The 115853-nt window shown below is 42.3% G+C and overlaps 2 protein-coding genes and 3 long non-coding RNA genes across 8 annotated transcripts in view; 2 read left to right on the forward strand and 3 right to left on the reverse strand.

Annotated features, from left to right (window-relative positions):
- Window positions 1-249: 249 nt before the first annotated feature.
- Window positions 250-19744, reverse strand: YAE1 (YAE1 maturation factor of ABCE1). 3 transcript variants are annotated; one of them, XM_038562666.1, is made up of 4 exons: window positions 19556-19744; window positions 17616-17737; window positions 1951-2096; window positions 250-851 (listed from the first exon to the last, which is right to left on the reverse strand). In XM_038562666.1, the coding sequence occupies exons 1-4, from the start codon at window positions 19682-19684 to the stop codon at window positions 673-675; spliced, it is 576 nt and encodes a 191-aa protein (XP_038418594.1). In that variant the 5' UTR covers window positions 19685-19744; the 3' UTR covers window positions 250-672. The 3 variants fall into 3 exon arrangements, with proteins under 3 accessions (XP_038418594.1, XP_038418595.1, XP_038418593.1); XM_038562667.1 differs by having other exon boundaries at window positions 251-830; XM_038562665.1 differs by lacking the exons at window positions 250-851; window positions 1951-2096 and adding an exon at window positions 14881-15837 and having other exon boundaries at window positions 19556-19741.
- LOC111090877 lies at window positions 19388-44824 on the forward strand. 2 transcript variants are annotated; one of them, XR_005373124.1, is made up of 4 exons: window positions 19388-19738; window positions 39708-39803; window positions 40213-40510; window positions 44766-44824. It is a non-coding gene; the product is annotated as an uncharacterized LOC111090877 (long non-coding RNA). The 2 variants fall into 2 exon arrangements; XR_005373123.1 differs by lacking the exon at window positions 19388-19738 and adding an exon at window positions 19810-20042.
- LOC111090876 lies at window positions 39708-58961 on the reverse strand. Its single transcript, XR_005373122.1, has 3 exons — window positions 58581-58961; window positions 41140-41223; window positions 39708-40574 (listed from the first exon to the last, which is right to left on the reverse strand). It is a non-coding gene; the product is annotated as an uncharacterized LOC111090876 (long non-coding RNA).
- An 18348-nt stretch (window positions 58962-77309) lies between these two features.
- LOC111090879 lies at window positions 77310-99580 on the forward strand. The gene is made up of 3 exons (XR_005373125.1): window positions 77310-77486; window positions 98362-98693; window positions 99425-99580. It is a non-coding gene; the product is annotated as an uncharacterized LOC111090879 (long non-coding RNA).
- Window positions 99581-111696: 12116 nt separating this feature from the next.
- POU6F2 (POU class 6 homeobox 2) overlaps window positions 111697-115853 on the reverse strand; it is a 125857-nt gene continuing 121700 nt past the window's right edge. Inside the window, exon 6 of the mRNA XM_038562668.1 lies at window positions 111697-115853. This exon is cut by the window's right edge and continues 1663 nt beyond it. The gene's annotated coding sequence lies outside the window, so the exon portion shown is untranslated.

The raw sequence follows: 115853 nt of genomic DNA on the forward strand, positions 1-115853 counted from the left end.
ATGATAAAAGTCTAGGGATGGAATAAAATAAACGAGGAAGAGCCAACAGTCATCTGACCATTCCCACAAGGTCCATGTCTTGATGGGTTCCCTTGGATGCATGAATGTGTGTTCAGCACATTCTATTTTCTCTGTTCAGAGCAATCAAGTTCTGTCAAATGGCGCCGTATAAACAAAACTCAAGAGACCTAAACAAACCAGACCAGTCACGTCACTTTATTTATTAGTATCTTTCCAGGGGACAAAATCCTCACAGACATTCAAGATAACCTTCCGCAGAAAATAAAGGGACTTGGAATGAATTTAAGGAAGTCTCATCTAGGCTGTGTGAGAGAGAACCATCCCATGGAATGTTATCTGTCCAAAACATACATATTGAGCACTTACTAGATGTCTAGCACTGTACTAAATGCTGAGGATCCAGATTTTAATAAAATCTGTTCAATCCCTGTAAGAGCTCACAGACTAATGGGGCAACCCTGAGGACTAATTATAACACGTGATGTGGCAGTGTAGGAGGTCCTAGGGAGGCCAGGAGGAGAAAGTCATTACTTGGGCCCTCACAGAGTGAGTAATGGCTTCCTAGAGAACTTTAGTTTAGTGTAAAGGAGGAGACAGTGGAAAAAATTTATTCCAGGCACAGCAATAAATGCTCAGAAGAACACGGAGTCCTTAGGGAACAGCATGTGTTACTATCACTGGTGGGTGGGTGAGGCTTTGTCCTACCAACAGGAGATGACGTTGAAGAGGAGAACTGGGGTCAGGGTGCCGGGCGGGCGCAGTCAGAGGAGGAGCGTGCGACTCTTGATCTTGGGGTTGGAGTGTGAGTCCTATGTCGGGTGTAGAGATTGCTTAAATAAATAAATAAATAAACTTAAAAAAATTTGATTCTCCTTTTCCTCAAATCCACCCAAACAATCAGCAAACAAGTAAATCGGTATGTTTATCTCCTGTTAGGCATTAGCCCTCTATCTCCCCCCTGGACTTCAGGAGATCATCTAGATCACTGACAAGATTTTAAGAGAGGATAACTAGTATGTATTGAAGCCTAACAGTTAGGTGCCTTACCAGATAGGTAGGAAACCGGTCTTTTGTTTTACCAGGATTCCTCAGGTGTTTGGGAGTCAAAAGACAATACTGCCTTTGGGGGGTGGGGTGGGTCAGATTTAGACTATTTGGGTTAAATACCAGCTTGAAGAAAATCAGGTTTCTTGCATAGCTAAGAACCAAGTTTGAGCTATTTTATACTCTATCCAAAAGACTATGGGGACCTTTTCTAAAACCCAAGAGGATTTGGGATCCCCAGTTACATAAGAAAAGATAATTTATCTATAATTTATCTATCTATATCTAAGAAAAGATATAATCTAAATATGTCTATAAAATGAAATTATATAAGAAAAGATAATTTATCTGTATTTTTATACACATCAATGAGACTGAACACTATTATTTTCTAATTAAGCAATTCAGATGCTGCAAAATTGACATCCCCCCAGGATGCATTTCAGTTTTGGAACACCGCACTTCTTTGTTATGAGTTTAAGGACGTTCAAAACATAGCTTCAATTTCAGATTTCAGATCCTTAAATACACAGGCTCTTGAGGCCACTGAACTAGCTATATAGAAAGTTACATAGTAGGAATTTTTATCTACTGCTACCATTTTTCAAAACTCATCAGTTTCCAAGGTAAATTAATTTCTATTGCTTCTAAAATGACCACAAGCGACTTACTTTATAGCTTTTTTATTTTACAATAAAGTAAAGCAGATTTTGTAAAGTGTATTAGTTTTTAAAGTAAATCCTAAAAGTAAATCCACTAAAAGTGGAGTGTGATTTCTTTAGAAATCAGAAGCAAGCAAGAAAATAAACAGGAATCTTGGTTGATTAGTAAGAACAAGTAAGTGGAAGTAATCTGTGAACAGCTTCTAACCAAATAGCCACATACTTGGTATGAGTGGGGAAGCCTTCTCCTTCAAGAGGAAACTTATTGCCAGAAAAGAAACGCTGGAAACTCCTGTCCCTGATGGGTAGTATGTGGGGTAGCTGTGATTTTTTTTCCCTCTTCCAAGCTTTGGCGAGTTTACAAGGTCCCTGCAGGTACAAAGGACTAAGTGTCACTACTTTTCAAAACCAGAAAGTCCACAGAGACATGTTAATTAAATCTAGGCTGGAGCAAAAAAAGACTGGAGAAAATTTAACATCTCCTAGAGACAAATATAGTTTCAGAGCTTTTAAAAGCCCTGGGGGAAAAAAAGAGAGGAAAAAAAAAAAAAAAAAAAGCCCTGGAAACCAGTAGAGACTAAGAATAAATTGGAGCCAATTAGCCAAGAAAAGGAAATAAAGAAACTAAACAGAATTAAAAAAAAATTAAAAGTAGTGAAGAGGGAGATACATATAAAAGTTTTTGTTTTCCATTATTTTATCATAAGTTGCTACCTCTAAAGCAATGGTTTTTAGATGAAACACTTTTCTGTAAGCAATATGTTTTCCATAAGTAGTAATGTATTCTTGACTCCCTCAAAGTGAAATTTATAGTAACTTACCTATAGACATAATTTTAAAAAATGTGATGGGGGCACCCGGGCGGCTCAGTTGGTTGGACCTCTGACTCTAAATTTCTGCTCAGGTCATGATCTCGGGATTGTGGGATGGAGCCCTGGGTTGGGCTCTGAGCTCAGCACAGAGTCTGCTTGGGATTCTCTCTCTCTCTCCCTTTGCTCCTCCCCCTGCTTTCTCTCTCTCTGTCTCTCTCTCTCTCTCTCTCTCAAATAAATTAAATAAACTCTAGGATTCCTGGGTGGCTCAGCAGTTTAGTGCCTGCCTTCAGACCAGAGCATGATCCTGGAGACCCAGGATGGAGTCCCACATTGGGCTCCCTGCATGGAGCCTGCTTCTCCCTCTGCCTGTATCTCTGCCTCTCTCTCTCTCTCTCTCTCTGTGTGTCTCTCATGAAAAAATAAAATCTTAAAAAATTAAACTCTTTTTAAAAAGGGCTGTAATTATAATATAAAGGAGAAGTAAAAGGAAAATAATTAAACAAAAGCATCAGTATTTTTTTAGATTTTATTTATTTATTTGAGAGATAGAGGGTGAGACAGAGAAAGCACAGGATGGGGAGAGTCAGAGGGAGAAGCAGACTCCCCCCTGAGCAGGGAGCCTGATGTGGGGCTTGATCCCAGGACTCTGGGATCATGACTTGAGCCAAAGGCAGCCGTTTAACCACCTGATCCACCAGGGTGCCCCAAGAAAGGGTATTTTAAGATGTAAATGTGGGGCAAGGCATGGCAGGGTCTGCAGCCCAGAGGGGTGGTGTGACAGATAAGTTAGTAGCATCAATGACTTGATACCAGGAGCAGTTTGTTGTCACTTGGCAAAATTTCAAACACAACCCATTACAACATTCTTTTCAGGTAGTAATTGCATCTCCAGAAAAATTCTCTGTGTACAACCAGTACAAAAAAAAAAAGAAAAAAAAGATATTGTTGTTTTTAAAGAAACCATGGCACAAGGATGGCCAAGGAAGGGGTGGTAGAACAAAAGATTGAACAGAAGGTCGGGACACCTGATCCCGAGTCCTGAATGTCCCCCTGGTGATGGACACTGGCTGTTTTGAGTGCCAGGCACCTGAATCTCCTTCCTTGATTGGGGGATCCTCCCACCATATGAGGTTCACTGGCAGACGCAGCTCTTCCCCTGCAATGTGAGGCACCGCATATTCCTCTTGCCTGCCCCTGACAGGAACACTGGCCTAGAACTTAGAATCTGAAGGGAGTGGAGAACAATCTTGGAGTAGTGATGGATTATTTGTGGGGCAGTCGTGTTGCAGAGTTAAATGGCAGGCGTGAGAGCCCATGTTGCTGGGGGGCCCATGGCTGGGTGAGCTGTGGAGCGCTCCTTTAACTTTCTGGGCTTAGTCCTTGCTTGGTTTCCCAAGATCCTGTAAGAAATAATTTTGGGGGGCTTCTGTTGACCAGCCACAAGCTCTGACAGGTCCCACTTCCCCTTGGTCTCAGTTAGCTCCCATGTGTGGTGAATAAAAGTTCCTTCCAGACTTGATGGTGTCCAGTCAGTGAATCCATGAAGGCCACCATTGGGGAGACACCCTTTACACATAGTCTGAGCTTTGGAGTTTCCAAAGGGCTCTCAAGTCTATTATTGCATCTGGCTTCGAGGTACGGGGAGTAAGACACTGTAAGCAAAGTGTCTATTCTGGTGCCTGGAACACATGAAGCCCTCAATAAATAAATGACAGTTACCACTGCAGACATAGGCTGACACCTAGAATAGATTATAAAGTGAACAGATAAAGCTGCCTTTTTTTTTTTTAAATTTATTTATGATAGTCACACACACAGAGGGAGAGGCAGAGACACAGGCAGAGGGAGAAGCAGGCTCCATGCACCGGGAGCCCGATGTGGGATTCAATCCCGGGTCTCCAGGATCGCGCCCTGGGCCAAAGGCAGGTGCCAAACCGCTGCGCCACCCAGGGATCTCAAAGCTGCTTTTTGTACAGTTGGTATGATTTCATTTTAGTAGGCATCTTGTTTTGCACACCAGAGTATCCTCTCTGAAAATACTGCATATTCGATATGTATCTGTTGGAACAATGAATTTCTGTAAAATAAAATTATGCCATTTGCTAGTATGTACCTGGGAAGATTCTAGAGGAATCTACAAGGGTGGTTTATCAGTTTCTTCAGGCTTCCATGACAAAATATCACAGACTGGATGGCTTAAAGAAAAGGAGATTTATTTCCTCACGGTTCTGGATCAAGATGAGGATGTCAGCAGGTATGGCTCCTTCTGGGGCCTCTCTCCTTGGCTTGCAGACGACTGTCTTCCCCAGTGTCCTCACATGGTCTTTCTTCTGGATCGCTGTATATGTTCACATTTCCTCTTCTTGTAAGGGAAGATTGGATTAGGGCCCCTCTACCAGCCTCATTTTAAGTTAATCACCTCTCCAAAGGTCCCATCACCAAATATAGTCACATTTTGAGGTATAAGGGGCTAAGGTTCCAACACAAATTTCGAGGGGACACAATTCTGTCCATAACAGGTAGCAGTATGGAAGATTTACTTTTCCTAAACAATAGTTTCTACGTTGTTTCTGTAGTGTTTAAATACTTTACAAGAAACCTAGTGATTTTGTAATTTGAAAAAGCAATAATGTTAGGACAAAGAAAAACCCATTTGTGTTCCTATGTAATAAGTAGTTAGATTCTAGGCTTATATAATTACAAACAGATTTTTTCACTTATGTAAATGTCTCCTGGGGCAGTTGAAAGTCGAGAGGGATGCAGGACCGTTCTATGTTGTGAAGGGTTGACCTGGGCAGTGCAGGATGTACAGTATCCTCTCTCTGCAACTCTTGCCACTAGCACCTCTCCTCCATCACTGTGACAACCAAAACAATGCCCCCAAAGTTTCCAAAAACTCTCCCATTGGTCATCACTTTAAAGTATAATTTTATACTAATATTCATAAATCTTTAAAGCATTTTCTTCTTTCCTCTATGTAACCATCTTACCTCTGAATCCCTGCTAAAGAAAAAAAGAGGAAGAAATCATACTAGTTACCTTTATTTTTTTAAAAAGACTTTTATTATTTATTCCTGAGAGACACAGAGAGAGGCAGAGACACAGGCAGAGGAGAAGCAGGCTCCATGCAGGGAGCCCAATGTGGGACTTGATCTCAGGACCCAGGATCACACCCTGAGCTGAAGACAGACGCTCGACCGCTGAGCCACCCAGCTGTCCCCACGCTAGTTACCCTTTAGCCAGGCCAGTGGGAAGCTCAGCTGTGTCTGAATCATAGCAGAATTTCATGATAACTAGAGTTGTCTAAAGACAGCTAAACCTCTTGCTGTAGTTTATCCAAATTGCAGGCATGATGTTCAGGAGAAAATAAAATAAATAAATAGCTGATGTGTAGCGAGAACTGCAGATGTACCAGGCATTGTCCAAAGAGCTCCATGTATACAAACTTATTCATTCTTTTCAACAACCCTATGAGGGAGGCACTATTATTTGAGAGATGAAGAAACAGGCACAGGAAAGTGATGGGACTTGCACATGATGGAGCTTCTGAGCAGACGATCTGGTTTTGGGGCCGCCATCCTCAGCTGCCAGAGAGACTGGCTTTCCCTACTGACAGTTTTCTGGGTATCCGACATTGAGGAAGCAGTTTACCTACATACTCTATGGCATGTGATCCTCAGAGAAGCAATGAAATTGCTACCATTACTTCTGTTTTAGATTTGGGAATTGAGAGGATCAAATCTGTTTGCAGAAGTGGATGGCATGTATGCATAGTTTGTTAACATGTACAAATAATGGCAAATTTGACCAATTATTGCCACAATCTAATCAACATGGAGAACCAAAGAAATGATATGACTATATATCTATATATTCTCTTCCAAATCTATTAAACTTAGCAGTCAGTCACCTCTTATTGAATTCTTTGAGGTTCTGAGGATATTATTGGGGAGGATGTATTGCATAGAAATGATTCATATGTATGATATTGGTTTTTCCCAGGAGTCAACGAAGAATAACTCAATCGGGTTAATAGGAATTCCAATTTTGTGAGCTGATCTTTCTCTTTAAAAATGGAAGCAATATTGTGACAAATCCAATAAAAGACTTTATTTTATTTTTTGCTTTGTTTTATTTTGTTAAGACAGCCCCAGAGATTTTTAAGGCCAATCTACTCCTGCTACTGAGAATCTACCCAGATTCCTGGGGCACCACCCAGTTGGTATAGTTGTTAATATCAGCTGAAGTAAAATCTTACAAGGGCTGTTAGATGGCTTCTAGCATACCCCCTTTCTCTTCCATAGGGGTTTAAAGTTGATTATGTATACTTCAAAGAATAAATTTCAGGTTTTGATATAATTGAAAAAAATTATAAACTTTATGAATTTTTTAAAAAAAAATTTGTTGTATACCCCCTCACCAGATAGTAGTCTGGGGATCTTTTTCTGATCCACTGTTTTTAAGTGCATTTGCTTTTTTTCCAGCTTCTGATTTTCAGGATAAAGCACATGTGGTTCCTTTTCCTAAAAAGGAATAGTTTTCCAAATATTTTTCTTATTGTAAAACAGCACAACATAAAAGAAAATTCTGAAAAAGAAAAAAACTCCCCTAATCCTACCACATTAATACATTACCACATCTGAGAATAATCTTCCAGTGTTTATCTGTAAAATACACGTTTTTAAACATATTTGTCCACATAGATATGTAGCATTTCACAGTGGCTTTCACTTAAAAATACTCTATTACTCTATAAGTATCTCCTGTTTCTCATAATGGTAACCTGTAATGGGTGTGTAACACTGCTGTGAATGAGATTATAGTTTACTTAGGTATTCTCTTTTTTTTTGTTTTTTTTAAGATTTATTTATTTGTTTGAGAGAGAGTGAGCAGGGGGAGGGGCAGAGGGAAAGAATCTTGAAGCAGACTCCCTGCTGAGAGTGGAGCCCAAGGCAGGGCTTAATCCCATGACCCCAACGTCTAGCCTTGAGTCAGGACTCAAGAGTTGGATGCTTAACTAACTGAGCCACACAGGTGCTCCTTATCTCTCCTTTTAGTGCTGGTCATTTAGGTTGTTTCTAATTCTTCCCTACTTCAGATAGAATGTGGCAGTGAGTATCTTTATGTTGAGTTTTTATTACCTATTCAATCATTTCCTTAGATCAAATCTTAGAAGTAGGGTACTTTGATTTGATACATGCACCACCATATCAACCCAAAAGCTGTATGATCTTTAGCACGCTTCTTTGTCAGCCTCTCTACTCATTCCTTCCATCAACTGAACAATATCTGTCAATGGCCACTTATTTCGCCTGACCTTTCTCCAGTTGTCCCTTGGTTACTTCCCTTGAGACAGTGGTAACCTGGGATGAGGTCAGAAGTCTCATGTTCACACTAAAGGGGTAGAGCCTGTGAGCAGCTGAGTGAACGAGGATCACATCTCTGACCTTGGGTGCTGCTGCTACTTTCATGAAGGCAGTCTTTTGTTCTAGCATATGGACAGAAATAAAAATGGTCTCTGAGCTGACAAATGGGGTCATAACGAACACTGCCAGATTGCAGACATTGTGGGAACCTCATACAGTCCTATGAGAAGATTAAAACACAGGCCAATCATATATTATTTGGCATCTTGAGTAGCAAAACAAAGTGATTTCAAATGACAATAGTTTAATTGGCTCCCGCTTGGGATTTAAATGTTTAAGTGCATTAAATGAGTTTTCCTACTTTATTCAACTCCATGACAATAATTTCTGATACAGATGAAATATTTGTGGTTAGTTTTTAACAAGTAAACAGCGTTATCACTGAAGGTTCCTAAAGTATGACTTGATGTTTTATGGTATAGTTTATAATCACAAATGAGAGTCCGCGATTATTTTAGGGTCTGATTTTGAAAGAAATATTTTGTAGTGTTTCCAAAGAAGAAAAAGAAAGATCTTGTATTTTCAGGTTATTTGCATTATATTTACATCATTTTGGTCCAGTTTTGCTCTATTGGCAAGGACTGTCAAATCATTTTTATTATTACAAAGGATCTGACATGTCATTATATCTTATGTTAAAAAACTTCTTATAGAACTTATATACTTATTTTTAAAAAATATTTATTTATTTATTCATGAGAAACACAGAGAGGAGAGAGAGAGGCAGAGGGAGAAGCAGGCTCCATGCAGGGAGCCTGACATGGGACTCGATCCCGGGTGCCCAGGATCACGCCCTGGGCCAAAGGCAGGCGCTAAACCACTGAGCCACCCGGGCTGCCCTATACTTATTTTATAAATAATATTATGTAATGGTGACCATGCAACTCCCCAGGAAAAAAGCTTAATAGTAGTTGGGAAGAGTTGTATTTGATGTGAGGAAAATCTCTGGCTGTAGACTTGATGAAAAAAAGTGTTGTGACATATTGGATAGGTTGACTAAGTTGTCTCTCCTTACTTTTAAATCCTGAGTAGTTTGTGTGTGTGAGAGAGAGAAGTAGAGACACACAGACAGAGATGAGATAGAGGGAGAGAGGAAGGAGGAAAGATGGGAGGGAAGGAGGAAGGAGGGAGGGAGAGAGGAAGGAGGAAAAGATGGAGGGGAGGAGGGAGGAGGAGGGAAGGAGAGAGGGAGAGGTTACAATAATTTGAAACATTTTAGGCACAGTCCTGCCTGACAAAATAGAGATGCTTCAGGCCAGTGAAATTATAATTTTGTATCACTTCTGATTAAAGACCATATACTTTGGGTTCTAGGTGTTTATTTTTAGGCCTCAGGTATTGGGAGAATAAATTTTTTATTTTTATTTTTTTGGTGAACAGGTTTTCTTATGATTGGTTATTCTGATTTAGAAAAATTCTCAGCACAGAATTTAAAAGGTGGGAAGGCATCCTTGTTTCCGGAGTTTCCTGACTCCCCGCGATCCCAGCGCTCTGGATGACCCCGACCGGATGACCCGGTCAGGATGGTCCCTTCTGGATGGCCCTGTCGGTATGGGCCCGTCCAGATGCCCCCGTCTGGATGGCCCGGTCCGGATGGCCCCTGTCAGGATGATCCTGTCGGGATGATCCTGTCGGGATGATCCCGTCTGGATGACCCCATCTGGATGGCTCCTTCTGGATGGCCCCGTCCTGACGGCCCGGGTCTGCGGGGCGCAGCTTGAGCGTTCCCTTAGCCTCCTGCCTCGACCAGGGCGACCGAGCCGCGGGCTCAGCACACGGCGGGGTGCAGCAGCGCCACCCCGCGGCCAGCCGGCCGCACCGCTCCTCGGAATTCCCGGGATCCAGACCCTCCACCGCCGCTCCTGCAGCCGCGAATCCCAGAACCGCTCAGCGCGCCGGGAAGAACGGAGGATTCACCTTCCCAACTTCCGCAGCACTGAGCCCATCACAGGTAGGTCTTGTGGAAACGTCTTTTTGGAAAGATCCGGCAAGGAAATGGCGTTTGGTGCGGGGTTAGGACTCTCGGCTCTTTGTGACACATCTGTAGCAATGCATGTGTTTGTAAGCGGTGAGCCCACACCCTGCTTCTGAAAGTTGAGTAGAAATTTATGAAAGCTAAAGGAGCATGAGCACAAAAAGAGGTGGCACAAATTATCCTCTCCATGAGGAGTGTAGAATGCCTAGGGAGTCCCAGGAGAATTTAATTTCTGAATATGCAAAAGGAGCTTGGCTGTACCACTCTCTGCATGATACAGATTCTCTCCCTCCCAGGAGGGAATGGTATTTTTCTTTTTCTAGATATACAGCAAACAAACTTCTGGTACATTTTTTTGTTCTTTGTAGCTGCTGATCATTATGGACATTTTATTAAAAAGTTATACTTGCAAACTGGAGATTTGAAAAATGCAGAAAAGTAGAAATGAACAGTGAGGGGGAAATACAGTTCATCATCCCTCTACTAAACACAGCCCCTGCGACTGGGCTACTACTCGGCACACATCTACCCTGAGAACAAACTCTGGAGCTAGTTTTGCCTTGCTTTAAATCTCACCTGGGCCATGTAGTAATGGGGAATTGAAGAGTTACTTTCTCTCAAGGCCTCAGTTTCTCATCGCCAGGATGGGGATAATTAATAGCTCTGCTTCATGGGATATGGTGAGAAATAAGCAAATTATTATATGCAAAGTTTTCAGAATAGTGCACACCGTATTTGTTAGCTATTTCTCAGTCTTCCATTTCCTCCAGCTCCTTAACTGCTAGCAGAGATTATGTATCAGGCATCCTGCTAGAAACAAGTATTTTTTTCATTGCAGTTTTTTTTTCTTGTGGTTTCTTTCTGTCCTTTCTTTCTTCATAGCTGAAACTACTCCAAAAATAATTTTTTTAAAAAAATTTAACTGTAATTTTATTCACTAGTGCATTTTTATTATTTTTTAAAGTTTTATTTATTCATGAGAGAGAGAGAGAGAGAGGCAGGGACACAGGTAGAGAGAGAAGCAGGCTCCATGCAGTGAGCCTAAAGTGAGACTTGATCCTGGGACTCCAGGATCATGCCCTGGGCTGAAGGCAGGTGCTTAACTGCAGAGCCACCCAGGCGTCCCTATTAGTGAAGTTTTAAATGATTGGTAAGAAATATTGCCTTTTTCCCCCCAAAGATTTATTTTGGGGGGAGAGGGAGAGGGAGAGAGAGAGAATCCCAAGTGGACTCCCCACTCAGTGCAGAGCCCACAAGAGGCCTGATCTCAGAATCATTATTTCAGGTTTTTTTTTTTTTTTTTTTTTTTTTTTTTTTTAAGAGTTATTTATTTGAGAGAGAAAGAGCATAGGGGAGGGGGATAAGCAGAGTCTCTGCTGAAGAGGGAACTCAACACCAGGCTCGATCCCAGGACCTTGGCTGGGATCATGACCTGAGCAGAAGGCAGATGCTTAACTGAGCCACTCAGGTGTCCTTCAAGGCGTGTTTTAAAGTAAGATGGATAAACTCCCCATTGGAAGTAGGGTATGAAAGCAAACGAAAAGCAGAGAAAGACTTAAATGTTTCTAGCTTTTATACATTTCTGGTTATAAAATAAATGTCATGGGGATATAATATGTAGCATGGTGACTACAGTTAATAATACTGCATTGTATATTTGAAAGTTACTAAGGGAGTAGATCTCAAAAGTTTTCGTTACAAGAAAAAAAAGATAACCGTTTGTGGTGATGGATGTTAATAGGCTCATTGTGGTGACCGCTTTGCAACATATACAAATATCGAATCATTATTAACTGGCCACCTAAAACTAATATAGTGTTATATATGAATTACGTCTCAATTAAAAAAAAGATTCCTGGCTCTTAGTGAACAGAGATGACATGAAAAGATTGCAAATGCAAAAGGCAATGCAGTTTGGGTGTGTGTGGGGGGAGAAAATGGAAATGAGGTCAGTTTTAGGCATGCTTTATAGCTAGGCAAGAGACAGGCGTGAGAAATTGCAGTTGGAACTGCAGGTCTAGAGCTTGGGAGAGGAATGGGGTTTGGAGCATCAGCTTTAGGACAGTCAATATAATTGAAACCGTGGGAGCAAGTGAGACAATCTGGCTAGAGTATAAAAACCAAAAGACGTCCAAGAATGAAGGTGTGGAATCTTCAGGCGGGCAGAGAAGGGGAGACTTAGCAGGATGGGAAGTAGTGAGAGAACAGTGTAAGCAGGACAAGAAAACGTGCTGCTGTAGAGGACAAGTGGAGGGACTGGCAAGGTAGGGGATGGTCACCATGTCCAGTGACAGAGGAGACAAGTCAGAGAGGGCCAGTTGTGGGACTTTGGCCATCAGTGACCTTAGCAAAAAGCAGTTTGAAGCTGAGGAGTGAATGAGGAGAAAGCAGTCTGAGAGCGACAGCAGACTCCTCTGCTAAGTTTGGGAAGAGGCAGTGACAGCAGAAGCAAGAAAGGCTGACTATGGGTCAAGTAGCATCAAGATGGAGATCAGAGGATTTCTGTAGAGCCAGAAGTCTGGTTGGTTCTTTGTTAACATAGCCTATGACATTTACTTCATCCACTGGTGTGAAATTAGTTAAGATTTTTATTTATTTGAAATTAGTAGGATCTTAAAAATAGGTTAAGGACTTTTCCTGTATATATGTGTGTATGTATCTACCTACCTACCTCTCTTAGACTGGAACACAAAGCTTTAATTTGAAGATGGGTGAGAATCCCAACTTGGACTTGGTTCAAAGCTTTTATTTTGGTTTACCACAAAAGCACTTAATAAGCAGTGCTAAGGATATAAACGAGATAAGAATACAGGTAGGTATATTTAGCTGCCCACTTCCTATTGTCTATCACAAAAATGTTGGTGGCCTCAGCAGCTCTAGCATCTGTAATGTCCAAAAAGCAAAGTATTGTGGACTCTTCCTCCCCTTAAAATGAACAAAAAGGCTCCAGGGATTTCAGCATCTAGAAATTATTTAAGGTGAAATTTGTTTGTAAGGAGGCCACATCGCTCAGACCTCACGGATGTGTTCTGGGCCTTAGAACTCTGGCTGTGCCTACCCTGGGGTAGTCTTGCTTTACCTTTATGATCATCTAGGGTCTTTTCATGGCAACAACTGGCAGGCCCATAGCATATAAGTCAGGACAAAAGACACACAGCAAGCAAGCTTTCTTTCCCTCGCTCTTGCTACTTCTAGTACAGAGGCTCATGTTGATTAGACAGGCATAACAGGCATACCATTAACATTCCTCTGCAGTCCGGAAACTTCTTTAGAAGGCAAAACAAGTTTAAGAGATGTTTTCGACCAGTCTCATCAACTCAGCTAATTCTCTTGATTTCCTTTTCTATGAACACAACAACACCATATTATCAGTGGTGGCAAGGCGTATTATCTTCAGAGAATCTTAGTAGGGTGAGCCCAGATAAAAATCTCGATATATTGCACTTGTCAAATTTTCACTCAGGGTGATTTTCTTGAGATGCATCATTAGCTAATAGTATTTCAAGACTTTAGAAACTGCTTATGACATCCCATGTGGATTTGAGATTTTGGCTGGTTCATAAATATTGGAAATATATATAGACATAACAAGACAAATTAGTAAATATCTGAAATGGTATTTACATCTAGGGAGATATAAGCACTTAAAAAAAAGAGATTTGTTATTTTTTAAAATTTTGAGAGACAGAGGGAGAAGCAGACTCCCGTCAGAGAGCCTGATGCAAGGCATAATCCTAGAACCCCTGAGATCATGACCTGGGCTGAAGACAGATGCTTAACAAACTGAACCACCCAAGTGCCCCAAAAGATGTATTTATTTTAGAGAGAGAGAGAGAGGGCGTGTGTGCAGGGGGAGAGGGTGGGGCACAGGGAGAGGGAATCCTGAAGCAGACTCCTTGCTAAGCATGAAGGCCAAAACAGGGCTTGATCCCAGGACCCTGAGCATGACCTGAGCCAAAACCAAGAGTTGGACACTCAACAGGCTGAGCCATCCAGACGCCCCTAAGCATTTTAAGTAGCTGTCAAATGTTAATACCTTCAACATGTTTTAGAAATTCTCAAACAGTATATGGTCTTCTTTATTTTTAAAAAAGATTTTAAGTAATCTCTACATCTAACATGGAACTTGAACTCATGACCCCAAGATCAAGAACCACATGCTTCTCCAGTGAAGCCAGCCAGCCACTCCAGTATATGGTCTTCTGACTTCAAATTTGTTGCTTTTATTTCTTAATGTTCTGTGAACCTTTTTTTTTTTTTTTAAATATTTTAAGCAATCTCTATACCCAAAGTGGGGCTCAAACTCACAACCCCAAGATCAAGAGTTGCATGCTCCAACTGAACCAGCCAGGCACCCCTCTTGATGTTCTGTGAACTTAAAAGGAGGTTGTGAGATCACAGAATATTTTATTAATCTCTTGATTTTATCAGATTTTCTGTCTTAGTATATCTATGTTTCAGAGAAAAGGTCTGGTCTGAAGGCACCTCATACAACTTTGTATTTTAGCCAAGAGAGTGCTGAAAATTTTTTTTCTGATCTCATATGCTTAGGTACTGGAGCAAAAGCTTGAATCTAATTTTGTCTAGGCTAGACTAAGAATATCGCTACAAAGTAATATAGAAGTCAGTGGTTTTGGTGTTTATTCCTATGTGACTATGTGAGAAAACTGCAGTTTAGAAATAATGCAGCACATTGTTGGACACCACTACCAACTCCTTAAAACTTGGAAAAACCAGGTACTCGAGGATGAAACGTATTTTGTATTTTCCATGGAACTGTGTGTCCTTGCCTTTAACATAAAACTAAAATGAATTTTATGGGAAGCCTGGCTGGCTCAATTGGAGAAGCATGTGACTCTTGATCTCGGGGTTGTGAGCTCCAGCCCAATGTTGGGTGTAGAGAATACTTGAGAATAAAACAAAAACAAAAACAGAAATGAATTTTAATATTTTGTTTTTAATCATGAGTATAAACATTTCTTCAGTTTCTTACACTTATAGCCTCTTGATTTCAATATATATATTTCTATATATCTATATATGTCTATTTACAATGTTACCCACTAGATTATTTATGGTAACTTTGGTCTGATTAATTGGTGGTAAGATACCTGATGGTGACAAGAGCAGAAAGCAGGGTTAAGTCCTTACAAAATGTGATTCTTGTTCACTGCTGCTAAATGCTTGATTTTGATCAGAAACTTGAAAATGACCATGGCAACTAGAGTTTCTAAGCATATCTTAAATGACATAAAAATTACCAGTGACAAAGAAACAAGCCCTTATTACATTTAATAGTGTTAATTTTGAAGACATTGCAAACTTGCATGAAGGATAACCTACCTACGAGTGATGTATGTATTCAACGTAGAAACCGGTACAAATTTTGGCTAGTTTGTTAAGAAATAAAATGTTCTAAGAAATGTTCTGAACGCTACTTTCATTAGAAAAGTGAAGAAAATTTTTATAGTTGTTTGAGGTGCTGTAATACGTCAAGTGATATTCCCAGCTGTTTTACTAAACTGGCTGTCTGTTCTAAAATCCAAGCGAGGCTTGGGTTTTCAGAATGTGCATGCTTCTGTAGTCTACAACATTCTAAAGATGAACAATCTGCCTCACTAAGACTCTTGCTACAGTTTTTGTGAAGCTCAGCATTATTTTCACAGAGTCTTTCATCTTTAGCTTCATCCATCTTTTTCTCAGCTGGAGCTACATGACAAAGGTCCATATCCTGAATAGAGTCCAATAAATCTACAACATGGGGCTGAGAAGTGATTGATTTTAGATGTTTGAGCACATACTCTTCACACTGGCCAACTGCATCCAGAAGATTATTTATTTTACTGATCAGAGCCGAACCATTATCATGAAGGTGACACCAGGAGAGCAAAGCACTGAATGAAAATATAAGCAAGAGTTAAATACGAAAAAAATTAATCATAGGCTTTTCCAATTTTTGATGCTAAACCCTACATGTTTCCAGATAATACCATGCAAAAATGAATTAACAATAATGCAAGCCAAAATCAGGAAAATAATGATGCTATAATGGATTTTAAAGTATATAAAGACATTATCTTTTGATAGAAATTAAACAGCTAGAAGTAATCACAAAAATTGCTTATAATTCCTAATGCCTCCTTCACAACTCCATATCCACTTTTCTTGATTTTAGATTTTCTCTATGACTGTGTAGCTTCTGCTGAAGAGGGATGCTAGTCAGGGAAAGAGGTCACAGAAATCAGTACCTCCTTCAGGGATATCACACAGTTTCTGGACCAGTGATTCTCAGACGTGGATGTACATTAGAATTACCTGGGCGGCTATATCATATCAAGGCCTATATTATATCCCAGACCAATGAAATCAGAATCTCTGGGGATATTAGTTTTTAAAGCTTCCCAGCTGATAGCAGGGTGCAGCCAAGGTTGAAAACAATTATTCAAACCATATGGTTACTTGCCATCAAAACTAAAGGGTAGAAAAAAAAGTTTTGAGGCAACTTTTCTTTCCCTGACTTTGTTATAATCACTGTTTGTTGAGCTAACTAATACATTTCTTGAAGAAGGTAAGAATGCTTCTAATCCTAATATTTTTTTTCTAGTACAGAAAAGACTTCTGTTTTCTGCCATTTCAGATTGTTCAGATAATCACGACATAAAATGATTGTTGTGAAAAGTAATAGCGTTTGTTTGTTTTTTTTTAAAGACAGGGAGAGAGAGGTGGAGGGAAGGGCAGAGAACAAGGGAGAGAGAGAACCTTAAGCAGGCTGTGTGCCCAGTGCTGACCCTGAGATCATGACCTGAGCAGAAATCAAGAGCTGGATGCTTAACTGAGCGAGCCACCCAGGTGCCCTGAAAAGTAATCATGTTTTAAAAATGTAATCAGTTGACATAAAAGATTTAGCAATAAACTTTCTGTACTTATAAAAGATTTATGTAAAATGAATACTTGATCATTTTCCTACTGTAGACTATAAATTCTGATTTCTGACAGTTGAATTTTCTAAAACCTCAATGAACTTTTTTGTTTTGATAACTTTAAAAATTTTTTAAAAACTAATTTAAAAATTAGTGATTCTTCGAACCATTTTATGTTTTTATTTTTTTTCCTAATTTAAAAGGTACAAAGTCTCCAAGATGACAAGCATGTCATTATCCTAGCTCCTTCTGCCATTTGACCTCTTGGCTCTGATATGTGCCATTATTAGTATGGAATCTTGACAGGTATTCAGTGTTCAGCACTAAAGTAAATGGAATCATTTTTCTATGACCAGATATAATTTTCCTCATGCACTTCTAATCTAGAAGTCTGTTTTATTATGCTCTACCACATGTCCAAGATTAAAAGCTTTATTTAAAACCTGAAGATCTTTTGAATTACTTTTGAGATACAAATCGGTGGTAGTTCAGGCAGCACAAAATATACACGTTCCTATCATTTCTTTGCAGTAAGAGACAACACCTGACATATATTAAAGTAGATGAACTGACGGTTCAAGTAGATGACTTTCTGAAGGCAGTATTATTTTATGGTCACAGTACTCTTTTGTGGATTTAACACTAGGAAAAGCACTTCAGTTTAAATACTTTATTTTTACATACTACTTTTATAAAAGGCCTCCAGGAGTACTGAGGTTAAAATGACTCAGCATATAAGTTTAAAAAATTACCTCAGTGTTCCTCTGAGTTGTCCGTAGTTTATAATGATTTCTGCACCTTCCTTATAACCTTGATTGAAGCCTTGTTGAAGAGTAACAGCTTTGCCAGCATCTATTCCATCTCTATAGCCTTCCTAAAAATAAGTAATGAAGAAAACTGCAGCTGTAATTAACACCAAGTAAACCACTGTAGGTTTTTCTGGAAAGTCATAAAACCGATTTAGAATGTTGATGAAATAGGCCTTTACTGCTGTTTACTATTTAACATAATGGTTCTACAACCTATGGCACAGCCACACAACCCGAGCAGATTATGCTTCCCAGCAAGGTTTATTATTCGCATATCCCGCTTTAGGAGTCGACTTATTTGGCACATTTAAAAATACAGATTTTAAAAAAAATATATTCTATTTATTCACGAGAGACAGAGGAGAGAGACAGAGAGAGAGGCACAGACACAGGCAGAGGGAGAAGCAGGCTCCATGCAGGGAGCCCGATGTGGGACTTGATCCCGGGACTCAAGTATCAGGCCCTGGGTCAAAGGCAGATGCTAAACCACTGGGCCACCCAGGCTGCCCCAAAATATAGATTCTTATACAGATTTTAAAAACCCTGTGTTAACAATGGCTTCACAGGAAGGAAAACAGAGAGTTAATGTCTGGCCCCTTGGCAACACTGACTGATGAGCGTTGGGTGAGAAGGTAGGGCAGAAAAGAGGTTATCAGAGGTCTTCAATAATCAGCTCAAGGAGGGAAAGAGGAAACTGGGTGAGTAAAAAAAGATGCAAAGTACGGTTTTAGAAATCTTGCCTGGTATCTAAATTTAAATAAACGGCAAATTCCCTGTGGGCGGAGATACTGTCCTGCGTCTCCATCTCCTCTGGTGCCACTGCACTCCAAGGCCGGTTGCGACTCACTGGTCTGGCCCCCACCTTACATCAAGCGTTTCTGAAACTGGTAACGTGGTGGTTGGGCTAAGCAAACATTTCACTGAAACAAACAAGGGCCAATCGGGCAGTATTTTGCTTGGGAAAGACCTTGGGTGGAAGTGGACCTGGCCGTGTGAACTCAGCTCCCACTGCTCCACCTGGAGACTGAGGGCGTGGCATTAAGCTTAGTTTCAATGAACAAAGCAGAGAAAGATAATGCACACCCAGCAAATAAAAAAGCAGCCAACTTTGGTATTCCTTCACCTAGCCCCACGGTACTCCACAGCAGCTTTCCTTTATTCCTATTTGACATTTCTTTTTATCATTATTACTATTTAAGATCTTAATTTTTTTTTAAAGATTTTATTTATTTATTCATGATAGAGAGAGAGGGGCAGAGACACAGGCAGAGGGAGAAGCAGGCTCCATGCAGGGGGACTCGATCCGGGGACCCCGGGGTCACGCCCTGGGCTGAGGGCGGATGCTCCACCGCTAAGCCCCCCGGGCATCCCTGCTTCTGGACATTCGTAGGTTCACCTTTCCCGTGTGTCTCCAGTAATAACCACTCCCGGGCAGCCCGGGGGGCTCAGCGGTTTAGCGCCACCTTCAGTCCAGGGCGTGACCCCGGGGTCCCGGGATCGAGTCCCGCATCGGGCTCCCTGCGTGGAGCCTGCTTCTCCCTCTGCTTGTATCTCTGCTTCTCTCTCTCTGTGTCTCTATAAAAAAAAAAAAAAAAAAAAAAAAAAAAAAAAGTAACCACTTCCGACGTTGGGCTCGTGACCCGTTCGAGCAGCCCGTCCACGCCCTCCGCGAACCTCCCGGCACGGCGACCCCCGCCAGGTCTACACCTAGCTCGCGTCTGCTCCCAGCGTCCAGCGCGCCCCGAGGTCTCGCGCGCTTTCGGGTAACCCCTCGGTAACCCCCTGGAAAGCCCTCGCGGGCCCCGCGGCCTCCACCCTCGCGCCCGCGCTCCGCTCTCTCCACAAGCCGCCGTGTGTCCCCCGCGCCCGCCACGCAGCCTTACTTTGACTCGTCTCTGCATGTGGCTCCGCCATTCCCGCTGCACCAGGAGAGACTCGTCCGCCTCCTCGTCAAACACGTCCCCTTCCTCTCCGGGACCCCGGACCAGCGGGGCCCTCTGAACCCACGACATCACCGAGGCAACCGCAGGGCGGCCGGGCGCCGGAAGCGCCCGCAACGTCTTCCGGTCCGAGGGGCGGGGCGAAGGCTGCGCGTCGGGGCGGGGGGCTGCCGCGCATGCGTGCGTGACGTCGGGTCGGGCCGCGGGGCGGGAGTCGCTGCTGCGGGACCCGGACCTCCTCGGAGGGCAGCCGGGACGTGCGGGGACACGCTTTGCCTTCCGGCCGGGGTGGAGCCGTTGGAGGTGGTTCAGTGGATGCGCGACGACGGGCCGAGGTCTCGGTGTCTGGGAAGCTCCCCGCAGCGCATCTTAGGGGTTTGACGTCCACGGGCCTTAGCCGTCAGCGGCACAGGACTGTAGGGCCCGAAAGGTAGCTCCTGCGGCCAGTCCGAGCTCCATCCATGCGGGGCGCCCCTGGAGTGCGCTTCTCCCGGGGTCTCGGGGCCCGCCGCTGGCCCGCCTGGCTGCGGAGGCCGGCCCTGGTGCACCTGCAGGGGCTCGGCGCCGCCTGGTCCCCACCCGGGGCGGGGGCGCTGGGACGCGTGCGGGTGACGGAACCCACACCGGGGCTCGGGCCGTTCAGCTTTTTTTTTTTTTTTTTTTTTAATATTTTGTTTATTTATTCATTAGACACACACAGAGAGTGAGAGGCAGAGACACAGGTAGAGGGAGAAGCAGGCTCCATGCAGGGAGCCCGACACGGGACTCGATCTCGAGACCGGGGTCACGACCTGGGGCCAAGGCAGGTGCTCCACCGCTGAGCCCCCCGGGCTGCCTGCCCGCCGTTTAGCTTTTTGCGTGGTGATGGGGTGGTGATGATTTATTTATTTGATGCATTTTGTGGCGCCAGGCACCGTTGCAGCTTTCGGGGTACGTCAGGGAAGGACAGACCTGACTTAGCAGCTCTCCTCCGGTTTACGTTCCGGTGGAAGGGGCAGGAGGAACCAGAAGCACGGTATAGGTGAATTACGTAGTTTGTTACCAGATCATAAGGGATACATGCTGTGAGACAGAGAAATAAGTGAGCTGGGCAGCCCGGGGAGCTCAGCGGTGGAGCACCTGCCTTCCGCCCAGGGCGTGACCCTGGGGTCCTGGGATCGAGCCCGCATCGGGCTCCCTGCAAGGAGCCTGCTTCTCCCTCCTCCTGTCTCTGCCTCTCTCTCTCTGTCTCTCATGAATAAATAAAAAAAATCTTAAAAAAAAAAAAGTGAGCAAAGTAAGGGGAACCATGAGCCTGTGTGTCAGGGGGAGTGGGTGGTTTAGGTGATCATTTTAAATGCTCAGAATTTTGCATTTACATGCAAAATTTTAATTTTATGTATGTTGCATATATATGCATACTATATATAGTAGTTACTATATATTATACATGGAATATATATTGTGTATAATATTGAATACATTATACAGAATACAATATATATTATGTATATAATGCATATATATTTTTTACTTGGTAGGTCCATGGAATTATGTATAAGAATACTCCATAGTTGGCCACATAAAATACCTTAACTTAAAAACCCGGACGTTTTATAAGTCATATTCTCTGATCATGATCCAACAATAAATAAATTCCAATAATTTATAATAGCCAGGTGTGAGAATCACCTTTTTTTTTTTTTTTTTTTCAAGATTTTTTTTATTTGAGACACGGAGAGAGCACCAGCAGGGTGAGGGGCAGAGGAGGAGCAGACTCCCAGTTGGCAGGGAGCCTGAGCCTGGACTCCGGGATCATGACCTGAGCCAAAGGCAGAGGCCCAACCAACTGAGCCACCCAGGCACCCTAAAACCACCTGTGGAAATAACAATTGGATCAAAAAGGAAATAAAAATTAAAATGACATACAATAAGCAATTAAAATCTGAACACTTCCCACCAGAAAACATGGGAGCAGATGAAAGTTGTACAGAGGCAATTCTATAGGATTAAATGTATAAAAAAAAAAAAAAGACATGTTGTATATCTTAATTAGCAACAAAAATGCTACTAAGAGAAGCAATAAAAATATCAATTGAAATTAATACAGTAGAAAATCTCCAAACTTACATAAATAAATCCTAAAGCTGGTTCTTTGAAGAAACCAAGAAGATAGATAATCCTTTTTTGTTTGTTTTTAGTAAGCTTTATGCCCAATGTGGGGCTTGAACTGACTACTATGAGATCGAGTTGTGTGCTCCATCAGCTGAGCCAGCCAGGTGCCCCAAATGTGTGTGTGTGTATTATTTTTTACTTCGTGTTTTTTTAAATAAGCTCTACACCAAAATGGGGTTCAAACTCCTAACTCTGAGATTAGGAGTCACATACTCTACCAACTGAGCGAGCCCGGTGCCCTAGATTATCCTCTTTTGACCTTCATTAAAAAAAAAAAAAGTTATATAAGGTAGAAATGGGAAAGAGTAATGTTACAGAAATAAATTCAAGTACTATACTAATTAAGATTTGAGAGCCACACATTTGAAAACCTGGGAGCCTTGAATGGCTTTCTAATAAAACTGACCCAATAAACAGAAAACATGAAGAGACTGATTATCTTAGATAAATTAGAGGTTAAATATCCACTTTAAAAAATAGCAAAGACTTGACATACAGGTAAATCCATTAAATCTATTTTAATCTTTAAAGAACAATGGATGGAGCACCTGGATGGCTCAGTTGGTTAAGCCTCTGACTCAGGTCATGGTCTCAGGGTCTTAAAATCGAGCCCCAAGACGGGCTCCACACTCAGTGGGGAGTCTGCTTTAGATTTTCTCTTCTCCCTTTACCCTTCCTTACCTCTCCTGAAGGAAATAAATCTTTTAAAAAAACCAACAATGCATAACTAAATATTTTTTACTCTTAGGCAAAGAAAAAGAATCTCCCTAAATCATTTTGTGAAGCCAGCCTTAGAGTAATATGATGTAGTATAAAAAAAATCTCAAGTTCAAGTTAGCTTATGAATATGTCAATATGTCTTTAAAAGAGAATCCAGTACCTTATCAAAAGAGTAATTCAGGATGTTTTTACAAGGGAAGCAAACTGGAAAATCTATAAGCATGTTTCATTGGAATCAGCAATCTAAAGGAGAAGAGCCTTATACTGTCTTTGCTGCAAAGTCATTTGAAGAAATTTAACAAAATAAAATGAAATGGAAGGAAACTACAAATTGATAAACACTTTATGAAAAATCCAAGTACAAATAGTAGTCTAAACACTCAGATATTTCCTTTAAGGTAGAGAAAAGAAAGTCCATCTGGTGATGTCCATTATTCAACGTTCTTTTGAAGACTAGTGAATGCAGAAAGAGAGGTAATCTATAAAATGTTGGATAATAAAAGATGAAGTTTTTTCTTTGTGCTGTTTATATGATTATATGCATATGAAACTCAAAGGAATTCTGTTAAAAACAACAGGATAAGGGAACTTGATAAGGCCACTGGCTATAAGAAAAATAAACTGACCAACAGCCTCTTTATTTTCTAGCAATAATCATCTAAATGTAAATGAGATAAATATTCCACTTGCAATACCAACAGATACTATTAGGTATAGTATTTATATATTTGTTTAGTATTTAGTGTTTATTTAGTATTTATACATGCCAGGAATACATTTTGAAAAATCATTTTTATTGAGGTATAATTTACAGGTAGTAATATGCATACATTTTGTGTGTAGGGTTTGATGAGTTTTGATAAATATATACCCCTGTGTAACCACCACTGAATCAAGGTATAGAAATTTCCATCACCCTAGGAAATTTCCTCATACTTCTTTGCAGTCAGTTCCTCACTCCTTGAGGCAAACTCTGATTTAATTTCTATCACCCAAGATTAGTTTTGCCAGTCTTAGAATCTCATAGAAATGGAATCATACATCATGTCCTCTTAAGTATTGGCTTCTTTGACTCAGTCTTTCTGAGATTCATCCATGTGATTGCATGTACCAGTACGTTGTTCTTTTTAAGGGCTAAGTACTCTTTCCATGGTATAGATATACTAGAATTTGTTCATTCACTTATTGTTTGTATCATTTCCAGTTTTTGGCTATTGTAAATAAAGCTGCTACAAACATTTTTGAATAAGTTGTTTTGTGTACACGTTTTCATTTCTCTCAAGTAAATGTCTAGAAGTGTAATTGTTGAATCATATGGTGAATACAAGTTTAACTTTCTAAGAAACTGCCAAACTGATTTCCAAAGTGATTGTACCATTTTACACTCCCACCAGCAATGTATGCAAATGTCAGTCGCTGCACATCCAATTCCTCACTTGGAATTGTCAGTCTTTATAATGTTAGCTATTCTGATAGGTGTGTAGTGGTATCTGTGCTTTTACTTTTCATTTTTCAAATGTCTTTTGATATTGAACATCTTTTCCTGTGCTTGTTTGCCTTTGCATATCTTTTTAAATGAAGTCTTTGTTCATCTAAAAAAAAATTGGGTTGTCTTATTTTATTTCAAAGATTCTTTGTGTATTCTGTCCTTTGTCAGATACGTGAATTGTGAATATGTCCTTTGCTTTAGTTATTATGTCCATTAGGAAACAGCTGCGGAGGTAGAGTTAGGAGTTCATGAAATTTCCTGGGACATAGGGAACATAGCCTGTGAAAGGTAAAAGCTGAGGAGGCATGATTAGGCGGAGAAAACCTACGCAAAGGGACGCTCATCTGATCCCTGTGATAGGAAGTTCCACAGGGTAGGTCTCAGAGAGTCCTGGACAACGTAAAAGAGCCCAGGAGAAGAGAGCACAGAGGAGTCTTTTGTTAGGTGCACAGGGCCAGACTTTGGTAGCCCTGCTGTGCTCAGTTACTGGCCGAGCGATGCCCTGGAGGAGTATGACCTTGGCTAGAAGTCTGAGACAGAGGCTGTAGGTGCTAACATCTGGAGGCTGACAGCTGTACTCCTTTGTCAAGAGCCAGATGATCTTTCAAGGTCCTTTCAAGTGTGTGATTCAATTTTTTCCAAAATAGCTATCCTTTTCCTTTATTTTTTTTAATGAACTGTAAATAACAATGACATCCCCTGCATAAATTTTGGTGTCACGATGTGAATTTAAAGTATTTAAGCAAACTTATCTTGCAGCTCCATATCTCTTATATAAATACTCTGTGATGAGGTCAACCTTTAGGATTCACTCTATCCTTTTCCCATTCTTCTGCTTATCGTTCATCCTTGTCTTTTCTTTCAAAGCCTTCAACAATTCTTTTTTATGTCCTTCTATTCCCCATCTCTTGCTAAGTTTCATTCTTTATCTCAGTCTTCCACACTTTATTTGTGCCTTTGCAAACTGCTGTTTTGTAGTTGGTATAATAAACTCTAAGAAGGCACAGACCTTTTCTCAGTTTCTGTTCTGGGTTTCTAGCGTATTGGCTTTAATCATTAAGTCTCTGGCAGCCAGCTAGCAGAACTCCTAATTTCCATATGCCTAGTGAAGAAGTTTTCTACTTTCCCTTGTCCTTTTCTAAACTTTCATATTATGTTCTACAATTCTCAGCGGTACTCAGTGATTAAGTTCTTGGCTGCCATCCTTTTTTTTTTTTTTTTTTTTTTTTAGTAGGCTCCAACATGGGCTTGAACCTATGACCTGAGATCAAGACCTAAACTGACACCAAGAGTCCTACCCTTAACCAACTGAGCCACCAAAGCACCTCTGGGTGCTGTCTTTTAATTGCTTATGTCGGGTTTGCTCTGAGGGCATATGAAATATAATATATGTAATAGTAATATGAAAAATAAAATTGTTGTTGGTGAAAATGATAGGAAAGCATTCAATATATGGCTTCTAGAATAAGGCTAGTAGGTAGTAATTTGGATCCTGAGCAGAGTTTCCTTCTTTATTTTATGGTATTGTGTCCATAGGACACCCCAGTTATAAAATAGCTGTCAAAGCTAAAAGGAAAGTTATTCGTTCCAATATAGACTGTTCGTTAACTATTAGGATGAAGTGGAAATGTCAGGGAAATGTCAAGATCCTAATTGATCTTCCTAATGGCCTGTTGATGGACAGTTGTGTCTAATACCATTTAAGCACGTCACGGCAGTCTTATCTTAAAAATCTTAACTCTGCACTGTCCTTTAGCTATTGCTCTGTGCTTCTCTTTCTCTTTACAACTAAATTTTTGGGGTCAGTGTCTCCACCTCTATACCTTTCAGTTTTGAACCCGCTGCCATCTGGCTTCCAACTCCATTATTCCATTTAAAATGGGAAGGAGAAAAAATAAAATAAAATGGGAATGAGGGGGTGGGGGCAACTTCCACAGGACACAGGCTGCCCTGTGTCCAAGTCTTGTATATTTAACACATGTCCTTCTTCCATGTGTTACAGTCTTTACCACCTTATATTATAAAGGCCTAATAGTCTGCATGCCCCACTAGACTAATAAGCTCTTTGAGGCAGAGACTGTGTCCTAGTTAACTATTTTATCCTTTTTGCCTGGTATAATCCTCCATTAAAATTAAACAAATGAAGGAATTTCATTAAAAATTCTTCAAACACTATATTCTAAGCAGTTCCATGTTGTAGTTATTGTAGTAATGAACTGTGTCTAGAAGTCCAGACTAAATAATAATTAAGGTTAGGTTGGTACAGGGCAGCCCCAGTGGCACAGCAGTTTAGTGCTGCCTGCAGCCCGGGGTGTGATCCTGGGGACCCTGGATCGAGTCCCACGTTGGGTTCCCTGCATGGAGCCTGCTTCTCCCTCTGCCTATTCCTCTGCGCCTCTCTCTCTGTGTCTCTATGAACAAATAAATAAAAATCTTAAAAAAAAAGAGATTAGGTTGGTACAGGAGAAAGTGGGGTAGGCTAGAGAAGATACAGGAAGTTACAACTAAAAATATCATTTTCACTGATTTTTAAAAACTTTTAAAAAAATTTTTATTTATTTATGATAGTCACAGAGAGAGAGAGAAAGAGGCAGAGACACAGGCAGCGGGAGAAGCAGGCTCCATGCACCGGGAGCCCAATGTGGGACTCGATCCCGGGTCTCCAGGATTGTGCCCTGGGCCAAAGGCAGGCGCCAAACCGCTGGGCCACCCAGGGATCCCCTAAAAACTTTTCCTTTAGATTTTATAACCATATTTTTAATAGTTATTTATTTCAAATTTTGTGTATTTACTTGATTTTGGCATGTACCCTGAACCTTAGGCTTCTTGGTCTTGCCCATACTCATGTTTCTAGTTTTAACTTGCCTCTTAGTTTTGAGGTCTTTGGGGTTCCCAGTGATGACTTATGAGTGACATATTTTCTGAGTCCATGTATACTTGATGTCAACATTGTCATCCTTGTTTCCATTTTACTTGTATTTGTCTGATATTTCTTTACATGTCCTGTTATTTTGAACTTTTGGATCACTTTTTATAAGCTTGTTCCCTGAACAAATATGTATTACATATGTATAATGCACACACAGACACATCCTGTGTGTGTGTGTGTATGGTGTTGGTATGATCTGAGATACACATGTTGTATATATGTGTGTATATATGTTGTGATATGACCTGAGTTTTATTTATTTATTTAATTTTAACTTTATTCATGAGACACAGAGAGAGAGAGAGAGAGAGAGAGAGAGAGAGAGAGAGGCAGAGACACAGGCAGAGGGAGAAGCAGGCTCCATGCAGGGAGCCTGATGTGGGACTCGATCCCAGGTCTCCAGGATCATGCTCTGGGCTGAAGGTGGCACTAAACTGTTGAGCCACCCAGGCTGCTCTGACCTGAGTTTTAACAGGGAACATTTAGCCCATAAACATTTGTTACACTTTGGCCATGTATTAGAAGTATAAGCCATATGGAGGGAGCTTTAGTCTGTCCTTTCATGAGAGCAGAGTAGAGGGTAATGGGGATTAGAGAGCAACTCCTTGGAAACAATAGGATCCAGGAGCTCCCACAGGCTGTCAGCTTCTGATTTTAAGACGTGTCAGAGGTAGGTAGGGTGGTGGTTGTTGGTGGTAGTAGCAGAGACTTCTGGCTTCAAGGAGTGTTAGCGAATTCCTGCTTTGTTAGCAAGAGGTAAAAGCAACCAGATCTTACCTTGCTGGATCCTAATAAACATCCCTGGGGATTTTGGGGCATAGAGATATAGAGAAAATTCATCAGGGAAAGATTGGTAGTGACTCCAGTCAGTTATTAATCATTTTCTCCCCACTGTGTCACACATTTAATGCAATAATTACTGAGGCAGTTGGGGTGGTAGCTACTGTGATAGGTACTGGGACAGAGGTAAATGGGGTTCACCTTCTTGCCTTCTCGCCTTGGTCTTCTTTCCCTCTTGTGGTTTTCTGTTTCTTTGAGATGGGCCTAGTAGAGGCAGCATTTGTGCTTCCAGCTTTCCATAAGATCCAGCTCTGGACAAGTGAGGTTGCACTGCACTGTACCTACGTGACCCCTGACCTGTGGAGGCCACAGAGCCTAGTAAGATCCTGGTCTTGGTGGGGTCACATTCCCTAGGGGTGATCTCTTGAGCCAGTTCCCTCTGTGTATACCTAGGAGTGAATAATTATGAAAAGGCCCTGCCTCTGTTCAGTTAAGTTTGCCTAGAAGATTCTCAAAGATCCCCTTTGATGGAATGACATTTGAGACTGCTTCCCATAGGAAATATGGTGGAACTGCTAATACCCACCATTGCCTGCTTCTTCTCTGACTTGTGTCAATGATGCTCTTCACTCCCCAACCTCAGCTGTTTAGACTCCTGCCTGAGCTCCAGCTCTTGCATCCCCTGATGCAGCAATCATTAGTGCTTATGGATCAAGGTGGTGGAGACACAAGGTGAAGCCAGCCTGGATCTCCGAGTTACCACTTAGAGGGAGATTCCCTAGAGAACCATTGGACCTATAGAAGACCTTGTGTGTAGGATAAATGAACTTTAATTTGTTAAGCTACTAAGTTTTAGGGGTAAATATGTTATCTAGCACAGCCCTACAAATTCAAGTAGATCAGAGCACTCTGATCTCTCTGGGTGTTTTTTAATACAGTCCCATGACTTCAATGTCCTCTAGGTGTTTCAACGCTCCCTCTCCTCATCACTATGTCCATCCCAGACTTTTAGACTGCTTTAGACTTGCATATTTAACTGTAAACAACTGAATATCTGCAGCCAAAGTTACCACAGGAAGTCCTACTTAATATGTCCAAACTAAATGCATTGTCTTTCTGCATCAAACCTGGTCTTCCTCCTGTATTCTCAATATCAGATAGTGGCAGCGCTTTGCGCTCTGTTTTTTGATGGGCAATGTCACAGAGAAGTTTGAGTGTGGGCTCTGAATGGATAAACAGGTGGTGGTATATTTATACAATGGAATATTATTCAGCCTTAAAAAGGAATGAAATATGGACAGATTTATTTGAGAGAGAGAGAGAGCATGTGAGCGAGCAGGGTGAGGGGCAGAAGGAGAGGAAGAAGCAGACTCTCTGCTGAGCAGGGAGCCAGATGTGGTGCTGGCCAGTGCTGAAGGCAGATACTTACTGACTGAGCCACCCAGGTGTCCCCGAATTGTACACTTTAAAAAGTGAACTTCATGCCATGAGACTTATATTTTAATTAAAAAGATTACCAGTAGAGAATAATGAAATTTAAAAGATTGTACGTCTAAATAAAACAGAAGATCGAAGGTGAGTTTTGAAGACAATTTGCATAAATTTCACTTAAAGAATAAAACACACCATCAGGGGTTGGGAAGCACAACATCTCCAATAATGATATAACATTAGTGTTATACCTTGAAGCCAAATTCAGCAGCACAATTTATACTAAACAATATCACTTCAAGATGGCTAGCAGAATAAAAATGGATACAGGGAAGGGACACCTGGGTGGCTCAGCGGTTGAGTGTCTGCCTTCGGCCCAGGGTGTGATCCTGGGGTCTCTGGATCGAGTCCCACATCGGGCTTCCTGCATGGAGCCTGCTTCTCCCTCTGCCTGTGTCTCTGCCTCTCTCTCTCTGTGTCTCATGAATAAATAAATAAAATCTTTTTTAAAAATGGAGACAGGGAAGAAGTTTTAAAAATGTGTTAAGTTGAAGCATATACAAGTGTAAGATTACAAACTACATCGTGCAACTTAGGAAATAAAAAATGTTTTGTGGAATGTGAGTTCAAGTTATATTCACTTGTGCAGTTATTTATCATTTTATTGAAGTCTAGCTTAAAAAAAAAAAAGAGTATGGATTCTGGTGTTATGGTGCCTGGGGTCAATAAAGACCAGCTGTTTTAGCAGACCTTGGACTTAACTTTCTTATGCTTCATTTTCCTCACCCATAAAATTGTAAAATGTGCCATTATTAGGTACCACTAAAAAACAAATGCTGCAGTCTAAACCACAATGAGATACCACAAAATACCCACTAGATGACTATAATCAGAAAGTAGCTGAGAGGGGTGCCTAGGTGGCTCAGTCAGTTAAGTGTCTGCCTTGGGCTCAGGTTGTGATCTCCGGGTCCTGGGATCCAGCTCCATGTTGGGCTCCCTGCTCAGCGGGGAACCTGCTTCCCCCTCTCCCTCTGACTCTCCTCTCTCCTTGTGCCCTCTCTCTCTGTGTGTCTCAAATAAATAAATAAAATCTTAAAAAAAAAGTAAATGAGAGACTTCAGTTTTGGGGCTGGCACATAAGCAGCTTAGAAGTTGTCACCTCATCCTAATAATAATTAAAATGCGGAACAAACTGAAAAATCAGCAACTCTTCTTGGATCTGTCAGAGAAGTGAGCTCACAAAGCAAACCTCTGTTCCCAAAATTGGAGAGACAGACCAGCAGATAACAGAGAATTACAATTTACTAGAGTGCAGAAACCTCTGTGGGAACCAGTGCCCGGGTAGGAAAATCTGGACTGTAATTGACAAATTTCTTGAAGCCCAGTGTGAATAACTCTGAGAGTTAAAAATTCTAGGGAGACCCAGTAATAGGAGGGCCTTTACTTGGAAGCAAGTAAGATGTCTTTCAGTAGATGAATGGGTTAAGAAAACTTGGTACATCAGGGCAATGGAATATTATTCACTGCTCAAAAGAAATGAACTATAATGGGATGATGCCTGGGTGGCTCAGTGGTTGAGCATCTGCCTTTGGCTCAGGTCGTGATCCTGGGGTCCTGGGATTGAGTCCCCCATCAGGCTCCCCATAGGGAGCCTGCTTCTCCGTCTGCCTATGTCTCTGCCTCTCATGAATAAATAAATAAAATCTTAAAAAAGTGAACTATCAAGCCATGAAAGGATATGGAGGAGACTTAAATGCATATTACTAAGGGAAAAATCCAGTGTGAAAGGCTACATACTATATGTTTCCTACTATAATGACATTCTGGCAATTGAAAAATTATGGAGATAGTAAAAAGATCAGTGGTTGTCAGAGTTTAGTGGGGAGAGGGGAATAACTAGGTGAACTACAGAGAATTTTTAGGGAAGTGAAACTACTAGTATATTTTATCATGAATAAGTATCATTATAAATTTGTCCAAACCACAGAATGTACAACATCAAGAGTGAACCCTGGGACGCCTGGGTGGCTCAGTGGTTGAGCGTCTGTCTTTGGCTCAGGGCGTGATCTTGGGGTTCTGGGATCGAGTCCTGCATCGGGCTCCCTGTGAGGAGCCTGCTTCTCCCTCTACCTGTGTCTCTGCCTCTCTCTCTGTTCTCATTAATAAATAAAATCTTAAAAAAAGAGAATGAACCCTAACGTAGACTATGGACCCTGGGTGATAATGATACATTCATGTGAGTTCATCAGTTGTAAAAATGGGCCACTATAAGGCCAGCATTACCTTGGTGCCAAAACCAGATAGACACCACTAAAAAAGGGAACTATAGGCCAATATCCCTGGTGAACACAGAAGCATAAATTCTCAACAAACCAATTAGCAAACTGAATTCCACAATACGTTAAAATAATCACTCACCACAACCAAACAGTTTACAAGGTGGTTCAATATTTGAAAACCAATCAGCATCACATCAATAAGAGAAAGGATAAGAACAATATGTCATTTTAATAGACACAAAAAGCATATGACAAAGTACGACATCCATTCACGATAAAAACCCTCAACAGAGTAGATTTAGAGGGAACATACCTCAACATCATAAAGGCCATATATGAAAAACCCACAGCTAATATCATCCTTCATGGGGAAAACCTGAGAACATCCCCCCTACGTTCAGGAACAAGATAAGGATGTTTACTCTTACCACTTTTATTCAACATAGTACAGAAGTCCTGAAAAACAATCCTAAAATTTATATGGAACCACAAAAGACCCTAAATAGCCAAAGCAATCTTGAAAAAGAAAAGCAGGGATCCCTGGGTGGCGCAGCGGTTTGGCGCCTGCCTTTGGCCCAGGGCGCCATCCTGGAGACCCGGGATCGAATCCCACGTCGGGCTCCCGGTGCATGGAGCCTGTTTCTCCCTCTGCCTGTGTCTCTGCCTCTCTCTCTCTCTCTCTCTCTGTGACTATCATGAATAAATAAATAAAATCTTTAAAAAAAAAAAAAGAAAAAGAAAAAGAAAAGCAAAGCTGAAGGACTCTCAGTTCCAAATTTCAAGTTATATTACAAAGCTGTATTAATCAAAGCAGTATGGTGCTGGCACAAAAATACGTACATAGATCAATAGAACAGAATAGAAAAATGCAAAAATAAACCCACAATGATATCGACAATCTTCAACAAAGCAGGAAAGACTATCCAATGGAAAAGACCGTCTCTTCAACAAATGATGTTGGCAAAACCAGACAGCCACATGCAGAAGAATGAAACTGGACTATCTTATACCACACACACAAAAAAATAAACTGAAAATGGATGAAAGAACTACATGTGAAACCTGAGACCATAAAAATACTTGAAGAGAGCACAGGCAGTAACTTCTTTGACATGGGCCATAGCAATGTTTTTCTAGCTACGTCTCCTGAGGCAAAGGAAACAAAAGCAAAAGTTAACTAAAAAGCTTCCGCACAATGAAGGAAACAGCAAAACTAAAAGGCAACCTACTGAATGAAGAGATTTGCAAATGACATCTGAGAAAGGATTTGTATCCAAAAGACATAAAGAACTATACAACTCAACATCTCAAAACCAAATAATCCAATTAAAAATGGGCAGTAGACATGAATAGACATTTTTCATCCAGATGGCCAACAGACACACGAAAAGATGCTCAACATCACTGATTATCAGGGAAATGTGAATCAAAACTACAATGGGATATCACCTCACACCTGTCAGAATGGCTAAAATCAATAATACAAAAAACAACAAGTGTTGGTGTAGATGTGGAGAAAGGCAAACACTCATGCACTATTGGTGGGAATGCAAATGGTGCAGCCACTATGGAGGTTCCTCAAAAAGTTAAAGATAGAACTGCCGTTTGGATCCAGCAATTACACTACCGGGTATTTACCCAAAGAATAGAAGAACACTAATTCAAAGAGATACATGCATCCCTATGTTTGTATCAGCATTACTTACAATAGGCAAGATATGGAAGCAGCCCAAGTGTCCAACAATTGATGAATGGATAAAGAAGAGATTTGTATTTTAAATTCTAGTTTTTCATTGCTGGTATATAGGGAAGTGATCGACTTTTGTATATAAACCTCATATTCTGTAAGCTTGTTATAACTGCTTATTAGTTTCAGGAGTATTTTTGTTGATTTTTTTGGCTAATGTTCTACATTAGGTCTCCAGAAATTATTTATCTTCTAACTACAAATTTATGCCCCTTGGCCAACACCTTCCTAGTCCCTTCCCCCATCTCCAACCCCTGGTAAACCACCATTCTATTCTGTATTTCTAAAAGTTCAGCTTTTTTAGATTCCATATATTAATGGTGTCATAGGGTATTTGTCTTTCTCTGACTTATTTCACTTATGATAATGCTTTCAAGGTCCATTCATGTTGTCACATATAACAGGAGTTCCTTCTTTCTCATGGCTGAATAATATATATTCATATATAATTATTTATGGATTATGGATACTTAGGTTGTTTCTGTATCTTGGCTATTGTGTATAATATTCCAATAAACATGGGAATGCAGGTATTTATTTGATATCCTGCTTTCCTTTCCTTTGTATGTATACCCAGAGGTGGGATTGCAGAATCTTATCATAGTTCTACTTTTAGTTTTTTGAGGAACCTCTATGCTGTTTTCTGTAGTGGATGAACCAATTTACATTCTCGCCAACAGTGCACAAGGGTTCCCTTCTCTCTACATCCTAGCCAACACTTCTCTTGCCTTGAAACTATGGATGGCTTTGGGGAGGTATCAACATTTTAATAATATTAATTTCCAGTCCATGAACGTCGGTTATCTTTCTATTTTTTTGAGTTTTCAATTTCATTTATCAAAATCTTACAGTTTTTATTACACAGATCTTTCACTTCTTTGGTTAATTTTTAAAAAAGATTTTATTTATTTATTAGAGAGAGAGTGGGGAGAGATGCAGAGGTGGGAGAGAGGGAGGAGAAATAATCTAAAGCAGACTTTGTGCTGAGCATGGAGCCCAAGATGGAGCTTGATCTCACAATTCTGAGATCATGACCTGAGCCAAAACCAGAGTCAGACGCTTAACAAACTGGGCCACCCAGGTATCCCCTTCCTTGGTTAAATTTATTCCTAAGTATTGTCTTTGATGCTATTGTGAATGGGATTGTTTTCTTTATTTCTTTTTAAGGTATTTCATTGTACATAGAAATGAAGCTGATTTTTGCATATTGATTTTTATATCCTGCAACTGTACTTAATGCACTGATTAGTTGCAATAGTTTTTTTTTTTTTTGTTGCATCTTTAGGATTTTCTCTGTATATGAATATATCATCTGCAAATAAAAACAGTTTTAATTCTTCCTTTCCAATTTAAATGCCTTTAATTTTTAAATTTTGTCTGATTGCTGTAGCTAGGACTTCTAGTACTATGTTGAGTAAGAGTGGTGATGGTGGGCACCCTTGCCTTGTTCCTGATCTTAGAGAGAAAGCTTTCAACCTTTCGTTGTTGAGTATGATGTTAGCTGTGAATTTGTTGTATATGACCTTTACTGTGTTGAGTTATGTTTCTTATATATCCAATTTGCTGAGGTTCTTTTTTTTTAAAACATGAAAGGTTTTGTATTTTGCCAAATACTTTTTCTGCATCTGTTGAGATGATCATATGATCTTTATTTTTCATTCTATTAATGTGGTGTATCACATTTATTGATTTGTGTATGTTCAACCATCCTTGAATCCCAGAGAGAAATCTCACTTAATCATGGTGTATAATCCTTTTAGTGTGCTGTTTTGGCATATTTGTTCTCATTTTCATTAGTTTAGAGATGTTTTTGATTTCCCTTTTGATTTCTTCTTTGACCCATCGGTTGTTCAGGAGTGTGTTTAGTTTCCATATGTGTATAAATTTACTTGTTTCTTACGACCTTGACAGCTCTGTGGAGTACTGGCTAGATATCATATAGAATGCCCCCAAATGAGTTTCCTTGATGTTTTCTCATAACTGGAGTTTTGAAAGAGTACCACAGAGGTGAAATGCCCTTTTTATCACATCATATCAGGGCATAAATGACATCCACACATTATTGGTGATGTTAACCTTCCGTATTTGATTAAGGTAGTGTTTGCCAAGTTTCTCCATAGTAAAGATATTATTTATTACCTATCCTCACCATTAGAATGTAAGATCTATAAGACTAGAAATGCTATATGATTTGTTTACTGCCATATCCCCAGGGACTAGAGCAGCGCATAGTCTTAGGTACTCAATAAATATTTGTTGAATGAATAAATATAAGCATGAATTCAATGATCCTTAGCTTCCCAATTTGCTCTTTTAAACAAATTATTTTGGGGTGTGTTGGTGGCTCAGTCAGTTAAGTGTCTGACTCTTGGTTTCAGCTCAGGTCAGGATCTCAAGGTCATGAAATTGAGCCCCAAGTTGAGCTCTGTGTTCAGTGCAGACTCTGCTTGAGATTCTTTCCCTCTTTCTCTCCATTCCCTTTTACCCTCCCCCAGTTTATGCTCTCTTTCTCTCAAATAAAGTATTTAAAAAAAAAAGTTTTGACTGTATTTTTGACCAGCGAGCCTTATGTTTTGCTAACAGCAATTATATTAGGGCATATCATCTATATGCATGAGATGTACAGTGCATGCCACCAATTACCCAACATATATGGGTATTAGCACCTATTGGTTGACAGGTGACCTACTTACTACAGGTGACTTACTTATATTTAATTTTGGCTTGAAAAGCCAGGGCAAGATTATCTAGGCTAACTTTGTCCAGGTCAGGAATTAACATAGGGCATTTGAATGAGCTTAGGTTTTAGTAAGACCTAGATTTTCAAATCTTGTTTCTATCAATTCTTAGCATTGTGTCTCTGGGCAAGTAATCTGGCCTCTTGGAATTTTCTCATCCCTGATATGGGAGTAATCGTTCTTGTCTTATAGATTGATATTAGCGAAGTCACACAGCAAGTACCTGCTCAGTACCTGGCATTTTGATCAATAAATACTGGTTTTCTTGCCTTTCTACAACTTCTGAAGCCCGTGGTTGAATTAATTCTCCTATTCCGGGACAGTCATTTTCTATGAAAGAGCATCTTTTATTTGGAAGATCAGTGCAGACAATTCCATTTCATTAAAAAGCTGATGATTTAATAATTTTTTTAGAAATAAGCTGTGGCTTCTTTCTAAAGAATAATAAAATTCATCTGGCATATATACAGAGAACCCCTATTACTTTCCTCTGGCAAGAAAGCTGATGGAATATAAACAGCTTATACCAATGTGTACAGCATAGTTTACCTTCATGCAATGCCTGTACCTTGAAGAAATATCATATGGTGCCCTGCAGATGTGGCTTAACATAAAATTTGTCACTTCCCAAGGACTTGAAATATCGCCCCATTTCTTTTACCCCTGCATTGCACATGCTTATTTGGTAGTGTCAGTCTACTTCCTTATTTCAGTAGCTAAAGTGACATAGCCCTGTTCCATAATTTGCCAAGGGATTGAAGGTGCCACGCAGGTCTGTATTATCTCAGTAACGTCACTGATTCCTAGTGCTTATAGAAGAGAGGACAGTGGGCACTTAGCTTGAGGGTGATGTGTTCTGTGGGAATGTATATTCTTGGCGAGTTGTTTATGACTTTTTTCTTCTGTACCACCAAAGGAGCAAAGGAACATATTTCAAATTCCCATTGGCAAGGGCTCCCAGTTCTTTTATAAGGATTTGTAAAATGCCATCCCTTTGAATCTTGTCAGCAATCTCTGGATGTCCTCCAGGCTTTCTTTCATAAAGCTTTCAACACACAGAGCTGAGTGGGTTGGGCAGGGAATATGCATGTAAGACTGTGTGCTTGCATGTGTGTGCGTGTGTATTTATCTGAGACTTCTTGATTGAAATGCCAATATTATGTTGCTTTCTGGTTTGAATTTACTACAGCAATAAAATGGAAGCATCCCCTGCATAGTGAAGTAAGTATAGCAGGTGAGTCTCACCATATATTTAGTTGAGTCAGTTTAATGTAGATCAGTGTTCAGGTCTTCCTTTTGGTTCCTTTCTTGTTTCTCTTCTTCAGAGCTTCTCATCAGCTGTTGAGTTTAGAGGAAAAACATTTCCCTGGAGCTGTGATAGTTCTCCATATGGAGAGAGAAGGGGATCATGTTCAGTCTTCAGGGATGATGGGTATGGTGGTATTTGCTACATTTCATTGCTTGAAAGCATGCACATTTTCTATTTGTAACTTCTTTTGGAAAGTATAAGTCACCAAATATTGGTGAAACAGTTTTCACTGCTTCCCAAATCATCAGATAATTGATATTGGAGGTTGTCTAACCACACAAGTTGGTTTGTGGTTTGCAGGTTCAAAAAAACAGTTTATATTTGCTCTTAGAATTCGGCCTGGCCTGAAGCTTTTGAGGTTTAGGAGCAAATGACAGAAAAGCAATAATCAACTTACTAGGAGGAAAGACCTCAGTGATTTCTTTTATTCTTTACATGTTGATTCAGATTCCAGATTCTTTGGTCTTGAACCAAAATTCTGGGTAAAAAATAAATTGAGTAGTAAGCATAGTTGAAAAGGTTTGATTTCCTTCTCCATGAGCCCTATGATGGTTAATTTTATGTTTCAACTTGACTGGGCTAAGGAATACCAGTGTAAGCTGGTAAAACATTATTTTGGGTGTGTCTGTGAGGGTATTTCACGAAGAGATTAGCATTTGAATCAGTAGACTGATGAATGAAAATTGCTGTCATGAATGCAGGTGGGCATCACCCAAAGCACTGAGGGCAATAAAACAAAAAGACAGAGGAAGGGCATATTTGCTCTTTGAGCTGAGATGTTTAATTCTCCTTCATTCAGATATAGGTGCTTTTGGGTTTTTGGACTCAGACTGGGACTTATGCCATTGTTTCCCTGATTCTTAGCCTTTGGACCTGGACTGAATTACATTCCCCACTCCTAGTGGGGGGTACATCTTGGGACATCTTGGCCTGCATAATCAAGTAAACCAATTCCTAAAATAAATCTCTTCTTACATCTCTCTGTCTTTCTCTCTCTCTCTATATCTTATTGGTTCTGCTTCTCTGGAGAACCCTGATGGATACAAGTCTCATGTGTAGAAAAGAACAGACCTTTTACTTCAGATTTTGCACATGTTCCGTGATCATTCTCTTGAGGCTGATAGTTTCATATAGCACTTTGGAGTTTGCCTCATTCATGAAATTATTCTGTGAGTACTAAGAGCCAAACACCAAACCAGGTTGTGAATACAAAGGTAATTCAAGCTAGGATCACAATATATCTCTCTGACTTGGGTGTGAGTTCCTTGTTAGCAAAGGGTTTATAGTCTAGTAGGGAAAATGAATGATGAACATCAGAAAACTGTACCATAAGATAGAAAGTGACATGTCTTTAAAGCATATAGATAGAGGTAGAGATTAATTATTCCAAAGTAGAGAAAGATGACATTTGATGGAGGGATGTGGTAAGACTTTAAGAAAGCATTTGAGCTGGATTTCAAATTTATAGGAAAAGAAGGCAAACATTCCAGGTGGTCAAAGGCACAGACATGGAAAGGCCCAAGACCTAGAATATAGACATTTCTTGTGGTGGTGAGCAGGGAAGATGAGAGGAGAAAGGGACAGTTTCATAGCTTAGGGCCTGTTTTGGATTTAAGATTCATGAAATTCTTGGAGTACTTTAGGGGATCCAAGGAACACAGTTAAGGTTAGATGGTACTTGGGGTGCAGGGGTTGGGGTAGGGAGTTTGGGAGTGTGTGATGTTTTCTGACACCACTTCTGACAACAAATATGTGTCATTTTTCTACACCAGTTCTCCAATACTCTGACACCAACTAGGTGTCCAATTCAGTTCAATTTGGATACCATCTACTTGGAATTAGTGTCAAATCCCACAAATTAAAGAACCCAGTCCCACAAGACTAACCCTGCTTCAGATGCCAGCTGCAAGTAGGGTACCCAGGTGACCCACATTTCTGCCCAGCCAACTACATATTTGAGGATTCCCATGACCACCCCTCCCCCAACTTTGATAATTCACCATATAACTCACAGAACTCAGGAAAGTACTCTACTTATTATTACAGTTTATTATAAAGGGTACAACTCAAAAGAGCCAAATGAAAGAGATGCATATGGCAAGGTATGGGACAAGGGTTGCCGAGCTTCCATGCCCTCTCCAAATGCACCAGCCTCCCACCACATTGGTGTGCTCACCCACCCAGAAGCTCCCTGAACTCTCCTGTTTAGGAATTTTTATGAAAGTTTTGTTACATGGGCACGATTGATTTAATCATTGGCCATGGGTGATTGAATTTCATCACCAGCCTTCTCTCCTCCCTAGAGGTTGGTGGGAGGGAGCGGATTGAAAGTTCTAACCCTCTAATCATGTGGTTGTTTTTTCTGGTGACCAGCCCCCCCCTACTCCCCCGGGGGAGACCTCATGAGCACACAAAAGACAGTAGATTCCAAGGATTTTAGGAGCTCTGTGCTAGGAATCAGGGACAAAAATAAATTAAAAAAAATTTTTTTTAATTAAAAATTTTTTATTATACCACAGAGGCAGAAACCATTTACTTCACAGTCTTGCTGAGAAGGAAATGCTAGAGCAGGCCTGGATGAGGGAGATGGGGCCAGCATGGAGTGCAGCTCCAAGGTAACAAGCGGGCAACACAGCTTGGGTCAAGGCTGAGTGTGCTGTGGCTGTTCTGGAACAGGATGTGGGCTTGTGCCAAGGTCGGGTTGGAATAATAACCCTCATGGAAAAAGGAAACTGTTCTGAGGTAGGGTCAGTTCTGGGATATTCATCCAGGGTAGTTACTTTCTCTCTCTTGCTGAGGATGATCCATCTTGTTAATAATTAAAAAGTACATGTGCATGTAGAAAGATTTGAAGAACATGTTGACACGCTGGCTTGAATCATTGAAAATATTTATACTTCCCTGCGTCTGGCAGAAGGATCTTTGTAGGCAAGAACTTGGCTGAATGGTCCTGACAGTGAAACAAAGAGGGTGCCTCAGGACTCCACAAAAACTGAAAGTTGACTTTTTTCTTTCATCCTACAGATAGCTCAGAGGTCAGTCCACATGACATTCTTGAGTGCTCTGAGGAATCAATCTTAGAATCTGTCAGTCTGTTCAGCTGCTGTAACAGAATAAGGTGGACTGGGTGGCTTATGAATCACAGAAATTTACCTCTTCGGGTTATGGTGGTGGGAAGATCAAGTTCAAGTTCAAGTTCACCCATCGAGCCTGGTTGGTTGTAGATGAAGGTCCTCTTCTGGGTTGCAGACTGGCGACATCTCATTATGTTCTCACATGGCAGAAGGTGGGCAAGCAGCTCTCTGGGGCTTCTTTATTAAAGGTACGAATTCCATTCAGGGGGGCTCTTCTCTCATGACCTAATCACCTCCCCAAGGCCCCACCTCCTACAACCATAACATTGGGTATTAGGAATTCAGCATATGAATTTTGGGGGATGTATCCATTTAAACCATAGCAGAATCTATCTTTGTAAAGACACCCAAATGCCTTGAAAGGTACAGAGAAGGACTAGGAGCATGCTCTAGGAGTAGCATAGCAAGAATGCTAAAAAGGAAGGAAGCTCACATTTCAAGAGCACTCACCATATGCCAGGCCTCATGCTGGCTGCTTTACCTACATGATCTTTTCATTTTCCCAACAGTTCCGTGAGGTTGGCTTTACCCACTTCTACTTCCAGATACTGAAGCTGAGGTTCAGAGAAGTTAAATAGTTTGTCTAAGGTCAATGTGGTAATCCGTACCACGTGGTGGCCCACACCATGTAGTGGTCCATACCATGTGGCGGTCCATTGACCACAAGCTATGCTCTTTCCAATGCATAACAAAAGAGTTGTGGATACTGACAGTATCAGTAGAGACTGATTTTAGAATTAGAAGTAAACTTGGAGTAAATTGGCAGCTGGTACTAAATAGACTTAGAATTATTTTTAGTGATTACCCTCTCCCATACCTATACCAGGTGGTCTCTGGTTTCAGTTTTTCTTTCGGTTGGGGTAGCCCAGCAAGTTGAGGAATGATTCCTTCCAAACATCACCTGCAAGAATAGAAAGATGAGAATGGGAGAAAGTGTGAAAAGAAGATTAATGGAAAGCAAAGGGATAATCTTCTGAGAACTTTAGAATATTATATCTCTGCAATAATTAGTTAATGTGGCTCAAGAATAGACTCAGAGATGAATGGAGGAAAATATATATTTTTGTGGAAGCAAACTCTAAAAGTCAACACGCAATAAAGGAAATTCTGCAAGTCATTGAGAGAGATTAGATTCTCTCATTTTTTTTGTGGAAATTTAGATAGCTATATGGAAAAAAATTAATGCAAATCAGACCTTATGTCAAGCCCAAATAACTTCCAGGTACATTAGTAGATTGTGTTTAAAAAGTGAAAATACTAGAAGAAAATTAAGATTAATATTTATCTGAGTGGGAAAGGGTATTTGAAACATAAAATCTGTAAGAGAAATCACAAAAGAAAATATGGATAGATATAACTATATACAAATTAGAATTTTGTGTATATAAAAATATAAACAAACACTTAAAATAATCAATAGTTTGGAGAATATTTGCAAGAAGTATGACTAAGGGTGAGTATCTTTAATATGTAATGTGCTCACACAAATCAGTCAGAAAAATGTTAATGCTTTAAATTTAAAGTGGGCCAAGTGTATCGCTTCTTGGCCTTTTGGCTAAAATCAAGTGTAAAGTAGGCCAAGTGAAAGAAGAGATAAATTACCTCAGGAGAAGTTATAAATGACTAGTTAACATTTATTTGAAAAGATCACCTTCACTAGTAATCAAAGCAATGGAAATGAAAAATTTTTACTTAATCACTAAGAATTATCAGAAGTAAGATTTAAAGCTTTTGTGGGAAAATGTGTGTTCACATGTTGCGGGTAGAGAGCAATCTGCTAATTGCTGTAGGCCTATCTCTGACATTTGGGAGCCTGGGCCAAAAGTATAAATAGAAGCTCATAGGCCATTTATCTAGAAAATTAAAATATGTAATTGTATTCAAAGGATATATATCTGGAAGCATCCCCATTACACATGGAAATTAAATTAAATAAATGTTAAATTAAAGCTATGTATTATATATATTTTTAAAAAGTTATTTTTCTTCTAAAACATTCAGAATTATTTTAAGATTAAAAGGTGGAGCACTCGGGTGGCTCAGTCAGTTAAGTATCTGACTTTGGCTCAGGTCATGATCTCAGGGTTCTGGAATCAAGCTCAGCAGGGTGTCTGCTTATCCCTCTGCCCCTCGCCCTACTCACACTCTCTTTCTCTGTCAAATGAATAAATAAAATCTTAAAAAAATAAAATTAAAAGGGAAAATGAAAGATAATGAGTATCAGAATTTTATTTTTTTTCAAAGATTATTTATTTGAGAGAGAGAGAGAGAGTGCGAACAAGTGTGAGGAGGGGGAGGGTGAGAGGGAGAGGGAGAGAGAGAATCTCAAGCAGGATGCCCACTCAGCACGTAGTTGATGTGGGGCTTGATCTCACCACCCCAAGATCATGATATGAGCTGAAACCAAGAGCTGGGCTTAGCCGACTAAGCCACCCAGGTGCCCATGACTATCAGAATTTTGGATAAGATTTATTTAGATAAATTTTAGTTTAATTTTAAATATTTAATGAAATATTAGTAAATGTTTTTATGAAAATAAAGCTACTCTAAATTGTTCAATGTCAATGTCCATGAAGTTGCTAAAGAATTGTTATCCAGTATGGCGCATGTTATATCTTTACCTGCATAGACTCAAATTTAAGAGTAATATAAATTGATTAATATTGCAAAGTGCTCTCCGCAAAGTGCTCTCCTCAAAGTGCAGACAGAGCACAAACTCATGAGTGTGTCAGGAGCTGTGCATTTGGCATAAGGGAAGCTGGAAGATAGGCACATAGTCTCACTAGCACATGATACTTTCTTTACTAAGAAGTTATTGCATTGGTGTTGACAGGAAAGTCTTGTCAGGTTAATGTATCTTTCTCTTACCTATGTGCTTTCTATCCCTGAAGAGAAGTGTCTATCTCGGATGTGGCAGTGGCATCACTCATAAATCTTAACAGGTATTCAGATGCAATTCCTTTATGTTTAAGGACATCTGGCAAAAGAGGTGATGCGGTGTGTCCCTGGGGCTTGCATAGTCTTATTCCTGAAAGCGGATGTTTAGGGTTGTGGATAAGGCTGGGTCCCGAATGCTGATTGATTCTGGTATCCATGTATTCTTTAGTAAATGTAGTGTGTGTGTGTGTGTTTGTGTCTGTGTTTGACATTGGTGGCCTTCTGATGTATGGGGCCAGGGCAGGATTTCTTGTTATCTGGGTTTGGAAGCACTTAGTACAATGTACATCAAAAGCCTTAGAACCATGAAGACATTGCCATTACATCTTTGTTAGGCTAAGTTAGGGTTTGAGAAAGGAATTACATAGACTGTAACTCAGTGATTCCATTAAGAAAAAAACTACCCTAAATAAATACTGAATGAATACTAGAAAGCGGAAAAAAAAAAAAAAGAAAAGAAAATGTGAACAAAGATTTGTATACCAAGTTGCTATTTATTTATTTATTTATTTATTTATTTATTTATTTATGATAACATTAATTAAAATGTTCAAGAAGAAGGGAATAGCTAGATACATTGTGATATCTATATAGTGGAATACGGTGCTAGAACTTTTTAAGCCTGTGGGACATATTGTGACTATAATGTTAGATGACAATGTGAATTACATAAAATATGATCCCAGTTAAGAGAACCATATGCAAAGAAGCAAAGACAGGAAGGAAATGCATCGACATTTTATATTTTTATTTTATTTTTAAAAAGATTTTATTTTTAGTTTGAGAGAGAGAGAAAGGGAGAGAGAGCACAGAAACAGAGGGAGAAGCAGACTCCCTGGCACAGGGCTTGATCCCAGGACCCTGAGCTCATGACCTGAGCAGAAGGCAGATGCTTAACCGACTGAGCCATCTAGGCACCCTTAATAGTGCTTATATCTGAATTATGGATATGATTATTTTATCTTTTTAAATATGCTTATACTAATTTTCCTGGTTTAGTATTATGAGCATATTATTTTCAAAATGAAAGAAAGCAAGTTATTTCAAAGAGCTTTTTTTTTTTTAAAGATTTTATTTATTTATTCATGATAGTCACAAACACAGAGAGAGAGAGAGAGAGAGAGAGAGGCAGAGACACAGGCAGAGGGAGAAGCAGGCTCCATGTACCGGGAGCCCGACGTGGGATTCGATCCCGGGTCTCCAGGATCGCGCCCTGGGCCAAAGGCAGGCGCCAAACCACTGCGTCACCCAGGGATCCCTTCAAAGAGCTTTAATGTTAACATATTGCTTCACGTGTGCTGCATGGGAGCCTTAGAGGCAATGCCTAATTCATAGCAGAGAGCAAGAACTGGAGTGGTGGTTCTTGCTAAGAAGGGGGAGTTGGGATTGTTATAAAGCTTTCTTATATATCTCTATGATCAAGTAAGTTTGTCACATTTTTGGTAAGCATTGTTATTTTATTTTATTTTATTTTATTTTATTTTATTTTATTTTATTTTATGATAGTCACAGAGAGAGAGAGAGAGAGAGAGAGCCAGAGAGAGAAGCAGGCTCCATGCACCAGGAGCCCGACGTGGGATTCGATCCTGGATCTCCAGGATCGAGCCCTGGGCCAAAGGCAGGCGCCAAGCCGCTGCGCCACCCAGGGATCCCCGGTAAGCATTGGTTTTAACTAGGGCGCACTACAGAGTTGTTTCTGTTAGGCTATGTTCTGGGGGATTCCTTTAGGTCTCCTGAGAAGAAAACCAAAAGAATTAAAGATCCTCAGTTTGATAGGAGAATCGGGAGATGGGGATGCATGCAGATGGTAGAAAAAAAGCTTTTTATCTTGGCTTGCTTGGTATGACGATCTACCCCAGCCCTCATCCACTCCAACTTCAATGACCGTCACCCTCACTCACTCAGGGCCACCCACATTGGCCCTTTTGGTTTTTAGAACACAGATACTACCTCAGGGCCTTTGCCTGTGCAGTTCTCCCCCTACCCCCCGCACCCCTTTGATTCATTCCTCAGTTATTTTTATGGCCTACTGTCTCACTTCATTCAGGTTTCTGCTCAAAGTCACTTCATCTGAGAAACTTTTATTTTTTATTGTGTTACATTTATCCTATGTAAGGTAAACATGTAAAACATGTAATATGATAGGTAGTAATAAATGATTAGGAGACAAAGAAAGGAGGTAAAGGGGGAGAAGTTTTGTTTTGTCCTATAACAATTTTCAATAGTCCAGGCCAATGTGACACCTTAGTAAAGAGTTAAGAAGGTGATGAAGTGAACCATGTAGGTATTTGGGGAAAGAACATTTCCAGCAGAGAAAGGAACAAATGCAGTGACCCTGAGACAGGAATGGGCTGGGCCTATTGGCGAACCCATGAGCCATTACTAGCTTGGTGGCGTTTCACTGCTGTTGACTTCTCTTTCCCCTCCCTTACCTTTGTAAATATTCAGAGTACTCAATTACTCCTCATAAGGGTGCCATCTGTTTCCTTCAGGGACCTGATAGCTATGAATGAATCCATCCTGCTCAGGAAGGTTGTATAGTTTATAAAAAGAAATGCTGGAGGAGTTCAGAGCAGGAGAAAATCATTGTAGGATGAAGCGTGTGAATCTTTGTTTCATCCCTGAGGGAAATACAGTAGAACCAAACTATTTCTATGACCGTGCTCCAAAATTAAAGGTATCCCTTCAACCCCTGGCCTCAGCCAGAAATCTCTCTGGGTGTTATCTCGCTTGGATTCTTCTTTTTTCCTCATCCCAACAGCTAATTGATCCCTAAATCCCATCTGATTTTCCAAATCTCTCTTGAATCATGCTTTGCAGGTCCTTGTTATCCAAGGTACCTACAGTAGCTACCTACAGTAGCCTCCCTTTTTTTAGTCTTACCCTTTCTCCAAAGCGATCTTTGTAAAATGCAATTTGACTATATTATTGCCCCTTTTAAAGCCACTTACTAGCTCTTCCTGGTCTACAGGAGAGTATCCATATTCCTTGGCAAGCATTTCCAGCCTCATTACCCACCACTCTTCCTTTTGCACGTTATGCTCAAGCTGTACTCAGTAACATAGGGTTCTTGTGTGGTCATGCTTCTGGATCTTCGCATTTGCTTCACCAGATGTCAGCAGTGCCATTCCCTTGGTAAACAACTCTGGCTCGTCCTTCAGGACTCCGCACAGGTGTCACCTCCTCAGGAAGTCATGCTTTCAACAGGTATTTGTTAAGCCAGTGTCAGCCCTGTGAAAGGACTGACCTAGGCATTTTGTGTATAAAACACACAAGAGGGATCCCTGGGTGGCGCAGCGGTTTGGCGCCTGCCTTTGGCCCAGGGCCTGATCCTGGAGACCCGGGATCGAATCCCACGTCGGGCTCCCGGTGCATGGAGCCTGCTTCTCCCTCTGCCTGTGGCTCTGCCTCTCTCTCTCTCTCTGTGACTATCATAAATAAAAAAAAATTAAAAAAAAAACACACAAGATCCTTGTTTTCATAAAGATTTTGTCTACTAAACATTATTTTGTTCTTAAAACAAGGCAGCCATTGGACCAAAATGGCTCTAATGTCTTGATAGCCTACACAAGCAAACTGAAACCCAAGCCAGAGTCAATTCATGAAAGCCTCAAGGTTAGGAAATTGGTATTATACTGAGTGAAATAAGTCAATTGGAGGAAGACATATGGTTTCACTCATATGTGGAATATAAGAAATAGTGCGAGGGACCATAAAGGAAAGAGGGGAAATTGAATGGGGAAAAATCAGAGAGGAAGACAATCCATAAGAGACTCTTAACTCTGGGAAACAGTGAGGGTTGCTGAAAGGGAGGTGGGTGGGGGATGAGATAACTGGGTGATGGGCATTAAGGATGAACACTGGTTGTTATACTATACCTTCACAAATGGAATTTAAATAAAAAAGTTAGGAAATTGAAACTTCAGGACAATAAATCACAACCAACCAACTAGGCTTTCCTATATAAGGCAACTCAAATTATAGTCAATCAGGTAATTTCTTTGCTATGTTTCTGTGTCTTCTCTCTAAAAGTCCCCTAGCTTCTGTCAGTGGAGCACCTCAGCTCACCTTTGGTTTAGCACTGCCTGAGTCAAGTCAATAGCTGTTCAAATAAACTGTTCAAAAATTTAATGTCCCTCAGTTTAGCTTTTAACATATTACTTGCTAACAGCATTTGTTTGGAAAGACAAACACTAAACATGGAAATACACAGATAGATATATAGCAAAAATCGTGGGAGTTGCCTTAAGGGAAAAACCAGAGAACAATGAAAGTGACTATAGGGGAAGGATGGGTGGGTGGGATGAGTAGAAGGCTGAGGAGGTGACAGTTAGGCCAATACCTGAAAAATTACAATGAGCTAGCCAGGTAATCCAGGTGATGGTGTAGGGAGTCACTGAGAGGATTCGGGGCAGCATTTCAGGCAGGAGGAGCAAAAGGGAATGAGTATGTAGGAAGGCTCTGTGCAGGAAAGGAGAACCTGGTGCATTCTAGGAACTGAAAGCAGGTTAGTAATGGAGCTGGAATTTGGTGGGTGGGCCATGGAGGGTGAAGGAGGTGGAGGTGCAGAGGTGGGCAGGGCCAGATCTTGTGTGACTGTGTGCCCACGCAGTAAGTTTGGGTTTTGTTTGAATGCATAGCAAGTCCCTGACATTTGCTAAACAGAAGAATGACCTGTTTTCGTTCATGTTTTAAAAAGCTCACTCTGACTACAGTCTGGGGAATGGCTCTAAGGGAGATCAAGAGGGAAGAAGTTGATGTCTCCCTCTCTGAATTAGGGGTCCCTCCAGATATTCCTGGAGTACTCGGCACTTCTTTGAGGGTAGCATTTATATTGCTCACAATCACAATGTTCTGTTCACTTGTCCATTGCCTCCACCAGCCTGAGCACTCCTTCAGGGTAAGGATTATGTCTCTTATCTCCGTGCAGAAATGGTAAGTGTTCAACAAATGTCTTTTTTTTAAGGAAGGAAAAAGTCTCAACCAAGGACCTATTCAGTTACAAAATTCAGTAACCATTTGCTGGAGAAAAAAAGGACATTTTGGTGAGGCATCTTAGTAAGAGGTCTGAAGCAGATCGGACTGAACCAGGTACATGCTGGAGGTGGGGTGTGGATAAGAGATAAAGGGAGACTCGCTTGACTGGAGTAGGTGGTTGAGTAGCCATTTTTAATTACTGGAGTTTTTCTGGATTGTGAAAAAAAGGTTCTAAAGGTAGGGAGAAAACTGCTGAATCTCCCCACATTCATCAGAGCAGTAAGGAGGCCAATGTCCTCTTGGCCAGACCACTGTCAGAGCCCATTCTGACTCCTCTACCTACAGCAGGGAGTGGCACACTCTCGATGCTCCGAAGTCTGTACAATGAGAATTTATATACCAGGCACCATAGCACAGTAAGATAAAAAGTATACCAAGTGGGGTGAGTGCAATTAAAGATAGATATGATAAGATAAATTTGGCATTTCATCAACTCATTTTGGAGGAGGGAGAACTTATTGGGTTGCGAAAATGAATCATGGGGAGAACAAGGTCCCCCTGGCAAAGCATCACTCACTGCAGAGTAATTCTCCCGTTGTCGTGGGGTTCTGTGCAGAGGGTGGATGGATGATGATCCCTTCTTTATTGAGATTTTGGGCTCACATCTCATTTATGTTTATGCCTGCCAGATGGCAGAAGCCTTTATCTGTCACTGCATTCCTTAGCCATTTCTTGATCTCCGAGGCTCGAGTGCAGAGAGGCTGAAATGGTACAGCAAGGATGCCCGGGAAATGCATCGGTGAACGCTAAGAGAGACAGACAATGCCAAGGGCAGGAGTTTATTCCACGGGATAACAGGGATGAAGTTAAGAAGAAGAAAGATTGGATGTTTAATATCAAGGAAAAACACCCTAGTCATTTGACTTTAAGAATAACTTCCCAAGGGAAGCTGTGAAAATCCCGCTACTTGAGGCATTTGAGAATAGACCGGATGATGTACTGGAGATTATCCTGCAGGGAGTCAAATGTACTCTAGTCCAGAGAGTGAATGAAAATTGCCACAAAACCCACTAATTGGTCTTTTGTGGTTATGATTCTGGCAGCCTGGGCAAGTCTTGCTTTATTGAATCCTCTGCTTACTCCACTATGAATTTCCCCAGGCCAAACTGAAGAACTGCCGCTTGGGAGTCTGTGTGGGGCCCCCATTTGCATGGCCTGGCTGGGTAAGCATCGGTCTCACCCATTGACTGGTACAGCCTCTTCCCCTCCCCACTGCTCCCCTCCCCTCTTTATCTCTTCTTCTCAATAAAAGAAATAGGTATGAGGTGACAAAAGCTTGGGAACCATTCTTCTGAGTCATTCTGTTGTGTCTGTAGGATGCTTGCTCTCTGCTGCTCACTGTCCTGTGGTTTGGTGTTTGGAGGAGAATATGAGTTTAAGTCCACCAGGGTCAATGTGAGACATGGGAACTGCTGAGGTCTGTGGTCCATTCCACGATGGACAAGCCCTGTAATTCCTGCAGAATTGCGCTAAAATCTGCCCCCTGCTTTCTGCCTCAGCCTGCCCAGGGATCTGCTGGTGGTTCTGAGTCTTCTCTGTTTTACAGCTATTGTTCATGATTTGGTGGAAGGGAGGGGAGGGAGGAAGGTTTTCATTTCCCAAGGACAGACTGCACTTGGCATTCAACTTGAGCTATAAGAAACTCCTGAATGAAAATGTTGAAGGCCAGATGCTCATTTTTCCTTCTTTTCTTGATTAATTGCAATTGATCTACAAACACATGTATTTGGGGAAAGTCTCTGAAGCTAGACCTGGGACAAGTTGCTGACATGGTCACAGAACTGAAGCAAGTGCAGGAGTTCAGGCAAGTCAAGTGGTTGAGGAGGACTCGTAAGTCAGCTCTTGGGGAGTTTCCACCTATTCAATTTATTCCATACATTCTCATTTGACTTAGATAGACAGCAATTTTCCCATGGAATAGACTCTGGCCATTTATGGTTGTAATCTTTTTATTTAAGTCATGTGAGCGTGATCTGGAAGTCCTTTTTTTTTTAATTTAAGATTTTATTTGTTAATTTGAGAGAGTGAGAGCATGAGAGAGAGCATGAGTGGGAAGAGGGGCAGAGGGAGAAGCAGACACCCCACTGAGCCGGAAGCCCAGTGCAGGACTTGATCCCAAGACTCTGGGATCATGACCTGAGCTGAAGGCAGACACTTAACTGACTGAGCCACCCAGGTGCCCCTGGAAATCCATTCTATAAGGTAAAATGCAAAATGTTGCCAAGGCATGAATTTGAATCACTGAAACTAAGGTAATGGTGGCTGAATTGTTATCTAGTGACTAGACCCTCTTGTGGGCCAATCTCTACCTCTACTGCAGGCCTTCTCATTGTCAGTCATCATTTTGTGTGAGAAGTTTGGGGAGACATATCCTTGGTGAATGCCATGATTCAGTGCCTTGTCACTATGCACCATAGTCCAGCCCAGCTCAGCCTTCCTAAACAGACACAATCCTAAAGATCCGAGGAGCAGTCAACACAAAAAATGGAACCTGTTCAACATTGTTTATTCATCTTTTATTGTGGGCCAGGCCCTGTGCTAGGTGTTGTAAGAAATACAAAGACGAATAAGACCTGGTTTGGGCTCTGAAGAAAATAGAACTACTAGGAGAACCCCATTCTCTCCCCACAAAAACTCAACACCAATGACCATAATAAAGAGGAGTGCCAGATAATCACTCTGGGGATGTTTTCTGTGGAGGCCGAGAAAAATTAAGGCCATTCCACCTAAAGTTTAGCATTAGCACAAGTACAGCCATCTTAGGCCCCTGTGAATAAGAGCTGAACTTTACAGGAAAAACTGCAGAATGTTCTCGGCAGGGAATCCCATATCAGAAAGACAACAGAGCCCACGCCGTGGTAGAAAGTCCCATATTAGAATGAGAACAGAGCTCAATGCCCTTGAAAGCCCTATATCAGAATGTAAACAGAACTTGAGAAATTCCTCCACCCCTTCTAAAAATCCCCTAGACCAGCCTATAAAAAACCCAGCTGTAACCCACTTCGGGGTCCAAGTCCCTGCTCTGCTGTGTCAGGTATACTTGGACCCAAGCTCGAGCTTGTAAATAAACCCTCGTGTGCTTGCATCGGTGTTGGCTCCTTGGTGGTTTCTCAGATTTGCAATCTTGGGCACAACATTTTCCACACCAACAACCAATTCTCTGATTCTCCGGATACCAACTCAGTGTTCAATGATTCAATTCTGACACTACTTCGTATTAGTGCAGACCCCACAGGTTAAGGGCTCAGTCCTACAAGACTGTCTGCCTCCCACTTCAGATACTGTCACTGGTCTTGGGCCTCCCAGAATTGACCAACTCGTTATAAATGGGTCCACCCACCAGCTATAAATGGCTACAAATTACTCCCTCCTTAGGTTCAGTAATTTGCTGGACTGGCTCTCAGAACTCAGGAACATATTGTACTTACATTTACTGATTTGTTACAAACGATACAATGATCAGCCAAATGAAGAGGTATGTATATGGGATGAGGTCTCGAGCATAGCAGCATGGGGATATGTTGACCAACCCAGATGCTCTGTGAATTATGCTGTTTAGGGGTTTTATGGAAGTTTCAGTACATACGCACGATTGATGAAATCATCTGCCATTGGTGATTGAACTCCACTCCAGCCCCTCTCCCATTCCTGGAAGTTGCAGGGTGGGGCTGAATGTTCCTAGCTTCTAATCAAGGCGTGGTCATTCTTGGAAGCTGGGCCCTATCCTGAAGCTGTCTAGGAGACCTCAATGGCCAGTCATCTCATTAGCTCAAAAGACTCTCACCACTTTGGAGATTCCAAGGGCTTTAGGATCTGAGTGCCAGAAACCGGGGACTAAAGCTAAGTATTTTTTATTATGCCACAACCACCACAAGGAAATTACATGGAAAGTGTTGTGTGACTTTAAAGAGGAGAAAGATCAGATCCATCTTTTTAAGACTTCATATTGTGATATCATGCAATGTGAAAGAACTTGGATTCTGGAGTCTGCCAGCCTGGGTTTGATTTCTGGAGCAAATCCCATAGCCACTCTATAGCTTCTTCATTGGTCCGTCACAAAATAGAACAATCTCAGTTCCCCTGGAAGGAGTGTAAGGGGTCTCAGGTCTCTTACGGGACGGGACCGTCTTGTTGCAGACTGTTATTTTGCTTGTCTGTTCAGTCCTCTGTAGAGCTCAACCACGTTGTTTCCCCCCACCCCCCCACCAAGAGATCACAATAAGATGAGGAGATTACTGCTTGAAACTTGCAATCCCATTATCTGTCAGCCTATGAAAGATAAAAAGTGCCACTAGTGTATCCAGAAAGTCATTTTTCAGTAGCCATGGGTGACAAGAATTACATTTCTTTGCCAGGACATCTTGATGTGGCATATCATAAATATTCAGGTTCTGTAGACTTTTAAAAAAGATATAATATCTCCTTTTTTGTATAACACTAGCTTCAAGGTCAGATTCAGGATGACTCAAAAAATAGGAACTAGGAATTCTTATGCATGAGCAAAAAGCAGCAGCTGGGGAGTAGGCTGAAGGAGGTAGAGGAAGTAGAAACTGAAAAATGAGGTAGGGGTCAGGGTATGGATTTGGAAATCATATGCTGGGGTGTATTACCCTGGCAGGTGGGCCTCTGCTCTGGTCCTATGCTTTCATGGGCCTGGCTCTGGCCCTCTTCCATCTATACCTTTTCTATGGGAAGAGAGGTCCAGGAGGCTAAAGGATGTGTCCACGTGGAGTCCATGTGCCCCTACTTCAAAACCATATCCTAGGTACCAGGGATACCAGAATTCCTAGCCCAATTGCCAAGACCTGTGTAAGTGTCTCACTCAGCTCTGTCCTTTTGAGTAAGGACTAATAGTACCACCTGTGCGTACCCAAAGGGTGGCCAAGGGGTGGTGGTGTGGTGGGGGTTGGGGAACTAGAGATAGCCTGGGTGAGCTGGGAGGCCCATGTGCATATGGAAAAGGTCTTTTATGATCTGAGAAGAATTAGGAGAGATAAGAGAGAAACAAGTGACTTGTGGGTCAAGGGTTTCCATTTGTACCGTTGCCCTTCGCTTGTAACTGTTAGAGGTGGGCCTGTGCAGGAGTCTGGGCTTATAACACTCGAAGCAGAAACCATGAATTTGCAAATAGTTCCTGATAAAATTGAGCTGGCTTGCCCTTGTACTAGATTCAATCCTAATTGTTTTTATCTTTATCTGCCATGTTGCTAATAGGGAAAATAGTTCATGGAAATAGCACTAGGATCTCCCAGTTCCGAGCTATGGTCCTTGAGATACAGGAGTAACTTAAAGAGAAAGATTGTCTAGCCTTGAATTTAGGAGAACCCCACGTTGTCCACACAGTGAGAGGAAGGAGGCAGCATTCCTTCTGAGCCTGATTTAGAGAGGTAAACTTCCAGAGAGACTTTGGTATCAAATGCATCTTGTCCTACAACCTGGCCCAACCCCACACCTCAGGGGACTCTGCTCTTTGAAGTGCGCCCTCCTTGAACTTTTCTCATTCCCTGCCCAATGCTGGAGACAGGCAGGAGTCGGCAGTGCCATCCAGGTGGGACTCCTTGGGCCTGTACCAGGACACATGTGGGCTCTGGTGCCAATTTCTCCCCTGTAGGGCTTTCTTCCATCTTCCATCACTTGTGTGGGGTTGACCAGATGCTCCACAAGATCTGAGACTCATTCCTGTGATGTTATTCCTGGACTGGGACTGGGACCAGGACCCAGACCCGGTTCCAGGAGGGTGATCTGGAGGTTGGATAGCTCCTGCTGACTGGTTGGTATTTCTTTCACGAGCTCATCTGAAGTTGGGCCACCAGATGTGCACATATGCCGATTTTGGTGACTCAAATAGTTTATATATAACTATTTATATATTTGCCTGGGCCCCATCCACCCTAGGAGCAGCCCTGGTCAAGCGCTTGTGCAAATATCAATCTTTTCTCCAGTTTCTCTCCTAATTCTGCATCTCCTAAATCCCATCACAAGATGGGATCCAAGGTTCTTGAAAGAGCAGAAACACAGAGGCAGAGGAGGAAGTCCTGAGTGTTTAATTCCTGTCTTCTCTGACATAGATGACATAGTTTCCCGACTTGCATCTGCATGAAGTCTTGCCTTCAATTTTCATGTGAGACAGTGGCTTGATTGAATCCTACAGACAGGAAGACGCAGGACGCCTCAAAAGTTCTGGGGGGGTTACTTGGCAGGGGCTTTAAAGAAAATAATGTCAGCTCTGGTGCAGCTAGCGGCTGGAGGAGGAAGTGACATGGAGGGGATTTCTGCCAACAGCGTGAAGTTCCCAACATGTTCTTCCAGGTTTAAAGTGAACCCCTCTACTACCAGAACCCCTGTGGTGTCTGCTCTGAGAAAGGGCTCATGGAGGAGACGAGATGAACAGGAGCTGAGAGACAAAGCCATAGGTGCTGCTGATCCCATTGAGAGTAGTGACTCATTCTGACCTGGCACCTTCCCTCTATGACCTGCTTTGCTCCAAGTGGTGAAGTTCAACGTGGGTCCTGCTATTATCTCCACTCCACAGATCAGGTAACAGAGGCCAGAGCTCGGAAACCAAGTGCCCACGGTCATGTAGCTACTGGATGGTGGAATTGGGTTGGAACCTGGGGCTGTTGGACTGCTCCAGGCCTGCTTGGGCTCTGAGGCCCTTTCTGCTGTGGTGGGGTGAGGCACTGCTACCCTGCAAGAGAAACTCTGGGGCCTGGAGGACCCCACTGGGGCTCGAGAGTGAGCTCTTGGATGGGCTCTGTTCGCTGTTTTTAAAAAGCCCTAAAGTACTTCCAGTGCCCAGCTCTTCATTCCGAGTCAGTGGGCTTGGAGCAGGGTGCACGTCAGCTGCTCTTAAAAGGTGACTGAAAAGTAGTGAGGTATTGACATCCTACCCCCATCCAAAAAAAAAAAAAAAAAAAAGATTATATCATAGCTCTTTTCACCCCAGTATTTCAAAACCTTTCTAGAACACCTTGTTTGGGAAATGCTATTATCACACTTTGCAAAGTAACAACTGACCATCCGACTGTACTCATTCAGGAAACCAGTGGCAGATCAAGTGTGATCTGGGGAAATGGAGCCAGGCTTAGGCCCCTCTCCCAGCCCAGACCCAGACTATTCTTCCATCAACTGTCCTTGCAACTGGGCCAACCTGGTCCCGCGTAATTTAATTTGGAATCTACGTTGTTGGTACATCTCTTGTTAATTAGCTTATATGTTTCTAACAAATTTCAATTATTTGTTTGTTTGTTTATTTGGCAGAACTGTATTAAGGCCTCCAAGAATTCCCGAAATATGACTGGATGGCATAGAAGCATAAGAAAGAAGTCAGACAAGAATGGTCAACAGATTGGCATCTGTGAACAAGGCAAAGCCAGGCCCAGGTGAAATTGGAGCTTGTCATTCTTCAGTGAGGCCCCTGGGCCCCTCCGACTGCCCTCAGGGAGCGCTGTGCTCAGCGACCTGTACCTGTAGGACCCTCCCTCCTGTCCCATGCGTTTCTTGGTTTCATGCTTGGAGCCCGGAAGATCTGATTCCAATCTGGTTCCAAGTTTACTGTGTGCTTTTGGACAAATGATCTAAGGCTTCTGAGCCTCAGTCTCCTTATCTTCAAGAAAGGATAATAAAACCCGCCTCCTTGTATGGTTTTGAGGAATAAAATGAGAAGACAGATGCAGAATACCTAGTGCTATGGCTTGAATGTTTGTGTCCTCCGACAATTCCTATGTTGAGCCCTAGCTCCCAGGGTAAGAGCATTAGGAGGCGGGGCCTGGGGAGGTGACTAGGTCGTGAGGGTGGAGCCCTCTTGGATGGGATTCGGGCCCTTATGGAAGAGCTGTCTCGCCCCTTCCCTGCCTCCCAAATGTTAAGATATAAATTTCTGTTGTTTACAAGCTACATAGTCTATGGTATTTCTGTGACAGTCGCCCAAATGGATTAAGACACTTAGAGCATTCACACCTTGCGGACTCTTAGCAAGGGTTATATATTTCTCTCCCTCTTTTCTTTCTTTCTTTCTTTCTTTCTTTCTTTCTTTCTTTCTTTCTTTCTTTCTTTCTTTCTTTCTTTCTTCTTCTTTCTTCTTTCTTTCTTTTTTCTTCTTTCTTTCTTTCTTTCTTTCTTTCTTTTCTTCTTCTTTCTTTCTTTCTTTTTCTTCTTTCTTTCTTTCTTTCTTTCTTTCTTTCTTTCTTTCTTTCTTTCTTTCTTTCTTTCTTTCTTTTTCTTTCCTTCTTTCCTCAAGTTTTTCTTTTGAAAAGTGATATAATCAATTCAATTTTTCATTTGGAATTGGTCAAATCTTAAAATGTTTTTCCTTGGAGAGTACACAGGGCAAACAGATTTCCTAGGGGGAGAGTGGGATCCCAAGGCACTGGGCACAGTTTCTGAGGAAGATTAGCCTCCAGGTGGTCGGTCCACTGTGGGGCAAAGCACAGGGCTATAGCTGCTTAAAGCTAGGGACTTGGGGGCTCCCAAAGGAGAGGTGTGTGTGTGTGTGTGCGTGTGTGTGTGTGTGTATAAGTGGGCACTGGTGTGAGTATATTGTGAGAATGTGTGAATGTGGCTGTGCATTTGTGTGAGTGTGTGTGGGTGTGTACGTGGGCACTGGTGTGGGTATATTGTGTGAACGTGCAGGTGTGGCTGTGCGTTTGTGTGAGAGTGTGCATGCGTGCATGTATAGGATCTGAGGGAATAGTCTGCATGTAGCACAAGACTTGCCGTCTACCCCAAAGGTGAAGAAACTAAGAGCACCCTTCTCAAACATTCTGTGTTTGCTGGAGACTGGGTGGGGGGGAGTGTTTCCTCTCTTGGAAATCCCTTGGGGAAAATGTGGATGTAAGGGGAAAAGTGTAGGGTCTTCCTGGACAAAGGCCCTCTTTCCTCAGGTGTGAAGGGCTCTCTGGGGTCCTGTGAGGTGTCCCCCTACCCCCTTCTCCTTTCTTTGTTCCTTCGTCTCGCTTCTTGCTTCCTGCAGCCCCCACCCCTGTGGACCCCGTGGGGTCTCTCCCTGCACCTCCCTTCTCGATCCTTCTCATTTCACTTCTTGCCCCCTTCTTTGCTTTTCATCCAGGATGAGGGAAGCCTGGTGGAAAGCGTCTCTATTTCTCTTCTACTCCTATCCCTGTTAACAACCCCAAGGGCCTGAGAGGCATCTGTTTCTTGGTCTCCTGTTTCTGGAAACCATTATTTATTTAACGTTTTTCCCTGGTTTAATGAGTCTCCTATTCTTCTGTGGAACATTCCTGCAGACAGGACTCCAGGGCTCGCTGCTTAGAAGCCCTGTCATTTCCTTCTGGTCTGTCACCAAACAATCGCCGGCCTCCTTTCCTGTGAGCGAAAGTGGGGAAAGGAGGCCAGCCTGGTTCACCCACCCCGACCCGTGGGCCTACCTCTGGGCGCGAACCTCCGTGGCCACGGGGCCAGAGAAGCTTTAAAACGTACATTTTTTTTTTTAACCTGAGCTGTTCCTCCTCTTCTTGTTAGTCATAATCTTTCTTTAAACATGTGTCTCTTATTTAATTAATTTATTTTAAAAAAGATTTTATTTATCATGAGATTTATTATTCATGAGAGACACAGAGAGAGAGGCAGAGACAGGCCGAGGGAGAAGCAGGCTCCCTGCGGGGACCCCAATGCGGGACTCGATCCCAGGACCCCGGGGTCATGACCTGAGCTGGAGGGAGACGCTCAACCATTGAGCCACCCAGGTGCCCCATGTGTCTCTATTTTAATAACCAGAAAAGGAATTAGAGTCTAACTGGTTCCCAGCAGTAAGGATGGATGCAGATTAGTTTTTATAATTATTTGTAGGCTGTCCGTGTCTGAGGTCTTGAATTCTTGATGCTGTGATAGCTGCTAGGGTGGGCGGGACGCAGCCCTTTCCAGAAGGCAGTGGCACTGTGAGCAGCTGAACCCACGGCTGGCTCCCTCCACCTTCCCAAACTTGTCGCTGCCTTCCACACAGCTCTTTCCTGGGACAGGGAGCAGGATCCTCTGTGGCTTTTGCCACAGGTGGGTTCAGGCCGCCCTCTGCTAGTGACTAGCTGTGACCCTTTGAACGAGTAACTTTACCTCTTGACACCAGTTTTCTTCTGCAGTCTGAAAGGCAGAATGTTGACAGGAAAGGTTGTGAGGAATAACCGAGAATGATACTTGAATGTGGAGCTCACTGCTCTAGAAACTCTTTAGTAGACAGTAGCCCCGCAGCAGAGGGAGTGTATTTGAAGCGACAGCCCAGGGCAAGGGTGAAATGAGTGAAGGCAGCTGTTCCTAAGATCCTACTCTTACCTCCTTCTCGAGAAATGAGAGAACTTTCTCTGAGGTCTGTGCTTGTGGCCGAAGAGGTTGTGAGTGGCCCTGGAGGGAGTGGGGTAAGCATCCGGGTGGGGGAGGGTGGGCACTGCTGCCAGAGCAGTAGGTGACACGCAGCCAGGCTTGGAAGTCACAAAGCAGGGGGACCAGATCTGTGTAGACCCGATTTTCCCCTGTTCTGTCATCTCCTTAATGAATTAAGGTCACTCATTAAGTCTTGCCTCTTCCCTCCTCTTTCAAAGCATCGCTCGTGTTTTCATTTTCTCACACTGGTCTTGCTTTGGCCCAAGCCCTCATCTCCTGCCTCAGTTATCGTCAAAATGTTTCCTCACAATGGAATGTGGCTGGGCCATAAGAAGAACGATGAGGTCTTGCCATTTGTGACATGGGCAGGAACTCGAAAGCACTATGCTAAGTGACATAAGTCAGAGAGAGAGACAAATACCATGTGATTTCACTGTTATGTGGAATGGAAAAAATGAAAAAAAAAAAAAAAGAACAAGCAAACAATAAAAGGAGAAATGGACCCACAAATACAGAGAACAAACTGGTGGTTGCCGGGGGTGAGGGGATGGGCAAAATGGGTGAAGGGGAGTTGGAGGTACGGGTTTCCAGTTACAGATTAAGTCCCGGGGACGTAAGGTACAGCACGTATAGTCAATGGTACTGTGATAGCGTTGGGTGGTGACAGATGGTGGCTAAGCTTGCACTTGGGGTGAGCCCAGCATAATGTATAGAATACTTGAATCACTGTTGCACTCATGTAACATTGCGTGTCAGTTGGGCTTCAATGAAAAAGTCTTTCCTCACCCTGTCCTACATTTAATCTATAAAAAATTAAAAGTAACTTCAATTGCTTTTTATTATTAAAGATTCATCATAGAAAGGTAGGAGACTAAAGAGAAGTTAAAAGGAAAAATGCAAATAATCTCTCCACCTAGAGATAGCAAGCAATATCTGTGATTTTTTTTCCTACTCATGCATGGATATATTTTAAACAACAAAAAAAGAATCATAGTGTGTGTAATATTGTGCTACTTGCTCTCCACTTAAGAGCACGGGCATGCTTTGGGGATATCGTGGGCTCAGTTCCGGACCACTGCAGAGTGATTGTTGCAATAAAGCAAGTCAAATGAATTTTTTAGTTTCCCAGTGCATATGAAAGTTATGTTTACACTATCCTTAGTCACTTAAGTGTGCAATAGCATTATGTCTAAAAAGACGATGTATATACCTTAATTAAAAAATACTTTGTCGCAGGCACACCTGTATCACTTAGTGGTTGAGCAACTGCCTTTGGCTCAGGTCATGATCCTGAGGTCTTGGGATCGAGTCCTGCATCGAGCTCCCTGCATGGAGCCTGCTTCTCCCTCTGCCTGTGTCTCTGCCCCTCTTTCTGTATGTCTTTCATGAATGAATAAATAAAATCTGAAAAAAAAATTTATCACTAAAAAATATGAACCACCATCTGAGCTTTCAGTGAGTTGTAATGTGATCACAGATCACCATCACAAGTATAATAATAATAATGAAAATTCTGAAATATTGCAGGAATTATCAATATGTGACCATAGAGACAAAGTGAGCAAATGCTGTTGGGAAAATGATGCTGACAGATTTGCGTGACGAAGGGTGGCCACAACCCTTCCATTTGTAAAAGACACAGTGTCTGTGAAGCACAATAAAGCAAAGCACCATAAAAAAGGAGCGTGCCTGTGTGTCTACTGCTGTGTAACAAGTAACCCCAAACTTAGCCGCTTAGAGTGACAGGGCTCAGCCGTGGTGCAGGCTCAGGCAATTGCATAAGGTTACAGTCAGGATCTCACCCAGGGCTTCCATCACCCGAAGGCCTGGCCAGGGTGGAAAGATCCGCTTTTAGTATGACTCACATGGCTGTTGCCTGGAAGCCTTGGTTCCTTGCCACACGGACTTTTTCCAACACGGCAGGGGGCTTTCCCCACAGTGAGTGACCCAGGAGAGAGCAGGAGCAAGGCAGAAACCACACTTTTTTTCTTAAAGAGACCTTTTTGAGATATTATTCATTTACCATACAATCCACCCCCTTCACAGCCTGCAGTTCAGCATTTCAGTATATTCAGAGGTTTGTGCAACCACCACTATTATCTAGTTCTAGAAGTTTTCAGTACTCCAAATAGAATGCAACGACTCCCCATTCCCTCCTCTTCCCAACTCCCTGGCTACCACGTTCCATCTCTGTAACCTTGCCTACCCTGGACACTTTGTATAAATGGGATCATATAATATGTGTGGCCTTTCGTGTCTGGCCTCTTTCACTTAGCTTAATGTTTTCAAGGGTCATCCCTGCTATAGCATTTATCAGTATTCTTTTTCTCTCTTTTGGTTTTATATGCCTCTTTATAAAAAACCCCCCAAAACATCCCAAACCCCACAATGTGCAGGACCCAGAACATGAAAAGGTATTTAAGAAACAGGCCTACTGTTCTCATCCCTTGACATATTTTCTTTGTCAAAATTGGTCAAGGTAAGGGCTGAGCCATCAAGATCAGAGAGGCTGGAGCTGTGCCTGGATTTCCCCCCTCTCCTCCACAGTCTGGTGGCGTGTTCTGGAGACATCCCTCCCTCTGGGTCAGCATCCCATCCTGTGCTTGAAGAATAGTTCTGGTGAAGGATCCATGTCAGAGCAGCGGTTGCTTTGCTCTGGGGAGGGCTCAGATTCCCAGTTCTGTGAGAGTGATGTTGGCTCCTTGTCTGGGAACTCCTCTGACTCCCGGTGAGCAAGGCCTGTGACTCGGTTTCCAGACCGCATCCTGGTTTTGTGGCCCTGGGCTTTCAGAGCCTCACTGGGGCTGGAGGACTTCTGGGGGCAGGGGCAGGAGGGCACATGGCAGTCTTCGCTGTCCAGGGAGGAGCTCGTGTAATGCCACCGACGGCCACAGCAATCCCAGGTCAGAGAGCCACCTTTACATCCATTATTCCAGATCTTTCAGAAGAGTGAGGCCTGGGGACGCCTGGGTGGCTCAGCGGTTGAGCATCTGCCTTCCTCTCAGGTCATGACCCCGGGGTCCTGGGATCGAGTCCCACATTGGGCTCCTGGCAGGGAGCTTGCTTCTCCTTCTGCCTAGATCTCTGCCTCTCTCTGTGTCTCTCATGAATAAATAAAATTAAAAAAAAAAAAGAAAAAAGAAAAATGGGGCCTGAATTTTGGCACTTAACCACTTTGCCACCAAAGGGGTGGATCTTTGATGTGCAGTTCAGCCAGCTTTATGGGCGTGCTCGCCAGCAGAGCCAAGCCATGGCAAGGCCCAGTCTGCTTGGGCAGTACAATAATGGGAGCCTCTTCCCTTGGGTTTTGCAGACCTTTTCCGTCATTTAGCTCTGCCTCCATCAGGATTTTCTTTTCACTGCTGAATAATGTTCATTACAAGCATAACATTTGGTTTATCCACTCATCAAATGAGGGACATTGGCTTGTTTGCACTTTTTGACCAGTATGAATATGCTGCTATGAGCATGCATGGGTGCATGATTCTATGTGGACATTTATTTTCATTTCTCTTGGGTATAGATAGAAGAGGTACCGCTGAGTCATATGGTAACCATAGGTTTAACATTTTGGGGAACTGCCTATCTCCCAGACTGGCTGCATCATTTTCTGTTCCCATCAGCAGTGTCTGAGGTTTCCAATTTTCCCGCATCCTGGCCAATGCTTGTGAACTGTGCTTTTCGGTGTAGCCATCCTAGGGGTGCAAAGCTGTGGTTTGGATTTGCATTTCCCTCTTGACTCGTGATGCTGAACTACTTGTAATGTGTTTATTGGCCATTTCTCTTGAGAAATGTTTATTCAGATTCTTCACCATTTATAAAGTTGAGTTGTTTTTTTTTTTTTAAGATTTTATTTATTTATTCATGAAAGACACACAGAGAGAGGCAGAGACATAGGCAGAGGGAGAAGCAGGCTTCCCACCGGGAGCCATGGGTTGTTCTTTTTATTATTGAGTGGTATGAGTTTTTTTTTTTAACATATGCTGGATATAAGTTCCTTATCAGATATATGAGTTGCAAATATTTTATCCTATCCACATCCTTCATGGCATTGTTTGCAGCAAGAAGACTTTGCACTTTGGTGTAAACCAAGCCACACTGATTTCCAGGGGGCAATACACCATTCTGCTGCCATATTCTACTGGTTAGAATGAGTTAATCCGGCCCACACTCAAGGGAGTAGTGGGGACCACATTCTATCTTTTGAAGGGAGTAGAATCAGAGAACTTTTGGACATGTAAAAATAACACATGTATTAATATTCATTTAAAATGTCATATTTAGTAGCTACCAAATAAGAATCTGCATCCAAGGTAGCTTTCAACTATGGCTTCATCACATAAATACAGTGTGATCTTGGGAAGAGTGCTTGATTCTTGATGCCTCAGTTTCCCTAGCTGTACAAGGAAATGATGATGATGATACCTATTTCTGCTTTACTATCATACGCCTTCCATGCACATGTTCTGCAAAATCATGTGCTAAAATTAAGAGGGCCGATGGGAAAGATAGAGTTGGGGCATACCAAATGAAGCCTATGGGCCTCTGTAATCAGGGTGCTAATGAAAGAGTCCCAATCATGATAAAAACATGAGTGTGGTTCTCTGCAGGGTCTAGCACCTAGAATCACGGTCGTCAGTTCTTGGCAGCCTTTACATTTGGGCTGATGTTTCCTCCTGCAACTTGTGGGTCCTGGAGGGCGTTGTTTCTCATCTTCACGAATGCCCCTTTTGATAAGGAAGAGAATTCTCACACCCTTTTCATTAGCATGTGTGTTTTCTCCAAACGGATCAATAGGGTGGGAAACCAAGTGGTCTGAAGCCTCAACACCAGGCATCACTTGCATTAACGAATGGCACTTTGATATTCCCCACCCCACCTCCCACGTTTTCTCGAAGTCTCTATCTATTGCTAAGTCTCCTCTTTCCCCATGAGAACACCCATCTCTGATGACTTTACAACATTAACGAGCTGGGAAGAATCAGGCGTGGGCTAGTGTGATGTGTTACCAACCCCACTCTCTATTACCAATGGTGCATGAGCTCATTAGTAACAAAGAATCGTGCAAATACATCTCATGGGGTGGCTTGAGGTTTACATTGGATGACATGGGTTCAGCAGTGAGAAGAGCACTGGCGGGGAGAAAGGGCTCAAAGCTAAATTGTTTTGATTGTGTCCATAGTTGTTTAACCGATTCCTTCTGAGCTTTCCCACTCCAGTACAGGAGAACAAGGCACCCCTGGAGAACTTTTTTTTCAGACGACATATTTCTCATTATTAGATAGTTCAGAGTCCTCATTAATTTCTTTCAGGCCTTGGGTCCTGGGGCAGGTTAAATGTAAAACTTTACAAGTATGTGTTCACTTAGAAAGTGTACTCATGTGTATATTGTCTGGCTGTAATGTTTTCCTGCACTCAGTTTTAGGAAAAAGTGTAATGGTAAGACACCTATATGGGCTTTAAGGTACCCCCTGAGTTCTGGGTAGGTGTTTGCCTTCTGTGTGTACACTTTATTTTTAGAATGATAACTTTGAGGCCCTTCGGGAACAATCAGAGCTTCTATCATTTCTTATATTTTCTTGGGGAGGGATGGGCACGATGGGCACTAACTCCCTATTTTACAGGGACATTCTAAACCTTGGAGAGAAACAGACTTGATATTTTGGTTAACCTTTTTTTACGGATAAAATTCAATTAGGGAACACTTGCCTTTAGGATTTTAATTACTCAGGGCACCTGTGTGGCTCAGTGGTTAGGTGTCTGCCTTTGGCTCAGGTCATGGTCCTGGAGTCCTGAGATCAAGTCTCTTATTAGGCTCCCTGCAGGGAGCCTGCTTCTCCCTCTGCCTGTGTCTCTGCCTCTCTCTGTGTCCCTCATGAATAAATAAATAAAATTTAAAAAAAGATTTTAATTAACTCAAGGGGTTACCTCTTTAATAATAAAGCTGTTTTTTTTTTTTTTGAAAGGGAGAGAGAGAGGATCTTAAGCACACTCCATGCCCAGAGTGGAGCCTGATGGGAGGCTTGATTTCACAACCCTGAGGTCATGATCTGAGTCGAAATCAAGAGCCAGACGCTTAACTGGCTGAGCCATCCAGGTGCCCCCAAACTGTATTTGTTAGATTTTAAACTATTATTTCTGCCTCATAAAAGGCAATTCATTGACAATTTGCAAAAGCTACTATATCATAGACACTACAAATTCTCTTGAGCCTCCCTCCTTTGAGTTCTTTCGGTAATAACAACCATGACAATAAAAACAAAGGTTGCTCTACCATTTATGGTGAGCCATGCCCTGTGACTCACCAAATAAATGGCAATGCTAAATTGTCTTTTATTTATTTATTTATTTTTAAATTTTTATTATTATTATTTTTTATTGGAGTTCAATTTGCCAACATATAGCATAACACCCAGTGGTCATCCTGCCAAGTGCCCCCGTCAGTGCCTGTCACCCAGGCACCCCAACCCCCCGCCAACCTCCCTTTCCACTACCCCTTGTTCGTTTCCCAGTTAGGTGTCTCTCATGTATTGTCACCCTCGATGATATTTTCACTCATTTTCTCTCCATTCCCCTTTATTCCCATTCACTATTTTTTTATATTCCCCAAATGAGTGAGACCATATAATGTTTGTCCTTCTCCGAATGACTTATTTCACTCAGCATAATACCCTCCAGTTCCATCCATGTCGAAGCAAATGGTGGGTATTTGTCATTTCTAATGGCTGAGTAATATTCCATTGTATACATAAACCACATCTTCTTTATCCATTCATCTTTCGATGGACACCGAGGCTCCTTCCACAGTTTGGCTATTGAGGACATTGCTGCTATAATCATTGGGGTGCAGGTGTCCCAGCGTTTCACTGCATCTGTATTTTTGGGGTAAATCCCCAGCAGTGCAATTGCTGGGTCGTAGGGCAGATCTATTTTTTATCTCTTTGAGGAACCTCCACACAGTTTTCCAGAGTGGCTGCACCAGTTCACATTCCCACCAACAGTGCAGGAGGGTTCCCCTTTCTCCACATCCTCTCCAACATTGTCTTGTTAATTTTCCCCATTCTCACCGGTGTGAGGTGGTATCTCATTGTGGTTTTGATTTGTATTTCCCTGATGGCCAGTGATGCGGAGCATTTCCTCATGTGCTTGTTGGCCATGTCTATGTCTTCCTCTGTGAGATTTCTGTTCATGTCTTTTGACCATTTCATGATTGGATTGTTTGTTTCTTTGCTGTTGAGTTTAATAAGTTCTTTATAGATCTTGGAAACTAGCCCTTTATCTGATATGTCATTTGCAAATATCTTCCCCCATTCTGTAGGTTCTTTTAGTTTTGTGGACTGTTTCTTTTGCTTGCAGAAGCTTTTTATCTTAAGTCCCAATAATTCATTTTTGCTTTTGTTTCCCTTGCCATCATGGATGTATCTCTCTCTTTTTTTAAGATGTATCTCTCTCTTTTTTTTAAAAAAGATTTTATTATTCATGAGAGACAGAGAGAGAGAGAGAGAGAGGCAGAGACACAGGCAGAGGGCTCCCCATGCAGGGAGTCCGATGTGGGACTTGATCCTAGGACTCCAGGATCATGCCCTGGGTCAAAGGCAGGCGCTAAACCACTGAGCCACCCAGGGATCCCCTTGCAAGATGGATGTATCTTGCAAGAAGTTGCTGTGGCCAAGGTCAAAAAGGGTGTTGCCTGTGTTCTCCTCTAGGATTTTGATGGAATCTTGTCTCACATTTAGATCTTTCATCCATTTTGAGTGAAACAGAGTGGTCTAGTTTCATTCTTCTGCACGTGGCTGTCCATTTTCCCAGCACCATTTATTGAAGAGACTGTCTTTTTTCCAGTGGATAGTCTTTCCTGTTTTGTTGAATATTAGTTGACCATAGAGTTGAGGGCCCATTTCTGGATTCTGGATTCTGTTCCTTTGATCTATGTGTCTGTTTTTGTGCCAGTACCACACTGTCTTGATGACCACAGCTTTGTAGTACAACCTGAAATCCAGCATTGTGATGCCCCTGGCTCTGGTTTTCTTTTTTAATATTCCCCTGGCTATTCAGGGTCTTTTCTGATTCCACACAAATCTTAAAATGATTTGTTCTCACTCTCTGAAAAAAGTCCATGGTATTTTGATAGGGATTGCATTAAATGTGTAAATTGCCCTGGGTAGCATTGACATTTTCACAATATTAATTCTTCCAACCCATGAGCATGGAATATTTTTCCATCTCTTTGTGTCTTCCTCAATTTCTTTCAGAAGTGTTCTGTAGTTTTTAGGGTATAGATCCTTTAACTCTTTGGTTAGGTTTATTCCTAGGTATCTTATGCTTTTGGGTGCAATTGTAAATGGGATTGACTCCTTAATTTCTCTTTCTTCAGTCTCATTGTTAATGTAGAGAAATGCCACTGATTTCTGGGCATTGATTTTGTATCCTGCCACACTGCCGAATTGCTATAGGAGTTCCAGCAATCTTGGGGTGGAGGCTTTTGGGTTTTCTATATACAGTATCAAGTCATTTGTGAAGAGGGAGAGTTTGACTTCTTTGCCAATTTGAATGCCTTTTATTTCTTTTTGTTGTCTGCTGAGGTTAGGACTTCTAGTACTATGTTGAATGGCAGTGGTGAGAGTGGACATCCCTGTCGTGTTCCTGATTTTAGGGGAAAGGCTCCCAGTGTTTCCCCATTGAGAATGATATTTGCCGTGGACTTTTCATAGATGGCTTTTAAGATGTTGAGGAATGTTCCCTCTATCCCTACACTCTGAAGAGTTTTGATCAGGAATGGATGCTGTATTTTGTCAAATGCTTTCTCTACATCTATTGAGAGGATCCTATGGTTCTTGTTTTTTCTCTTGTTGATATGATCTATCACACTGATTGTTTTACGAGTGTTGAACCAGCCTTGCATCCCAGGGATAAATCCCACTTGGTCATGGTGAATAATCTTCTTAATGTACTATTGGATCCTATTGGCTAGTATCTTGTTGAGAATTTTTGCGTCTGTGTTCATCAGGGATATTGGTCTGTAATTCTCCTTTTTGGTGGGGTCTTTGTCTGGTTTTGGAATTAAGGTGATGCTGGCCTCATAAAATGAGTTTGGAAGTACTCTATCTCTTTCTATCTTTCCAAACAGCTTTAGTAGAATAGGTATTGTTTCTTCCTTAAATGTTTGATAGAATTCCCCAGGGAAGCCATCTGGCCTTAGAGTTTTGTGTCTTGGGAGGTTTTTGATGACTGCTTCAATTTCCTCCCTGGTTATCAGCCTGTTCAGGTTTTCTATTTCTTCCTGTTCCAGTTTTGGTAGTTTGTGGTTTTCCAGAAATGTGTCCATTTCTTCTAGATTGTCTAATTTATTGGCGTATAGCTGCTCATAACAAGTTTTTAAAATTGTTTGTATTTCCTTGGTATTGGTGGTGATCCCTCCTTTTTCATTCATGGTTTTATTAATTGCTAACATTGTCTTTTAATCTGAATATTACCTACCTATGTGAACTGTGTTCATCAGACTTTTGTGCAGTTAGCATTTTTTTTTAGATTTAATTTATTTATTCATGAGAGACACAGAGAGAGAGGCAGAGAGAAGCAGGCTCCGTGCGGGGGGCCTGATGTGGGACTTGATCCCAGGACCCCAGGATCACACCCTGGGCTGAAGGCAGATGCTCAACCACTGAGCCACCCAGGTGCCCATGTAGTTAGCACTTTTACTTTTCATTTTATTGGCTTAAGAGCGATTAGAGAAGTTAACACCAGGTGTCGCTAAAGGACTGAACTTGGAAATAGTTCCTGCTTTTACTTAGGACTGAGACCTGGGCGATGCTCTTTATTTAACCGGTGGGTTAAAGGAAAGGAAGGGCAACGATTGCCCTTACCATGCCCTATTACCAGCTAATGCGAAGGATTGACCACATCAAATTGTCTAGGTCCTTTCCCTGGAGAGTTGGCGCTCCCTAAGGCTACTGAGCACACAGTGGCTTTCCTGAGGTCTCAAGTGGCAAAAAAAATATTCACAGGTTTTCCAAAGGAAAATGAAAACAAATCTCACATGAAATTGCTTTTTGGAGTGCGTTCACTCCTGCTCTCACCATTGTAGCTACCTAGGAACGTAGATTGGACGAGGGTAGCGAGAGGAGAAGATAAGGTCCCCCTGAAACTCCTTCCCCCAGGAGTAGCCTGAGCAAAACCAGTTTCATCCCTCTGCACCCACACACTGTAGGGCACCTGGGATTGCAATTCCCACCAGCTCAAGCTCAGGCTTTATTACTTAATGCAACCCCCCTCCCCTTTCCTTGAAGTCTCCAGCGTGCTCATAGGTGTTTCTCTCTAGGGCTGTTACAAGGAAAATAAAATCTTGAAACAGAGATGGTAGGTTTAAAAATGAGAATAAACTTCCTGGGGGCCTCCGAGGGTCCGGGAAGGAGAAGAGCAAGTGGTTAAAAAGATGCAGGAGCCAGGAGATGCAGGAGCCTGCCACACGGAGGCCACCAGGTTAAAGAACGACAGATCCCCCTGGAAGGACTCAGGCATACAGAAGGCACTCCTGGGAGGTAACTGGTGGGCGGTTCTACGGAGGGGACTTTCCGGGGCGGGATGGGCAAGGAGGGAAATCTGAAATGTCCGCCGTCAGCTCTCTCTTTTCTGAAGTCAAGTTCCCAGAAAGAGCTGGCCCAGAGGGAAGCATCGTGCTGATTGCTTGATTTACACGAATCCTTATAGGGTGGTTATGGGCACTTCTCTAGAGGAAACTGCACATCACCAGGGGACATTTAAAAAGTTTTTTTAAAAAAAATATTTTACTTACATTCAATTTGCCAACGTCTAGTATAACACCCAGTGCTCATCCCATCAAGTGCCCCCCTTTAGTGCCCATCACCCAGTCATCCCATCCTTTCACCCACCTCCCCTTCTGCAACCCTTTGTTTGTTTCCCAGAGTTAGGAGTCTCTCATGGTTTGTCTCCCTCTCTAGTTTTCTCCACTCAGTTTCCCCCCTTCCCTTATGGTCCATTTCACTATTTTTTATATTTCTTATATGAGTGAAACCACATGATAATTGTCTTTCTCCAACTGACTTACTTCAATCAGCATAATACCCTCCAGTTCCATCCACATAGAAGCAAATGGTGGGTATTCCTCCTTCCTGATGGCTGAGTAATATCCCACTGTATACATAGACCACATCTTCTTTATCCATCCATCTGTTGAAGGACATCGTGGCTCCTTCCACAGTTTGGCTGTTGTGGACATTGCTGCTGTGAACATTGGGGTGCAGGTGTCCTGGCGTTTCACTACATCAGTATCTTTGGGGTAAATACACCAAGGGACATTTTTGATTTAACTTTTGGACCAAGTAATTCACCCTCTGTCCGTGGTTCACCATCTTGTCTAACCTGATCATTCCTGGGTCCACATCGCGTGTGCATTTGCTGTCATCTCCTGTGCAGCTCCCCTCTCACTGTCAGAAGGGAGGCTCAGCACAGAACCTCCCCAGTGGGGTGAACCCTACTTACAGTAGCACCAGGAACTGGGATGCTGACCTGAAATGGTTTATTCCTCTCTCCCCACTCTCTTTCCTCCTTGTTTCAAGGTCCCCTGTGAGACAAGGGAGAGGAGAAGGTGGTGGGGAGAGAGTACCCACTGCGCATCTTCAACCTAGTTTTTTTTTTAATTATTTAAATTCAATTAGCCATCTTGCAGGGCATCATTAGTTTCAGATGTAGTGTTCAATAATGTGCAAATATAACATTTTCAACATAGTTTCAATCTTTTTGCTTCGTGTCACCTGGACGGCAGGTCATTCCTTGGCCAACAAAGGACAATGTTTTCTCCTGGGTCTTCTGTGCTTGTTTAGTTTATCTCAACATTCTACTTTGGAACTGCAATGTAGGGCTTTGGCGGCTGATGGAAAGTCATTCAGGGGCCCCTGGGTGGCTCAGTGGTTGAGCATCTTCGACCCAGGGCATGATCCTGGGGTTCTGGGATCAAGTCCCACACTAGGCTCCCTGCATGGAGCCTGCTTCTCCCTCTGCCTGTGTCTCTGCCTGTCTCTCTGTGTCTCTTATGAGTAAATACATAAAATCTTAAAAAAAAAGAAAGTCATTCAGCCTCTGGAAGCAGGAGGACCAGAGGAGGCATGTTGTTAACTTTTTCAAGAGTTGGTTCTAAGGTTAGAAATGAGATTAAAAGGGGCACCTGGGTGACTCAGCCAGTTCAGTCTCTGCCTTCGGCTCGGGTCATGATCCTGGGGTCTTAAGATCGAGCCTCGTGTCAGGGGTCCCTGCCCAGTTGAGGACTCTGCTTCTCCCTCTGCCTCTGCCTGCTGCTCCCTTGCTGTGCTCCCTCTCTCTCTCTCTCTGTGTGTGTGTGTCAAATAAATAAAAAATTTATTTAAAAAATAATTTTTTAAAAAAGAAATGAGATTAAAATAAACTTCTCTTCCTAAAGACAGTCAATGATTCTACAAGAAAACAGATATTACTCCACACTATGGTATCTCTCTTTTAAGGCCTCAAAAGGATTCTATAAATATGTGCTCATGTGGGTGGAAGTGTAAGATAGTTCCCCCCTCCCCCCCAGTTTCATTGACAGGTGATGTTGTATAAGCTTAAGATGTACAACATAATGATTTGATAGATGCATGGATTGCAAAATGACCACCGCACTAAGTTTGATTAATACAATGAGGTTTAAGATGCAAAAATCGTTTAGGCAAATGAAGGCAGTATTTGGAAACCAGAGTACAATTCTCGGCATGGATGATTTGCTGTGGTGTAATCTCTGCAGGGCCAAATGAGTGTAACCCAAGGGAGGTATCCCCTTCCCTCATCTGTACCAGGAAAGACAGGTCACTCCCTCTGACACCCCTGTCCTCAGATCTTGCCTTTCCAAACCGACAGGAAGATGATCCACTCTCTGGCTTGTGTTAGCCCGACTCGCTGGGGCTGGTGGTGTTTCGTGCTTCTGTTCCCCGCAGCAGAGTCCCTGTTTCTCCGGGTCCTACAGGGAGGACAAACAGTAGGACCGGGGAGCCTGAACCTATAGAGGACTGTCCTTTCCTAACTGTCCTGACAATAGGCAAAGCCACCTCTCTCTTGGTGGCCGTGCTACCTCAGGCTGTTATTTTGAGTGAGTCCTTTCACTCTTTTGCACAATGGCTTCTGTTGACACAACTTACTATCTGGTGATTACAAAGAGACACCATTATATTGGGCAGTGGGGCAGAAAAAGTGTGGGGGGTGTGTTATCCAAGGTGGTTAGGACCAGGGGCATCAGCCTCCGTTGTGTCCACTCAGAATCCACCAGAGCAGAGGCCTCTGCTGCTCTCAATGGACAGTACCGGCAGCACCAGGCACTTAGGATTAGAAGGTATTTAGAAACCACTTAACAAAAGGGGCATTTTGATAGTTCATATGTATCATCCAGGTTTGTTAATAACTGCAAAGTTTTAAGCAAAATGTGCTATGAAAAACATCTCCACGTTCAAGCTCCTCCGTGTGGCTGCATGGGTATGCATGCGCGTGTGCAAGCTGGTGCTTGGTGCTCACTTACTGTCATGCTGTTTGTATTTTAATGAATGTATTTGTCATGGCAGGGGGTTTATGTACGGATGCATTTTTCCTTCCATCACTGGAAGCTTTTAAGGAGTCAGAAAATTTGAACTAGGGATAATGTTTTATGTAGTTCCTTAGTGCATTTGTTGAGCACATAGTCAAAGGAGTTCATTGAAATAAACACTGCAGTTGAATTTTTAACAATGGCTACATAAATATGGGGCCATCTATAACCTTTATGCCCATGGGAGCCAGGAAAATGATCTGTATAATTAACCCCTTGATTGATCTGGTCCTTCAGCTGTCAGGGTGGAGAGTCTGATTTCTGCATTGAATGAGATTTACCCGAGAAGCTCAAGGTAGCTGGATATTTTTGCAGAGGGAAGTTTCTTTTGGAGGGCTAAATGGCCATTCGTTTGACAAAATCCTTAAGTTAATCTGTCTCCTTAAGTGTCTCAATTTAGGCCGAAGAATTGGGAGGCATGGAGAAGTCATCTGGGATCTCAGATTGGTGACTCTGATTCAGTGGTGTGGCAAGTAGAGTTCTGGGATGGAACACGACGTCCCACCCCATGTGTCATCCCCTTCCCTCGAGTGTGGGCAGGACATATGAATATGGTGGGTTGTCACTCCCTCAACGAGCTTAGGTATGTGGCAAAGGTGATGAGATACTCATCATGATAATGTAACATCTATGGCTTTGTTCCAGCAGACTGGAGAGATTCAAATCTAGAGAGATCTCCTGCTGCTGCCTTGAGGAAGCAAACTGCCGTGGTGTGGAAGAGGCTGCCTGGCAGGGAACAGTGGAGTCTCTAGAAGCTGGACTGGACCCGAGCCAGGAAGTGAATTATTTTTCCAACAACCAGTGACCCTGGAAGAGGACTCTACCTTCAGATGAGATCACAGTCTCTGGTAGTGCCTTGATTTTAGCCTGGTGAGACTCTGAATGGGACACCCAGCTCACCGGTCCCTACCTCCTGATCCATGAAAACTGTGAGATAACACACGTGTGTTGTTTTAAACTGCTTACTTTGTGGTAATTTGTTATGCAGACAGAGAAAACTAAAGAAATAGGTCTAGGTGGGCTGCAGCTGAGAATTTGCATCTGTAACATGTTTTCAGGTGATACTCAGGCTGCTGGTCCAGGAGCTGCCCTTTGAGAACTACTATTAGACTTCAGCTTTTTCTGGCAGTGGATTTTCTTCATGGTGTAATGAATAGACACCCATTGACCCTTCTGGAATATAACCAAGGTAAGCCAGAAGGGATTCAACAGTGTGTTTTAAGCCACAAATACATATAAGCAATATGGTTCAGGCCTTTAAAAAATAATTCAAATGTGGCCAACCACAATAAATACAAAATACAATGTTAGAAAAGCCATTCAGGTCAGGGCTTAGACATAATGTAAAGCGAGGCATGATGTTGGCGTGCAAAATGCACACATTGCTATTAGTCCACACCTATGTGGCAAGAGAGACTTAGCTATTAACTCCTATTTCTCCCTTTGAGAATCATGCCCCATCTATACTACTTCTGAACAAACTTCAAGCTCTGACTATACCTCAATTAAAAAGTGGAGATTTTTAAAAAATATTTTATTTATTTACTTATTTGTGAGAAAGAGAGGGTGAGTGTATGAGAGAGAAGGAGAAGGGGGAGAGGAAGAGGGAGAAGCAGGCTCCCTGCTGAGCAGGGAGTCCGATGCAGGGCTTGATCCTGGGACTCTGGGATCATGACCTGAGCCAAAGGCAGGTGCTTAACTGACTGAGCCACCGCCACCCAGGTGGCTTAAAAATCTTAAAAAAAAAATTTTTTTTTCTTTTTAAGGAGAGAGAGAGAGTGCATGTGTGCGTGACCACGGAGAGGGGAGGGAGGAGCAGGGGGAGAAAGAGAGAATCTTAAGCAGGCCCCACGCCCAGTGTGGAACCCAATCTGGGGTTAAATCTCACGGCCCTGAGATCATGATCTGAGCTGAAATCAAGTCAGGTGCTTCACTGACTGAGCCACCCAAGCGCCCCTAAAAAGGAAGTGAAGATTTATAACATCACACGAGCTTTCCAATTCCCACCACTATGGAGAGTCTGAAGGATGGGGGGCACACTTTTGTAATTCTCGAAAATACGGGCCAAGTGTCTGGCCTAACTGGGTACGTGTGGCTAACTGGGGGGGCCCTTTGCCCGCAGGTAGATGGATTCGGGGTCTCCACCTCTGCACATCAGCTGTCTTCAGTTGCCTCCCAGCCCCTGGGTGACCGACTTTTCTGCCCCTGCCCACCCCTGACTCTCTCCCGTCTTGCCTTGGTTTTGTTGAGCAGTTTCTGAAGTTAAGAATGTTGAGCTCCATTGGGGTTTTCCTGGTAGAAACCAGCTAGAGCCTCGCTTAATCCTGAGGCCGTTTGCTTCTCATCTGCCAGGCCATCTCGGTGCCGCCTGGTACAACGCAAGCTCACTGCTGTGACTCCATTAGCTGAACCATCTGCGTTGTTGTTGTTGTTTTATTGAATTCTGTACCGATCACCCAAACGTGAAGGCTCTGCTCTCTCCAGGCCTCCCCGTAGCATGAGGTGTTGGAATAGCCATGCCGCCAGGCCTGCAGGGAAATGTTCAAGACTCGATTTTGAAACTGTTTTGAATGTCGCCTGGTGTCATGACCGTCCTGGCCAGGTATCTCAGAGGTAGGGGTGTGAACATGGGTGTGAGAGTACATGTGTGTGAGAGTGTGTATGTGAGCATGAGTGTGCAAGCCTGAGCAACTGTGAGTGTGAACATGAGCAAGTGTGTGTGAGTAGGTGGGTAAGTGAATGTGAGCGTGAGTGGGGATGTGTATGAGGGTGAGCACACATGAGTGTGAGCATGAGTGAATGTGGGTGTGAGAGTACATGTGTGTGAGTGTGTATGTGAGCATGCATGTGCAAGCATGAGCAAGCATGAACAACTGTGAGTGTGAGCATGAGCAAGTGTGTGTGTAAGTAGGTGGATAAGTGAATGTGAGCATGAGCAAGCATGTGTATGAGGGTGAACACATGTAAGTGTGAGCGTGAGTGAGCATGCATTCGTGTGTGAGTATGAACACAATGTGTGTGAATGTCAGCATGAGTATGTGTGTGCATATGAGTGTGAGTATAAGCACGAGAGGACGTTGTGCACCTGCGTGTGTGCGTGTGTGGCGGGCGGGCCGGGGGCTGCAAGGGGCAGGAGGGAACAGCCATCTCGAGTGTTCGAGAGAAGGTCTGCGCAGCATCGTGGAGGTGGCGATTCTCCTGGGACATACACCTGCTGTCCAGACCCACGGGCAGTTACCTAACTCAAATATTTTGTTCAGCCCTCTTGAAATGGTAACTTTATTTTTATAACCTTTTTTTTTTCTTTTTGGAGATTCCCGAGTCTTTTCTGCAGCTCAAACACCAGCCAGAAGGTGAGAGTCTCCAGGCCTTTTGCCCCACTGTGTCCCCCTCTACTCGACTCTGTGTTACTAAGAAATGACTTTACATGCATCACCAGCCCTTGCGGGGCCACATGGCCTTGGTCCTCGGAGTTAGGCTCCTAATTTAATTTTTTTTCTGGGTAAGATAAGAAGTAGAAAAAAGAAACATTTCATATTTTCCTTCCGTTTTAACTTGCATTGTCTTCCCCCATTAGTAAAGCTTTAGAGACAAATAAAAACGTGTGTTTGGAACAACTCGTTTCCCGGGGGCTGGGGAATCACATACAAACTTGTGAAATGTGCGTGCTTCTCATGTGAAGACCCAGCAAGGTGACTGGAGTGCTTGTGATGGCCTCTGTTTTGTAGAGTAGGAAATGGGGGTGCAGAGGGGAGGTCGGCTTCCCGTTTGTGATGAGGACTCTGGTCTACACTGCCAGTCTGCACATGTGCAGCCTCTTTAGGCAAGATTATCACCCAAATGGAAATACAGATGAAAGACTTTGCTTGGTATTTATGGCTTAAGAAATCTCAAGCTCGGGAGGCTGAATTCCATTTCTATTCTGGAGCAGTTACAGGTCCTTGATAAACCCGCTGTCTGAGGGGCGCCTGGGTGGCTCAGCTGGTTGAGCGTTGGACTCTTCAGATCAGTCAGGTCTGGATCTCAGGGTCATGAGTTCAAGCCCACGTTGGGCTTCACGCTGGGCATGGAGCCTACTTAAAAAAAAAAAAAGTCATGCTGGTTGACAGTGAAATTTCTCTAGAAAGTCCATATTCAGGTTTTAAAAAATTGTGTCCTAACAGGTTTATTTGTTTAACAATAGTGACTTGAAGGCTAATAGTGTGAGATCCACCGACGGTGATTAGTAGAGATTGTAAACTCTACTGAGAAGTTTTGGGTTCTGGTAAGTCCACCTCTCTCATGCACCTGTTCTCTGTAGGAGTAACTTCTCTGATGATGGCTCCTTACCCTCACCTCTTCAGGTTTGTCCAACTGTTGCCACGGAAGTCAGTTATCAGGTGGCCAAGGATGATAGGATATCTGAAGAGTTGGTTGGCTTTGGGCATGGATCTGAAGTTTGGGGTGTTTGAGTCTATTTGTTAATTGATCTCATAAATGACCCATTTATCCGTGGGCATACCCTACTTTTTACCCTTAAGCCTGCTGTTACATGATCTTGGAACATTGACCCAAGAACAGCTTTGAGAGCTTCCCTTTGAGGACGCTGCCACTGGTGTGGCTGGGATTCCGCCCAGAGACACACACGAGCTAGCACATGTCAGCTCCTTCGGAATGAGTGGTGTGAGTCAGCTCAGTGATTCCTAGGTGGTTCTGGATGTGGTCCAGCCTGGGCGAGCCAGCTGGGAACTGATGAGAGAGAAGTGCTTGGTACCCAGGAAGAGCTGCAGTAGGGATGGCAATTTAGCTCAGCAAGACCAGCGTGGGCTTTTCGCTCAGAGCCTGTGATGTTGCTGACGATGCCATTGAGACTGTGTTGGGGAGACCATGGAAGAGGGCCAGTATCTCACGGTACTCACCACAGGGCAAAATTTCCTCAGCTGTGTTATGCCAAACATTAGGGTTTGTCAAGATGTCAAGATTTTTCGAAGATCAAGCAAGTGTGGCAAACACTCCATAGGACATTCTCATTATGACAGTCATAATGCACATTGGCTTATTAAAGATTCCAACCAAAATTCTGAGAACAGAAGCCTACTTTGTTTAATTGACTGCTTAACTACACTCACCTCACCATGAAAATGCCTTTAGCTCTTAGTTGGCTTGCACACGAGGAAGACCTACAGATGGTCAACGGGTGACCAGCCCTTCCTGGTCCAGGTTTTTAATCCTGTGGTTTTCTCTCTGGTGGTTTCTAGATGCTTCTGAGGAGCACTGTGAGTGAGGGCTAATTACCGTTTTTAAAAAATCTAAAATACCTGAAACATACATTAACAGCTATGGTCACTGTTCTCTCGTTATCCTTCCGGCTTATAAATGACTTAAATTTTTACAAATTTCCATAAGGGTCCATCCATTCCGAAGATGAGTAGATATTCTGAAATCCTGGAAACTTGGATTTTTGGTATATAAAATGCTGTTCTAAGATGTTGAATAGGAGCATCAGAGAGACCACTGTATACATCAAAGAAGACTATTTTAGTGGGGAAAAAGCAATTTCTCTAACCTGTTACATAAAATACAATCTAAATATTCCCTATCTGTAGTAGGGATGTCTCATGCTCTCTCAGTATAGTTGTCTTCTTTTAGGGTATGCAGATAGATCTTTCCCTCTCTAGAGTTAGGCAGGTCCACAGGACAAATTCTGGCTAATGCACCATGAGTAGAAGTGACTTGTGTAATTTTCCAGCAGAGCATTTAAGTGCTGGTGTGAAAATCTCCAACTCTCTCTTCCTTTTAGGCTCTGTTTTCTTATTTGTTTGTTTGTTTGTTTGTTTGTTTTTTGAGGCTTTCAGGTCCAGATGATGATGCCTAGATCCTTGGGTCTCTGTGGCCTTGGAGGGTCACCCAGATCCACAGCTGAATCATATATGTATTTGTCATTTTTGTCGATTTCAAAGGAATTGAGGATACTTTGTTCTTGTTTTAATCTACATTTGTTCTATTACTAAGGGCCTTCTCTCAAGATCTGTTCAGATGCTTCTTCACAGTATCTGTTTCTCTAGAATAATGATTGGTGGTTTGTTTTTTCTTTATTAGTTGGAGAGTTTCAAATTTACGACATCATGTTGCTTCCCCTACCTGATAGATATTCCACGTCTGTCACTAAATATTCTGTTGTATAGCAGGTGTGTTGGTCTGAGTTCTGATGAGAAGCATATGTCAAGACAGGAGTAAAAGTAGAATGACTTACTAGGGGAGACATCTGTGTGGGAGAAGACAGGAAGGGAGCTGGGTGAGGATGGAAGAGTCATCAGGCCATGGAGCACACCTGATCCCCTGAGCAGAAGAGAAAGAGGCAAGGTTGGATGAGAATGTCCTTAGAGTGCCTTGCAGTTGAAAGCAAGTGTAGTTATATGGGTGTCCTTGGGCCAAAATTTTCCTTTAGAGGGGCCCTGCATCTCCTGGGGGAGGCCTGCCTTGGGAGTCCTGCCATGCTAAGTTGTTGGCTGGAGCACCCAAGGGAAGCGTGGCCTTGGCAGATACCATGATGGATTTCAGAGCACAGCAGCTGGGGTCCCTGGGTGAATGTGCTCCCATAGTGGGTGGGTTTGGGAGTCTTAATTCTCTTGCCCTGTGGGGGTTCTCCTCTAGTGGAGCAAACTTGCTAGAATACTGTTTGTAGCTGGGATTACCAAACCTTTTAGAGAACATGAGATGGGGGAGCGGTTCTGAGTAAGGCCTCCTGCCTGGTTCTTGGCTCTGCCTCCTGGCCCCGTCCCATGAGGGCCAAGAAGGGTCGGCAGCTACAAATAACAAGTAAAAGGAACTGACTCCCCTAAAATTTCTGAAAGACACACGTGGCATTATTCTCATATTCTTCTAAAAGGGTAACATGGAAAGAAAGAAGAGAGGTGTTCATTGTACCAGTGTCTTAAAATCCTAAACAATAGCGTATTTGCAGGCTCTGGTCAGGGGGTGGGTGGTAGAAGTAGGGAGCTGCAGTGGTGCTTAGGCCGGGATGGCCTCCCCCTGACTGAGGGGTGTTGTCAGAACAACAGAGGAAGCCTGGAATGGGGTGGGGGAAGTGAGAGAGAGAGAGGAAGGAAACTAACTTCTGATAGACTCCTCAATGAGCCACATGTAGTAGCCCTTGGGAATTCTCAGAGATAGTTGTGGCTGGGTATTGGGAGTGTTCTGGGAGGCCAGTTGGGTAACTACCTCTGTTTAGAACTGGGGTAATTTTAGGGCACTTCTCAAGGACTCTGTATCAGGCTGGGTAAAATAGCTGTAGTAATATACCCCCCCCCATACATACAGTGGGGGGCTAGTGGGTTCAAACAACAAAGGAACAAAGGTTTACTTCTTGCTTCTTTTACTTCAACAGTGGGTTGGCCAAGGGCTTTTTTCTGCATCATTCCTTCCTTATTCCAGGACCCAGTTTAAAAGGCCATCATTTCCTGGAACACTGTTGGTGCCCTGGCAGGTAAAAAAAGAGAAAGGACTTGATGAAGTGCAATTAGGTCCTAAATGCTTTTGCCTGGGAGTGACGCTCATCCCACATCATTGGCTCAGACAAGCCACTTGACCCCACCTGAGGTCAATGGGGTGGGTCAAATAGTCCCTCCACAGGGTGGGAAAGAGAATGTTGGTATGGAGTAATCGGGTTTCCTGCAGCCCCTGTTCTGGGGGCTCTACCTCAGTTGTGTTCAGGCTTCAGAGCATGGAAAGGAGGAGGTAATAGGATGCCATTCCATAAATTAGTTCCAGGTATCCCTCCCTGCCTCTGCTGCACCAGTACAGTCATGCCAAGCTTATTTCCACTTTAAAGACGTGGCTCTAGCTGTTGCCTCTTCTAGGAAAACATTTCTCTCAGATGTTTGCAAGACTGGCTTTCTCTTGTCGCCTCCTCAGGGATGTCTTCCCTGGCTTCCTAATCCATGTGACCCTGGTCCTCCTCCCCAGAAGCTCTCCTTTTCACTTTACTGTCTCTTTTATTTGTGGCACTTTGTCAATCTGAAAACACACCCTAGCTGATGTCATAGGTTTTGGTGATGGGGTGGAAAGAGATAGGGCTGGGGGTGCAAGGAAAGGGAAAGGGAGCAAAAGCCAAAGACTGCATGTGTGGGGGCGAGTCCCAAGAAGAAACTAAGATTGAGACAAGGAGGTGTGTGGAGTGAATGTCTTCCAAGGGCCACGAGATGTGTGGAAATAAGAGGGAAAAAGAACAGGACTTTTAAAGAAGTGCTACTGAGTGTTAATCTTCCTTGAGAGATTCAAGAAAAGGTTACTCTTTAGTTATCTCAATTGCTGTGATGTGTGTATTTGGTCATGACACGCTAGATAAAAAGTAGCCGGGATTGCCCAACCCAAGAGGTAGACATTGGTAGAACATCATTCTCTGCTGAAATTCTGGTTGTGTGTATCACCCTCCTTAAAGGTAGTGCCTAGGATAACCCAGGATAACTTTTGGGTCTCTATTCCTGAGCCAGAACTTGAGGATTCTGAATAACCCCTCTCTCAAGTGGCTAGTGGGGCCAGCACAGCACTCAGAACATGATGGGCACTGAAGAAATATCAGCTCCTAGGGAAGCTGTGGTGTTCACGAGCCAGGTGGGGAGATGGTGGTGTCAGAGAGGTGGTCTGATGCCCTTGGTATTAGGTCAATGAGGGGATATTGGAGAGAGAAAATGGGCAGGAGGAGGGAAGGAGAATTCTCCTGCATGAATAATTTAAAGAATCATTCTTGGATTTGTCCTTTTGGAGAGCCCACTGAGAAGAGAACATTCTTTTTTTAAAAATTTTTTATTTATTTATGACAGTCACAGAGAGGGAGAGAGAGAGAGAGAGAAAGAGAGAGAGAGAGAGAGAGAGAGAGAGGCAGAGACACAGGCAGAGGGAGAAGCAGGCTCCATGCACCGGGAGCCTGACGTGGGATTCGAACCCGGGTCTCCAGGATTGCGCCCTGGGCCAAAGGCAGGCGCCAAACCGCTGCGCCACCCAGGGATCCCAGAAGAGAACATTCTAGAAAGAATGAAATAGGAACAGAAGACCTGGTACTACTCCTTCCCTACCATTTTAACTTGTAAAGTTACATACAGATTAATATGCTGTCCTATGAATTGTGAGGCTACCCAGGTCATTTCAGTAGTTAAGTGTTAGGTAAGATGCCTCCAAAGTCCTGCAAATGGGTTATTTAAGAGAGAGCTTGACTGCATAGACAGATCTAAGCCTGGCAGCCCGATGATGAGGAGCTCTTGCTCTGGCAGATGGCTGGGGAAAAGGGATTCCGAGTCTGAGGTCCTTGATAACAGCATCTCATTACTTGAGATTAAACTCTAAGGATTAAAACTTCTTAGTGTCTCCCCATTGCTGTTCTTGGCTGGGACAGGCCTGAGGAAGAGGCGTGTGTGTATGTGTGTGTGTGTGTGTGTGTGTGTGTGTGTGGTGGGGGGACACATTCTGATATAGTTTTCATGACCAGGCCTGTAAATAACATGAAAAGAAGAGTACCATGTTGAATAGTTGAAGGCAAATTTTATTCTAAATTCTTTTTGAATAATAGCAAATCCTCAAGACATCTCTAGAATTAAGTATTTTTGTCAATTATTTAGTAAGTGCCTAATTTGCTCTTGCTAGGGAAGAAAATTACATGTTGTTCCTAAATTATTAAACAATATTTTGATGGCATTGACAGAGCAAGTAGCAAGGTATTGACCGGTTACCCTGCTATAGGAAAACTCTAGCAAAGCTCTAGGTGAAATTGAAGAGAAAAAAAGTCATTAACTCTTGTGAACGACATCGGCAAAGTCTGATGGAAAGTCAGACATAAAGTTCATTGTCCTTTATTGGACAAAGTAGAAAAACCCACAAACAAATTATTCTAAGAAATGCCTAAATGAACTTAGAAACCAAAATCTGATTACTGTTCCAAGTTCCACTGTCCTGGCTTCTTCAGGGAAATTTAGTTGGGTGGTAAGGTTTTATTCAAGTTTTTCTTTATGGGATTTCATAATCCAGCCTTCTTTGCCTTTTAAATTAATCTCTAAATCCTTCTCAACACCTAGCATGGTGAATAGATGAATGATCTTTCTGGAAAGGTTCTCCTAAGTTTGTCTTTCTTGTTGCATCTTCTAAGGAGGATGAGTTTGGGGAGAAGAGAAAGAGAAAAATTGAGATTAATTCTAAATCCTGAAATTAACTGTCTCTTGACTCAGTGAATTGCTCCAGCAGTTTGGTTTGGACTGCTGGATGCATCATCAAGTTGCTCTCCTCTGGAACCTTCAGGAACCTTCAGAGTTCAATGAATAAGGAAATAGGATCTTTTGGGAGAATTTTTGACTGGAAGACTGAATCCTCCTTTGTACTGCAGGGCAGACATAAGCATTGCCTAGACACAGTCTATAAAAATCAAAGAAGGTTTATTTAGGAAAAAGGAAAAAGGTGATTTATTTAAGAAAAAGGTGATTCTTTTACAGAACAACTACCGAGTGCCTGTAATGTGTTAAGTACTTGTGTCACTGGCTTTCACATCAACTCTGTGAGATGATTATTATTTCAGCCTCACTTGCTGAGGAAGTTGGAACTTCAAGAGACCCCATAACTTGTTCAAACTTTCACAGGTGGGGAGAGGAATGGCAGATGGTTGGGGGAGCTTGGATTTGAAACCATTATCTTTAACGTCCACTCACACCACGTGACCTTAGAAGTGCCTACTGAGAGAAGTGGTCACTCCACTGGAGGAGCTCACTGTATAGTTGGAAAGATGTGGAGAAGGGCTCAAAGTATGGTGGGGCGGGCAGGGGCGTTAGGATGTATTGAGCATCTACCATGAAGCAGTGTTCAAGTCTATTCTTTTTTTTTTTATAGATTTTATTTATTTATTCATGAGAGACACAGAGAGAGAGAGAAAGAGAGAGAGAGAGAGAGAGGCAGAGACACAGGCAGAGGAAGAAGCAGGCTCCATGCAGGGAGCCTGATGTGGGACTCGATGCCGGGTCTCCAGGATCACGCCCTGGCCTGAAGGCGGGCACTAAACCTCTAAGCCACCGAGGGATTCCCCTCAAGTCTATTCTTTTTGAATCAAGACCTTTCAGATGGCTAAAGGGCCCGGAAGTTGGGCTAAGCAAGCTTAAGAAATTTTCCAAGGGTCTTCCCATCAGCTCTGGATCCCAGTTCAGTTTGATTCCAAATGTTGCGCCTCTCTAGCGCTTCACACTTCCACTTCCAGAAAAGGCCTCCACAAAATATTGTCAGGGAGCAATGTGTCCGTGGGATGGAAGGAAGGGAAAGGACACTGTAAGCTAATTAGAAAAGGTAGAACAATCTGAGCCAAAATAAAGGTTGGAAAGATGTGCCAGGAATGGGACAACATGGAATTCAGGGCTGACGTCAGTGGCGTACCTGGCTTTGCTAGCTGAGAGAGCATCGTAGCATGTGTGTGTGTGTGTGTGTGTGTGTGCGCACGCGCGCGGAGTGATGGGTGCACCCGCAGTGGGCTCTGTGCTAGCTGAACTGCATGGCTCTTTGGGGGCTTCCCTGACCCCAGGCATCCGAGTGTGGCCCCAACAAAGAGAAAGTGGTGGGTGGATGGGTTGTCCTCAGGAGTTTGGGGCTTCCTGCTATACTGTGCGCCCCCTTTAGAGGTTGCACCTTTGTAACCCATTATGAAACAACGTTCCAGACTAGAAGACGGACCCACATACATCAGTGACTTTTTCAGAGGACATCGAGGGATGTTACTTAAGAGTAGGCCAGGGCTTTCTTCCGAAACATCTATTCACCGTGCTAGTCATAAAACTTTCATTCCTACTACACGGTTTAAGAAGAATAACTAAGAATTTGTTCCTTTAGAATGATTACGGAAAGACTTTTGACTTAGTCGTGGATATATTTTGAATATCTTCTTTCCCTTTCCACATTGTTTCAAGACTGGTTTGGTTTAGTAGAAACAAAGGATAGGGGCACTGTTACTTGGGCTGTCAGCAAATATTACCGGTCAACTGAGAATTTTGGCATCAAGTTACCTTAGAGCTGACAAAGTCAGAGGGGATCGAATCATTGTTTGTTTTAAAATATTTTATTTATTTATTCATGAGACAGGCAGAGACACAAGCAGAGGGAGAAGCAGGCTCCATGCAGGGAGCCCGATGAGGGACTCGATCCCCAGACCCAGGGATCACACCCTGGGCTGAAGGCAGATGTTCAACTGCTGAGCACCCCCCCCCCGCACCCCCCCAGGCATCCCGAGTAATTAAAATCCATGCAAAAGGGTACTCTGCTCACTGAGATTACCGGGTACCAGAACATCCTGGGGTCTAATGGGACTTTTCTTCTTCCCAGTTGCAGGCAAGGGCGAGGAAACTTTCTTGCAGAACTTTGTTTCATCATCTAGTTTGTGTATTCAGTTTTGGGATAATCCACACTTAAAGAAAAAGAGCGGAGACCCATGCTATCAGAGTCGTACCCTGGGGCCACTAATTCGGGTGCTCTCGCAAATGGAGGTGTGGAGAGGAGCTGCCTCCTGCGGGGCCGGGTGCCTGCACCTGCTCTCCTCTCAAGCCCTCCCCTCGGAAAGCGAGCACTGTGCGCACGAGCCAGGTCCAGGGGGCAAGCTGTTAGGTGGGGTAACAGGGTGCTCTTGGGGCGTCCACAGCAATCCTGAAGCTCTTCTTCTTGAAATGCAGGTTTCAAGGCCGTCTCCTGCCACCTCTCCTTCTCCTGAGCAGGAGGCTTCTGATGAAGTCACTGTGGGTGATAAGGCTGAGACCTCGCAGGTCCCCTCCTGCTCCTGCAGGGACTGTTCCTTGCTGCCAGGCTGTTGGCTGTGTGGCCGCTGCCTTCGGCTTTGGTGTCTGTAGGGAAGAAGGAGGCGAGCTTCACCTTGGCAGCAAAGTGAGAGCAAACATCCCGGGTCGTGCCCCCCTCCACCCTCGGCCACTCATTCAGCATGCTTGACACCGTGAGCGGCCACAGTGCGGGCTCGGGGCACATGGCAAAGTAGATTATCATGTCCCTTTGCACCGGGGGATGAGCCTGTGTCTTGGTGGCTTCAGTGGAGATGCTCTGGAAGCTTCAGTGGAGATGCTCTGAAGCAGGCCTGCAGGGCATGTCTGCGCGGGCACCGGCTCTTCCCTTCCTCAGCCCCTCCCGTTCCCAAAAGTTTACCATGAGGGTCGCAACTGTCCATTCAGGTAGCAAGTGTCACTGCTTTTCCTTGGGCTTGGATTCTAAGAACAACATAAATTTAAAGCTTAAAAGACCCTTCATTTAACACAATTCTTAATGAGTGATTTAATTTCCTTGGTAGTTAGATGTTTAGAAGACTGCCTAGGGCCGCCTGTGGGGCTCAGTGGTTGAGCATCTGCCTTGGCTCAGGGTGTGACCCTGGGGTCCCAGGATCGAGTCCCATGTTGGGCTCCCTGCGTGGAGCCTGCTTTTCCATCTGCCTGTGTCTCGGCCTCTCTCTCTCTCTCTCATGAATAAATAAATAAATAAAATTTAAAATAAAAAAAAAAAGACTTCCTAAAATATGAGCACTGCATCTCATAAAGGGAACTGCACAACCAGATTCAGTATTGTGTATCTTTGGACAATCAGATGGACATTTAAAGGGAAACTTCTTTACCCGGACAGAATCAGCTGCAATGTGTTAAACTCTTTTAAATGTGTCCCTCTTCTTTTTTTGCCAACAGAGTTGTAAATAAAAACCATCCTACATCAAAAACCTAGCCGGGAATTTGTGCTGTGTTGCCCAGCACAATGGAAAGCACAGTCATTTGAAGACAGCCCCTTGTCCCTTGCGTTGGTTTTTGCAATGATGAGCTCATGGAGGAGATGCAAAAGGGGGGATTCAGGTGCATGTCTTTTAGGGGAGATGGAAAGTTGAGAGGGTTGGGCATCCTGATCCTTGGCCCTGGAACTCCAAGGTTGGCAAGATTTCTGTCTCTGAGTGAAACAGAGCCCCTTGCTTTCAAGGACTCTCAGTGGTGACCAGTATGGCCCGAAGAACATGAGGGTGTCCCAGAACCTTTGCTCTGTCAAAGCTCCTAGAGCCTTTTTAGCACCCTGGAGATGGAGAGATATTTCTAGTGATGAGTGATGGTCTCAGAATCAGATTTAATTTGATTGGAAGGAAATAAAGCGAGTGATATTTACATATATTAGAGTCTGTGGAAGGACATTCATCCTGGCCACAGATTTAAGGGCACAAGCCAGGAGAAGCCCCAGAGGCCAGTGACATTAGCACAAACGAAGAGTTGGAACTTGCCTGTTGGAAAAGTTTTTAGCTGAAGGAAACCTAACAGACAGGAGAGGGAAGAGTGTTACTTTATATGTGACAAAGACATTACATTGTCATTAATATTGCAGGTCACTGCTTTTGGGGGGAAATCTTTGTTTTATTTTAAGATTCTTAGTAGGGTTTATTCTGAGGCTTAGAAAACTCAGGAGAGTCAGGCCTTCCAGACAAATGCATTCGCCTTGACGAAACACATTTGCAATAGCTCTCCAACAATGGCCTGGAGACTACTCCCAATTCACATTGGACTTAAAAAAATATATATATTTTTTACCCTGTTTTGAAAATGGACCGGGTTTGGGGCACTAATTCACACAGCTACCACACCCACTCTTTCTGCCCAGAGAGTGAAGAGAATGAACGGGTCAATCAGCTGACATATTTCCATCCAATTTCAAGGATAGAATGTGTTCATTTTCTGACTAATGGCATGTCATTTTGCAGAAGCCTTTGGTTGTGAATTAATCCTGGAATCAAAACAGATTTTCCGGGGAGCAATCTTCCATCAAGTATTGATTTTTTTACACTCATGGAGTCTGTACTCCCTAATTTAACCTGACAATGATTCTGCACAATGGCCTGGGAGCACCTCGGCAGCTCACTGAAGGAACTTTTACTGTCTTTTCTTTCTGCAAAGTAGAAGGGAAAAAACCCACACCAGCTAGCCCAGTCAGTCACTGGGGGGCATTTATGACTTGATACTTTACTTCTGGCGATTTGGAATGGGCAGAAAGCTGCCTTCTAACTTTTAAAGAAGTGCTGGGAGAGAGAGAGCTTTGCCTTGCTGAGACTGTTCAAAGGAACATTTCTTTTTTAAACTGCCAATATAAAAGAAATCTTTAATATATCGTTCAGCCATGGCCAACGTTTTCAAATGATGCCATCTTGCTGTGCCCACTAAACATGAGAAAATGAGGAAGGATTTTCCGAAGAGAGGCTTTTGCCTCTGAATTTCAATAAACTTTGCTGTTCTTTTTCCCTCCTCTATTTTCTCAAAGGTGCTTTCGGATTCCTATACTGCTTGGTTCCTTTTAGATTCTTGTGAACTCAGCAAAGATGCTTGAGCTGTGCTAGGTTCAAAAAGGGGCCTTACCAAATTGAATATTACAGAGCTTCCTACTTCAAGGAGCTTAGGATTTGGGAAGTGTGGATAAAACAGGCACATTCCACCTATGGCAGAGACTATAAACTATGAGAGACATGGACATGGGCCCCTGGGATGTTGGAAATTTGAGGAAGATTGGGAAGTATTTTGTGGGAGAGAAGACATTTGAGTTGGGTCTTGAAAGATGGTGTGTCACAGACTGTTAATAAATGTTTCCTTGAATGTCTAGGTGCCTCCCATCGTCCCAGCTTCCCTTGCATGTGGGTTGGGACCATGTGACCAGTTCTGACCAACAGACTATGAGTAGAAGAGACACGAGTCACTCTTATGAGGGGACAATTGTTCCCTCCTCCATCTACTCTCTTCCCCGCCATAGTGACTGGATAGAGAACAGTCTTGCTCTCCAAAACAAAGACCTGTATGAGCAAAGCTTAAACTTATATCATAAACCACTAAGAAATCAGGGTTTTATTTGATTTCACAGCACGGGTTAGCCAAACTAATACAGATGAGTAGAAAGGACTCTTTAGTGAGAAGTGATGTCAAAATCCAGAGTGATGTAATTAAGAAGGTTTATTCACGGATAAGAATTTTGATGGACTCCTGCTCTGAGCTCATAAAAAGTAAGTGCTTAAGTAGCTCATAGAAACCAGTGGCAGGTTTTAAGTGAAGTAGAATTATCTTATTCTTACTGAGATTTTTTTTTTTGGAAGAGGACACGTTTATTACAGATGGAAAATATAATCAATAAACTGAATAATGCATTAAGCAGTATTGGAGAGCCCTGAGTCATGGGTATCCTAATAGATTAGTGTGGTTTGGAAGTCATATCCCCTGCATTCAACATCTTCAACCTGAATGAGCATAAAATTATCATTAGTGCATGAATTTAACAGGTACCAGAGTGACAGAAGAAATGAAGTAGAATTTTGACCCTTGAAAAACTTAGTCTGGTTGTGGAAGCAAGATTCCAAGCAGTGTGATGAAAGAAGGAAGTGAAGAGTGCTCAGCATGGGGAATAGCAGGTCAGAGAGGGCTTTCTGGAAGCTGAGAGCTGCGTCCTGGAGGAAGAAAGTTAAAGATTGGTGGGAAGGAGGTGAACAGATAGTACCACCGGAGTGAGTAAAGGATTGAATGGCCTAGAACCCATGGAGAATTTGTGTGAAAGCAATCTCAAATACCCTAATCAAAGAAGAAGGAGGCGATCTAAATAAGAGAATAGTGGGAAATTTTCTCTTCCTAACTTTTCCTTAATATTAGTCGTTTCTCACTGGCTTGGCCTTTCCATGAAATGTGACACATAGTTGGCCATGACGATGCTACACTTTGAAGAGTGGCCATCTTGCCTCTTAGATTTGAGCCTTTTTTCTTCCTCCCAAATTGGTTGTTATTGTCTATGGCAGCCATAAAATTACTCCATTAGGCCAAATACACAACCTAAAGAAACCAAGAGGTTGGCTTCACCAACACATTGTACTTCTTTCTGGTGCTGTGAACCTCATGAGCCTTAGTTTCTATATATGCAAAGAGAGAATTAAATTAAATGAGATAATTTATATAAAGCATTTAGTAAAGTCTTGGCTTAGGGTAGATTTGTAATAATTGGTAACATTGTGTTACCAATTTTAATTATTGCTCATCTATTTGTGTTCATCATTAAATCAGAATGCATTTGTGGCAGCAGCCCGGGTGGCTCAGCAGGTTAGTGCTGTCTTCGGCCCAGGGGCCTGATCCTGGGGACCCAGGATTGAGTCCCACATCAGGCTTCCTGCATGGAACCTGCTTTGTCCCTCTGCCTGTGTCTCTGCCTCTCTCTCTCTCTCTCTCTCTCTCTCTCGATCTGTGTGTGTGTGTCTCTCATGAATAAATAAATTAAAAAAATCTTAAAAAAAAAGAATGCATTTGTGATCCTAGAGAAAGCTCTTTTGGTTGATGATAAAAAATGAAAATGGACTTTCTCTTAAAACTATTTCAGCTCATGTTTACGTGCCCTACTGGAAATCCACATTTCCAAACTGTTGAGAACAAAGCTATTATTATTAATTATGGCTTTTAGCAATTCATTTTTTTTCCTTTCTTATATCATCAAAGAAGCTGCTTCCATATGTTCCACAAATGAGAAATAAATATACTAATTCATGTTTAATAATTTTTGGAAAATTCTCAATTTTCAAAAATGGGCAAGATACATCAGCTATTATGTTGGAACTTCTTGGAGCTTTTGACTTCCTGTCTTATTGCCCTCGGAGTGGGAGACTGTCCAGCTCTTTCACCTGTGCTTTGGCCTATAATGGGAGAAAGCTACAGTTACTATGACTGAGACTCCTGCCTTTTTTGTTTCACTTTAGCCACACAATGTTCAATTAAAAAAGAATAGATCAAATGTTATTTGAACAAGCCAACAGTATAGAATGAGTTTTGAGGAGGTTAAACTACAGGTTGTAACAGATGGTCATATAAAATCCCTTGTGTTTGAAACAGTGATTGAAGTGGCACATTTCAACAGCTCTACACAGATGTTGTTTTAAGGAAGAACTCTTTTTCTCTTCCCTACAAATTAAAGGAAACTTCCACTCAGTTGAAAGAATGCCACTTTTTTATTCCTTTTAAATTTTTTTTTAAATCAAAGTGGGTTTGTACATTAGTGAGGCACTTTAACCACCTTCACTGTGCACTGTGCATCCCAAAGTGCTTTATTATACCCAACTGCCATGTGGAGACAAATAGCACTTTTCATAACTGTAAATTTCAAACTTTCTCCCTTTTAAAAACATATCAGTGATTCTTTTGCAATAAAGATATTTAGATTTGAGTGAAACCACTTTTTGATTCTCAAAAGATGGTAACAGTTTATTATATTGGTGGTTTGAGCAATATTTTGGAATCAATCGCCAAAGCATCAAGAACAGCTAATTATTCCTCTGTGCCTACACGGTGGGAGTCGTTTGCAGGGCTGTACGCACTGGTTATTATGATCTGATTTCTTTTCCCCTGACTCCCAGGCATGAGTGATTGTCAGAGAACACATATGATATGTAATCTTCATTGCCCATGTAGACCTCCATGCTGAGAAATTTTAGAAGCCTCTGGAAGTTGGAGAAGTTTTGCTCTTTGTTTCCAGTAGAATGGATGGGGACCTTACACAAATGATTCTGAGGCTGGTGGCCCATGTCTTGGATGAGAAGCATGTCAAAAATGAGGAGTATGCAACAAATATGATATGGGGGAGAGATTTAGGGCATGGACTATTAGCCAGATAGGCATGGGTTTAATTTCTACTGCTGATACTTTCTGTGTAACTTTTTTTATTTAAAGATTTTATTTATTTATTCATGAGACACACACACACACACACACACACACACACACACACACACAGAGGCAGAGACACAGGCAGAGGGATAAGCAGGCTCTATGCAGGGAGCCCAATGTGGGACTCAATCCCAGGACCCCAGGACCACACCCTGAGCTAAGGCAGATGCTCAATTGCTGAGCCACCCAGGCCTCCCTTTCTTTGGTAATTCATTTAAACTTCTTAAGCTTTATTTTTCTTATCTTTATGGAGAATGGAGGTAATAAAACCTCTTTTGTTGTCATAAAATCAAATACCCACAACCCATGCATGTGCATATGCACACACATGTGTGCACACATACACATAATTTTTCTGTGAAGTACTAGCTCAGCTCCTGGCAGAAAGTTAGTAAGTAACAGTTATTATTCTTAGTAAATTTAACAAACTTTGCCAAAACTTCTATTGTGGCACACGAAAGGAGGCATTATAGGGTGCTTGGGTGGCTCGGTAGGTTAAGTGTCTGACTCTTGATTTTGGCACAGGTCATGATCTCAGGGTTGTGAGATGGAGCCCCGATGATCTCTGCACTGGGCACGGAGTCTCTTTAAGATTCTCTCTCCCTCTTCCCCTTTCCACCTCTACCTCTGTCTCATGGATGCATGAGTGCGCTCTCTCCTTCTCTCAAAAAACTTAAAAAAAAAAAAAGAGGCATTATTCAAAATGCAAAATCCAGAGAGATATGATTGCCTAAGATCTAGTTGCTGGTTAAAGTGAGATGAAGAAGAACTGACTTTCAGTTCCAGTTGGCCAGTGTCCTTCTGCAGGCGTCAAGGTTTGCCTCTCCTATCTGGTATTTAGGACAGAGATGCGACTCTGAACATCTGTGTGAAGTTCCCCTCATTGGTTATCGGTAGTATCCTGTTGCATTTAGATTGCTGAATAAAACCAGGTAGGAAAAAACCATGCCATTCTGTATTAAAGTCTGGAATCAGTTGGATTGTGTGCATTTTCAATGAGTATAATCTCCTTGGCAGAGGAATGAGTGAAAGGTTTAAGTTTGGGTTTCAAGATCTTAAAAGCCATTGAAAGAACATCAATACATAGAGCTGATTTACACGGTTTAGAAAAAAAAATGAAAAAAAAAAAAGAAAGCTTAGTACTTTATTCTGATTTGGCTATTTGTTTTTATCATTTGAAAAGAACTTTAAACTGCAGTTGTTTCCTTTCTTTAAAATAGCCTCAGGGTCTGTTTTGTTCACTTTAAAAGATTAACCTGTGCTCACTAAGTGATACTTAATGATTCTTTGAAATAATGAGATTTAAAATCCCATACAAAATATATGTAGTCACACAACAGTACCAAACATTAAAAAAATTTTGTGGAGGTTTACATCAGAACAAAGAGAGCCATGAGCCCATAAAATACACTTTATGAAAGCAAAACAGAACAGACCAAAAGACCTGGTTTTCAGGTTTTCAATATATATATATATAAAGCTCTATAGTAATTACACAATAAAACATCTTGTAGTTGGCATACCCCTAAGATGTTTGCATTTGACTTTGGGGATTTTGGATCCTGTCTTATCAAATAAAATTTTCCTAACAAAATTTGGTTGACTTGAGCAAAATTTCTGACGTGCAATGGGAAAATAAGAACCTCAAACAGAAAGCAAATCGTCTTCGTGGATTTAATTGCCATTGACAGAGAAAGGCCATTGGGCTGGAAAGATAATCATCGTTCAGCCAAAAGGCATGATACAGTCTGAAATTAAGGAAAAAATTCTATTAAGTTAAAATAGCTGGACGATGGAATTTAATAAAGAAAATATTTAATTTAAATGATTTGCCTTATATTTTATTTTTATTTTGGTCAGTGAAATTTCTCACTGCAAATGTGACATGTATGGCTAAATATCACATGTCTAGGCCAGGTATAAAGTGATATTTATTGATACATGTCAATCTTGAGAGAAAAAATAATGGACCCACTGCTTTTAAGTTTATTGCATTTCCATACCAAGCCAAGTTTCCCCGCCCCCATGGCTTAAGAAGAATCCTAGTTTATTTTACATCCAGGCCCAGGGAAGACATTTTGACCCAACAGTTCACTCATAAAGAGATTCAGACATGATCACAGCAAAGGAGGGGCTCCTGGGTGGCTCAGTGATTGAGTGTCTGCCTTTGGATCCTGGGGTCCCGGGGTCCTGGATCCAGTCCCACATCTGACTCCCTGCATGGAGCCTACTTCTCCCTCTGCCTATGTCTCTGCCTCTCTCTGTGCGTCTCTCATGGATAGATAAATAAATAATCTTAAAAAAAAAATCACAGCAAGGAGAACTCCCTCCCTTCCTGAGTTGGACCTCAGCTCAGATGGAGGCCTCGGTCCCTTCTACACTGAAGCTGCCACCATGGCTTGGTTTCCTATTTGTGGAGCTGCTGTAGTTCTTCTGTTTCCCATGTTGCTTCTTCTCATTTTGCTTCCTTTGTAAATGCCCTCACCTGGTCTACCCCTGCTGCAGGCCACTTTCTCCCAGCCCTCACCCTCATGCTGGAGGCTATGGCAGCTATGGCTTTTCCAGGTGGGCCATGTGATTGAAATAAAATCAGGTCTTGATGTGGACATGGCTGGAATCTGAGTGAGCTTTCCCTCCCTCCCCAGAGTCTGAGCCTCTGTACTGAAGACAAGACCGCATCTCCTGTATCCATATTCATGGATCTGAATGAAGTCCGTGGGCTAATATTTGCTTGACTATGAAGTCTTTCTCCAATCTCTTTTCTCCAAGAGACATTAAGTCTCCATAGTTAGGGGAGTCATTAATTCATCTACTTGTTTATTTATTTATTCATCTTGTTTTTCTTAGGGGCCACACACTTGCACCTGTGCCTGGAAATACAAAGATTATTGAGAAGAACCATTGTTAAGGGAAGACAGTTGTGCTTTAGACTGAGGTGGGATTTTCTTTCAAAGTTTCCCCAAGATCAGGCCCAGGGTGCAGGCGCCCTAGACTCAGACCTGCTCACTTGACTTCTGTTCTTTCTCATCAACACTGTCCCCAACCCTTGATGGATGCTTTAGCCTGTTGCCTCTCTCTTACTCTCTCTCTCTCTCTCTCTCTCTTTCTCTTATTTCTATCATTCCTGTTGCAGGAATGCAGGCCCAGAGTTTGCTTTGTATTTGGAGATGTGGTAAGAAATCATGGAAGACTGTATCTCAGGGCCTGTATGTTCTCTGTGGGGTAGGAGGTTAATGCAGTGGCCAGAGGCAGGGTAAGAACTAAGGAAAGTAGTCAGGTGTCACCGAGGTCACGCTAGCTCTGCATCTCCTTTTTCTTAGGCACGGTGGCCCTCAAAAAGCCCCACAAGTGTTTCAGGGGTTGCCAGAGAACCTTTTTTTTTTTTTAAAGATTTTATTTATTCATGAGAGACACGGAGAGAGGAGCAGAGACATAGGCAGAGGGAGAAGCAGGCTCCATGCAGGAAGCCTAATGTGGGACTCGATCCCAGGACCCTGGAATCATGACCTGAGCCGAAGGCAGCCTCTCAGCTGCTGAGTCACTGGTGTCCCAGGCTAGAGCATCTTTTTTATGCTCAGAGGTATGTCCATTCCACTGTGTCAGGGTTTCCACAGTGCTCGCAGGCACTGTGGGTTTCTACTAGTGGCCCCAGCTGCTGCGCAGCCAGGGACCGAGGTCACTCCTCTGACTCTTAGTGGCTTCTCTAGGCTGTGGTCCTGCCCACTGCTTCTTCTGACTTGGTAGTTTCCTACTCTGGCCCCTCCAAGTGAGCTCTGTGAGCATGCTCCAGAGCTGTGTTACTAAGGGCTTCATGGGTTCTAATATGAAACCCCCCAGCTCTTTCCATTTTTACTTCTTTCTCTCTTGTATACAGACAAGTCCTCAAGGGCTGGCTTAAGCATACATCAGAATGAGAGCCACCTTGCTGTTCTCAAAATCCCTAGTATGCTCCACTGACTAAGGCTCTGTTACTGGTTAACATCACTGTGCTGTAAATAAATTCAGTCTTCAAGGCATCTTCAGATAGCATCCTCTCCCACCCTACCCCATTAATAAGTCTCGAGCCCTGAGTTGTCATGTCCAGACCTCAGACAACCCTCTCTTCATAGCTCCCCATGATGTCCACGCAGCCCAGAATGTGACAGCAGGAAACTAAGACTTAACTTAAAATCCATGCCAAGAAAGTTTTACAACAGCTGCCTAGAAGCTGGAGAATGTACCAGGATCAGAAAAGTTATGAAACTGCTGAAAGTTACAAAATTCCACTCATTTCTCCATGGAGACTAGCGACCTTCGATTGAAGTGGGAGCTTCTAGCATCTGTAATTTTTCCAGCAGTGTTGGGCAGCTCAGGGAGGAAAGAGAGGTTTGAATTGGATCAGGGTTGAGGATGAGCAGGGCTGGTAAGGCGTGGTGATCCAGAGCGTGAGGGGACTGAGAAAGTTGGTAAAATCGTCTTTGGGATGATGGATTGGGAAGCTCAGCTGGGTGGAGCCAAGAAGGAAGGGGAATCTAGGGAATTGGTAGAGTCATTTGTTTAGCAAGCATTTATTGATCCCTGATGATGGGCCAGGCAGGTACAGGCATAAGTGCTGGGATAACTGCCCTTGAGGACTTTATAGGCTAGTTGGGAGGTATTATATGGTGTAGCATGTTACCTGCTACAACAGTCTGGAATGCATAGGAGTACAATAGAACTTTATTTTGGAAAATTGGCTGGAGGAAATCCTATCTCCATGGAGACCAGGTAGGAAAGAAGGAGTTAGCCAGAGAGAGGAAAATGTGCTCTCAGGCAGATGGACCAGCATGGATGAAGGTGGAGGGGAGAAAGAGGATGGGGCATGAAGGAATGTAGAGGAGTCATGACAGATGCGGCTGAGAGGTCCGCGGGGAGCTGCATCAGGCAGGGGGTCATGTGGCCTCGTAGGATGCTTGCAGGGTTATCTACTCAGCCTGGTCCCTTCCCTTCCACCTGGACCCCCAGTAAACTGCCAGCAAGGGGAGGGCCCAAAATCCAAGTCTGTGTGATGCTGACTGTGCTTCCCTCGTCATAGCTGATCCAACCACTGGGATCACAGTTCAGCATATTCACAGAGGAGCATAGAAGGCTGGTGGAAGGAGAGAGAGAGAGAGAGAGAGAGAGAGATACTGAGAGAGGGGGAGGGGAGATTTATTGAGTAGCCAGCTTCCAGGTTTTCCAAGAGGTTGTAATAAACAACAAAGCTGTGTCTGTGTAATTAATTCCCCCTTTTTGAGCCCAGTCTAGGACAAGTGGGTAACTGTTTATTGCAACCAAAGGAGCTTTGGAGGGACACCTGGGTGGCTCAGTGATTGAGCATCTGCTTTGGCTCAGGTCGTGATCCTGGAGTCCTGGGATAGAGTCCCACATCGGGCTCCCCGCAGGGAGCCTGCTTCTCCCTCTGCCTGTATCTCTGCCTCTCTCTGTGTGTCTCTCATGAATAAATAAATAAAATCTTTAAACAAAACAAAACAACAAAAACAAACAAAAGAAACAAAGGAGCTTTGGACTAGGCTCACCAGGGAGAGAATATAAATGAGAGGAATGGGCCCCAGGCAGAACTCTGGAACAGCAATAAGGGTAATGTTGTTTTAGTTTTAAATAGTCACAGACTTTTCTAATCTAGGCTGTGGTTTCCTTGGCTGTACAAGTACAACTTCATGGCTTACTGAGTGCAGGGGTCAGCAAACTATGGTCGGTGGGCCACATCCAAGCCACAACTTATTTTCATAAACAAAGTTTTAATGAAACAGAGACACCCATTCATTCACATGTTGTCTACAGCTGCTTTGACCCTATAACCACGGAGTCACATAGTTATAAGGGAGACAATATGGCCTGCAAGACCTAATCTATTTCCTGTATGTCCCTTTAAAAAAGTTTGCTGACCCTTGATCTCTTTGATTCCTCTTAGTTCTGGGATCCACGCCCACAAACCTTTTCTAGACACACTTTTTAGATTTTTCGTAATTCTTTGAATTCTTGTTCCCCCTCCAGTATGGATGGAAGATCCACACTTTGTCTCTGTTGACTGAGATGTTCTTTCCATAGAAGGATTTTCTGGGCATCACACTCTTGGTGAATCTTTCCTCAGAGATGCTTTAACCCATTCAAAGGTTTTAACAATCATTCACAGTGGTGGTCTTGACTTGACCCTTATGAGATAAGGGTGGGTAATATCAGACCTTCTCCATTTTATCTTTTCCCAGGTGGTGTTGAATGGCTTTCTTCTTTCAGCCTACAAGCCTCTGAATTTCCAGATTTTCTTTTCTGTCTCATTCATACTTGCACACCTGCCAACACTTTTCTGAACTCGTCCTTTTCTTGTGCTACCTTGTCAACAGCAGCCAACAACAGCTACCACGTCTACTAATGCTCTGTCTTCTAATCATCTCTCTAGATCTGTGAGTTTATTTACCTTCCAAGTAATCTGAGGTGACAGTTTTACCCATTTGTCACCACTTTTTTTCATGCTGTGTATTGTCTTCCTCACCTCCAATAACTGATTCCTCAACACACTAATTACTTATTACCCAATGCAACATATAAGTTACTTCTAGGTACTATTGAAACCTATCTGTTAAATGCCACCAGGAAAACTCCTATAGTCAAACAAAATTCACTTCTTTGCATAGTAGGGGCACCGTAGGTGAGTGGCTTGGGAAGACAAGTCAAGAGAGACTTGCTATAGGACTTGAATTTGTGCAGGGTGATGGCAGGGAGAATTTAAGGAACCTCCTAGGAGGTTTAAAGAAGTGAGGGCTCATTCGAGATTGGGTGCTTTCAGGAATTGGGGAGCAGTTCAGTGATAATCTCAATAATTTTTATCTAGGAGATGAGGGGCACAAAGTGAGGCTAAGGTTGTCACTGGTAAGGAAGTAGTGATTATTCTTGGGGAGTAGTCCTGAGGCCTGTCCATGAGGACATCCAGGATATCCAGGAAGGACATTGGGACCAAAACCAAAGAAAAGAGCTGGTGATGAACAGCTCTTGCTCAGGACCGAGGAAACTTTTTTTGATCTCTGAGCCAACCTTGTTTGGATGACCTTCAGCACACGGCATAAAATGTGCCTTTAAATGTGCATTAAAAAAAAGGAACAAAAACTCTTGAGTGGCAAAAGGAAGCCTTTGGGACAAGGAACATCTACCTCTTTATGTTGCTTAATGTTACTGTCATAGAGGTGCCCAGAGACCTTGGCAGTGAGTGCATGTCTATAAATCTTAAAAATCAATCAACTGATCAATATGTAAGGAGGGCTGGTAGATGTGCCCACTTAAAGCACTAAATGCCTGGTCCAAGTTGGCCTTTCTCATTTTCGAGGAGACTTTGATAAACAGGGGATATGCAAAAGATCATAAAGATGACCCTTGTTTCTCTCTCTCCTTCCTACTCTTTTCAAAATCATGCATTTTGAAGTCAGCTGGGATCGAGGGAATTGAATATGCACATTTTGAAGAAAAGGAACCACTGGAGCATCTATAAATACTGAGGAATAATAACGGAAGGAAAAAGGACAAGTTATTGACTGTCGTTAAAAGTACAGCAAAGAATAATGGGCCTCTTCGGAATGAGGATGACTTTTCAGTTATGATGGATCCAACTTCTAACACTGAGGAGTGGGGAGTGGAGCGAGGTCTGCAGACAGAGGCCCCTCTCTGGCATTCAGAGCCAAGCAGATGAAAACTGAAAGAGCAAAAAAGTACAACCAACAGTATTGCCTCTACCAGGGGCTTTCCATGGCTCCATAGGTTTGTTTATTCAGCCCCAAGATCTAGAATTTTGTTTCTCTTTGTAAATGTTGTGTTGACTCACTTAGATTCCTTCATTTTCTTCCCTCCCCTGCCCTCCAGTGCCTGTAGTTGTCTCTTAAAAATTTTATCGTGTGAGTCCAGTTTGCTTTTCTCTTCATGTTGATCCTTTTGGTACACTGAATGCGTACCCATGTTCCTCATTCTGGTGCCTTTCCTTGCAACTGTCTCCTGCTGGTGTGGATGCTAGGCGATTTGAACACAGTAACGCCCTAGAAAGAAATTTTTCTCTTACTCACTTTCTTAGCTCATGTTGCTTATTGCTATTCTTTGCAAAGCTCATGACTAAGAACAGTTGGTCAGTCATATTGTCTTTGTGCAGAAAGGATTTGAAGAAAAATATGTGGCTCCATTTATGCTGGAAAAATATGTGGCTCCATTTATGCTGGGATACCTGAACAAATACACTAGCATTTATATACAAAAAACAAAGCCAACAAAAACTAGACTATCCCTTGCCATAGCCTCCTTATTTTACCACTTACTGCCAAAGATCAAAAGTGTCTGAGCTTCTCTTTGGGAACTGCCCTTGCAGCATATTTATAAACCACATCAGAAAAGTGGTCTCATTACTTATTAATGACATCTTTCTATTTGACCTAAAATTATATTACCTAACATTGTCACCCATCTTATTTAGCTCAGTCTGCCTCATATCGCTTTATTTACAGGGTGATATCTGAGTGATAAAGTATTTGACAACACAGGTCATTCAGAAGAGATGCTGATTATGACCAGCAGTTTTACCTGCAGTGGTATATTTCCTCTGAATAGCAACTCTGCTCTCTGCTATTCCAAAACACTTTTTTGAAATAAAAATAACCTATTTATGGTGTACTTTGACATTTGTTTGACTTTCCAATATCCAATCCTAACTGCTCAATTGGGGGAATCCCTATTATGTGTGATCTTCATGATGTAGTGGGTGGTGCCTGGTCTCTTACTCCTGATGGTAAAAGGTCGGAGGCTTTCTTCTCCCTTTCAACTGGCTTCCAGACCTGTGACAGAGTCCTGACTCATTCAGTATTCTGTTGAGCAAATCCAAACAAGGCAAAGGTATTTTAGTGTTCATTCAATATGGAGGTGGCATCAAAGTCCTGGGTGATGACAATGGCATCTGATGGTGGTGAAGGAAGTATCTTAGGCCAGTGCTACTAAGGGATAAATGTGCTTCCTGCTTCTCAGTCCTCAAGAGACAGTTCCTGTACATCTTGCTAGCTGGGTCACCCTAGGACACATCAGTTTTCTGAGGTCCTAATCCCCTCTCCACAAATCCCCTCTTCTGATCTAAGAAAGCAGAGATGATTTCTGTAAAACTATTGGCTGAAGGCATCCATTAGAATCTCCTAAAAAGTTGACCTCAGACTTGGAAAGCAAGCAAATGTTTTTGTTAAATGACAGAATTATAGTGAGGAACACCCTGGTGGGCTGGGATGTGGACCCAAACCAATGAGATGCAATTAAGCAAGTATGCATGTGAAATCCAGTGCATTTGGATTGAAAACATAAAAAGTTTCACAGGGTGGAAATTTGATATAGCAGTACTTTATGTGACAGTGTTTTGTGGTTTTATTGTAACCTAAAGTTCAATGTGGATATTCCCTGAGGTGACAGGACTATCATCCCCAGGGACAAGGAGGTGGCTTTAAGAGACTTATATTTGGTTCTGTGTATTTTTGCCTTGTGAACCCAAGTTAGTTTTTAGAAAGTTTAATCAACTGGCTGCCTATCTATTATGATTATTCTAGCTCTACTAATCTGTGTAAAATTAAAAAACATTTTTTGAAAGAACTGTTTAAATCCCTTAAGATTATTTAAAACAATTGTGTACACCTTCCTTTTTTAAATGAGATATCACAAAGAGCATTACAAATAGGGAAGAAAGCCTCTCATTTGCCTATCAAACTTCTCTTCAGAAATGATGCAAGCAAGAAGCAAGTGGAGTGAAATAAAGTGTTGAAAGAAAAAAAAATAAGTGTAGAAAGAAAGAAACCACCAACTTAGAATTCTGTATCCAATGAAGTTATTCTTCAAAAGTGAAAAATGGAGACAAACACAATGGGGAGAATTTGTTGTCAGAAGACCTGCCCTGAAAGAAATGTAGAAATAGTTCTTCAGGGAGAAGAATTTAATATAGGTCAGAAACATAGGTCTACATAAAACAAGAGTTTTAGAGAAGGAAGACATGATGGTAAAATGAAAAATTTTGTTTTTCTTGATCTTAATTGATCTAATTGATAATAGTTTGTTCAAAATAATAATGGTGATAATGCATTCAGTCACGTAGCTTAGATGTGAGTGAATGACAGCAATGGTGTAAGGAATGGCAGGGAAGGATGGGACATACTCTGCCTGAGCATACTTGGATTGCCCTGGGAGGTAGTATGCTATTATTTGAAAGTGGACTTGGGTTTATTGTACATGTGTACTGCAAATTCTAGGGCAACCACTAAAAAAATTAAACAAAGAAGTATAATCGATATGCTGAGGCAGGAGAGAAATGGAATCATATAAGATATTCAATAAAAACCAGAGAAGGCTGAAAAAGGAAGACAAAAAAAAAGAAATAAGGAATTAGAATAATGAATAGAAATGTTATAGAGGTGTCTGGGTGGCTCAGTTGGTTGAGCGTCCAACTCTTGGTTTCAGCTCAGGCCACGATCTCATGGGTGGTGGGCTCAAGCCCTCATCAGGGCTCTATGCTCAGTGAGAAGTCGGCTTGAGGATTCTCTCCCTCACCCTCACTCTCTCTCTCTCTTTCTCTCTCTCTCAAATATATAAGTAAATCTTAAAAAAAAAGAAATCATTATAAATATGGTAAATCTTGATCTGTGTTAATAATCCCTTTAAATATGAATGGTCTAAATACACCAATCTGTCAATGGTAAAATGTCCAGATCCTTTAATCTCATTTTCTTGATAAAGACTCTATTATAATCATAAATAAATATACATATTTATATATAAATAATATATAAATGCTGATGGCATTGGTGTTAGAAGTTGGGGAAGGAGACTGACTTGGAAGTGAATTAGGGAAGACACTGAGCTGAGCTTGAGATGCCACTCAAGCTACTTTCAGGATGCTGGGGACATCCAGTCAATAGATTTTTCCATATACCTGTAGTCCAGGTCTATTTGTGTTCCCTACGTAACCTGGAGGTGCCCAAGGACCACAGTCCCTAAAGGATCAATCTGGCGGTGATATTGTATTTGAACTTAGTATTTGTTTACCACCTAGTGTATACTCAGTGTAGGTCCTGGACACTTGGAACTGAACAAGACACTGTTCCTGCGACCACAGTGTTGGACAGGTGGACATATAAATGAATTACATAAATAACGAGCAGCAAGTTGCTGGATTTCATAATTTATGAGTTATCTAGTTTTTATATTCAGAGGCCAAAACCCAATAGTGTTTAGATAGATTTTGTTTGGTCTACATATATTTAAATGTTTATTTTTATTTATTTTTTAAAGATTTTATTTATTTATTCATGAGAGACACAGAGAGAGGCAGAGACACAGGCAGAAGGAGAAGCAGGCTCATGCAGGGAGCCCAATGTGGGACTCGATCCCTAGACCCTGGGATGAGGACCCAAGCCAAGGTGGACACTCAACCACTGAGCCACGCAGGTGCTCCTATAAACAAAAATTTACATTTTTAAAAATTGCTGTCAATATTTATAAATGAGGATAATTCACATAAAAATAAGGGATTTCAGCTTTTCTGGAAAAACAAGAAACGAGAAGATCTGATGCCACTAGCCCTGCTTTCCCACACCGTGATAAGAGGCCAGAGCTGAGGCAAGAGTACGTCCTTCAGATAAGGCATGTGTTGTCCAGCTGGTCACATTCTATGTCACACCCTGTCGCCCCTGACATGGAGGCCACATGTCTGTTCCCTTTTATCCTTGTGCTTATATGTTTTCCTGGGTTCATTTTACATTATCTCTCGGCCCTGTAAGCGTTTGTGTTTATGAGCTCTATTATAACTTTAATTCTCATGAAAAGCAACATATAGACGAGTACCAAATGAGTGCTTTACTTCATCACCAATATTGAAGAGAGGTCTGCTTACGCCTGTTGTCCTTAACAGCATTCCCTTCAAAGTGCCCCCATGATGTGTAGCCAAAGCACACATTTATCATCAGCAGACCTTCAAATCACAGACAAGGAAGCATCCTTTTCATCTCTCTCTGCTCAGGTCTGGAGTGGAAGGCTTGGACATTTTGATATGATTTATCAGACTTTGGCTGAAAAAGTTCAACATTTGTTGCTATTTAGGACATTCATTGTCTCTCAAGTTGGCCATGTGCCTCCCCTCTCCGAGAGATCTGGGGTGGGAGCATGTGGTGAGCATCTGTAGGTGAATGAAGCACAGAGTCAGCTCTGGGGTTTCCACTAGCAATATGGGTGATCATGCTTTGTCCTGCTACGATTAGACTGGATGGAAGGGTGAAGAGACCCCGTGGCGGGTGTTGGGAGGGAAAATCATGCTGGGCAGAAACAGAAAGGAAGTGCAAAAAAGGTATCCTCATGCATTCCATGGGCATCTACGTTGGGGAGAACCTGCATTTTGTTGGTGGGCATGGAGGATATATGAGTACCCTGGTCTCTTATCTTCATTGTCCCACTGACTAGCTGGGGACTTAGGGCTGGAGGAAGCTTCTCTGTTTTGGTTTTCTTGTCCGCAAAAGGGAGGAAACTAGTAGTAGCTTCTAGAGTTGTTTGTAAAGATGAAATGTAAAAAACAACACAGTGCTTGGTGTGTGGCAATTGTTCAGTCAACAAATGGTAATTACTATTGTAGCTATAACCAGTACAGGAAAAAAAGAAGTTGCCCACGCCCAGTTAAATTTGAATTTCAAAGATATATATATATTTAAATATAAAGATGTCCCAGGCAATAATATTTGGGACATACTTACACTAAAAAATTTTGTTGTTCATCTGAAATTCAAATTTAACTGGTTATTTTGTATACTTACTTGCTAAATCGGGTGACTCTAAGCAAGTAGGCTCCCAACCTTCATTCATTCAGGCAACACATGTTTACTGAGCACCTACTGTATGCCAGGCACCGCTCTTATTGATGGAAAGTAAATCCAACAAGATTGCTGATTGTGAGTAGGTTACATTCGAGCAGGAAGAGACAGCAAGCAGCAGGTATTAAACAATGAACTTATGTAGAATAGGAGAGGATTATAAATCCTATAAGGAAAAAAAAAGCAGAGTGAGTTAGTGTTCAGGGAGTGCTGGGAGGCTGTGGTACAGATAGTGACATTCTTTAAGGAGATCCCTATAGGCCACTTAAAAGATGAGATCTGAGCAGAGACTGAAAGAGGGTGAGGAGCTAGGAGCTTTCTGGGCTGTGCACACAGTTGGAAAAACTGCTGAGCTAGGGTGGGTGCCCAGCACATTCCAGGAAAAGCAAGGAGGCTGAGTCCCTTGTACCCCATGGAGAGCACAACCACAAAGCTTGAGGCAGTACTTGAAGCCACCAATTTCTGCCTAGAAGCTGCTGTCTGAAGCTCTTCTTAGGCCGGCAAGAATTCTCCTTCCACTACTTGGACCAGCCTCCCAAAAAAGACCCTGACAGGGTGAAGTCAGTGAGGTGCCAGGATGTAAAATTTCAGGAGATGCTCACTCTCAGGCCTTGTCCTGGGTACTTCTTGAAAGTTTGTGCCCTCGGGGCCTCACTCATGTCATCCTCATCCTGGCTCCGCTTCTAGAGGTGAGTTCCTTAGCCTTAAAGCCTCTCCCCTTCCCACACACCCAGGATCCCCACTTCACCCCTACTGGGAACCCATGCTTTGGCTCTGCTGAAGCTTAGGTTGGTCCTCTCAGCCAGGTCCTTCCACACTCACCTCCACCTCCTCTCAAGGACCCTGCTTTCTCTCCCTCTAATCTAGGTCCTAGGAAGACGATAGTGTCTCAGGTATTCTGCATATATTTGAACCCCAATTGTGAGATGGGCTTAAGGTCTTTCCCATAGGGCTCCTAGACCCAATGCAAATTTGGTATGTGTCCGAGCATCTGTTCCAGAGTCAGTAAACTTTTCATGGAGGCAAGAAGTTCCTAGAATATTATGAGATGATGCCTGAGGTCAGGTTCCCCCAGGTCACTGGTACAGAATTTTGACTATAAAGATTTTTGAGGCAGGTGGAAAGATGCATAGAGAACAGGTAAAAGAATCCTAACCTAAGGAGTCTGGGTGAAACAGAAGGCAAGCCTACTTCTGAGTCCATGGAAGACTTATGGAGACTCCGTTATCCCCCCAAACCAATGTAACCTGGTAGATTGGAGTGAGCAACCTTCAGTCTGCAGGCCAAATCCAGCCGCTGCCTATTTTTGTCAATAAAGTTTTGTTGGAACAATCATTCCCATTTTGTTTATAAACTACTGATGACTGCTTTTGCGCTAAAACAGCAGAGTATGGCCCTCAAAACCTACAGTATTTGCTATCTCTGATCCTTTATGGAAAACTTTTGCCAGGCCTCATAACAGATTCTCCTCTTGACCTCTGCTCCAAATATTCAATTACACATTTATTATGTTTTCATATCTTAGGCGTCTCATCTGGGCTTTGGATATAAGGATGGGGAAGGAGCAAGAAGACAAGAGAACACAAAATGTAAGGAGGATACCCTATCTAAGAAAGTTGAGGGGGTGTGGGCGAGAAACAGTGAATGGTCTCTTCATCTGGAAAGTTGATGATACTGCATACCCCTTCAGTTTTGGGGAAGGTGAGGAAAAGTAAGTATAAAAAAAGAGTAGCAGAAAACAAAGAACTAGGGCGAGAAGGAGCAAGGTCAATTGGCTGCTCTGCCATGGGTAGGGCAGGTGGCTTTGGTGTGTCCCCACAGTTTTGCTCTCTGCAGGAAGTACAAACAGTTCCCATAAAGGTTAATGCTTCCTGTGAAGGGGAATACTGCAGAAATTTTCTGTTCTTATCATCTTGGAGGCTTCACTTTCCTCTCTTGGTTCCTCCCAAGAAGTCTGATCGTTCTAGAAGCAGACATAAAGAAGACATACATACGTGGCAAATGCTTGAGCCACATTATTTTTTGGAAAGACAGGTTGTACTCTAACCTTCCAAAAGGAGAGCCAGGAGCCTGAGCAGAATTTCTCCCTCCATTTAAAGCAGAAGTAGGAACTGAACATTGATGGCGCGGTGAGAACATGTTAGAAGGTAAGCACGAAGCTTGTGTCATCGGAAAGAAACTATTAAAAACATTTGATGTGTGTGTGTGTGTGTTGAGGTGTGTGTTGTCAAATTAGATGGTGGAGAATGGGTTTGATGGGTTTAAGTCATCTTTCTATACTGTTACAGGCTAGACTGGCTCCGGTGGGGTGCATGTGTATAATGCTTAGTGAGAACATGATATAAAAGTCACTCAGAGTGTTGATATAAAGATGAAACTATTTTTTTTTAATGTAAGGAAGAGGCTGGGATCCTGGGTGGCTCCCTGGTTTAGCACCTGCCTTTGGCCCAGGGCATGATCCTGGGGTCTGGGATCGAGTCCCACTTCTGGCTCCCTGCATGGAGCCTGCTTCTCCCTTTGCCTATATCTCTGCTTCTCTCTCTCTCTCTCTGTGTCTCTCATGAATAAATAAATAAAATCTAAATAAAAATATGTAAGGCAGAGGCTGTCATCCTAAGAAGGAATTCATGTTAGCTGCTGCAGTCCTGCCGATACATGGGGACACCTACTTTTCTTCACTATTACCTCTTGATTGGTTAGTGGAGACAGTCCCAGGCATCACATCTCCCAGACAGCCAGGGTTGTTGTATTTTCCTCTAAGATGAGCTGTGTGATGGTCTATCTAGTTAAAATTTTGGGTGAATAATTGCTAAGTTTGAACAACTCATGCAGCTGTGGTGTTTCGCAGAAACGGGATTTCAAGGTACATGAGTTCCATTTTCGATTTCCTAATTTACCCTCTGTCTCTGTAGTTCAAGACAATCATTGGAAGCAGCTCATAAATGTTAAAATAGAACAATATAAAGATAAACAGTTGACCTATAATATGCTGACAATGGAAATACCTTTTTGTTACTTGGGATTTTCTGATTTTTCTACAACAAACAGATTAATGTAAAATGTAAGATATCAACAACAAGAAAAACTGAAAGCAAAAACAAGCAAAACTGTTTCCCAATTGATCTTTGCCTTCATCTGTAGTCATGATGTGGCCCAAGTAACCAGAACCACAGGATCCTGAAGTAGACTTGTCAGAGACCCAATGATCCACTTCGAGGACACATTAAAGAGTTTAGTTAGTCTGGATGTAACTAAGACTTGATGGATCTTCCTCTCTGAGAGTATTTATTAGTAGCATAAATAAGTCTAAGCAAGGCTGCAAGTCTCAGATAACAGTGCAAGATTTGGAAATGAGGACAGTAATACTTTTATACGGTAGGAATATAAGAAATGCCTGTCTCTGCTTGTGTCCAGCATCTTAACAAGAGCATCTGTAAAGGACGTAGTAGTACAGTTCACCACCAGTGTTGTTGTCACATAGGGGTGGGTGTCGTACTCTTGCACTGAAGTTCAGTTTCTGGAGCTACTTCAGTTCTGAATCTGTGTGATTATATTGGCCTCCCCACCACTGCATATGGCATGTAGCCAAACATTCTAGAAATATGGCCACTTTCAGAGATAATGCCCTAGTGACTTTGATAATGAACCCCATTTACACATACAGATGCCAGACCCTTGCAGTACAGAGCAAAGAAGTGAGTGTGACTTGTTCCTAAGTGACAAATCAGCAGGTCTGGTGAAGCTAAAAGCACTTAACATCTGGGAGCACAATCACAATTCTTAAGGCTGAAGTGGGAGTATCAAAGAAAATTCTGGAGTAGACTCGCTAGTCCAGGCCTGAGGCCAGCTTCTGGTTTCTACACTTATTCCATCATATTCACTTGCTGATGGGATTAGTCAAACAACCTGTAGGATTTAGATACTTTCTCTTTCACTTTTCTGTTGGTTTCAACTCCTTTGCCTAGAACCCTGTATTCTTCCCTGATGCTCAGTGATGATGGAACGGCATGACATATAGAGGCGTATCTAATTTCCCTTAGGGGTGTTGGAAGGGGAGGAGGGCGGGGGGTGGGAGTGAATGGGTGACGGGCACTGGGGGTTATTCTGTATGTTAGTAAATTGAACACCAATAAAAAAAAATAAAAATAAAAAAAAATAATTTCCCTTAGGTATTTTTCACTATTTCTGCCAAGCAGCACTAATCATTCAGGCTATACTCACCTAAATCAAAGTGGACTTGGTGATTAGATAATTAGAATTTATCTTCAACAGCAGCCTTTCCTGAATGATACCATATATCAGATACTGTGCTTTATATACTGGTGGATTGAGAGACATGGGGGTATCAGACACCATTTCACTAGGGCTCAGTGTGTATCCATCTTGGTGAATACTCTAATTCCCAATATATTTAGCTCTACTCATGAACTCTGGGGTCTTGGTCAAGCCCATTAACTTTTATGACTCTTAGTGCTCATCTATAAAATAGAAATTACTACACTTCTAAGGGCTTATGTTATGAGCAAATAAAAAACAAACAAACATATAGCAGTGCCCTCTTATCCACAGTTTTACTTTTTGTGGTTTCTGTTATCCGTGGTCAACCACAGTCTGGAAGCAGATCATCCTTTTTCTGACATGTATTCAGATGGTCAGTAGTAGCTTAATGCTACATCACTCACTTCTCTTCACCTCATCACATAGCCATTCTATCATCTGTCATCATCACAAGAAGAAGGGTGACTTTTAGACAATAAGATATTTTGAGAGAGACCACATTCATATAACTTTTATTACAGTATAGTGCTATAGTTGTTCTGCCTTAATATTAGATAGTGTTACTAAATTTCTTACCGTGCTTAGTTTGTAAATTAATCTTTGTCATAGCTATGTGTGCATAGGAAAAAACATAGTATTTTTAGTGGTCAGTACTATCTGCGGGTTCAGGCATCCACTAGGGGTTTTGGCCCGTCTCCCCTGTGGATAAGAGGGGACTAGTATAAATGAAGGAAGTTCATCATACAATTATACAAATGTAAAATTACTGTTACTCTTGTCAGACAGGAAGACCTGTCACGTACAAATGACAATTGACTAAAAGAATAGATTGCCAAACTACAAGTCCATTGGGGAAGCCAAATCTGTAGGTCATGTAGAGGTCTCTGTCAGTGATTTTGTAACATGTAAATGATCCATATGCAAACTCAGTCCATGCTCTGATGAAGGCGACACGATGCCCGGCACATAGTAGAAGTCCAATAGGAATTGAATAGAATCGAGTCTTAAAGAGTGTGCAGAGGTTGGATAGGCCAATAGTGCAGTGGATGGACGTGCCAAGCAGAAGCACAAAATGTTCCCTGGGTATTGGAGAAATTTTCAGAAGTTTGGTTTGAGAGTTGATAAGAGATGAGGCCAAGAAGTAAACAAAGGCTGGGTCCCGAGAGGCCTTGTATCCTCTGCCTGAGGTTTTTTTGGGTCCATTCTGAAGGCAATCACAAGCACTGGAAAAATTTTAAATAGAAGATAAATATGTTCATATTGGCCTTTCAGAATGATTTCTTTGGTGGCGTGCTTTTGATGAGTAGAGAGTCCAGGAGCAGCATATCACGGTGGTCCAGGTGAGAGGTGGGTGGGTTTGAGATAAGTAGTGGCAGTGGAGGATGGAGAGCAGGAGACAGTTGTGAAGAATTGACATGACTGGAGTTTTTTTGAAACTGACCGGGAGTGGCTGGTGCAGAGAAACTGCCTTCCCTATCTTTGAACAGTTGTTTAAACAATTGCTTGAGAAGTCAGCAGGAGAATGGGCATCCTGGTCACAAGACCAGTGGTTGTGGATTTTCTGAAGATAGAGTGTTTAACCCAAGCAGCTTAGCTTGTTAATACCTATAGAAAATGTTTTTTTCCCCCTCAACTCATGTAATTGCTCCTGTCCTTCATAATATCTCCCTGCTTTCATCCTACAAGTGGGACACAATCTGGGTTGTTGTTGTTGTTGTTGTTGTTGTTGTTTTTAAGATTTTATCTATTTATTTATGAGAGACATGCAGAGAGAGGCAGACATAGGCAGAGGGAGAAGCAGGCTCTCTGCGGGGAGCCCGATACAGGACTCGATCCCAGGACCCTGGGGTCACGCCCGGAGCCAAAGGCAGACACTCAAGTGCTGAGCCACCCAAGCATCCCACTATCTGTTTCTGAATCTTTGCTCCCCAAATTGCAATTCTTTGATGTCAAATAAGTGCTCATTTGTCTCTTATTGCAGCTCTTTATTTTTTGGTCAACAGAGTCAAAGGGATTCACGAAGCACAGTTGCCAGGATTTTTGGTGACTTGAGTGTATATATGTAGGTCTGGATGGCTGATGCATGGAACCATTAACAAGGGTAAAGCAAATAGATGGACAAAGTCCATAAAGAAGAGGGTAAATTATACCCATGATCTGTTTTAAGAAAACAGCAATGTTTCATATGTTCTAGATAGATTTTCACCTAATATACAGAAAACCTCCGTAGGTGTCTCTTTCCCTTGATACTGCAGGTAAGCTGAGTGGTTCTTAAGGGCCGTCTACTCGGACTCCTTTCAAAGGGCCAAACGATGGATAAGGAGCCAAGACCTGTGTTTGTTAGTGAGGAGCTGGTTTCATCTACTTGGTGACAACCTGCTCCTGAACTCTTTCCAGCCATGGATTTTTGATTAAATTCATCAACCATTGTCCTGCTACAGTTGCCACTGAATAGATTATGTGTATATGGTTGGCTTAGTGGAAAATTTTGTTGGAACAGCTTTTGGAATCATTTAAAACAGATACTGGTGAGTGTCTTATAGCCGAGGCTCTGTCTTACCCGTTCATTTACTGTTTCAAATTCAGCCTCAGAACTGTGTTTCATCATTTTAATTCTGAAATTTGTGTTATGTGTAAAATATTATAATACAAGAAACATGGGAAGATTCTAGCTTCTGGGCAAGTATTACTGGCTTTTGCACCATAACTATGAATTTCTTGGAGACAAGGATTCATTTTGTTTATTTCTGAGTTTTCGCAACAAAAAGTTTCCGGCACATATGAATGTTTCACAGATATTTGTGGAATGTGGAATGGCTGAATTTAAGTGGTATCTTTTTATTTTTCTTTTATTTTAAATAATTTTGTTGTCTATTTTATATTTTGTTGCTTTAAATAATTTTGTTGTCATTTTATTATATTTTGTTGCATTATTTCTTTTTTTAAGATTTGTTTATTTATTTTAGAGGGGGGAGGGGCAGGAGAGAGGGAGAGAGAATCTCAAGCAGATTCCCCACTGAGTGCAGAGCCGGATGTGGGGCTTGATCTCATGACCGAGATCATGACCTGAGCTGAAACCAAGAATCGGATACTTAACCGATTGAGCCACCAAGGAGCTCTGTTACATGACTTCTAATAGGTAATGTATATTATTATGATGATTCAGATACATAGTTACAAGTAATTATCCTTATATCAGTGGTTGTTACCCAAATGTTGTATTATTATGTCCTTATTAAGGATGGAGACAATTAGGACCTTGAGTGCCATTATGCTGGTGTTTCTCTTCAGTCCAGCATGACAGTAGATCCCAACTTTGTTGAAAGGGCTGGTGTTGGGCGGTGGAAACTATTAGATTTTTATTGTGGAAGTTGAAATAATCGTGTCCCTTTAGTATATTAAGCAGTTGTATAATGAACAAAAGACAGCACAGTTTATTTGTATATCTTGGCTACTGTGAATAAGGCTGTAATGAATAAGGCTGTAATGAAGGTGGAAGTCCGGATATCTCGTTGAGACATGTACTTTATTTTATTTGTAATTTGAGTATAGTGGAGATGACCATCTTTTTAAAGATGTATTATCAAACCTTTTATAATAATAGGTATAATCATGGTCATGACCTTTGCCCGGAGTATTTTCAGAGTATTTTAAATGGAAAGAAAGCTTGACTGTGACTGTATTTTGTCTTTCTCTACCCACGAGGACGGAAGCATCAGCATCTTTTTGCTCCTCCTAGAAATCCATCTCGGAGCTTCCTGGCCACTTTTCTTGCCTATTTATAATGTATGGGCACTCCGATTTTTGGTTCTGTTGCTTGTCCTGAAGCACTTCTTATCAATCACAAGATGAAGTTGATATATGGACCTCCATGTAGCATAAGAAATGTTTGCTGAAGGTCACTAAAAGCATGCAGATTGTCATTCTAACTACCCCACCCCCTTTTACTGGTATTTTAGCAAGATAATCCCATCTTCCTTTTGATCCAGTAAATTGTAAAACCACGTTAACTCACCTCCTATTCTCACATTATACTTAATCAGGAGCATATTCTAAATGCCTAAATTTTCCAGAACCATGCAATGACAGGAATTGCTTGAAAAGGCAGCAAGAGCTCTTTCCCAGCAGAATCCTCTGCAATACCTGGCACAGGGCGGGGTGTTAGTAGGAGACTTGGATGGCCATGGGTTGTGTCGGCTTGCTATGGTTTCCCATCTTCCGTCTTCAGATTCTTGTGGAGACTTCCCATTCTTCCTTGGGGTTCCTCGGGGTTGTTAGCATGAGGCCCCTTCCCCTGACCACAGACAGGGTGGGTCTGTGACCCCGGAGTGGATTCCAGTACATAATCCCCCAACACAGCGCCTAGTTTAGAGACAGGTGCAAGACTCAACATCTGAGGTTCCCGGGTGAGAAGGAAGCCGAGCGGGGCAGGCTGGTGACATCCTTGGAACCACTGTATGCAGCGGAGCTTGCAGCCGGACTTCCCTATCAGGTCAAATAGCATCGGCTCTTCTTGTCTCAGCAAGTTTCAGTTGGATTTCTGTAACCTGCAACCAATGGTGTCTTAATTTATCTAATCTTTTATTCGAAAAGTTAAAATAATCATGATATTAATGGGTCTGCCTGGAACCCCTTCCTTTTCTTAACACCTGGGGTTATCCCACATATTCATTTACATGCTTACAGTTGAAATGATATATCTGAGTTCAAGACACACTTACTCTAGAAGCTCATGTCAAACAATTCTTTATTTTTTATGGTACAAATTAAAAGTGACAGATCTGAAGCTGTTAAGAAATACACAAAGTGCAGCTTTACTGACCATACAGATATTGCTCTAGATTAAGTACAGTTTTGTCAGTTTTTTTTTTTTTTTAACGTTAAGCAACCTGTGCAGATAAATCAGCTTTGGTTTCAATGTCAGAGCAAGTAAGGAGCTTTTAAATATCCAGTTTGGCTTCTTGGTCACAAGTCCATCATGTCAACTTCTCATCAAGAGGATTTTTTCGAAACAACCCAGTCATTTTTTCTGCCCTCCTTCCTGCTGCCTGCCCCACACGTGGAGCAGGCAACTTTCTGTGGTTTCTCATCAGTGACCCTGGTGACCAGTCTAGATCACAGCACGTAGGACAAAAAAAAAAAAAAAAAGAAAATCACTTTCTTAACAACAAATAAAACAAATGTGCCTCACATAATTTCAAGTTGAAGACAAGCAAACCACATGACAAAAAGCTCATTACAAAATGTTATCCAAACAGATTTTACAGTCAAACATTGAAATGAAAATCAATTTCCTTTTTCTCCATTTTTTTTAAGCTTGGTCATTAACTGGGTACAAGTAGAGTGCTGAGGTAAAACATTGATGAACAGTTTGTATTTCTTTTTTTTTCTTAAAATAGGAACAGTTTAGTATTGCGAGATTGTCAGCAACATTTAAGCCATATCTATACAATGTGCATATACCTACAAATATTGAGCTTTGGTCCAGCGTAGAGAAGATGAGCAAAGGCATTTTACAATTTCTTTTTGGTTATAGCTTGAGTTCTTTGATACGCCTCTACTTGGTTTTCTTTTTTCCTAGCTCCTTTTGCTTTTTTATTCTCTCTCCTGTGGGGTGTGTGTGTGTGTGTGTGTGTGTATGCGCGTGTGTGTTGTGTGATTACAACATACAGAAACCAAATCCTTGCAATGCAATTAAAATTCTCAATTTTTCAAATGGTTTTTGGTTGAAAAAAAAAAAGCCCACAAACAGGTGTGAAATATAACATCAGTCATTTCTTTTTTTTTATCAAATGATGAAGGAAATGAAGATGATCATAATTTAAGAATATGTAAGAAAAATATTGAAGCTTGAAATACAATCACATATGCCCGAAGTGGCTTTTATTTTTTGTTAATGGCAACCTTAGCCTTCAGTTCATGGAAACATAAAAGACTCTTAAGTGCTACTGGCATATGAAGTTGTTTACAAGTGGAAATAAGAAATGTCATAATAAAATTAAGCAGTAGGTGAGGTCCCGAAGACTTACAAGTCACACAGTATAATTTATATTCCTAAGAATTTGTTCAGGCACCTTTTTATGCCTTGTAGCAAAAAATTTATCTTTAAAAAATTAATATAAGAAGCATTACAACACCTTATAAATAATTTATAAAACAATACAAAATTATAAAACTATAAAAAAAATCACTGCACATGAATGGTTTTACGACTGTGGGATGAATATATTTCTTTTTTATTCCACTCTGGAAGATTACTTTTATTTTATATTTTCACTGTCCTAGTTATACCCTCCCAATTATAGATCTCCGAACCGAGCAGGCCTTATGTAACTGCTGCTGGCATATGTTTAAACATTTAGCATCCATCATATGTCCTCTTGTTAACTTCTCTTCCTGAGGAGCTTTTCCTGATGGAATTTGGAGCAGGTCCTAGGAGAATACAAAATCTGTCTAATCGATACCTTTTGGGATTTCTGGGTTGTTGCTCTTTGTGTGCAGTTTTTGAGGTGGTGAAATGGGTACCATGATGTCGTTGGCATCGAAGATCAGGTTAGCTGTGGTCCAGTTAGCATCAGACTGGCGAAATGGAAATGCCTTTATAAGCGAATGATTCCACTTGCAGGATTTCTTTTTGAGTTTCCTTCCTGGTGGTCTCCTGATGGCCACGCATGAAACTTCCAGGAGCGGGGTAGGGTGGGGACAGTCCTACCATTGCATGGACATTGCCAGCAAAGGCACCAACAGAAGAAGGATCTCCAACTCCCCTGGGGGAGGGAGTGTATTAGGGGAGAAGGTGGCATTTGTATTCGGTTGGGCAACTTGAAGGTTTTCCTTTTTCTTCACAATTTACTTCTAGAGAGTACATGAGCGTGATTTGGAACTAATTGCTCAGGAATATTTGCTTCTAGACAGCAGGCAAATCGGTGGTCCTCTTTGCCAGCTCCTTTGCCTGAACACCTTTTGCCTGTCTCTGTGGGGAACACCAGCCATGGGCTCCAGGTGGCCACTTGCCCAGCCACCCTCACATCTCACCCTTTCCTTCTGGCTTATTAGGTGATTTTGGCCCACTGACCTTTTGGGTAAGTTATTTTGAATAGTGAAATAATCCCCTAGTTCTAATAGTGAAGGCTATTCTGATGTGTTAGATAAGCTGCTTCTAGAATTTTCCTTTTAGCGGAGGTACTTCACTGTTATAACCTCTGTTCCCCTTAAGAACCCAGCCCCCAATTCCAATCATTTAAATTCGTCTTCCAACTTTCTGCTCCATTTGTATTTGTGTATATATATACACACACACATATATATGCGTGTATATATATATCCCAAGAACAAAGAACAATGGTTCCCCCCTGAAAAAAGTTGGCCATCCCTATCGGAATGAAAAGATTAGCAAAAAAGATGGGATTTATAGGATACATGATGGTCTCTAATGATCCAGTGATCATCCCTTTCTTTTTGGCCTGTTTCCTTTGTGTGTGTGCATATGGGTGTGTGCATGCTATGTGTGTGTTCTGACTGAAATCTTGAGACATTTCTTTGGCTATCAGACTTCTGAGAGAAATTGCTTTGCACAGAAGCATCACATAGATGTAAGTATTGAACCAAATGTGCAGTTTATATTTATATTACAAAATTAGTTTTGGTCAGCTCTCCATGTACGTGGCCAACAGACTGAGAGAAATCCCAAGCTCTGGTGGGGACAGTGAGTACGATTACAGCTTATGCCAGTGGTGACAGTTCATTGAGCAAAGCCCTAGTTATTCTGGAGTCT

This window comes from Canis lupus, chromosome 18, assembly GCF_011100685.1.
Source record: "Canis lupus familiaris isolate Mischka breed German Shepherd chromosome 18, alternate assembly UU_Cfam_GSD_1.0, whole genome shotgun sequence".
In the NCBI taxonomy this organism is placed as follows: domain Eukaryota; kingdom Metazoa; phylum Chordata; class Mammalia; order Carnivora; family Canidae; genus Canis; species Canis lupus.

Coding starts and splice junctions, on each gene's coding strand:
- YAE1 (XM_038562665.1), bottom strand. CDS start 19,684: ATGTCGTGGGTTCAGAGGGCCCCGCTGGTCCGGGGTCCCGGAGAGGAA. Junction 17,738..19,555: donor ACATGCAGAGACGAGTCAAA/GTAAGGCTGCGT, acceptor ACTTATTTTTAG/GAAGGCTATAGAGATGGAAT. Junction 15,838..17,615: donor CAACTCAGAGGAACACTGAG/GTAATTTTTTAA, acceptor ATTTTCATTCAG/TGCTTTGCTCTCCTGGTGTC.